The 143,103-nt window shown below is 45.1% G+C and overlaps 3 protein-coding genes across 3 annotated transcripts; 2 read left to right on the plus strand and 1 right to left on the minus strand.

Annotated features, from left to right (window-relative positions):
• Positions 1–35,492: 35,492 nt before the first annotated feature.
• Positions 35,493–55,162, plus strand: LOC142823585 (maestro heat-like repeat-containing protein family member 2A). Its single transcript, XM_075914861.1, has 10 exons — positions 35,493–35,604; positions 38,516–38,658; positions 41,969–42,091; positions 42,921–43,083; positions 43,584–43,682; positions 45,184–45,335; positions 46,132–46,275; positions 51,635–51,727; positions 52,419–52,488; positions 55,125–55,162. Exons 1-10 carry the CDS (start codon positions 35,565–35,567, stop codon positions 55,160–55,162), a joined length of 1,065 nt encoding a protein of 354 aa, XP_075770976.1. The 5' UTR covers positions 35,493–35,564.
• A 14,394-nt stretch (positions 55,163–69,556) lies between these two features.
• Positions 69,557–100,941, plus strand: LOC142823586 (maestro heat-like repeat-containing protein family member 2B). Its single transcript, XM_075914862.1, has 25 exons — positions 69,557–69,772; positions 70,111–70,230; positions 70,475–70,597; positions 71,753–71,905; positions 73,190–73,216; positions 73,523–73,645; positions 74,060–74,139; positions 74,599–74,734; positions 74,904–74,999; positions 75,868–75,972; positions 78,419–78,542; positions 79,962–80,071; positions 82,166–82,318; positions 83,578–83,732; positions 85,251–85,413; positions 85,857–86,053; positions 87,346–87,483; positions 87,692–87,803; positions 92,280–92,426; positions 93,436–93,618; positions 94,503–94,658; positions 95,691–95,825; positions 97,202–97,304; positions 98,277–98,342; positions 100,438–100,941. Exons 1-25 carry the CDS (start codon positions 69,557–69,559, stop codon positions 100,509–100,511), a joined length of 3,195 nt encoding a protein of 1,064 aa, XP_075770977.1. The 3' UTR covers positions 100,512–100,941.
• Positions 100,942–112,813: 11,872 nt separating this feature from the next.
• On the minus strand, positions 112,814–124,538 carry LOC142823587 (matrilysin-like). Its single transcript, XM_075914863.1, has 6 exons — positions 124,314–124,538; positions 117,736–117,959; positions 117,436–117,634; positions 115,389–115,539; positions 114,759–114,920; positions 112,814–113,701 (listed from the first exon to the last, which is right to left on the minus strand). The coding sequence occupies exons 1-6, from the start codon at positions 124,536–124,538 to the stop codon at positions 113,679–113,681; spliced, it is 984 nt and encodes a 327-aa protein (XP_075770978.1). The 3' UTR covers positions 112,814–113,678.
• Positions 124,539–143,103: the final 18,565 nt, after the last annotated feature.

Raw genomic sequence — 143,103 nt, forward strand, 5'->3', positions numbered from 1 at the left:
TCAGGTGAACAGTTTCTTGCACTGCCAATCCCCCAGCTCAGAGGAGGAGGAGTGGCAGTGCATGGAGCTGCTTCCTGTCCCCATGAGCTAGATCTGGCCCATGAGGATCCTCCCCCAAGAGGGGAGCTGCAGAGCTGGAGCACCAGTGTAGGCTCCCCAGTATAGGGGTGTGTGAACCCAGAGCCTGCAGCTTACCTGCAAGATGGTTGCAGACCACACTTTGTGAACCACTCACTGCCTTACATGCTTTCTCTGGGCCTTGTGGAGGGTACTCAGAGTCTGGGTATGTATATGCAGTAAGGAGGAGAAGGGAATGGGCTGGGAACAGAGAGCCTAAATCGTGATGTTAGATGCACTTCAAGCACCCACCTGACAATTTTTGTCCTGCATGCATTGACCATATAGTAGTCACCGAGCCCCCCAGTGAAATGCAAACCACCAGCGTTTGACAGACAGGAATGTAGGATGGCAGAATAGTGCTGGGAGAATTTTTATTTTCATAGAAACTACTGAATACATTTAAAGAGGTTTTCAAATCTCAGTAAAGGTGCATCTCCACTGCACCAGTAGGTCAAAATAAGCTACGCAATTTGAGCTACGCAAATTGCATATCTTATTTCAATCTAATTTTGAAATAGATTATTTTAAAATTTCAAAATAAAGCGCTATTCCAGCAAGTCCCTTAACCTTCATGGAACGAGGGCTACAGGGACACCGGAATATATTTCGAAGTCATGGGTGCATTTAAAGATGCGAAATAGCTATTTGTGGATACTTTGGATATCCCAAAATAGCACTGCTGTCTAGATGTAGCCTAAATGTATAGGAGCAGAAATTGATCTTCAAACATTTGCCATTTAAAGAAATAAAATGAAACATTTCTGGTGTGAAAGAAAAGTACACTTGCTGACTTCTTCATTCTCTTTAAAAACACCATGGTTCTTTAGAAGTTTTCTCTTTTTCTGCCTGTGGAATAGAAATACGGAAATAATAAGGTATTTGTTTGAGACAAAATTCAGAGAAATATGTACCATGATTGCTGTCCCTTTGTGAAGTGTCTGATGGAAGCAAATGTTCACACACAAGTGCCATAGTTTTAGAGAACAGTTTTGCCACTGTAACCTAGAATGAGTAGGTCCTGACCCCGAGAACAGTGATGTGAGGGCCAGATTCTGCCATACTTACAGGCTACGTCTAGACTGGCATGATTTCCGGAAATGCTTTTAATGGAAAAGTTTTCTGTTAAAAGCATTTTCAGAAAAGAGCATCTAGATTGGCGTGGACGCTTTTCCGCAAAAGCACTTTTTGCGGAAAAGCATCTGTGCCAATCTAGACGCGCTTTTGCGCAAAAAAGCCCCGATCGCCATTTTAGCCATCAGGGCTTTTTTGCGCAAAACAGTACTGTGCTGTCTACACTGGCCCTCTTGCGCAAATGATTGGCGCAAGAGGGCTTTTGCCCAAACTGGAGCAGCATAGTATTTCCGCAAGAACAATGACAATCTTACATGAGATCGTCAGTGTTCTTGCAGAAATTCAAGCAGCCAGTGTAGACAGCTAGCAAGTTTTTCCGCAAAAGCAGCTGTTTTTGCAGAAAAACTGGCCAGTCTAGACACAGCCACATTGCACAATCTCACATTCAGCAAGCAGCCATACTGCTTTCAATATCCTCTTTGGTAGAGCAAGGTACTACTCACTGGCAGTTAGGTTAGCAGCATGTCATCATTGATTTCTGCAAAGCACTGGTGTGTAGGGGACCCTTTGTCAGTCCCGGTCTATAACTCTATTAGGTGGTTTTGCGATATGGACAGCTTGCTCTTAGACTCCAGAAAGAATAGGCGGAAGGGATAAAGTATATCATGTTGGCTTGATCTAAATTTAGGTACTCTCACTGAGTAGTACCTTGCTCAGAGAGTAGACCATTCAAATCAGTTTGGCTGTCTGAGTAAGGTACTTAAAGTATGACAAAATCTGTCCCTTTTTGGTATTTTTTTATATCAAAATTAACATCTGACACTGAAATTACCATATAATCGCTGAATTCCTTGTCTGTCGTCATCTGGAAGGACGAAGGTGTTTGGATCCCAGTAGCGATAAATAGGGTACGTCAGAGCACCTTGAACATTTGAATGACCCAGTCCCAAAGAATGGCCAAATTCATGAGCAGCAACAAGGAACAAATTTGTTCCTAAATTTTTCATATAATAAAAAGAGGAAAAGAATTGTTAACATACAATGGAACGGAGAATCACAAGCAGAAGAATTCACATCTTTTCATTGTGATGAAATCCTATAGGTTTAATTTAAGTTTATCTGCTCTCCCATGTTTTAGTAAGAATTTTTCAGAGGCCATGAATGGGAAGTCAGGAAACCTGCAATCTATTCCTGACTCTCCTTTTGTTAATGGCCCACCTTTTGACAATCACTTAAAGTTGTGTCTAACTTACAAAAACACCAGGATAATATTTCTCTCCCACTTTTGTAAAGTGATTTAAGCTCCACAGAATACAGACCTTATATATATGCTCTGGCAGGCAAAGGTAAGTATGTTACATTATATATAAGAGAGAGGGACAAACAGTTATAGGAAGAAAATGCCAGGGCTTTGTGTAGAAGGAGCTGAATTTGTTGCGACGGGCACAGGAAATACTTTACCTATATGATTTTGTGACCATTTCTCAGCTTCATCAAAATGAGCATCTCCTCCTATCCCTGGGCTTGGTGCAAAGGCATGAGCCAGTACTCCCTCCCTTCCATCAAAGGGAGATTGGTCGCCGTGTGCTGCATAGGAAAGGAAATTAATATGTCATCAATTAACACAATGATTCATTTTAAAACACAGTTACATATCTTGAAGTTTAGAATTTGCTTTTAGTCATTGTAGATAATAATATATTAAAATGAGACTAAAATAATGTTAAGGATGCAAAGTCAAACATTCAAAAGGTAGGAAATGTCACACTTAAGATTGCCTGTTCAATGAACTCAGCTCCCATGTTTGTGCACATTATGGTACGGTTTTTAATTCCATGATTGCAAACTATTTTTTCCCATGGACTTCTGTCTTATGGAGGGCATTTTCTCAGTAATGGCTGAATCATCTTCTCTGAAACTTTCCAAAATTTCAGCCTGAGGCTGAAACCAAGTGAGAAAATGTCTGGCTTAAGTTTTGCAAAGTTATAAGCATCTGAAGGCAAGGTCCTAGAATTGACAGCATTGGGCAATAATAAGGATAGATTATGCTACCTGCACTACCTGTGCTACTTCAAGTGAATGATTTTAGGGAACCACTGCTTTGAAAAACTGAGCCTCTCATTTGGTAAACTAATTTAATGTGTCTTCTGTTAGAATCTCCCGTAAGAGTGGCTGAGGTGTCTGGATCTTCAGCTGGAGGTTGGATGGAAAAGGTTGACTCTCCTCTTCTGCCTATAAGAAGGGCTACAATTTCTTGCTGGAATTCAAGGATTTGCAGGACAGTTGTCAAAAATTCATAACCCAGGAAGACAGTACAACATTATTGTACTATTGGATGTTTGGGAATGAATCTTTAAGGGTTTGGCTACACTCAGAATGCTACAGCTGCACCACTGTAGCACTTCAACATAAGTAGCACCCACAGTAATAGGAGTTCTCTCCTTGGTGGAGGTACATCACCTCCCCAAGAAGGGGTAGCTAGGTCAGTGGGAGAAGTCTCCTCTTGACCTAGCACTAGTCTACACTGGCTAGTATAGATGACTCTCAAGGGTCAGGATTTTTCACACGGCCGACCGAGGGACATAGCTTTATCAAAATAAAAATCTAGTGTAAACAGCACTTAAGAGGAGGACTAACACTTGTATGTCTACACTGCATCTCTTTAGCACAAAAGCCTATGCAAACAAAGTGCAGATTAGCATATTTCCCTGCTTCATTTGCATAATTAATCAGGGGACATTTTTGCGCAAGAGGCTTTTGCACAAAAAGTAGCCCTCTACACAGCTCCTTTTTGGGCAAAAACACCCTCTTTCACAAGAGCCATTCTTCTCAATTTTTTCAGAAAGAATAGCTCTTGTGCAAGAGGGTGTTTTTGTGCAAAAAGGAGCTGTGTAGATGGCTCTTTTTTGCACAAAGACTCTTGCGCAAAAATGGCCACTAATGAATTATGCAAATGAAGCATGACAATATGCTTATCGGTGCTTCAGTTGCATAGGCTTTTGTGAAAGAGGGGTGCCTTGTAGTTGTAGTGAGAGAGGAACTAAAGTATGTGCATGTGTGCGTATACACACACATTCTCCCCCTTTCAGACTTCTTAGAAGCCTAAAATAAAACTGTAATCCAAAATAGTCCCCCTTGCGTTGGACTACAGTGGAAAGAATCTCTGTTGTATTTGTGTTTGTCTCTAATGAGGCAAAAAAAATGTTTTTGAGGCATATGACCAAGGTGTTTAAACCGTTCACAAGTGTGAAGACTCCTTGTTTGCTCATATATAGGAATAATGATCTTAGCAGAGGAGTACTTTTACAATCACATATACGTTGACACTATTTTCCTCATTTTACAGTTTGAACTTCCAAGGGGTTTTGTGATGGTTGATTAGTTAAACTGATACACAAATATAAAACTGCAGGACATGATAAAGATCGGATGAACTCAGAATGAAAATAATTGTTCTCTCTTCAGCCTTTGGGTATGAAAACATGTAAGCTTTTAAAGTATAGCTTCAACTTTAAATAAATGTAATTCATGGATTCTTAAAAACATAGCAGTAGCCTCACCACCATGTGCAAAACGAATTAGGATATCCGCTTCTCCCCTGGCAACGTTTTGAAATCTCAGTGGAGTCACATCACTCCACACCTGAAATGCCTTTTTGATCGCTTTCACCACCATAGAACGAGGCAGATCCGGTGTATAATTCAGAATCCTTTCAGCAGCAAAAGAAAAGAAATTATTGTCATTTAAGGCATGGAATAATATGACAGCATTAAAACAAAACAAAATGCACAAAAGTGGCATATAACCAAGCTGTAAGTCAATACATTCTTCCTCCATCTTGGAGTTCCTGGAAATGTGCTGTAATCTAATACATCAGGGACTCCACACCTTGGCCGTGCCATCATTTCTTCTGTTTGTGAATTTAATTTTCCTGTTACAGTCAGGTGGAAACATTTCTGCATCTCTTTAATTTTCTCTTCTAAGTCCCAACCACCTACTTTATTAATAGATGGAAAGAACCTGTGCAGATAATCCTGAAAATAAAAAGAAACTTTAGATTCAGGGTTCATCTCCAGTTGTGTTCTCTTATACCTTAAAGAATCAATTTGTCGGCAAGTATAAGATCCAGATCCTTGACTATACTTCAATTACTAGATCCCTAGAAAATCACAGTACTCTGTCATAAAAGGGAAACAGTTCAGACAGATATGAGACCACTTTTCCAATATAAATGAACACTAGGGGCTCGTCTACATTGGCCCCTTTTCCGGAAGGGGCATGGTAATTTTTGAGATCGTAATAGGGAAATCCGCGGGGGATTTAAATATTCCTACTTCGAAGTAGGAATAAAATCCTCCGGAAAAGGGCGCTTTTTCCGGAGGATCGGGGCCAGTGTAGACGCTCTTTTCCGGCTTTTCTAAAAGCCGGAAAAAAGCGGCAGACATTTTTATTTAAATGCCGCGGGGGATATTTAAATCCCCCGCGGATTTCCCTATTACGATCTCTGAAATTACCATGCCCCTTTCGGAAAAGGGGCCAGTGTAGACGTAGCCTAGGAGAAGACACAATGGGCTTAAACTGCAGCAAGGAAAGTTTAGGTTAGACATTAGGAAAACTTCCTTACTGTCAGGGTGGTTAAACACTGGAATAAATTGCCTAGGGAGGTTGTGGAATCTCCATCTCTGGAGATATTTAAGAGCAGGTTAGATAGACATCTCTCAGGGATGGTCTAGATGGTACTGGGCCCTGCCGTGAGGGCAGGGGACTGGACTCAATGACCTCTCGGGGTCCCTTCCAGTTCTAGTATTCTATGATTCTAAAATAACAATGTGGATTTGTGTTAAAATTGTCACTACCTTTCTCCTTTGAGAACTCTGTACTTAATCTTACTTCATATCAAAATGCTGCAGTGCTCTATTCTGTCTTTTATGAAATACACAAAAGAGTGTTGTGCAAGGGTTAGTTAGTTCTGGATTTGAGTAATTGCTTATGCCTGGACCTTTTCAGGCCTAAGAACTTAGGCTCCTACTTCTCATTTACACCAGTGCCTTTTGTACACCATTTTGGTAGTGTAAAGGGATCTTAAAATGGGTGTAAATTTACATTCATTGTAATGTCCCTTTACATTACCCATCTGGTATTATAAAAGATCCTTAGTGGTCATGAGACTCATACCACCCTGTCATTTATAAATAATATTAAGGATAAGATTTTGTCATGGACATTTTTGTAAAAGTCACAGAGAGGACATGGGCAAAAAAGAAAAATTGATGGAAGCTTTTCCTGACTTTTACTAAAAATAGCCATGATCTCTCTCTCTCTCTCGCTCTCTCTCTCTCATCTTTGGGTAATTTTATATCTTTAATACCTGGTCCTAATTCACTTTTGCAATTTCACATAGGGGGCTTTCAAAATTTTACTTTATACCTTCTATTTTTTGTCAACTGACTTGTAACGACTACATACCACTGAAATAAAATACAATGTCACCTGCTCTCTGGAAAGAAATATAATAATTAAGATGTAGACTTACAATGGAAAAGCAGTATATTTGCGGGTTAGGTGAACAGCCTGACAGATAGCCCATTCATGACATACCTCTATACGCTTCTGGTTGTTGGAGCTCCATGGCTCTGGTTTAAGCGAACCTGGGAGACCAAGAATTCCAGGCAAGAACGGTGCAATGCAGAGAAGGATGTATTTCATGGTGTTATCAGATGGTCACTGCTGAAAAAGGAAAATCTGAGGTCTTCTGTGTCTGATGGTCACAGCTATAAAGCTTATATAGGCCTGGACTGGTGTGTGTGTGGTAACAGATTTCATGAGTCATTTTTAGGCTTCCTCTGTGGTTTTGTTATTTGCTGTAATGCTTTTAAGGTGTCTTTATTCCAAAATGTAAATGAAGAAACATTAACTTTTTGATGACAGCACAGCTGATGTCACACTGACAGAGCAGGCAGCCAACTTTCTTTATCTCCCTTTCATATGATTCAGGTGCAAAAACCACAGGGGCAGAGGGATGTTAGTTTTCTTAACCTCAGTCAACACATTTGCTTGCTGACCAATCTCAACTTTCCAACATTACCTTGGTGCCATTAATGCACATTGCAACACACTTCTGGCTTGATATCTAGTCTACATGTGTTGATTGACTGCAGAGGACGTGACTACATAAGTGTAAGTGCCGTGCGAGTGAAATCACTTAAAACTACATGCTTTGTAATACCTGCCCGTGTGAAAGTTTCTATTTAAGCATTCTAGTACAAATTCTGAAAATCCAGAGGAAATTTAGTGATGCTAGTAAGGTTTGTCCAGATTTAACTAAGCTCTGAATCTGGCCACTTCTATATGTGGAAAGATTATGGAGTCCCTTAAAGTTTTTTGACCTCAAATCTGATGAGCTCTGATGAATCAGTCTTTAAAAAGGATTATTTAGTATAAAACAAAGGAGCTAGAATTATCCTATGTGGAAAAAAATCCCAGATGCTTCTACGGAAGAGTAAGGAGCCGTACTCAGTTATGGTGGATTTCAGTGAGCAGCAGGCCTCATTTGCGCTCCATGGAATGCTACAGCAAGCAATGGATGAATTTATTTCATAGGGTACTTCAGCCGAATATCAGCGTACTGTTGCATTTTGGGTGCACAGCTTAGTGACAATGGAGCTAAGCTGCAGCACAAGGAGAAATAGCCCTCTTCCCAGCAGTATCCGGCACTGTGACTGCGTAAGAGGTATCTGTTGTATTTCACCATGGAACTACTCACGTGCATAAAGTTAAGCGTGTATTTAACTGCAGAAGAGGGCCCCTAGGGCCCCATTGTATTCTGACTGAAGCTAATACAAAGATGCCTGTGGCTGAGCTGTGCTTTGGCACAGCTGAAAATGGGTGATACTTAAAAGACAGATGTAAGCCACTTTGTGCTCTGTCATTCTGAGGAAATGTCATTCAGGGAAATGATCTTGTTCCTCATACAAATCAGAAAAATTCCAAGGTCAATGAAGCCCATGACTAGCCCACACTAATTAGAGCAGCATCTAGGATTCTCTTACAGGGGCAAGGGCCAAAGCTGAACCAGAGACTCAGGGAGCCACAACCAGCTCACTAGCACCCCTCACTCTGCTGTACTTAATGGAAACTGAGGGCAGTAGAAAGTCTGGCCCCAAATTGGGAAATTTCAACCTCGGAGATTAAAGTTATTGAAAGCGATAGCATGTTAGACTAAAAGCTGTTCTGTGATATTTATTTTGTAATATTTATTTTCCACACAATGAAGCATCTTAATACTATATAAAAAAAGCTCATGACCTTGCCATCTAAAGCTTCATACCTAGGATCTTTATGCTGGTAAGTAATCATTCTATGAGAAACAATGCTTGTTGAATAGTCCCACTGACTGAGCAGGGAATTTTAGTGCTGTAGGCAAAAGTGCCTATCAGCATTTCCCCATTGAACTAGGAACTATGTATAATTTCTGATACAATACATTCTATATTTTGTCATTCAGTGTTTTTAATCTTCTTCAGTTATGTGAAAAAGTGAAGTAGAATCTAGCGATTCACTGTTGAATATTCACTGGTCATTGTGTTGGATGAGAGAACTGAGACAAGTTCTGAATACATGTATTTTAGGCAACACTTGACCCTGTCCTTAATGAAGAGTTCAAGAGTGACTCAAGTGTATTGGCTGATGCTCAGAAGAAAGAATTACCATAAAAAGTCATGAAATCATGAGAAACGTTTCTGTTAGCCCACTTGTGAACTTTATTATACTGTACATCTGTTATTACAAGACTTTTGATAGCTAAGACATTCAATCCTTTTTGCTATGCTGTCTGAGTATTCAGTCTGACAAATCTATTTTTCATATCTGCATTTATTAAATTCACCAGGAAAAGCTACAGTTCACATTTTTATTTATGAAAAATTGACCATTTATGAAGATTATATTCAGAGTCTGCTCCTACATTCTGAGCCTGCTGGAAGTTTTACACGGAGCAAAATTGTCATTCACCTTCCAATCTCGCCTTTATACCCATCAAATGGCAAATTTTCTGTCCTTCCACTTTTATTGCTGGAGATGACGAAGATTACAAATGCAGAGTCATAAGAGGGAGATTAGATGTAGAGCTGATTACAGTAATCTCACAACATTTTAAGTTTTCTATATGAATAATATTTTTGTGTCCCTCAGTTTGGTCTTCATTCCATATTTGGGCCTGGTAAGTGGTAAGTTAGGACCCCGTACAATTAAGTAATGGTAGAGTAGACTCATTGAATGCTTATGATCTTTCCTGAAATGAGGCTCATCCATTTTATAGGCCTGCTCCAAAGTTCACTGAAGTAAACAGAAAAACTTCCATTGTCTTCAGTAAGCTTTGGAGCAGGTCTTATACACACTAGGTGCCAAATGAAGCTGCACTACTTCAGACGCAGCACTGATGCACCGTACCCCTTTAAGGGGTGCAGCCTCAGCATAGAGGCTGCCATTCTGTGTGGCCCTTTCCATGGCCATTTGAGAGTAGACAGGGTCTTACTGTCTCTTGCACGGCCACATAAGAGGAGGGCAAAAACTAGCCTTAAACTAGATGTGAATGGTTTCCAGAATGGGTTCCTTGTGAAAGGCACAATGTGAAGCCAAATCCCAGAAGGACTGCTAGTGGGTCCTTCTCCCCCAGAATTTCCACACAAAGTCCTAGGTGACAGCTGAAGAACTTGCTCCACAGCCCCCGGGGGCAAAGTACATGTGGTCCTCTCGTTGACCAGGAGAGTGCATTCTCTGGCTGTGAAAACTGAAGAGGAAGGGCTCACCTCTGCACCACCAGGAGAGACCCACTTGTCTGGTTAGTACGCAGGCATGGACAGAGAGGCAGTTACATTCAGGTGATTGTAAGACACTTCCTCCAACCTGTACCCCAGACCTGATGAGGACAGAGGCTGCTATTGGCTCTATTAGTGCTTCATTCTGGGCTGCCTGCCCTTACACCTGCCTGTGTGCTCTGAATAGCTCTGAGGTGCTGTGGAGGACGGTTGCCAGTCTGCTACTTGAATGACCTGAGTTTCCATGTTAAAGGGGGAAAATTTGATTCCTGCAGTTGGGATTTGTGTAGTGATAGTTTAGGAAAGGACTGGTAGTACTTTCTACCTGACCACGCCTTTTACACCTGTCAGGTTAGTTAGAAAGACCCTGGTGCAGGAACTTTACTTTAACACCTACGGTAGGCTCAAATGTCCCATATTTAAAGGCAGGCACTGGCAATATTTGAAACAGAGGCTGAAGTACTGTTTAACTCAAGAGTCCTGTTTAAAGTGACTCATTTTCAGAACTTCCTCCATAGGCTGAAATGAAGAACTTATTCTGTTAATTTTTTTACTCACTTTTGCTTTTGTGCTCTCTAACTATTCTTAACCAAGTTTATTTCAGCAGAGGCAACCCCCACAAGATTTCCCATGCATTAACTTCACACTGGGTGCCACTTATTCATTACTCTGTTTGTTTTTCTAATCCTTATCACAGTTTGCAAAATGTTTCTTTCTTTTTTTTAGGAGAAAATGTTTAGTTGGCTTATGGGTTTTTTGTTGTTTGTGATTATTGCATCTGTCACAAGCAGCTCAGTCAAATAAATGAGTTTGCATTTCTTGCTGCAAGTGGGGAGAAGTCTGTGATCAGACTTATTTCTTGCAAGAGTGAATTCCATAGGTTAACTTCAGCTTCTATGTAAACTGTCTCCCTTTGTTGCAAACATCTCCACTATTATAACCCCAGTGCGTAGGATTCTTCCCTTTTTAACAGGTTTTTAAGCTTCCTTTTGGCTACGTCTACACTATTCGTTTTTTGCAGAAGTGGAAATGCAAATGAAGTGTGCATTAGCAAATTTTACGCTCTCATTTGCATATGCGGAAGAGGTTTTTATGGAAAAAATGCAGTGTAAATGGGGCCATTTTTTGGAAAAAAAAAAAAAAACCTTTTGCGCAAGAACCCTTATTCCTATTCACTGTGGGGTTTTTTGTTTTTTTTTCAAAAACCTCTTCCACAAAAAGGATCGGAAGAGAATGTGCAAATGAGAGTGCAAGATTTGCTAATGAGCACTTCACTTGCATTTCCTTTTCTGCAAAAAACGAACAGTGTAGAAGTAGCCTTTGGAAGCTCATGACTTTCAAGAACCCACATAGATTTTATGGAACTGAACAAAATCTATGTTTAAAATAAATGACGTGGGAGGGGTAATTTTTTCAGTATGGTGAATCTACCTAAGAAGTCTGAGCATGTGGTTAAATCATTGTTCCTGGCCTTCCGGGTTTGATGCCTGGGTTTGCTACAAAGTTCCTGTGTGACCTAGACTAAGTTACTTAAATGACTCTGCCTCAGTTCCTCATTTGTAAAATAGGGATCAGATTGCTTCTTTTCTCCCTCACTTCCGCTGATCTATTTAGATTGAAAGTTCCTCAGGTGAGGTGTAGTTTCCATACTTGCACAATTCCTATTTGAATGAGTCTCTGATCTTATCTGGGGTCTCTAGGCATTACTGGGATGCTGTTGTTAATAATAAAAGTTTTTCATGTCGGTTTTATGCCAATTATGAGTACATATATTATTTCCTAATTGCCATCCATACAAATTCTATCCTGGAATAGGAACTCAGGTTATGTTCTTTCTAGTTTGCTCATTGTCTCCAGTAATAAAGACTTTGCAGGTCTGATGATAACTCTGCTACACTTATTCAATACCATTGTTTTCAATATGTGTGTTCAGTTACACCCACAGAAGCTCATTGTCTTTATTGGAGCTGGGAAGGAAAAGCTAAGCACATGCACAGGAAACTTAATTAACTGCTCCATTAGAAGTGGATGAGCCGGGGCAGCCACATTAGACTCTCCCATATCTGTATTGGTTTTGCAGTGGTACCTGGTGTTAAAGATGGTAAAAATGTATTTTGGGAAGTAAGGAAGTGAATATTGCTTTGACTGGACAGATTGACAGAACAGATGAGTGTGGAGGCACTTTTAAATAGTTTGTCTACATTTAAACTATAGTGGCACCACTGCAGGAGACCCATTGTAGCAGGTAAGTGTAGATACTACTTATGCCAACCAAAGGGATTACCGTGCCAAAGTAGGTGATCCGCCCTCCCATGAGGCAGTAGCTAGTTCTGTCACCTCACTCCACTCAGAAGTGTGGATTTTTCACACCTCTGTCTGAAGTAGTTAAACTGGTCTAATATTCTAGTGTAAACCACCTCATAGTAATGTTGGGGGAAAAAAATTAACTTAACACTGACTTTCACTGTACACCAAAGGATTCTCAGGGAGGGAAAGGACAGCTGTCTTCTCAAACTCACATTCTTTCAGCAGATATGCCCATTTCTAGCTATCTAACAATTAGAAATACAGTAGAACCTCAGAGTTACAAACACCAGAATTACAAACTTACCAGTCAAACCCCAGACCTCATTTGGAACTGAAACTGTTCAATCAGGCAGCAGAAGGGACAAAAAAACCCCCCAAAAAACCACCCTCCCCCCAAAAAAAATACAGTCTAGTACCATGAAAAATGTTTAGGACTAAAACAATAAAGGGGGAAAATTAAAGAAAATGAGAAGGTAAGGAAATTGTTTCTGTGCTTGTTCATGTGCATTAAGATGATTAAAAGCAGCATTTTTCTTCTGTCTAGTAAATTTTCAAAGTTATACTGGTCTGTGCTCAGTTGTACATTTTTGAAAGAACAACCATATTGTTTTGTTCAGTAGTACGAATATTTCAGTTATAATCTCCATTCCCAGACTGTGCCCGTAATTCTGAGGTTCTACTGTTGTTCGATTCTGTAGGTGACAAGTAACAGGGTGTCAACTTTATAGTCTGTTTTGCCAGCAGAACCAGAGAGTGTCATTGTGCTCTAACTAAATTAAGCTCAAGACTGATTTGAATCCTTTGCTGAAGGGCTACGTCTAGACTGGCATGATTTTCCGCAAATGCTTTTAACGGAAAAGTTTTTCCGTTAAAAGCATTTGTGGAAAAGAGCGTCTAGATTGGCACGGACGCTTTTCCACAAAAGCACTTTTTGCGGAAAAGCATCCATACCAATCTAGATGCGGATTTGTGCAAGAAAGCCCCGATCGCCATTTTTACCATCGGGGCTTTATTGCTCAAAACAGTTTTTAGCTGTCTACACTGGCCCTTTTGCGCAAAAACATTTCCGGAAAAGGGCTTTTGCCCGAATGGGAACGTCAAAGCATTTGTACAAGAAGCACTGATTTCGGACAGTAGGACGTCAGTGCTTTTGTGCAAAATCAAGCGGCCAGTGTAGACAGCTGGCAAGTTTTTGCATAAAAGCACATGGTTTTGTGGAAAAACTTTCCAGTCTAGATGCAGCCAAGATGTTGTGCAATGCTGGTCTCTCACCATCATTATTTACTACATTACATGCCTCATCTTCTAGAAAGGTGTTTAGTAGTCACCTTCCCTCAAGAAGGCTTGGAGGCACTGTCCCTGCTTGTGTAAGATATTTAAGTGCCAAACTCCCCTTGGATTTCAATAGGAATTAGGTGCCTAAATATCTTGAGAATATGGGCCAGTGTGCTTGTCCTTTGCCTAGTTTGGGGGCTAGTAAGGAGGCCACCTTCTCCCCTAAATCCTCTAGCCTCCCCTAAATCCTCTTTCTGCACATTCTATTGCAATAAGGCCCCAAAATCTTCTCTGAGACCACTCCTGTTACTATGACACTGGAGAAACACTTGAGCCCTCACTAATTAAGCAATAGGGCAGAATGTCTTTCACCCTATGGATTCACAATCTTCTTATCGTATTTGCAGTCATTTGTTGTTAATGGAGGTATGGCAGTGCAAGTGAGTTTTGTCTATAAAACAAAATGCCTAAATACAGCAGTATCTTTTTGCAATAATCAAATTAAGCAATAAACCACAACAGGATGTGCATTCCTGAAAATGTTACCTACGTTATACCTAGATCTGATATTTTATCTATTTCATTTTGTACTTCCTTGATCATCTACAGTTGGGTTGGGGCCATTGACCCACAGAAAAGCCAGCTGGGAACTACACACAAGAGAGAAGCAAAAAAAAAAAAAAAAAAAAAAAAAGGAAGATGGGAACCCTGAGTCTTGGGGCCAGATCAAGGCAAGACCCTGATCTACATAGACATCTAATCTCTTTATTTCATGGTGACAGACCCATACCAGCGTTATATACGATTTTTTTTTCTGGAAAGCAATTTTTGTTGTATTAAATTTGATTTGGAAGCAGAAAGAATAGCCACACAAAAAAGGATTGGCAGGAATGGTAAAGAATCTATAATTCAATGTCTATTTGTCCAATAACCTAAGCTTAGACTGTTAGCTGTTTGGAGCAGGGATGATTCTTTCTTTTCTGCCTGGAAAGTACCTATTACATACTGGAATTTTTTAAAAATAGCTTTGTGCATCAAACAGCAAGTAACTGGCATATTTTAATAGTTGCAAGCATTTTCTTAGTCTTTATAGAGTCACATTAGGAATTTCACCAATGTAATTAAAAATAAATTACAAAATAAAGATTCAGAGGGGTAACTATGTTAGTCTGTATCTGCAGAAACAACAAGGAATCTTGTGGCACCTCACAAACTAACATTTATTTGGGCATACACTTTTGTGGGCAAAGACCCACTTCATCAGATGTGTGTCTTTGCCCACAAAAACATATGTCCAAATAAATCTGTTCGTCTAAAATAAAGACAGTATGTTATTTGGGTCATGAGCATCCTTTTGATTCTGTGTTTATACAGTGCTTAGTACAGTGGGGGCTAAGGCTGGGGCTGTAGGCATGACCGCAATACCATTAATAATAATGCAAAAATAAATTACAGACTCTGGCAAATACGGAATAGTCAGAATCAGCCACAGAGGCCCAAAGCCTGAAAGTTCTGTAGGGGCCTAACTCCCACCCTAGAGGATCTGGGCTTGTCTATTAAGAGACAAAGTGTGTGGCTTGCTAAGGTGAATATTGAGAGTGCTATGGAACTTTTAGTATGTGGCTGCAGGATTTTTCATTCGGAGATCTGGTTACACCATTTTAATTTATTCTTTTAATCCTACTATCCTGATTGGCAACCATGTTGTGAAATTTATTCTGAAAACTTCTATGGGGCTTTTATTTTTAGAAAATTGAGGAGCTAAAACTAAATTCGGCTTCATTAATTTGATCAGCATCCAATGAAAGATTCCTAGATCTCACTCCCGAATTTCTAGAGAGAGCAGAGGAGCATGAAGAAGAAAACCCTCCAAATGAACTCGACTCAGAGTGACTCTTCTCTTCACTGAAGTTCTGGATGGCACATTGTTCTCTATAAGGGTAGGCCAGGGAATACTACCTAGAGCCATAGTTTTAAACTACTGTAGTTGGGGAGTAGTTGTGCAACTTGCCCCTATAACAGTAAACAGTAATTCATACTCAGGACTATGTAGCACTTTAAAGACTAACAAGATGGTTTATTAGATGATGAGCTTTCGTGGGCCAGACACACTTCCTCAGATTAAAAAAAAAAAAAAAAAAAAAAAGTGGGTCTGGCCCACGAAAGCTCATCATCTAATAAACCATCTTGTTAGTCTTTAAAGTGCTACATAGTCCTGTATTTTGCTTCAGCTACACCAGACTAACACGGCTACATTTCTATCAGTAATTCATGACTGTCTGACTAACTTCAATGGTACTGAGTATGTAACTGCTCACTAGCATGGCCAAGGGCCACACTATCAGGCCCTAAAGAAATCAAGTAGTCACAAAAAAAAGGAGATGAAATTTCAGAAAATCAGAGCAGAAGCATCCCTATACAACCAAAGTGGCTAATTGCCATAACAACAAGGGAGTTCTTCTATAACTTTCCTTTTATGTGGTAAGGTCTTTGGGGCAAGCTCAATCTTTGTGTATTACACCTAGCAGAGTGGAGTCCTGCAGGGTGACTGGTTTCTAGGCACTAGAGTAACACAAATAATAGATGTTATAGGGTACCTCTCCTACATGATGTTTTAAGATTGCTAGAGAATCAGCTTAAGCAACAATGGAAGTGAGCTGAAAATAAACCCGAATGTTTAATTGGATGCTAACAGAATTAATTAACATACACACAAGAATACAGATCTTGTCTACACTTGCAATTAAACCACTTCCAGCAACACTTCAGTAACAAGGGATGTTTCTTTGGCTACATAACAATGAACTGGGCTATAATTCACAATTGTGAAGCTATCGTTCTATGAACAGTTCTAATTTTAATGGAAAAGACGTCAGTGAAAGGGACGTTTCAATAGTTGGTCTTTCTGTGGAATCAGTTACAAAAATTAACACATTTGGGTCAGATTGTAATGTCAGTTATCTCAGTAAACTATACACCTGGAGCCATGCCACACAGTTCACATAATTACTCCATAATAACACCAGCGTGTTCAGAGTCTGGGTATGTCTTGACTACGTCTTCGTCGACGGAGCCATGTTGATGAGTTTACTAGAAATAGGAAAATGAAGCAGCAATTTAAATAATCGCTGCTTCATTTACATCAAAATGGCTGCCGTGCTGTGCCCATCAGCTGTTTGGTTGCACAGCACAGTAGTCTGGACGCTCCGCAATCGACAATGGAAGCCTTTGTCGACCGCTCCATTATGCCTCGTGGAATGAGGTTTACGGGAGTGGTCGACAAAGGCTTCCATTGTCAACCGCGGAGTGTCCAGACTACCATGCTGTGCCGCCAAACAGCCATGTAGTCTAGACATACCCTCTGTGTCTTCATATTGGCTATGGGAGATTTTTCTTTCCTCATCTCTGCCTCAGGCAAATGAATGATGGTATCTTGGGTCTCATAGGGCAAAGTTCTTTATCTTCAACATGGGTGGAATGTGGGTTGCTGGGAAGAGGTATACATTCTAATGTCCTTTGTGGCTTCTGTTTCTGTGGGCTAAAGCAATCCGGCAGACAAAACCATATATCATAGGGTATGTCTAGACTACATGCCTCCGTCAACGGAGGCATGTAGATTAGCCAGATCGGCAGAGGGAAATGAAGCCGCGATTAAAATAATCGCGGCTTCATTTAAATTTAAATGGCTGCCCCGCTCTACCGATCAGCTGTTTGTCGGCAGATCGGGGCAGTCTAGATGCGCCGCGCCGACAAAGAAGCCTTTCTTGATGGGCACAGGTAAACCTGGTTTCACGAGGCATACCTGTGCCGATCAAGAAAGGCTTTCTTTGTCGTAGCCAAATTAGCCCCCATCATACTGTACGTATAGTTGGGGTTATTTTTCCCAATGTGCATTACTTTACACTTATCCACATTAAATTTCATTTGCCATTTTGTTGCCCAATCACTCAGTTTGGTGAGATCTTCTTGGAGTCCTTCACAGTCTGCTTCTGTCTTGACTATCCTAAACAGTTTTGTATCATCTGCAAACTTTACTACCTCACTCCTTACCCCTTTCTCCAGATCATTTATGAATAAGTTGAAAAGGATTGGTCCCAGCACTGACCCTTGGGGTACACCACTAGTTACCCCTCTCCAATCTGAAAATTTACCATTTATTCCTACCCTTTGTTTCCTGTCTTTTAACTAGTTCGCAATCCAAGAAAGGACCTTCCCTCTTATCCCATGGCCATGTAATTTACCCAAGAGCCTTTGGTGAGGGACCTTGTCAAAGGCTTTCTGAAAATCCAAGTATACTATATCTACTGGATCCCCCTTGTCCGCATGTTTGTTAACCTCTTCAAAGAACTCTAAGGGTATGTCTACACTACAAAGTTAGTTCAAACTAACGTCCGTAGGCGCTACACTAGCGCTCCGTTAGTTCGAATTTAAATCGAACTAGCGGAGCGCTTAGTTCGAACTAGGAAACCCTCATTTTACGAGGATTAAGCCTAGCTCGAACTAGCTAGTTCGAATTAAGGGGTGTGTAGCCCCTTAATTCGAACTAGTGGGAGGCTAGCCCTCCCCAGCTTTCCCTGGTGGCCACTCTGGCCAACACCAGGGAAACTCGTCTGCCCCCCTCCCGGCCCCGGACTCTTTAAAGGGGTACGGGCTGGCTACGGTGCCCGTGCCAGGTGCAAGCCTGCCAGCACCCAGCTAGCAGACCCTGCACCTGGCACGGATCGAGCCCCCCAGCCCTCCCCCTCTTCCCAGGACCAGGCTGGCGGCTCCCGGGAGCTTGCCCGGGACCGCAAGAGGCGGGCACCTGCCTGGGCTAGTGCGCACATCGTGGACCTCGTCCACGATCTCCGCACTAGGCACAGGACAGTGGCCGTCTAGGGCACGAGAGCTGCCAGCCTGGCCACCCAGGAGCAGGTGTGCATGAAAATCAAGGTGGTCCACTGAGACCCCTGACCCTGAGCCCACAATGGCCGTACTAGGTCAGACCAAAGGTCCATCTAGCCCAATAGCCTGTCTGCCGACAGTGGCCAGCATTAGGGACCCTGGAGGAGATGGACCGAAACAATGACCAAGCCATTTTTCTCCTGCCATCCATCTCCAGCCTTCCACAAACTTGGGGCAGGGACACCACTCCCACCCCCTGGCTAATATCACTCCATGGACCCAACCTCCATCACTTTATCTCACTTCTCTTTAAACTCTATTCTAGTTCTAGCCTTCACAGCCTCCTTCAGCAAGGAGTTCCACAGGTTGACTCTGCTTTGTGAAGAACAACTTTGTGTTACTAGTTTGAAGCCTGCTACCCATTCCTTTCCTTTGGTGTCCTCTAGTCCTTCTAGTATGGGAACTAATGAAGAACTTTTCTGTATGCACCCTCTCCACATCACTCCTGCTTTTAGAGACCTCTATCCTGTCCCCCCTCCCTCTCCTCTTTTCTAAGCTGAAAAGTTCCAGTCTCTTTAGCCTCTCTTCATATGGGACTTTTCCAAACCCTTAATCATTGTAGTTGCCCTCCACTCTCCCACCCTCTCTCTTCCCCTCTCCCACCTCCTTTTCCTGGTCTCCCCCACTTTTGTTCAATAAAGACAGATTCCATTTTGGAAGACACGTGTCCTTTATTTTGTACATCAAGAAGAGGGGCTAGGGAGGGGTAAGTGGAAGGAGGTGAGGGAGGAATGGGGCACGAGCCCCCGATGGGGAGGACTGGGCTGGCTCTGCGGGCTTCTGGGGGTGGAAGCTCTCCTGCAGCCCCCCAATTGCCCCCTCTTCCCAGATGGCAGCCTGCGGCAAGTGCAGCTGGTCTGATGGCCGAGTGCTGTGATGTGCTCAGTGTGGGTAGTCCACGCAATCCAAGCCAGGACTGCTCTCCAAGCGGGGCACTCCTGAGAACTGTCTGTCCGGCGTGGAGGTAGGGACCCTTTAAGCACAGCCCTCGGCTAGCCTGAGAAAGCATCTCCACACTCTAATTCCTCCTCTGATGCCCTGCCAGCACTGCTTCCTGCCATCCTTAAGCCCGGTTCAGGCTCCACTTAATGTGGACATGCTAGTTCGAATTAGCAAAATGCTAATTCGAACTAGTTTTTTAGTCTAGATCAGTTAGTTCGAATTAGCTTAGTTCGAATTAACGTCTAGTGTAGACATACCCTTCCAGGCTTCACTGCCCTCCTAGTGAAATAGTTTTTCCTAATATCCAACCTGGACCTCTCCCACCACAGCTTGAGACCATTGCTCCTTGTTCTGCCATCTGTCACTACTGAGAACAGCCTCTCTCCAAGCCTCTTTGGAACCTCCCTTCAGGAAGTTGAAGGCTGCTATCAAATCCCCCCTCACTACTATCTTCTGCAGACTAAACAGACCCAACTCCCTCATCCTCTCCTCATAAGTCATATGTTCCAGCCCCCTAATCATTTTGGTTGCCCTCTGCTGGACTCTCTCCAATGCGTCCACATCCTTTTTGTAGTGGGGGGCCCAGAATTGGACACAATACTCCACATGTGGCCTCACCAAAGCCGAATAAAGGGGAATAATGACATCTCTGGATCTGCTGGCAATGCTCCTCTTATTGCAACCTAATATGCCATTAGCCTTTTTGGCTACAAGGGAACACTGTTGACTCATATCCAGCTTCTTATCCACTGTAACCCCCAGGTCCTTTTCTGCAGAACTACTACTTAACTGGTTGGTCCCCAGCTTGTAACTATGCTTTGGATTCTTCCGTCTTGTTGAACCTCATCAGATTTCTTGTGGCCCAATCCTCCAATTTGTTTAAGTCACTCTGGACCCTCTCTCTGCCCTCAAGCGTATCTACTTCTCCCCCTAGTTTAGTATCATCTGCAAACTTGCTGAGGGTGCAATCCATCCCCTCATCCAGGTCATTAATAAAGATATTGAACAAAACCGGTCCTAGAACCAAACCTTGGGGCACTCCGCTAGAAACCAACCACCATCCTGACATTGAGCCATTGATTACTACCCGCTGGGCCCGGCCTTCTAGCCATCTTTCTATCCATCTTACCGTCCATTTATCCAATCCACATTCCCTTAACTTGCTGGCAAGAATATTGTGGGAGACGGTATCAAAAGCCTTGCTAAAGTCAAGTATATCACATCCACTGACTTTCCCACGTCCACAGAGCCAGTTACCTCATCATAGAAGCTAATCAGATTGGTCAGGCATGACTTGCCCTTTGTGAATCCATGCTGACTATTCCTAATCAGTTTCCTCTCTTCCAAGTATCTCCAAATGGATTCCTTAAGGATCCCTTCCATGATTTTTCCAGGAACCGAGGTAAGACTGACCGGCGTATAGTTCCCTGGATCGTCCTTCTTCCCTTTTTTGAAGATGGGCACTACATTTGCCTTTTTCCAATCATCCGGGATTTCTCCCGACCTCCACGACTTTTCAAAGATAATGGCCAAAGGCTCCTCAATGACATTTGCCAACTCCTTCGGTACCCTCGGATGCATTAAGTCTGGACCCATGGATTTGTGTACGTTTAGCTTTTCTAAATAGTTCCTAACCTGTTCTTTACCCACCAAGGGCTGTCCATCTTCATCCCATCTTGTGTCATTTAGCGCATTAGTCCAGGAGCCCACCTTGTCCGTGAATACAGAGGCAAAGAAAGCATTGAGTACTTCAGCTTTCCCCACATCATCTGTCACTAGGTTACCTCCTTCATCCAGTAGGGGCCGCACACCCTGTCTGATCACTTTCTTATTATTAACATGCCTGTAGAAACCTTTCTTGTTATCCTTCGCATCCTTAGCCAATCGCAATTCCATTTCCACTTTCGCCTTCCTGATAACCCCCCGGCATTCTTGAGCTATACATTTATAGCTCTCCCTGGTCATTTGTCCAAGTTTCCACTTTTTGTAAGCTTCCTTTTTGTGCTTAAGTTTACCAAGGATTTCCCCTGTAAGCCAATCCGGTCTCCTACCATGTTTGCCTCTCTTGCTACGTGTCGGGATGGTTACTTTCTGTGCCTTCAATAAGGCTTCTTTAAAATACTGCCAGCTGTCCTGGACTCCTTTCCCCTTCATGTTAGCATCCCAGGGGATTCTGCCCATCAGGTCTCTGAGGGAGTCAAAATCTGCTTTTTTGAAGTCCAAGGTGTGTATTTTACTACTCTCTTTTCTTCCTTTGGTCAGGATCCTGAAATCTACCATCTCATTATCACTGCCTCCAAGGTTGTCACCCACCTCTACTTCCCCTATTAGTTTCTCCCTGTTTGTGAGCAGACGGTCAAGCTGCGCATGGCCCCTGGTTGGATCCTTCAGCACTTGGGTCAAGAAGTTATCCCCAATATTGTCCAAAAACTTCCTGAATTGCCTGTGTACTGCCATATTGGTTTCCCAACAGATGTCAGAGTGATTAAAGTCCCCCACAAGAACCAGGGCCTGAGATCTGGAAGCTTCTCTCAGGTGTCCGAAGAAAGCCTCATCTACCTCATCCACCTGATTCGGTGGCTTGTAGCAGACACCAACCACAACATCACTGCTGTTGTTTGCTCCTTTAAACTTAACCCATAGACTCTCAACAAGTTTTTCTCCCTCTTTATACTGGAGTTCAGAGCAGTCATAGTGCTCTCTTACATATAGTGCAACTCCTCCTTTTCTTCCCTGGATAGGGCCAAGGAGGAGGGGGACTCAGGGCTGGGAGTGGTGCGTGGTGCAGCTGGAAGTGCCACCTCAGGTCTCAGGACCTCGGCAACCTCGGGGGGTGGGTGGGGCCTGGGACAACAGGAGAAGCTGGAGCAGGGAGGGCAGTGGGAGCAGCGGGGACAGGGACAGGGACAGGAGCTGGGTGTGCCATCATTTCATATATGGTAACACACATGTTTTGGCTCTGCTGCACCATCTGAGCCCATATTTGGGTCCCATCTAGACTGCAAGCCTCTTTCGAAAGAGCATCTAGACTACAACCGGTACTTTTGAAAAAGCAAGCCACTTTTTCAAAAGAGAGCACCGAGACAGTCTGGATGCTCGCTTTCGAAAAAGCGCAGTTTGCAATACATAGTGCCTTTTTTTGAAAGAGCACTTTTGAAAAAAGGCGTTATTCCTCGTAAAACGAGGTTTTCCATAGTTAAAAAACCAGCCATGGTCTTTCGATTTACTTTCAAAAGAACATGGCAGCAGTTTAGATGCAGGGGAAGTTTTTTCAAAAAAAGGCCACTTTTTTGGAAAAAACCCTGTAGTCTAGACACACCCTGGCTACATCTACATTGGCAAGATTTTGCACAAATACTTTTAACGCAAGAGTTTTTGCATTAAAGTATTTGTGCAAGAGAGCGTCTACACTGGCATGTACTTTTGTGCAAGAGATGTGCTTTTGCGCAAAAGCATCCGTGCCGGTGTAGACGCTCTCTTGCGCAAGAAAGCTCCGATGGCCATTTTAGCCATCGAGATTTCTTGTACAAGAAATTCATGTTGCCTGTCTACACTGGCCTCTTGCGCAAGAACACTTCTTCAAGAGGGCTTATTCCTGAGCGGGCGCATCATAGTTCTTGCGCAAGAACTCGCGGCCAGTGTAGACAGGCGGCAAGTTTTTGCGCAAAATCTCGCAAATGTAGACACGGCCCCTGAGCGTCCTCCTGGTCCTTCTGGGCCAGGATCCGTTGCATGCCTTGGAGGATGACCACGTGCTGTCTCATCAGGTCCCCCTGGACCCTCCTGCACTCGTAGCTCCCCCAGGGTCAGGCGGCTGCCTCAGCTGGCGGTGATCGCCCATTAGTGATGCTAGTCCGGCTGTGGAGAATAAAGAGGAAGAGGCGGTCAGTCATCCATGCAGACACTGTCCCTGAGTCCGTGCCCTCCTCTGTGAGCTGAGAACAAGAGTCCTCAGGCTAGAGGGCAGGGATGTTCCAGGAGCAAGGCTATGTGTGGCCTGGACATCGGCCCTGCCTCACAGAGGCCCTGAGGTGCCCAGGGGACCATGCTTCTTGCTCCCCCCCATCCTCATCCCACAGACAGGCAGGGCAAGGGAAGTGGTCGGCCACAGTGGGATGCCATAGGCAGGAGAGGGGCCTGGAGCAGTCTGCTCTTCCATGGGGGCTGCACGCACACCTGCTAGCGCTGTCCGTGGAAGTGGGTGGTGCCTCAAGTGTGCAGGCATTCCCGTGCGTCGTGTGCGGCACTCCTACGTCTGTGTGCAGCCACGTGTGTGCCCTTGTCCCCAGCCTGCTTCCAGCAGTGGTTAGTGGTGGGAGGGCATCTCCCCATCTCCCACAGGGGTCAGATGTGTGTGTGGCCTCCCCAGAGCCCGTGAACAGGACCCTGGGGACAGGGCCGGATGGAGGCATGGGTGAGCCAGGCAGCTGCCCAAGGCGCCAGCCGATGAGGGGCGCCTAATGGCAGCTGTAAGGGGTGCATGGCGTCCCTTACAGCTGCCATTAGGAGCCACGTGCCCGGATCCCGCAGCGCCGGCTCCTCGGCGCTGGCAAACAGCACCCTTCCACCCATGGCTGCGGGGCCCTGCACGGCCCAGCGTGCATGCCAGCAGCGCTGGCCGGACCAGGCTGGGCAGCGCATGTGCTGTGCACCCTGGGGGCAGCCCCGGGCTGCGCGCCAGTGGCCGTGACCAGCTTGCGCATGCGCCGAGCGCCCTGGGGGGCGGGCCCACACATGCACCCTGCGCCTGGGGGTGACGCCGCATGCCTGGGCCCAGGGTGCCAAAGGGCTCAGGCTGGCCCTGCCTGGAGGTGCTTTGGGGCTGCCTCCTGGGGCTGCATGTTGCAGACTGGCACTGCATGTAGTTCCACGTGCACGGGTCCCAATTAGTGTGGCAGTCACAGCCACGCAGTGAGGTGCAGCTCTCTGTGCCAGCCCCCTGCCACAGGTGTTGTCCCAGGTGCCTGCAGCTTTAAGAGCTGGCCGGAGACAGGGACTATAGAGTTCTGATTAGTTTAGACGGGGTGGCCACCAGGGCACCTGTGCTATTTCCTGGAGGCCTCTTCTTTCAAAAGAACTCCCTCTTCTGCTCTTTCAGACAAAGACGTCTTCCTCGTGAAAGAACCCCTCCGTTCTTTCAACTTTTTGTCAAAAGAATGCAATAGCAGTATGGACGCAAGTATTTTTTTCTGGACTAACGGCAGTTATTCTGGAAAAACACTGCAGTGTAGACATACCCTAAGAGCCTAAATACCTCTGAGGTTCTGGGCATAAGGCCCTTAGACTTGGTGTCTGCCCTTTAGGTCTGAATAGGGTTTCCTGCCCCGCAGGTATACTAAGAAAGACATGACACTCCCTCACTCCCACCTAATTCTCCACTTGAGTCATTTTCTCCTGTTTTTTGTCTTGTTGCTGAAACTTTCAATTTTCTCTTTTTTTAAAAAAAATATTGTTTTGAGTTTCCCCTGCCACTCTTTTGTGCTACTGTTCTGTCACCTGACGTGGCTACCATTGCATTGAGTCAGCTTAGGGTTATCATCTTTCCTGACCAGAGGGATGGGACACCATTGCTGTAAATGGCGTCCAGTCCATCCAGTTGGGAAAAATGGTAAGCCTAATTGTCAGCTCTTCCTAGTCTTGCCTGTGTACAAGAGATGCTTCATTAAATGATGCAACACAGGAGGCAGTTTGTATTGGCCCATGAGAGACACGGTTATATAGGCCTCTCCGAGCTGTCCAGGCCCCACAGTGGATGCCTCAACCATCAGATGGATGGGACCCATGGTGCCCAGGTAATTATCTGGGAAAATCTAGCACAGGGCAGTCAGAGGGGGTCATGCCCCCAAGCACACACCACAGTGGTGGGACCTGGAACAACCAACAGCCTACTGTACTCCACCATCTCCCAGCTGGGTTGCTCTACTTCACTATGGTGGTGGCCGGGAAGCAGAGTGTCCTGGCCCTAGTCTCAGTACCCAGTGGGGTGAAGCAGGAGTGGGATTTGGGGGAAGGGATAGAGAGGGCTTGGGGCTCTCAAGTTTTCCAATAAGGGCTGCTGCTAATGCAGCAGCAGCCAGAGCCCAAGACCCTATAAATTGCTGCTGGAGCACCACACACTTTGGGTAGCTCGGAGGGAGGAAGTGCCACACCCCTTATGCGCAAAGCCATGTCCCTTCACCTCACCCGAGGTCCACAAAGGACATCATATGCAGAGACACAACTGGTTTTAATGAAGGAACAAGCCATGAACAGGAATTAATGACAATATTGGACTGCTCTCTGTAACAGAGCAGCATTCACCTCTCTTGAGTACCCCTTCTGGCTAAGCACACGTGCCTGCACTCTCTTGTCTGACTTCGGTGACACAGTCTCTGGCCGAGTCTCACTCATTGTGTGTGCTCATCAAAACCCCTTCCAGGGTACACATCTAATCGGAGCCTATCTTGGTTAGCTCTCTTATGTCCTTTCAAGTTTGTTCCCCACTCAACGAGAGTGGTGTCCCCAGAGCTACCCCACCAAAATACAGCATTTTTGCCCTTACCTCAGGGCTTTATTTCAAAGTCCCATCACAGTCCAGCACTCGCCAATAGCTCTTCACAAGAGCTGTGTCCAGACTCAGGGTTTTTTTCGAAAAAAGTAGCCTTTTTTCGAAAGAACTTCCCCTGCGTCCAGACTCAAGCCGCGTTCTTTCGAAAGTAAATCGAAAGAACGCGGCTTTTCTTTCGACGGCGGTACACCTAATTCTATGAGGAAGAACGCCTTTTTCGAGGGAGATCCGTCGAAAGTAAGTGAGTGTGGAGGGGGGGAGCCCTTTTTTTCGAAAGTATTGGCCTCCAGGAAGAAGCCCTGGTGGACAATCTGGGCCATGGGTTGCATGTCTGTGGTTCCTGGCTGCAGCCATTCCTTAAAGGGACAGGCACCCTCACAGCCACTTGTTGCAGAGAAGGAGCCAGAGCACACGGCTACTTTGCTGCAGCATGTCCCAGCCCCAAGAGCGTCCTGGCCCTTCCAGAGAGCCTTCTGGGGACCCAGCCAAGGGCTCCAAACGCCGGGCACCATCCTGGTCTGGCGCAGAGATCAAGAGCCTGCTGGAGCTCTGGGGAGAGGAGGAGGCCTTACAGGCCCTCAAAAGCCGGCGGCGAAACGCAGATATTTATGGCCGCATGGCTGAAGCCCTGGCCCAGAAGGGCCACTACCCCCACACCCAGGACCAGGTGCGGTCCAAAGTAAAAGAGCTGCGCCAGGGCTACGTCAAGGCCAGGGAGGAGAGCTCCCGTTCTGGGGCAGCCCCCCACTACTGCCCCTACTACCCCGAGCTGAACCAGATCCTGGGTGGCAGTGGAGAAGCACGCACACCACGGCGGTTCATACAGTCTGGATTGGCAGACCCCGTGGTGGACGCTCCTGAGCAGGACCCAGAGCAGTCTGGAGACGGGGACATGGTCCCAGAGGAGGAGGACAGTGAGGAGACGGCGACCCTCACCCTGGAGCCAGTCACCCAGACCCCAGAGGCCTCCCAGGCATCATCTGGCGCAGGAGAGGAAGCAGCAGGTGAGTGCAGTGAGGTTGTGTAACACCCGGGGGGGGGGGGAGGTAGGTGGGTGCACATTGGGTGATGCACCAGGGAAACCTGTCATGCTCAGGCTGATGCCCAGGTCACACACACACAGTGTAACCTTCAGAATGTCTGATTCCCCTGTCTCAAGGGAGAGGGCATGCCCTTTTGGACAGCTGTTGCACACATGACTGATTGTGATAGAAATGTAGCCGTGTTACTCTGATCTGAGGAAGTGGGTCTGGCCTAGGAAAGCTCATCCCCTAATAAACCATCCTGTTAGTATTTTAAGTGCTACAGAGTCCAGTTTTTAGGACTGATTGTGTGTTCTTCTTTTCCTCCACAGCCGGACCAGCCGTGGAAGAGGGCCGCAGCACCCCAGCCCCACCTGCATCTCCATCTCGGGGACATGGGAGCCGCAGACACAGGCGTGTCTACGCGGACATCCTCAGGCAGCACGTGGAGGCTGTGCAGGAGCTGAACTCCATCCTCAGAGAGAGGGCGGAGGCAGAGGATCGCTGGCGTGACCGGCTCATGGACGAGCTGGTCCTGCAGCGCACGTCCCTGTGTGCCACTCTCAGGGAGGTCTGCGGCTTGCCTGCTCCTGTGCCTGGTCCTGCTCCTCCAGCACCCCATGACCCCACCCCACCAAACCCCCCTTCCACAACAGCATCCCTTTCCCTCCTTGGACCTTCCTCTCCCCCAGCCCCCCCAGTTCCCCAGCCCCTCTCTCCCCCTGGCCCTCCTCTCCCCCAGGCTTCCACGTCCCAAGAGCACCCCAGCCAGCCAACCGACAGGTGCACCACCCGATCCCGTAGCCGTGGAGCACCCCAAACACGAGGCCCAGGCAGGAGAGGGAAATCTGGCAAGCACCGTGCAACCTGATCCCCTTCCCCCCTCCAGGTTTCCAGTCCCCTTCCCCCCTCCAGGTTTCCAGTCCCCTTCCCCCCTCCAGGTTTCAAGCACCCCCATGACCCCAGTTAAAGCACAAACAAAGGGTTCAACAAAATGTTTCTTTATTGTAAATAGTGTTTTCAACAACAAAAATGAAAAAAAAAATTGTTATGTTTGCTACATTTATACTATTGTTTGAGAATATGTACAAAAATTAAACATAACATTTTATTTTGCAACACACCCTGGTGTTACTGATGTGTCCAAACAGGGTCAGGAGATGGGTTGTGGAGGGAAGCTTCTATTGGGCCAGGGCCCAGTCCCCAGGCAGAAGCCCCTCAGTAGAGTCAGTGGCCTCCACTGGAGAATTGCTCCCGGAGGGCCTCCCGGATGCCAACAGCAGACTGGTGAGCCTGGCGGATGGCAGCTGTCCGGGGCTGGGCAAAGTGCCTCTCCTGGCCATCAGCACCTCTACCCCACCCTGGTAGGAAGGCATCCCCTTTCCTCTCCACCAGGTTATGGAGAACGCAACACGCGGCCACCACCTCAGGGATGTTGCTCTCCCCCATGTCGAGGCGTGTGAGCAAGCACCGGAATCTGCCTTTTAAACGTCCGAACGCACATTCCACCTGGTTGCGAACCCGGTTAAGGTGAGCATTAAACTGCTCCTTGCTCGCATCCAGGTGGCCGGTGTAGGGCTTCATCAGCCACGGCATCAGGGGATAGGCGGCATCAGCCACTATGCACACCGGCATGTGCACATCCCCAACCGCAAACTCACGATGCAGGAAAAATGTTCCTGCCTGAAGCCTCCGGTAGAGGTACGAGTTCCTGACGATCCGGGCATCGTGTGCCCGCCCTGACCACCCAACACAAATGTCCGAAAACTGGCCACGATGGTCGACCAGGGCCTGGAGGACCATAGAAAAGTAGCCCTTTCTGTTGATGAATTGGGCTGCTCGATGGGGCGGTGCACGGATTGCAATGTGTGTCCCATCGAGCGCTCCTCCGCAATTCGGGAAGCCGAGGGCAGCAAAGCCGGCCATGACGCTGTCCAGATCTGGTAGACAGACGAGCCTGTTGAGCAGCTCTGAATTGATGGCCCTCACCACCTGCAGAACGAGACAGACAACAAAATGTTAGAAGGGGTGCCTTATCTCTTAGGAGGAGAACCCACCGCCCACCTTCCCTCTCAAACACCCCAGGAATCCCCTCCTCAGAACCCCCCCCCCCCAACAATTCAGGGTGAGTGGAGGAGCTCCCTCCCACTCCCACTCCACTTGGCCCTTCCTGACAGTCTCCCTTCCCCCCACCCCAAACTGTGACTGTCCCCAGACAATGACTTACCTCCATCAGGATGGATCCTACGGTAGACCTGCTCACGCCAAATTGGTGTTCCACGGAGCGGTAGCTGTCGGGGGTTGCCAGCTTCCAGAGGGCAATGGCGATCCTCTTTTCCAGGGGGATGGCGGGCCGCAGGTGGGTGTCTTGCCGTTGCAGAGCAGGGGCGAGCCAGGTACACAGCTCTTGGAAAGTGGTCTTTCGCATCCGGAAGTTGCGTAGCCAGTCTTGGTCATCCCAGATCTCCATCACGAGCCGGTCCCACCAGTCAGAGCTGGTGTCAAACCTCCAAACACGCCTGTCCACGAAAAAGTTTGGAGGCAAGGGCAGTGCGGCTGCTTGACGGAGGAGCCCCTCGTACCTCTGGTCTGGGTCCAGCTCGGGAAGTAGCCTCATGACAGTGTCATGCAGATGCAGCAACAGCTGCAGTATGGTAGTGTGGGGCCATCGCCTGCCCAGGGGCAGCTCTGGCTCCATGCCAAAAAAAAGGGTCTCAAAGCGAAAAACCTCAAAAGAAAAAAGCTGCTAGGGTGTCCCAGGAAGCTGAGCACTCCAAACCAGCACTGCAATGCCTTGCTTACTTCCTCGAGGGACAGCAAAGGCAGCTGCAGGAGCAGAGCAACGGGTGTTCAGGAGTGTCCCTCTCACCACGCGTCTCTGCAAAGGGCAGGCAGGAAGGAAATGCTGCCCCCATGCCCTGGCAGAAGCAGTTCCGGGTGGCTTTCAATTTCGAAAGAGCGTCCAGCAGTCTGGATGCTCTTTTTCGAAAAAGCGGATCGATTTTTCGATCCGCGTATTGTAGTCTAGACGCGCTCTTTCAAAAGAGGCTCTGCATACCTTGTGGCCTCCAGAGACACTGACTGATACTGGTCTTTCAGCTGCTTTTATAGGACTTTCCTGGCCCTGATTGGTTGCTTCTCCCACAGCCCCTCCAGTCTGTCTGGAGGACTTTTCTATTGTGTCTCTAGGGTATGGTCAGACCATAGGGCCTCCAGGAGGGGATCCCAAGGCCAGGTCAATTGCATCACGTTCCCTTTGTCTGTAAAAATGTTTATGGATGAAAAGAATCATAGAATCGTAGAATACTAGGACTGGAAGGGACCGCGAGAGGTCATCGAATCCAGGCCCCTACCCTCATGGAAAGACCAAATACTGTCTAGACCATCCCTGATAGACATTCATTTAACCTACTCTTAAATATCTCCAGAGATGGGGATTCCACAACCTCCCTGGGCAATTTCTTCCAGGCTGTGTCTAGACTGCATCCTTTTTCTGTAAAAGGGATGCAAATTAGACACATCGCAATTGCAAATGAAGCGAGGATTTAAATACCCTCGCTTCATTTGCATAAACATGGCTGCCGCTTTTTTCTGGCTCGGAGCTTTGCCGGAAAAAGCGCCAGTCTAGACGGGGATCTTTCGGAAAATAAAGCCTTTTCCGAAAGATACCTTATTCCTTTTTTTAAGAGGTATAAGGGATCTTTTGGAAAAGGCTTTATTTTCCGAAAGATCCGCGTCTAGACTGGCGCTTTTTTCCGGCAAAGCTCCGAGCCGGAAAAAAGCGGCAGCCATGTTTATGCAAATGAAGTGGGGGGGATTTAAATCCCCACCTCATTTGCAATTGCGATGTGTCTAATTTGCATCCCTTTTACGGAAAAAGGATGCATTCTAGACACAGCCCTAGTGTTTGACTACCCTGATAGTTAGGAACTTTTTCCTAATGTCCAACCTAAATCTCCCTTGCTGCAGTTTAAGCCCATTGCTTCTTGTTCTATCCTCAGAGGCCAAGATGAACAAGTTTTCTCCCTCCTCCTTATGACACCCTTTTAGATACCTGAAAACGGCTATCATGTTCCCCCTCAGTCTTCTCTTTTCTAAACTAAACAAACCCAATTCTTTCAGCTTTCCTTCATAGGTCATGTTCTCTAGACCTTTAATCATTCTTGTTGCTCTTCTCTGGACCCTCTCCAGTTTCTCCACATCTTTCTTGAAATGTGGTGCCCAGAACTGGACACAATACTCCAACTGAGGCCTAGCCAGCGCAGAGTAGAGTGGAAGAATGACTTCTCATGTCTTGCTGACAACAAGCAGTATAAGAACCTCTATAGAGCAGTGAAGGAAAAAAGAGCCTCTTCCCAGGATTATCCCTGTCCCTGTCCCTGTCCCTACAGATAGAATCATAGAATCATGCGGAGTATAATTTGATGTATTTCTACAACAGGGAATATAAATAACAAACCCACACCACTAGGTGGAGGCAGATATTTTGAGGAGTTTGTGAGAAAACTTTCAAAAAAGAGAAGTAATATTGGAATTCTGCTTTAAGTCATTTGGCTCACATCTCAGCAGAGTGATCTGTACAATGCTGGATCTTTAATTTTTTTCCATGAAAGAACCTGGTTAAAATCTTTTAAATAAATCATGTTATTTCCACTCTCCTATTTGTCTGTGCTCTAATAGGGATAGAAAAAATATAATTATTGGCTAATAATGGCTTATATTTGAATCAGAGGGTTAGTAAAATTATTTAAAAAGGAAAATCTCTCTAGAAATGCATATTGTTGTTGCATCAAATTCTGCCATCCTTGCTCAGATCCTCCCAGGTATTGAGATTCCTGGCTCCCATTGGTTTCAATGGAAATTAGTCTAAATACCTTTGAAGATCTGGGCCTCATACCCTACTCTGACAAAACTTAGGTTGAATTAGAGTCAGTCAAACACTGAGCGGGATTAAGGTGTGCATCTTACTGCACATTGTACAAAAGCTTCTTGCTATCAGTCTATTTTTTGCAGTACAGCTGCTCCCCGAGTTGCAAATGGTCGAGTTACGACCGTTCGCACTTACGACCAAAGCTCCCATGGAGCAGTCGTAAAGGCAGTCCCCGAGTTACGAACGTGACCCGCGCTTACAAACAGCGCGGTCACGTGTAACTCAATGGGGTCCAAGTTACGAACTGATCGAGTTACAGCCAAGTGTTTGGTCTGTAACTCGGAGAGAGGCTGTAATGTTTTTTCTGTATTCACCAGTTTTGTTTTCTTGCCTCCTTGGACATGTTGGACTTTGTACATAATGGTGAATAAATGGTATATTTATCATCCTCTCTGACTGTAATGTGTTTTGAGTGATGGCAAATTGTCAAGCCATATTCAGTACAGGCTGATCAATTGATACCTATTAATGAGATAAGCATGTGAATTGTAAGCCCAGGACTTGCTAAGGGCAGGATCCCACTACTAATTGCTGCAGGACAGTGTGCGTTGTTGCAGAACTCTTAGTTGTGTATGTGCACATGACTTGTTTTTCTAAAAATCTGGCCCTGGGGCAAATAAACTAACATTCAACCAACGATTCAGCTTTTTATCTTGTAAAATACAACCAACTGATAAGTAAAATACAACCAATTAATAAGTAAAGTTTCCTTTTGAGGATATACTATTGCACCAAGATCTGAATTAAGGTTATATGCTAACTTATGAGTTCCCTGACGTCTGCACGGTGTTTGTGATGACTTTGCCACACACATTGGGTCCTTAATCTGTTCTGTGGTCCTGGGGTTATTTGTCACATGCACAAACATTATTCCTATTGCTGATCCACCCATAGTGGACTGATATTGGATGCCTTGCTCTCATGTGAACAGATACAACGAACAAGCATTGTTACAGTTACCTGTACATGATGCTGTGTTTTTGAAAGGCCTGAACTTATGGAGCAGGTGTAGACAGTGAGGGATGCGTAAAACTAGCAGAGACAGGAAGTCTCTCTGTGATGACCATGCCCTTAGCTTCTTGTGGAAGTGACCTCCTGTGCATGTATTAAATATGGAGTATTCTTGAACTGTACTGCTGTACACTTTCTATCTAGCGCAGTTGTATAAGACCCCAGTTTGCACAATGGTATGGAACTGAAGCTTAGCCACGACAGACCCTGAATCAGGGATAAAGTTTCCTAAATATGTAGTATTATTACACTAGTTTCATGTTGGTACCTGGTCAAAGTAGGCTTATCTTCTTGCTTAATTATCTTCTCTGTTGTGCTGTGAATAAATATTACTTAATGACAGTTAAGGACCATCTTATTCTGAGTTTGTACAGGTTCTAAGGCAATGAGATTCTGGCCTATGACTGGGACTATGAGGCAGTACCGCAATACAAATAATCACATGCTGATCTACAGAAATATTTTTCTGCCTTGGACATCCCCACTAGCTTGAGAGATCCAGATGTATCAGTTAGTGAAAATGGAAGCATGTGAACTTGACAGCTTCAGTTTCAGTCCCCTTGTTTCCTGCACTGAGTGTTTTTTCTGCTCTTTACACTAAATGGTAAGCATGTCCACATAATAGTGTGATGAAGATGGATGGATGGGAGGTTTTGACCTCCTCAGTCATGGCATATTGTTGCAGGAAGGTGGTTTGCTGGGAAGAGATGGGGTGGATCTGACCACAAAAGGGAAGGACATCTTAATGCAGTGACTCACCAATCTTATTAGAAGGGCTTTAAACTAAGTTGAGTAGGGGCAGGTGACAAAAGGCAACTAGGTTCAAAAGGTATCTTTAATAGAGGACTAGTTCTTTGGGGAGAATCAGATATGGAAAATTAGAGTAGAATTACAGGAGCAACAAGAGGGAAATCCCTGGGGGGAATTTGATCAATACCTTAGATCAGTGTTTCTCAAAGTGATCCGTGAAACCACTTTGAGAAAGTTGCTAACTGGCTGCGCCGGTGTGTTTATTTACCAGCACTGAGGCCACGGAGCCTTGCAGGTTCCTTTGGCTCTGGTTAGCCAGTCATAGCAAAAGGAGCTGTGGCTGCTGCTTCCCATGGCTCCCTTTGGCTGCAAACAGCAAATCGGATCCAATGGGAGCCACGAGGCTTTGTGGCTGCGGCACCAGTAAATAAACACACCAGTGTAGCCAGTTAGCAGTTTTCTCAAAGTGGTTTCATGGACCATTTTGAGTATCACTGCTTTAGACGTCTACTCACAAATTCAAGGAATAACAGGACTAAACAGTTAGAATTGAGAGTACTAATAGACAAGTCATAACTGAGCTTAAGTGGCATCTCAGATACTTGATGGGATAAATCACATAACTGCAGTATTGGCATAGAGGGGTACATCTTGTTCAGGAAGAGCATGTAGGAATAAAAGGGAGGTGGTGTTGTATTGTACACTTGTTCTGAGTTCCAGAAAGAGGCAAGAGGCAGACCGGTTGAAAGTCTCTGGGTAAAGACGAAGTGGGGAAAACACATCCAAACCAGGAGGAGGAGGGAGATGAGGCATTTCTAGAACAAATAAAACAAATATCCAGAACACAGGCCCTTATAGTAATGAGGGACTTTACCTACCTAGACATCAGTGGGAAAAGTAATATGATAAAACACAAAATATCCAATAAGTTCTTAGAATGTCATGGGGACAATGCTTTGTTTCAGAAACTGAAGGAAGTAACCCAGGGCATAGGCATTTAAGAATTGATTCTGACCAACAGGGAGGAGATGGTTGTGAACCTGTAGGTAGAGGACTATTTGGGAGAAAGTGATTATGAATAAGGCTGTGAATCATTCATGGAGGTCACAGAAATCATGAAACAAAAACCAGGACTATGTAGCACTTTAAAGACTAACAAGATGGTTTATTAGGTGATGAGCTTCCGTGGGCCAGACCCACCTCCTCAGATCAAATAGTGGAAGAAAATTGACACAACCATATATACCAAAGGATACAATCAAAAAAATGAACACATATGAAAAGGACAAATCAAATTTCATGTGTTCATTTTTTTTATTGTATCCTTTGGTATATATGGTTGTGCCAATTTTCTTCCACTATTGGATCTGAGGAAGTGGGTCGTTGGCGTGGTACATCTCAGGGCATCCCTGGGGCCAGATGCTGTGCTGGAGCATTGGTTGGAGAGCAGTCAGGGTACCCTGGGCAGTTCACCCACCTGGAGTGGAAGTAGTAGTGGCACCCTAGCCTGCTCTCAGAGCAGTGGAGTCTGCTGGAGTGCTGCCTTTCCCCAGCACCTAAAATTTATTTAGGGCAATTTTTAGTAAAAGTCATAGACAGGTGACAGGTCATCTTAACCATAGTTCTCTCCAGCAAAGTGACAGAGTCCCTGTGTGCCTACCTGGTCATCAACAGTTTATGGAATTTGCTTTGGTCACAAGGATGTCACAATAGTGCTTGTGTAAGTTTAACTGGAAGTTCTGGTTGACAGACTGAGAGGCCATCTATCTCTCAGTACTGGAGCTAGTTGGAGAAAGGATTGAGAGAAGGTGTTGAGGAAAGACTAAACCATGAATACATTTGTGAGTGAACAGGAGGTAATTGATAGAGGTAAGGGTCACTATTGTATTTTTTATATCCAACCTGTATCCACACACACACATTCAAGAGCATGGGTGCATAGAAACGTGTAATATTCTCCATTGATATGACCAGATCATTAGCTGCTGTAAATCCAGTGAGCCTCTACTGACTTCCCTTTTAATTGACTTGAGTTGAAGGACTGGCCTACAGCCTCTGAACCTGGAAACTTTCCTGACAACCTGTGTCACTATTGGATGTTATGGGGAAGGTCTTCTTTCCTTTCTCCAGTTGTTTTATGTTTAATATGGGTCCTTATTTTATGACTTCTGCATCCTTGGAGCCAAAATCTAGTGGTGCAAAGCATCAGAGATGGGAGAAATTAGAAGAGAAAACACAGAAGGACTTCTCTTCTAGCTGACTGTGTCTAGACTACAAAGTTCTATCACTTTTCTTTTGAAAGAGGCTTTTCTGACAGTTGGCCCGTCTACACTGGGCCAAATGTCAGAAAAAAAGCCTCTTTCAGAACATCCCTTCTTCCTCGTAGAACGAGGTTTACTGAGATGCTGAAAAAACATGTCTGCTTTTCCAATATTTTTTTGGAAAAGCAGACGCATTCCTTGGACGTGGCAGAGCTTTTCTGGGATATCTCTGGTATCCTGGAAAAACTCTGCAGTCTAGATGTACCTGCTGTCTACTTAAGATATTAAGTGGATAGCTAGCATATTAAATGGAGGATAACAAAGCGTTTCTTAGCAACACTAGTGCTCTTAATCCTTCACCATTACTATTGCAACTGTATGGGCAATGTAAGTTACAGTTCTGATTCCATCTGCATCTGGGTGTTGGAATCGAAGGGTAAGGATGGGTAATCGCCTAATCTTGAGCAATCTTTCATGGGAAGGGTAAATTCTGATCAATTCCTCCTCCATGCCTTGGAATGCTGTTACAATGGAGACAGATAAATATGGCATTTCAGATTTCTTGTTAAATATTAAGTCTCCAGGAGAATTTCTGCTGAGACACACATGGGAGATAAAATCCTGATTTTATTAATACATCAACTATTTCACAGTTTCATAGAGTTTAAGGCTGGTAGGTCATTAGATCATGTACTTTAATCTTCTGTATGTCACAAACCATTACGTTTCACCTAGCAACCCTATGCTGAAACCAAAACTTGTCTTGGACTAAAAATTGTCACTCTTGAAGGGTATGTCAACACAGCAGTGTTAATTTGGAATAACTGATGTTATTGCAAAATAACATAGTCCGCATCTACCCAGCAAGCCATTATTTCAACATAATGTCAAATAATGTCAAGCTGGAGGACTTCTTTCTCCGACTCCTATAACCCGCATTTTATGGGGAGTAAGGGAAGTAGGAGGAAGAGTGCTCTTTCCCCGACTTCCTGCTGTGTAGACAGCGCCAAAAGCTGAAATAAACTATTTCAACTTAAGCTGCACAATTGATAGCTCAAGTTGTGTAGCTTATTTCTGCTTTAGCCCTGCTGTGTAGATGTGCCCAAGGCCTAGGAGACTAAGATGCTGTGTGCTGCAGACAGAGGATAGGAGAAACTGAAATGCTACTAATGCCTGAGGCCTTTGCAATGGTAGAGAAATGATTAGGTCAGAAAAGCCCTGATGATCCTGGTGGTTGATCAGTGCCCCATACTCCCGAAGAAGACAAATTCCCAACCTCCCATACAATAATCCCTGCTAGTCTGACCCAGGGAAAATTCCTCCCCACCCTCAGATCTGGAGATCAATTGCATTCTGACCAATGTTCTCTCCAATTCTACGTGTAAAATACATTTTATGTGCATTGAGGCATGTAGGGATGTGTACAACCATTAGAAACACATGTCTGCCACCCAAGTGCTCAGTTTACAGGTAACACTGATCCTGACTATGTGAGCAAGACTTACCAAGACTTAATCTCTGAGGTTTCACATAAAGGTATGGGGCAATCACCCTACCCATCGAAAACACCTAGCTAGATAATTTCATGGAGGTTAGGTCCATAAAAGGCCAGGGGATAAAATGGTGTCCTTGGCCTCTGTTTGTCAGAGGCTGGAGAGGGATGGCAGGAGATAAATCGCTTGATCATTGTCTTCGGTCAACCCTCTCTGGGGCACCTGGTGCTGGCCACTGTCGGCAGACAGGATACTGGGCTAGATGGATCTTTGGTCTGACCCAGTACGGCCGTTCTTATGTTCTTATGTTGTGCATTGGGGGAAAATCTTTTAGGGTCTCTAGAGGCAACTGGACAAATACCTATTCCATGTGTCTTCTCTGCAAGTATTTAAATTACCATAAAATAAAACTGAAGCCTTTTTTCAAAACAGAGTGCATAAAGTTTGACTTCTAAATTCATACAGTGGGGTCTTTAAAAAGTGGCTTGATTTTCAAGAGATACTGAACCCCTAGAAGTTCTTTGCACCATCCATAGGTAATTCTGGGTGCTCAGCACTTTTGGAAATGACACCCTGACTAAGCAAAACACTTCAGCATGTGTTTAACTTTAGATTTATTTGTTGGCATTGAGTTAGGCATGTGATTAATTTGTTGAATCAGGATGTAGGCGTGTTAATATGGATTTAGGAGTTTTAGTTTAGGCACCCAGTTTTAAAAATCTTGGCTATAAATTATTCTGTGTGCTATCAAAATGCCTAAATTAATAGTAAAGGTGGAAAAGATTATTTTATGTGGGGATCTTATTTAAAAGGAGCAGCTTTTCCTTATTATAATCCGTCCCCCCACAATAGGTCTGCAAACAGATATGGTCACCATGAGGGAAGAAAAGGATTTGCATGATTCCCAGGTCCACTTATCACCATGTCTGGTCTCCTACAGAGTCTTTACTAGATAGTGAATTAAAGACACAAGCACTGAATCCCAACATCAATGATAACCAGCAGAATCCTTTCCTTTAATTTCAGCTGTTTACAGCGAGGTTGTTTTCCTCCTGGACCATATGGACGATCAAGATAAGGCCTCTATTGCCCTTGAGATTGTCAAGATAGCTGAGACCAAACTGGCTGTCGTTGTGACTGTTCTGCTAGAAAAACTTCAGCAGGATGAGGTAGGGCAGTTTCATCAAATCACATCTGTTTTCCATGTTTCCACTCCAAATTCTGTTTGACTTCATGGAAGTAATTCAATACAGAACTTGGCTCAGCCCACCTTCAGTGTAATCAGTATTTACCCTTCTGTCTTCATGCAAAACTCATCATGCAAAATTCTGTTACAGATCAGGATGATATAATAAAGAGACACTCAGAGGAGCACTGTCCTTTTGTACACACTGGAGTACCTGGGCTGTATATTATAAAAGTGCACTGTAGGGGTATCTATAATCTCTTATAGCAGTATTTTGTCCTCCTTTAGCATCTTCATCCAAAAACCTCAAAGCACTTACCTACTTACTCATGAATTAGGTTTTACAGCACCTTTGGGAGAGTGATAAACATCCCCATTTACTGATGGGCTGTGTCATGGGGAATTAAATAACTTGCCCAACACCACATAGTGAGTTAGTAGAAGAATGGCGAATAAAACCCATGTGAACTGACTCTCTGCTCTAAACCCAAGACAACACTTCTTAATTATAATGACATATGATTGGGATATAGCTTTGAAGGGTTCTGAAATAATCCAAACCCCTTTTTCTTTTATTAATACTCGCATCCAGCAAAGTCCATTTCTCTATTAAGGGTCAACACAGAAGGCATTTTAGTTTCAAGTACCAGGAAGCCAAGACAAGCAGTTCATTTCTGGCTCGCTTGAATAGTGTGGGGCTCTTGTATTCATAAGTTATCAATTATGATTTTCAATTAAAAATCCTCCTTACATTTAAAAATGAATGGAAAGAGGCAGAGCCTCTCCCCACTAGAGCAGTAATAATAGCAGTTTGCAGCAGCATCCTTTAAAAGCACAACCACTGGAATGTGTAGCCAACCATTGGCTTTGAACATTCCAAAGTGCTTTATGACCTTAGCAGGCAGTTCACACCTTCAGCTGCCTGAATTCAGAGTTATAGACTCACAGGAGACAGATGTGAAAGGCTTGTTGGATCATCCAATTTCCCAGCAGTGCCTTTTTCATTTTTTTGGGCCAAACCAATTTTAAAAGCTCCTAGTGACTGGGTTTCCACCACTTTCCAATGAAGACTATGTAATAACCTGATAGATGTCTTATAGCTGGGGCATTTTTCCTGATGTTAAAGTCTAAATTTTATGTCTCTGATACTGCCCCCTGCTGTGCAATGTACGTGCTGCAGGGTAAGAAACACTGACTCCTAAGCATCCTCACTCCACAGTGCATGCTATGCAGCAAGGAGGTGGTGGCTGGCTGGAGTAGGCAGTCACGGTTGTGCTGACTCTGTGGAGGAGAGCTGATCTGATCTGAGCCCAGGGGAGTCCAGTTGTTTTCCCACTGTGATGTGATACGATTTATTTTAGATCCAAGAGAAACCAGGACACTCCAGGGATACTTAACTACTTTCTTATTTATTGCAAGCTTTAAGCAGTTATTACAGTTGTTTAAGTTTTACAAGCCTTAAAAACAATTACTACACAATTTAAACCTTAAATGCCATACATTCTAAAGCAATAATATAGTGCAAAGCAATGCAAAAGCAATTAATAAAAGAGCTACTATAATAAAATAATAAAGACTAGTTCACTTACACTTCACCCGTATGCCACCTACAGTAGCAGGCAGGAGGTCATGGTTCCTTTTCTTCCCATGCATTGGAACACCATGCACTGGATCACCGGTGTGAAGGGCCTATTTACTTCTAGTTACATCGAGCAGTACCTGTGGGTCAATCCTGCTCATTCCCTCCCACTGATTGTTCTTACTAAGCCCATTTTATAGCAAAGCGAGACTTGGTTGTTCTAATAATATTTACCAATTGATTACGTATTGTGTAGGATATGTAACATGCCCAATACCCTATCTGGAGTACATCTTGTCACTCAGGATGTTGCTGCTATGTGCATAGTTGACAGTTGTATTGCTGCATCTGTAATTTGTGGTTATCAGAAACAGAAGTACCTGTACAAGATTGCTTGCCATGTGTTCTTGACATAGTCTCAGGTACCATGCTTCATCTGCATTGTTATGCAAAACATTCCTTCCTCTCACAGCTTCTCCCATGACCTTGCCTGCATGCTTATGTGCACCAGACTTGAGACAGGCCTGGGTTTTGCTTGTTAGAGATCTGCATGTGTTAAAGGGAGACATGGCCATTTACTGTCAAGGCAGGCTCCCCTACACCCACCCAACCTCACCCTGACGCATGAGGTCAGATCCCATAGAGGTTGCAGGTCTCTATTTAAAAGTCAGTTCTGCTGGCCTCCCTGCACTTTTTAAAATTTTCTCCTGAATTACTTCCAAGCTGTTGATCTTTTCTGGGGAATGTGGTGCCAAAAAAGTGAAATAAGCCAGAAGCAGTCACACCTCAGATGAACAATGAGAAACTTCCTGCTTTATGACAAGATTCCTGTATGTAACAAACCCAACCCAGATGGCTGACTTTTTTTTTCACTGTCACTCCAGGTCACTTGTTGTTTCCCACTTTTCTCCCTCTCATTATGTCAGTTATATTGACCCCCTCTCTAGGTGCGCTAGTTTGCAGTTCTCTGAAATCAGTCTTGTTCTGCTCAGGTTTCTAATTTCTCTGTGCCCCTCTTTATTATTTCTCTGTCACAACTCATACCTACAACTCCTCCATATTTAGTATCATCTGTGAATTTCAACTTTGATGGACCCCATAAAAGAGACCTTCAAGTGTGCTACTGTCAATGTAGAGGTAACTCCTGAGCTAATTTTCCCTAAAAGCTGCAGAAGATTTACTGCAGGAGTTGGGTATTTTATAATTGTATTTACAAATTCTGTTTGGAGTGGATAAAAAAGGGCAAGATGCTAATAATAACAACAACAACAATAACAATAATAATAACAATAACAATAATAATAAACAAAATTAGATAAGGGGGCAGTGCAGGGCCCTTATTCTGATTAAAAAATTTGTAAATTGCTCAGCTTCTTCTGAAGTGCTGCTAGCTGGGGTGATTGTGGAGGGCATAGCAAGTTTTACACAAATGAAGACTAGGGGTTACTTGAGTGAGTATGCAGGCTGTGGAATCAGTGTGGTCTAGTGGAGAGGACTCCAGATAGTGAATCAGAAGACCTGAATTATTTTCCTGGCTATTGATCTGCTCTTTTAGCCTGGGCTAGTTGTTTCATGTTTAGATTGTAAACTCTTTTGGGCAGAAGCTTATTAGCGTAAGTGTTACTATATTGTGTTACTATATTAGCTTATAGCATTACTATATTGTCATCAAGGAAACATTTTCCCCAATTGTTCTTTTATGTTTTGTCCCCAGAAAAACAGAGTAGACATGTACTGTATCCTGGAGAAAGTATTTCAGCAGGATGCCCAGGTCCTAGAGAGAAGGCTACTGAGCAAAATAATAACACTTGCCTCAAACCACATGAGAGAGACTCAGGTAAGTTAGACTAACGGAAGTGTTGGAGCATAAGCTTTTGTGGTCAAAGACCCACTTCACTGCTTTTGCAGATTCAGACTAACACGGCTACCCCTCTGATACTCAGGTAAGTTAGTTTTCCCTATATGCTAATGACAGGAATGAAAGCTTAAACTAATTAAAACATTTTTTGTAAACTATATACTGAAACTCCAGGATTGATGACTGCTAGGGGCCCACAGATCCCCACACCGTCCTCCAGAAACCCCAGGTCCTAAGCAGCATGTGACTAGTTTCATCTTGTTCAAGTTACACATGTGCTTAAGTGCTTTGTAAGGTCAGGATATTGTGACATATATCAGATGCAGAGAGGCCTACCGTTTCTTAACAAGCAAGTTTTTTGTGAAGTCTACTAGGGATTTCATTATTGATACTGATTTTCTGTGGAAGGTGCTCTGATACTATGGTGTTAAGCAGCAGGATGAAACCTTAAAACAGAATCTGAGCTATTTCCAAAAGAAGCAGTATTTGGATTTAGGGTATAGTTTATTCAGGAAAATTCTCTGAATATCTTGAAGCTGCCCACCTCCTCTGAGGGAAAAATATCATGTCACTATGATAGCCAATCATCCACCACAAATAGCTAATAGCGAATAGTCTAAGCAGCTTGCAAACAACTGAAAGGCTGACAAGTGTTTAGCCAAACGATTCAATGATTATTTATGACTAATGATTCTGTTCACAGAAAGTTGGGTGGAAAACAGAAATAAGAACTTGATTCATTTGAGCAGCATTGGCTGGTGTTGTTGGCTTTTATCACTTCAGTCTCTCTCTTTTTGTATTTTTTAAGGAAGCAACAAATGAACTAAAAGTGGCAGCGAGCAACACATTAGTGGCTCTGGCACGCTGCTATTTCAATGAGGTGATGTATGAGCTTCAATGTCATCTGAAACCACTGGAGCTGTCTGACGAGTTCACTTTGATTACACTGGGCAACCTATCATCAGCCTATAGTATGTCAACTTCCATCTTTTGTTTCCAAGTTATTGTCTTCCATTTAAGGACAGAGGTTCACGCTCTGTACAGCTACACAAAGTGCTATTTGGGGGGCATGAGATGAACTGCTGTGGCTGGTTCCAGTTGCTAGACCATGAGCTATCCACACCAAGGTGCAAGCTCTTATGCCCCATTTGAAGTTCTTAAAGGACAAGATTGAGGAAAATCAGGTCTAGTGGAGCTCTTCTCCATTCCATTTCTCATCCCTCCCCAGTGCTCTCTCTCCTACTCTGGGAGAGGATTGGGCATCTGGCACAGCTGCACATTGGTGGAGAATGCTCCTCCTCAGGGTAAATCCCCCACTGATTTTTTACTGCTGCCTTATCATTTGTGTACGCAGCACAAAATGACCTAGGAGCCCATAGCATCCGACCCAGCGGTGTTTCTAAATGCGATAGTAAGAAGGCAGATAACAGTCAATTGTCTGTCTTCCTTTTCTTCTGGTCCTTCTTTTCAGCACTCAAGTGCATTCCTTTTGTGGGAATGACCCTGTACGGCATGAGCTCCATGCGGATGTTAGTCGACGAGAGCAGGCTGAGGCAAGCATTTTGTGGTGGTAAGTGCCAGCACTTATTGTAGATGTCCAAAATGGATATTTAGGGGCCTTGGTACAGAGTTAAGTGACTGATCGTTTACAAACAGGCTCTGAACTGGATTGTACCAGGGGCTGAGTCCTCATGCTCCTGCGGCACTCAGTGGAGTTGAGAGTGCTCCTTACTTTGCTGGAGGTGCTGAGCATTTGTAAGTTCAGGCCCTTTATGACTTGTGGATATTTTAAAAATAAACAAAAGCTGATGCTGCCCATGTGCCAGGAAACTCCTGGGGGAGAATGTGCAGGCAACAGACTGAATTACATTTAAAAATTTCCCGTTTTCCACCCCTCCACCCATTCCTCCTCTTTAGTTGCTTAATTATCATCTCCTTTCACCCTCTTTCTCTGTCCTCTGGCCTTCTCCACTTCTCTCTTCCTTTGCTTTTTAGTTGATGCTCAAGTAAGGCCACGTCTACACTATGCAGAAGATCAATGCTGCTGCAGTTGATCACCAGGGTCCAAATAAGCAGGTCTAGTGAAGACCCACTATTTCGAACTGAGTGGGTGCTCCCGTTGGCACCGGTAGTCCTGCTTCTCATGAGGAATAACACTCCTGTCAACCTTCCACTGTGTGGACAGTCTGAAAACCCTATTTAAGATACGTCAACTCCAGCTACATAATTAACATAGCTGGAGTTGCGTACCTTAAGTCAACTTTCCCCTTTAGTGTAGATCAGGCCTAAGGGACTAATCCTGCACCTTTGAGATAAATGGGAATTTTGCCATCAGCTTCATAGAACATAGGATTGAGCCTTAATTTTCCTTTCAAGGGCAGTGGATGCATCTAATTTTAGGGCAAAATGCTGTCAAATCTCAGTATAGCTAATAGGAGTTAGGGGCACTGAACATCTTTCAGACAAACTGTAACCCAATAGGAAATCATACAGTTTTAGGGCTAAATAAGCAATAACTGTAGAGGACATGAATCATTCAGAAAACAGCTGGTCAAAATATTTTGGTTTTTTCATTATATGTTTCATATTTTTTTCCAATTTGATGGAATATTAAACTGAAAAATGTCAATGACAGTTTTAATCAGGATGTGTTCATTGTTTTTGTGCAGCTAAAAAGGTGGCTGAAATTTGTTGATTTTTGAAACATGTGAATGATCTTTGTAATTTGAAATTTTGAAAAAAACAAGAGTAAACACTTTTAATTTAATTTAAACTACCTTTTCAATCAGCTCTAATTAAGAGGTAACAAGGGAGAAAAAATATGTTTTCAAATTATGGGAATTAAAAAGAGATGGAGAGAGGCAAAAGAGAAGAAAGCCTTTTGAGAAACAAGAAACGGAAAGGAGGGAAGAGAAATAATTCAAAACTGTTATTGGATTTCATCAGCTGTTCCTGAATTGGGCATGGAATTGTAATAAACTACAAGCCTGGGTGTCTTCACTGATAAAGCAACGTATCCTTATTACTATTGCATCCTTTTCATATTGCCTGTCTTTTTTCCTTCCATGCAGTTCTGGAAAAATGGTCAAGGGCAGTAAATGTATATTTTAGTAACTGGGAAAAGTGCCCATTTCCCAGAATGGGTAAATCTCAATTCTGTGATGAAATTCTTCCCCTCTATCGTCATGTGACAAGCAAATGGACCACATGTGAAGATTTGGAGGTGAGAATTGTAGGTTTTCTAAACCTTTATGAGAAATTGTATCGTTAAATTCTCTGTGTTTGGCACTCTTTGTGATGATGGAGTTCAATGGCAGGTTCTTTGGGATAGAACGGAGTATGATGAAAAACATTTAAAAAAGATTATAATGTCACAATCTCATGGAAATTCTGTCTGTACATAGTGTACATAGATTCCAGTTTTGTCACCTGACATGCAGATGAATATAGGAGAATGGGCTAAATTCATTCCTGGCAGATGTCTATTCAGTTCCAGTAGAGTTACAGCAGGAATGAGTTGGTTTAGTGTGCATACTAATCTGGGGAAATATCCCACTTGGGAAAGTTGTGAGGTGCAGTAGAATATAATTCTGAAACCAACACCATAGCTGTGTCTAGACTGGAAAAACTTGCCAGCTGTCTACACTGGCTGCTTGAATTTCCGGAAAAGCACTGACAATCTCATGTAAGATCGTCAGTGCTTTTCCGGAAATACTATGCTGCTCCCGTTCAGGCAAAAGTCCTTTTCCGAAAGACTTTTGCGGAAAAGCATCCTGCCAATCTAGACGTGCTTTTCCGAAAATGCTTTTAACGGAAAACTTTTCCGTTAAAAGCATTTTCGGAAAATCATGCCAGTGTAGACGTAGCCCATGAGTCTTAATTCTTTACCAGGAAATATTGAGATAGGGCTGTTTCAACAGTGGAAAAGGGAAATTGCACTCGTCAGAAGTAAAAAAGATGGGCCCATTGCATGATATTGAATGACTTTGTAGGAACATAAATTCTGTGTCTCTATGTAGCTCAAGCAGGCCATCATCTTAGCCCTTGGTCCCATGATGAGCCTCCTCCTGCATAAAGAAGAGTATCAAGATAAGGTGTTCGAACAGATCCCATGGCTCCTTGAGCAATATAAAGAGGACGTTAATGTTTTTCATGTCACCAAGGTGAGATACTTATTAAAATAACTATCAATGTGTGCGCATAGGTGAACTGCACTAGCTGCTACCAGTGGCGTTTCCTGGTCTACATAGTGACTTGTTAGATAATAGATAAACACACAAGTCTTGATTTTATAGACATGGTGACCCAGGTGACAAGTTTTGTAGGTAAAAGCCTCTCATGAAAAGTATCTTCTGTTTCCTGGAGATGCTAAGGAGGTAAGAAACAAAACACCTGCCCCTCCCCCCCATAAGATACTCCCTCCTTGTGATTTACTGGTACATCCTATCAACTCTGTGTCTCTCTTTTAGATTATAAATAAACTCCTCAGAGCAGGGGCTGCTGTGTGTTGTCTCTGGGCAGTATTAAGTAAACTGCCAGTAGCTGATAATTAATACTAAGAAGGCCTGAAGTGCATTGCTTTAGATTATATAACTAGATAGATATAAAATCACTGTCTATTTCATCTACCGTTGTGTACAGGGCTGTTGTAGCTGTGTTGGTTCAAGGATATTAGAGAGACAAGGTGGGTGAGATAATATAATTAAAGATATTATTTCACCCACCTTGTCTCTCTTATTTCATCTACCCTCAGTATCACATGACCAAGGTAACTCCTGCCTGCTGATAGTGAGAGGATGGAGTGAGGGCAGTTGGCTTCAGTAGTTTGATTGAGCATGCTCAGTCTATGTGAGCTTGCTCAGTACAAGCCAAGCAGCAAATCCAGGGCCACAACCCTGCTGCCCTTCCCCCCTCCCCACTTCCCCCATGGTTTACTCCCAATCTATGTTGGCTTTCTGGTCCAGAATATGTGGTTGCTTTGGGGATTGGAATGCCCATGACTTTGAGGGAATCAATGCCTCATGGACTTGACTAAAAGTATCAGAGGACTACACAAGAGCCTAAATGTAGTAAAATATGTAGATTTCATCAGAGATATCCTGGAAGCTTCAAGCAGCAAAAAAGAAAAGTGTGTAGGTACAGGAAGGAGTTAGACTGTCATCTCATTATCAATAGCCTGGAAGAGAACATAAAATCATCATTGATAAAATTGGCAGATGAAATAAAAATTGGGGAGTGGTAAATAATGGAAAGGACAACACACTGATTCAGAGTGATATAGATCATTTGGTAAACTGGGTGCTAACAATAAATGTGCATTTAAATATGGCTGAATGTAAATAGATGCATCTAGGAACAAAACAATGTAGGTGATACATACATGTTGAGGGATGCTTCCTGAGAATCAGTAACTCTGAAAAATATTTTGGGAAACTTGGTGAATACTCAGCTGAACATGACCTACAAATGCGATGCTGTGGCCAAAAAAGCTGAAGTGATACTGGGATGCATACATGGGGAAATCTCAAGGAGGAATACAGTGGGAAATGCAAAGTTCATTTCCACACTAGAACTGACCAACAGATATTGGTAGATACCCCTGATACCGGCTTCCTGTGAGAAGAGTGCCTTCCACACCCTGCTTGGCTTATAGCAATTCAGCAGGATGCCATTTGGGCTGCACAGAGCCTCAGCCACTTTTCAGCAGCTCATGAACCAAATATTGCAAACATATATGCAATATACAGCTGTGTGCATTAAGAATATTGTCATCCACAGCACCAGCTGGGGGGAACACCTCTGACATCTTAGCAAGGTATTGTAAGCCCCAATAGATGCAGGACTCACTGTGAATCCAGCCAAGTGCCATCTTAGTGAACACAGTAGGAAGGGGAAAACTATAGCTCCTTGATAAATAAGGTCTAAGGCTTGTGTGACTGCCCCACCTCCATGACAAAGAAACAGGTGCCACAATACTTCAGACACAGTGGCTGCTTAGTACCCAACTTCATCACACTGGCCACCCTATTATTGGACCTGATGAAGAACACCCAATCACAGAAAGTCCAGTAATCAGAAGACTGTGAGGAAGCCTTCCAGGCCCTGTGAAAGCAGCTGAACCAAGAGCTGGTCCTATCCCATCCAACTTCACAAAGCCTTTTATCCTTCAAATGGAGGTCTCGGAGGTAGGACCAGGAGTGGTACTATCTCAAGAAGTAGGTGGGAAGGAGCACCAGATCCTTTATCTCAGCTGCAAGCTGTTCTCCTGAGAGACCTGCTGCCCTACGATAGCAAGGAACGCCCTGGCCATCACGTGGGTGATCTACACCCTGGGGGTATGTCTACACTACAAAGTTAATTCGAACTAACAGACGTTAGTTCGAATTAACTTCGATAGGCGCTACACTAGCGCTCCGCTAGTTCGAACTTAACTCGAACTAGCGAAGCGCTTAGTTCGAACTAGGTAAACCTCATTGTACGAGGACTAAGCCTAGTTCGAACTTACTAGTTCGAATTAAGGGCTGTGTAGCCCCTTAATTCGAACTAGTGGGAGGCTAGCCCTCCCCAGCTTTCCCTGGTGGCCACTCTGGCCAACACCAGGGAAACTCTATTGCCCTCCTCCCGGCCCCGGAACCCTTAAAGGGGCACGGGCTGGCTACGGTGCCCGTGCCAGGTGCAAGCCTGCCAGCACCCAGCTAGCAGACCCTGCACCTGGCACGGCTCGAGCCAGCCACCCGCTGCCACCCAGCCCTCCCCCTCTTCCCGGGACCAGGCTGGCGGCTCTCGGGAGCCTGCCCAGGACCGCAAGAGGCGGGCACGAGCCTGGTCCAGTGCAGACATCGTGGACCTCGTCCACGACCTCCGCACTAGGCACAGGAAAGTGGCTGTCTAGGGCAGGAGAGCTGCCAGCCTGGCCACCCAGGAGCAGGTGTGCATGAAAATCAAGGGGGTCCACTGAGACCCCCGACCCTGAGCCCTGAGCTTACTGGGTCATACCAAAGGTCCATCTAGCCCAGTAGCCTGTCTGCCGACAGTGGCCAACCCCAGCTACCCCGGAGGGGATGGACCGAAGACAGTGACCAAGCCATTTGTCTCGTGCCATCCCTCTCCAGCCTTCCACAAACTTTGGACAGGGACACCACTCCTACCCCCTGGCTAATAGCACTCCATGGACCCAACCTCCATCACTTTATCTCACTTCTCTTTAAACTCTGTTCTAGTTCTAGCCTTCACAGCCTCCTGCAGCAAGGAGTTCCACAGGTTGACTCTTTGCTTTGTGAAGAGCAACTTTCTGTTACTAGTTTGAAGCCTGCTACCCATTCCTTTCCTTTGGTGTCCTCTAGTCCTTCTATTATGGGAACTAATGGAGAACTTTTCTTGATGCACCCTCTCCACCCCACTCATGCTTTTATGGACCTCTATCCTATCGCCCCTCAGTCTCCTCGTTTCTAAGCTGAGAAGTCCCAGTCTCTTTAGCCTCTCTTCATATGGGACCTGTTCCAAACATCTGATCATTGTAGTTGCCCTCCCCTCTCCCACCCTCTCTCTTCTCCTCTCCCACCTCCTTTTCCCAGGCTCCCCCAGTTTTGTTCAATAAAGAGAGATTCTGTTTTTGACCACACGTTTTCTTTATTTTGTACATCAGGAAGGGGGGTTAGGGAAGGGTAAGAGGAAGGAGGTGAGGGAGGAATGGGGTACTAACCCCCGATGGGGAGGACTGGGCTGGCTCTGCGGGCTTCTGGGGGTGGAAGCTCTCCTGCAGCCCCCCAATTGCTCCCTCTCCCCAGATGGCAGCCTGCGGCAAGTGCAGCCGGTCTGATGGCCAAGTGCTGTGATGTGCCCAGTGTGGGCACTAAGGGCACTCCAAGCCAGGACTGCTTTGCAAGCGGGGCACCCCTGAGAACTGTCTGTCCGGGGTGGGGGTCGGGTCCCTTTAAGCACAGTCCTCGGCTAGCCTGAGGCAGCATCTCCACGCTCTAAGTCCTCATCTGATGCCCTGCCGGCACTGCTTCCGGCCATCCAGTTCAGGGTCCCCTTAATGTGGACATGCTAGTTCGAATTAGCAAAACGCTAATTCGAACTAGTTTTTTAGTCTGGATGCGTTAGTTCGAATTAGTTTAATTCGAATTAACTAAGTTAGTTCGAATTAGCGCTGTAGTGTAGACATACCCTGGGATATTCTGTACTGGGGAAACCCTTTCAACTGGTCACCAACCATGCACCCCTCAGATGGATTAATAACATGAAGGACACCAGTGCCTGAATCATGAGGTAGTACTTCCCGCTCCAACCCTATGACTTCTGTATGTTACACTGGGCCAGGGAAGGCTCATGCAAACACAGACTTCTCCCAAGTGGAAGGAGACGATGAAGAGGAAGGTCCACCAATGGACACCCTCTTAAGGGGGAGTGTTTGTGACAGAGGATACCCACCATGCATGGTTCAGCGGGGGCTAATCATGATCTGTGGGCTATGCCCCTTCATACTTGCTGGGAATGCTCCAACTGGAACCAGGATATAAAAGGGAGCAGCTCAGTTCTGTCTAGGCTGACAGCTGAAGGGAGCAGAGGTGCTTTGCAGGCTTTTGTGGAGGGACTGCCAGTGCCCTAGGATGCAGAAACCAGCCAGCCTGTGGTTCCAGTTGACCCCCCCACAACCATCCAATGCCACAGATGGAGGCGAGACCACGAAGTTACTGAGATGACCTGCTGCAGAAGAATGGTGGGAAGTAATCTATGTGAACTAAGCATTATTGAGTTGAGGTATTAGGCTTTGACTCTGCATGTTTTGGAAGAAACCCCATTGAGCTGCAAGACAAGGCCCTGGGCTGGGACCCTGTGGAGTAGGTAGAGCCTGGTGGAGAAGGGCTGGCCACTAGGCAACACTGGTTTGCCCCAAAGGGTGGTTGAGCACTAGGTTGCACGGTCGTACCTAGAAGGGCTTGGGTCATTGAGCTGAAGAGCCTCATTAAAGGGCTGCTGCACTGACCCTGACTATTAGGCAATGCTGCTCTAAGAACCAGGCCTGCTATGGTGGTTGGGGAGACTAGGCCACTTGGGCTGCCTTAGTTCTTTAACTCCTCCACAACCTGATACCATCCAAACAGGGTGGACCTACCCTGTGACAGGTGACTTACTTACAGTCTATAATATCTGCATGGGGAAATATATGTAATGACCTAGCAGAGAAAGGCATGACATGATCCAGTGGCTACAAACTGAAACAGGAGACATTCAGATGGGAAATAAGGTCTACCTTTTCAGTGGTGGGATATTAGCCATTCAAACCATTTACCAAGAGTCAAGGGGATTATTTTAAAATCAAGATTGGATTTTTTTCTGAAAGTTCTGCTTTAGGAATTATTTTGGCAATTTCTAAGGCCTGTGTCATACAGAAGGCCTGACTAGTTGATGACAATCATCCCTTTTGGCCTTGGAATCTATGTATTCCATGAACCTGCTTCAGTCATTGCATATTGCTCCTTTGTATGCCCACCTTCTAACTTTCACCCTCTGTTGTAGAGTCTGAGGCAGCTCTTGGAAGTCTCCGGTGAATATAAGATCCTTCTACCTAAAGGGAAATTTCAAGCCATCTGCAGTGCTCTGCACGACCGGGTGAGGGGAACTTGTTCTTGTATCACTTGAGCTTAAGCTCAGCAGATCTGAAGCATATTAACAATAAACATCTTTTGAATGCTAGTGAAGAGCCCAGAGACCTTCTTATGCCTTATTAGTTTCTGCTGGCTTAAGAATAAGCAGATAGTGGTCTCATTTTATTAGCTAAAATCCAGCTCCGTTTGTAAAGCAATTTTAGCATAAGCCAGTTATTAGAGGGAGTTAGAGTTATATAGTAAAAACTGATCCCATCCAAATGGGGAGGACCTATCCTGTGACAGGGTGACTTAATTGCAGTCTATAATATCTATGTGGGGAAACATATGTAATAATCTAGCAGAGAAAGGCATAACGTGAGCCAATAACTAGAAAATGAAGCTGGACAAATTCAGACTGCAAATAAGGCCTACATTTTTATGGTGGAATAATTAACCATTTGAACCAGTTACCAAGGGTCAAGTCTTGATTCAATTAGCTCTGCTGCTAAAAACACTTTGAAAGCAGGAACTTCTGTTATCCAATGTATCGGTCATTGTTTCTGATTTTTGTTGTGCAGTCAGTACCATTTATTTTGGGTTCAGAGCTCTATTTGGAAAGGTAGGAAGTGAGTGCTTAGAAATTAATTGAGCATCTTCTTTTCAGTTGCTTGTTCTGATTAGTTTTCCTTTGATCACTTCTCTTCTTCCCACAGATCTGTTCTCCAACTCAGCAGCTCATCATGGAAAATCAAATGGAGCTGTGCTATTGTATCCTACTGCTAGGTAGGGGAAGAGACTCCAAATTACACAGTAGTTTCCTTGTAACTTCCTTCTTTTGTAGGTGTAGTAAGAATGAGCTTTCAGTTGTTAGTGAGGATGTGATTTCTTCCTTTGCAGCCCATTCTTCTCCTGATGACCTCATAGCATTTCTGCACTCGCAGCTGAAGATTAAGAATGAGACTGTTCGTGTGGCATCCCTGAATCTGCTCACAGCTATTATTGGTGCTGACTGTAAGTAACACAGGAGTAACTGTGACTGCTGCGATCATCGCCATCGTGCTGGGGGTTGAGTTGGGGACATCCAGAGCTAAAAGCATGAGCTGCTATAGGTTGATCTAAAGAACCAAGGCTTTGCAGGCATGGTAGGGCTATAACATACTCATGATCTCTGCAAATGGGGCACAGAGGATCTGTAACACAGGGGCGGATATAGGGCAGGGCGAGCGGGGTGGCCGCCCCGGGTCCCGCGCTTCAAAAAGCCCCGCGCACGCGCCGTGGTGCCACCGCACATGCGCATGGCGTCACTGTGCATGCGCCGTGTCAAAGGGGGGGGGGGAACCGTGGAATTATGCTGCCCGGAGCCCCGCAAAATGGTCATCTGCTCCTGCTGTAACACATGGAGTCATATAGTCATAGATTATTAGAACTGGAAGGGACCTTGAGAGGTCATCAAGTCCAGTCCCCTGCCCTCATGGCAGGACCAAGCACTGTCTAGATCATCCCTGATAGGTGTCTATCCAATCTGCTCTTAAATATCTCCAGTGGTGGAGATTCCACAACTTCCCTGGGCAATTTTTCACAGTGTTTAACCAACCTAACAGTTGGGACGTTTTTCCTAATGTCCAACCTAAACCTCCCTTGCTGCAATTTAAGCCCATTGTTTCTTGTCCTATCATCAGAGGCCAAAGAGAACAATTTTTCTCCCTTCTCCTTGCGACACCCTTTTAGATGCATGCTCACCAGAGGGTTGGAAATTCACTAAAGGGACCCAGTGCTGCTCTAAGTTACTCCCATGTGGTCACACAGAAATCAACAGGGTTAATTAAGTGCTGAATGTAGCCTAAGATATTTTCAAGGTTCAAATACAAAGGTAATCTTGTGGCGGATGCATGTTAATAATAATGAGATAAAAACAAAATAGTACTCCTGACTGAATAAGTATTAGACACTCTAGAATAGATTCCAAATTCTGCTATACTGGTGGTAAACACAGACTAACTTCACTAACCTCCATTTGTCTAACTCTCTTACAATATTTCCATCAGGATAGTATGATGGTGCTATTTACAGAAGTGGAAATACTTCAGACTTAGACTGGTGTAACTGAGATCAGAGTCTGGTCCTATATTTTCCCCGCTGATTCTGTATATGAGTGAAGCTTGGTAGTACTCTTAAATAGTGCCCAGGACACATTCTAATGTGGAGCATGAGTGTTTGGAACAAAGATATACTATACTGCACACTTCTCCTTATCTTTCAGTGCCTGAGACAAGAGTTAGAAAGTTTCTGATTGTGAAGGCAGTGCAATCTGCTCTCAGTGATCAGAGTGCTAAGGTAAGATTGTGTGTGGAATAGTGGTATTGCTGTTAATATCTGGGAAGTATTTCACTCAGTGGAGAGTCTGGCAATGAGACACATTTTTAGGCTGAGATTATTAATAGGGTTTCAATTAATCACAGTTAACTAAAAATTAATGCGATTAAAAATGGAAATGTATTAAATATTTTTGTGGTTTTTTACATTTTCAAATATATTGATTTCAATTACAACACAATGACAAGTGTGTACTATGCACTTTATATTATTTTTATAACAAACATTTGCATTGTAAAAATGACAAAAGAAATAATATTTTTCAATTCATCTCATACAAGTGATGTAGAGCAATCTCTTTAGCGTGAAAATGCAACTTACAAATGTAGATATTTTTTGTTAACTGTAACGAAACAATGTAAAACTTTAGAGTCTACAAGTCCATTCAGACCTACTTCTTGTTCAGCCAGACACTAAGACAAACAAGTTTGTTTACATTTATAGGAGAAAATGCTGCCTTTTTCCTAATTACAGTGTCACCTGAAAGTGAAAACTGGCATTTGCATGGTACTTCTGTAGCCAGTGTTGCAAGGAATTTACATAACAGATGTGTTAATCATTTGTACTTCAGCCACCATTCCAAAGAGATAAAAACAAAAGCAAAAGGACTCTCATATCCTGTCTCATATTGCATGCAGAAGGGATTATAATAACTCGTGCATAATCTCTATCCTTGCAGGTGAGGATGGCAGCTCTCCATTTTGTCCTGAAGCTGCTCAGTTCAGGAAGTGTGGAGAATTGTGCAGCAGGGGATATGGTTGCATACGTTTTCAGAGAGTTCGATGTGTCCACCAGAAATCTGGTAAGGAGAGTTCTTAACACTTAGGACTCAGTTCTGCCATTCTGGCATGCTGATTGTTCCCCTTGACTTCAGTGGGAGCTTTGGATGCTCAAGGATGCAGCTGGACTGAAGGATTAGAGCTAGAATCTGATCAGTGATATTCGTGTAAAGCCAGGGTAATGCCCCTGACTTCAGTGGCATTATTTTGGATTTACACAAGTGTAACAGAGACCAGAATCTGATTCTGGATATTTACATCTGACAGTGCGACCTACATTCCTTAGACCGCGGGCAAGTCAGTGAAAATTCTGACAACACAATCTTTCAGTGAAATGCTCTTGTATAAGGAAGCACATCTTTTTTATAAATAGACTCTCCAAAGAACACAATGGTGCCCAATCCTGTGGCTGCTGAAGCATACATCAACTATTAGCAAAACACTGAAGTTATGCAGCCTACATCAAGATGTCTAGAACCTGGAAAAGTTTGCTGCACACTTCATACTCTGTTCTATGTGTACTAGTTCAAAATCTTTTCAATGGGTATTTCCAGCTATGGGCAGAGTCATGGACTCCAGACACAGAGTTCCATGATGGGATCCATGATATACATTAACTTTACAGTAAGTTGTTGAGGATCTTAGCTCTGCCTGGCCCTTTAGCTACGAAGTGGGAGCTTATGGCAGTACTCACCAACTGCCTCTTTTTCATCCTACCCATCTCAAAGAAAGTAGGAGGCAACTCTTTCTCATCAGGCCACATTTTCTCTTATTTAAACTGAAATCAGTAGAGCTGATCAATATTTAGTTTGGTGTAAGGAAGAACAGAATTTAGCCTATAGATAGACTCACATTCACTATGCACAGAATGATCAAGCTGCTTGGGGCATCAGAACAAACAGAATGGCTCCCTCTAGGTTCTGCATATTTATTTCCACTGGGCAGAGTCTGAGTGGCTCTCCTCAGAGATAAAAAGAAGAAATGTTCTTTTTTGAAAATTTTTCAAAAAATGAATACTGTTCAGGGAACTCTTTTATAGAATCATAGAACGATAGGGCTTGAAGAGAATTCAGGAAGTCATCGAGTCCAACCCCCTGCTAAAAGCAGAACCAATTCCAACTAAATCATCTCAGCCAGGGCTTTGTCAAGCTGGGACTGAAAAACCTCTAGGGATGGAGATCTCACCACCTCCCTCAGTAACCCATTCCAGTGCTTTACCACCCTCCTCGTGAAATCGTTTTTCCTAAGATCCACCCCCCCACACACAACTTGAGACCATTGCTTCTTGTTCTGTCATCTGTCACTACTGAGAACAGCCTCTCTCCATCTTCTTTGTGTCCCCTTGTGCTGGGGTTTTCCTAAGCCTGGGTTCTGATCCACCAGTTAGGTGTTTCTGTTATTCTCTTCCCTTAAGAATCTCCATCATTCGAGGTTTTTAATGCCAGGCTTGGCAAAGCCATGGCTGGAATAATTTAGTTGGGGCTGGCCCTGCTTTGAGCAGGGGGTTGGACTATATGACCTCCTGAGGTCCCTTCCATCCTTAATCCATGATTTTATGATTTGTGCACTCCTAATGCAATGGAAAAGCTCTCATAGGTCAATATTCAGAAAGGCTTTGTAAGAAATAGACACCGATTCTTCAGCCAGTGTTTTCCCACTAGCTAGTAAATTCTATGTATCTATCTCATAGCAGGGGACAAAACTTCCCTCCCAGGATGTTCAGGAAGAAAGCACTATCCAAACTATGTGCATTCACATCCTGCAAGGCCTGGACGTATCAATCACTGGAATGACCCAAGTAAGTGACATGTTGCTACTGCTTCGTGAAATAAAGACATTCTTCTGTATATCTACTGTACCTCTCCATAAGGAAGCTTCTTGCCAGTCAGGATAATGGAGGTACAGCATGTCAAGTTCATGTCAGAGATGATGGGACCTCTGTATCATGGAGGAAGCGATTCACAGTACAGACAAGATAAAAAGGAACTTCACTGGAAGGAACCATAATGCAGTGTTCTTCTGTTAATTACCACCATTGCCTGAGTGCAACGTCTCCTTAGATTCCCCATGAATACCTTGGAAATGTAGACTTGGTGATCCTGTATTTAAACAGTTATTGGGGCCGTGATTGTGCCTTCTGTATGTCTGAAAAGTGCAGGATGAATTTATGGTGCTGTCTAAGTAGCTTTATAATGCAGGAAAAGATGATTCATCTCCAGATGAAAACCAGATTGCTAATGCTCACCAAACAAGGCAGCGTACTTAAAATGTAGAGAGAGGGATCACTGGGACAGGTAGAGTGAGATGATGGCGGAGGGGAGGAGAAAGTGAGATCGAGATAAGGTAATGAGATAGGGAAGGGTCAGTGATGACTAAAAGGAGAAGGTGCATGACAGAAGGATTCAGCCAGTAGGAGGTGGGGGAATGAAAATAGCCAAGTGTTGAACTGTCTTGCTCTTCTGTGCAGGTGTTATGGCCAAGGCTTCTAATGTATGTGGTGCCAACTCAGTACACTGGCACTTTGAAGCCTCTCTGCAGATGCCTCCAGGAAATGGCTGAGAAAAAGATGCAAGAAGGAGGAGAAGCTGCTTGCCTGGACTACAGTGGACAAGGTTTATAACAGAAACTCTTTCATTTATTCTCACCAGCCACTATGAAATGACCAGATTCAGCCTGTTCCAATTCTCTCATCTTCAGTCAAGAGACTAAAAGGAATGCAGGATGGTCTTGGGATTAAAACATGGCAATGGGAGGGAGCTAGAAATTGGGGGTTCTGGTTCCAGATCACCACCAAAATTCTGATATAACATTGGGGAAATCACTTGCTCTCGCTCAGCTTTCCCACTTGTGAAATTGAGGACTAATTAACGCCAGTTTCTTAGAGGTGCTAGGAGGAGGAATTAACTCATGTTTGTAAAACACTTTTGAGATGCTCTGCCTGAAAACTCTATGGAAATGCAAATATTATCAGCTGCATGCAACATTGGTGGGCATATTGGAAATGGCTAGGTGAACAACATCAGCGGGATTCTCCAAAGTCTGGCATAATTAAGGATCTTCTGTTTCTTTTCCCAGGGAAACTCCCTACACCTCAGGGATTGCTGGCACGACTCCTGGTAAGTAGACCATGGAGAACAGGTTTTCTGAGAAATGTGAAGTGGAACAGTTAAGTATAAAAATCAGTTTTCCAGCTAAATGCTTTAGGCTGAAGAATGTGTATGATTGGGTCTCTCTCCACCCTCCCCGATCAGACAGAGACACACTGTTCTACACCCTCATGCTAGTTAGAATACTTTCTTCTTTAGGAAGTCACTGCAGTAGAAGCAGCAGCTCTACAGTGTGCAGTCTCCACAGTGAGAGAATCTGAAATATTTCCTCCTTCAGGAACAAGCTGGTATCTTGCTGCAGAACTTAGCCTGTGCTTTCTCCCTCATTGACAGGTTGTAGCCTCATCTCCTTATGAGAGAGAAGGACAAGGATATTCTGTCTTGCAGCTGCTAAAAGCCTTGCACCAAAATATCCATGCAGCAGTGGGTGAGATGTGGGGAGTAAAGATTCCAGCTCTGCTGCAGCACCTTGAAGGTAAAGTGCTAGTTGGGAGTGACGTGGTCCATGGAGGATAGAAGAGAAAGCAGAAAATGCAGATTCCTATTGACATGTGTGGTGCCATCCATGTTGCAGTCCGTGGGAATAGTGTGGAATTGAAACTGGGGTTCTAGACACCTCACTTTTTCTACAATTGTGAACCAGTGAGCTAACTCCAGTGTCAAACCGGGGGCCAACCACTTAGGATGGAATCAGGCCAGTAAGGTTTCAGTTGAATGACCATTTTACAGCAGAATCTTCCTGATCTTAGCTAGGTGGTTATTTAGGAAGGTCAATACACATGAAACTGGAGGTTTGCGAAACTCTTATGCACTGTTTTTGTGGTCACAAGTACAGTCTGATTTTTGCAAACTGAATTTTTCTGAAAAATTAAACCGTAGGGCTACGTCTAGACTGGCATGATTTTCCGCAAATGCTTTTAATGGAAACGTTTTTCCATTAAAAGCATTTGCGGAAAAGAGCGTCTAGATTGGCACAGATGCTTTTCCGCAAAAGCACTTTTTGCAGAAAAGCGTCCGTGCCAATCCAGACGCGGTTTTGCGCATGAAAGCCCCGATCGCCATTTTTGTGATCGGGGCTTCTTTGCGCAAAACAATACCGCATTGTCTACATTGGCCCTCTTGCGCAAAAGCATTTGCGCAAGAGGGCTTTTGCCTGAATGGGAGCAGCATAGCATTTCCACAAGAACACTGACAATCTTACATAAGATCATCAGTGTTCTTGCGGAAATTCAAGCGGCTAGTGTAGAAAGCTGGCAAGTTTTTCCGCAAGAGCAGATGATTTTGCAGAAAAACTTGCCAGTCTAGACGCAGCCTATGTTTCTTGTCAAGATTAGTTCAATTTAAAAACCCACAGTTTTTCTTTCTGTAAGGAAACTTAATCCATATATTAGCGATAGAATCCATGCCTGTCACAACAAAGCTATGTTGACCAAGTGGGTGCCCTACGTATAATGTGTAATCTACGTATTGTAGGCCTGATGTCTTTCACCAATTTTACAGTCGTATGAAACTATTGACATCAGTGGGAAAAAACTTAGCGTTGGTTGTGTCTATACTACAGGGTTATGTCAATATACAAAGCTAGGACTATATAGTCTCTGTACTATGTAACTGTGAGCCAGCAAGCTAAGTTGCACAACTTCAGTTATGTGAATAATGTATCTGAAATTGATACACTTAGATCTACTTACCAGATGCTTTCCTGTCAACTCTACCTACTGTCCTCATTCTGGTGGAATTCTGGAATTGACAGGAGAGTACTTGGTGGTCAATTTATCGTATATATATTAGAGGCAATAAATTGACCCTTTCTGGATCAATCGCTGCCTGTTGATCCAGTGGTTAGTGTAGGTATACCCTAAGTGACGCACAATCCCAATGTGTTTCTGATATATATTGGACCCTACAATTTTCAAGTGGGCTTGCTATTAAAAAAAAAGAGCTGTATCTTCCCTGGCTGCTGTTTCTGTACATAGTCCACAGCACTATGTTCTGCAGACATTAAAGAAGGGTAAGTTAGAGCTGGCTGTTCAGAAACAGCGCCAGATTCTTAGTCAATGTAAATCAGTATAATTCCACTGACTTCAGTAAAGCTACACCAGTTTAGGATCAAGTCAGAATCTTGTATTATGCAGGAAAAATGTGCATGCATAGTTAAGTCCAGTTTTCTGATGTTCTAAATAGGAATGTAAATAACTAGTTGACTATCTGATAAGCAAAAGCTTATCGGATAGATGACTAGTTCCTTGACCAGTTGCTTCCCCCCCTCTTGCTGCCTCTAGCAGCGACAGCAAGTGGGGGGAGCAGGAGCCAGTGCTGGGGAGAGCCGGCTTAAAAGCTGGTTTCCCCCAAGCACCATCTCCGCAGGAGACAGGGTAGTAGCGGGTACTGGATGCGAGCCAGAAATCAGCTTATTCCTGACTTGTGCTCCATCCCAGATGCTGCGACTCTGCTTTTTAAATGTATTAAGAGCCTGCCATCTCTTAATACATTAAAAAATCAGAAGCTCAGCAGGGGAGAGCTAGCGTGAGCCAGCAGTCAGGTATCCCGGCTCGAGCTTCAGCCTTTTATATGTATTAAGAGCCTGTCAGCTCTTAATACACTTTAAAGGTAGAGCCGCAGCAGGGTTAGCTGCCGGGACTGAGAGCTAACCCTGCTGCGGCTCCCCCGCTTATTGACTAATCAACTAGTCGATGGAAAATTCATCAACTAGTCGATTAGTCAATTAAACTATATTTAATGTCCCTAGTGCTAAATAGTTTGATGAGACGCCAAGTGCCCTCAGCTCCCATTAAAGTCAAAAGCAATTAGGAGCAGGGCTGTCAGGGGTTGTGGGGCTTGGGGCACTCCCCAGGGGCGAGGCTTAGGGCAGCCCACCAGCCCCAGGCTCCACCTTGCCTCTGCTTCACCTTTTCTCCAAACTCTGCCCCTGTTTTGCCCTACCCTATCCCTTCCTGCCCCTGCTCTGCCCTGCTGCTGAAGCCCCCTCTTCTGAGCTGAGGGATTACTGGGGGGGTCCTGGTGCAGGATGGCAGTAGGATGGGCTCCTGCCTTCGCAATCACCAAAGCAACAGGAGTGACAATGGCTCGGCAGCCCGCTTTGCTGCGCCTTGCCCCACAGCCCTCTCCCAGCATCACCGTGGCCATGGGAAGCGCATTGCCTTGGAACCAGGGCACTTTGCTTCCTACTGCCACAGATACAATGCACACAGCAGGCTGGGAGAGGGCAGTGTGGCAGGGTGGGGCAGGGCAGTGCAGGCTGCTGGGTCTCTCTTGGACCCATCCATAGGACAACTGAGGTGGCCACCATGGTCTCTCCCAAAGTAGGAGCTGGGGTGGCAACCCCAAAGTATCCTATGGAGTGTCCAGCATCTCGCTCCTCGTGGGTTGACTGACTCTGAATAAAAATGTATAACGTGATACTTTTTCTTAGCCCAGTAGAGAACTTTGGCATCGGTCCCTTTTATCATTGAAATCCCAGGTATGTTACATTGGCATCGGTCCCTTTTATCATTGAAAACTCAGGTAGTTTTAAGAAGATTGACTGCAGAGGGTATATTGGGGACAGCTATTCTTGCTGTTGTAAATTACACTGTTGTTTTGCCTCCTGCTTTATAGGAAACACAGAGAATTCTCTGAACCACGAACAGTGGGAGCACATGCTGCTTCAGGTACAGGATGACTTTCAGGTGTATTAGTATACATCCCTGCGCCCAAATGTATCAGCTGGGAAAGAATTAATTATAAATTATTCATTATTAGCAGAGTGGGACAAATCATTTTATTTGCAATGTTTGTTTAATGAAATATGGTGTTTTTAAACAAAAACATTTTCACGGAAACTTTTTATTTTGTGTTATCTTTCGACCAAAAACAAAACAACCCCAACCCAAACAGAAAATATTTAGTTTTTTTTAAACAGATGGGTTTTTTTTCCAGTTGTTTTCCTGTTTATTTCTTTTTTTAATCCTCTTTTCAATCAGAAAATGGAAGAGGGAAAAAAGGGATGGTGATGAGGGGTAAGAAAAGGAGAAAACAAAGAATTGAAAAATGGTTTTAGTTTTTCACTTTTTGTTTGTGGCATTGAAAATCAAGAAAACAAACAAACAAAAAATTCCTCCTGTTTTGCGAAACAGACTTACCATTTTTCAGACTGCTATAATTATAAATAGCTTCATAGTACCACTGGGAATGACACAGAACTTACCCTGAAAACCAGCATGCTAATGATGGTAGTGCATCACTGGGGTACTCGTAAAGGAGTCTTTCTTACTTTTTTACATTCAAAGGAAAATCTATTATGTGTAAACCTAAAAAGCAGCAAAGACAAGACAAGGTTTGGTGACTTTCTCATGTATCTTTTTCTAGTTAGAGCTCTTTACAGTCTTGTGTAAATCGAGACAAGGAACATTTTTGTGGCAAGTGCTGAAAATGAAATGAAAGAACTTAGTGACAGATAAGCCTGAGAAGATCTGGGGAAATTCTGGATTACTCACCAGAATTTTCCATTCTTCTTCAAGTGCTTGCTCCTGTCCATTCCAATACGTGTGTGCATGTTCCATGCACACAATCACTAGGGCTGTGTCTAGACTGGCAAGTTTTTCCGCAAAATCATCTGCTTTTGCGGAAAAATTTGCCAGCTGTTTACACTGGCTGCTTGAATTTCCGCAAAAGCACTTAAGATCTCATGTAAGATTGTCAGGTCTTTTGCGGAAATACTATGCTGCTCCCGTTCGGACAAAAGTCTTTTACCGAAAAACTTTTGCACAAAAGGGCCAGTGTAGACAGCAGAGATTTGTTTTCCGCAAAAAAGCCCCGATCGCGAAAATGGTGATTGGGGTTTTTTTGCGGAAAAGCGCGTCTAGATTGGCCACAGACACTTTTCCACAAAAAGTGCTTTTGCGGAAAAGCGTCCGTGCCAATCTAGACGCTCTTTTCCGAAAATGCTTTTAACGGAAAACTTTTCTGTTAAAAGCATTTCCGGAAAATCATGCCAATATAGACGTAGCTTTTTTTTTTTTTTTTACTAACAGTACTGTTGGATCAGATTTGGAAACTTCTGGAGTGGCGCTTTCAGGGTGAGCAATGTATGTTGATCCCTCCTGAGCTGATCAGCCGTCCAGGTCCTTCCTACCGCCAGTGATGGTCTTTGGAGAATTTGATTTCATGTTTTGCAAGGCATCTCTTGCTGTAGTTGTTGTACGTTGTTCTGACTTAATTGTCATTTCAGTGTAATAATTAGCATTTTTAGTAGTCAATAGTAAATTTCCTTGGGGGGGGGTTCCCCCTTTTTGTTTTCCATTCTCCCCATTCATGGGGCATGTAGCAACCCTAGGGATTTAAGCACTGTGACTCCTGAGGCTAGACTAGGTCCAGAGAGGACTTGCATGCTGCTTGCTTCACGTGCTTAGGTGGAGGCCATCTGCTAAATAAGTGCATCATTTGCAAAGGCTTTAAGCCCAGAACAAAGGAAGAAAGAGACTGGCACTTGAAACTCCTGCTTATAGAGTCTCACTTCTACCTCCAGTTCTGGAGCTGGCATCGGATCAGATCACCACAGATTTCTGGAGGCTGAGCACAGTAGAAGTGGGATATTCTGTCTAGTTCTTTACCCGCCTACCCTCCCACCCACCTGTCACATCCCTCTTCAGGGACTCTTTAACAATTAACTCTTTGTAGAGGAGGTGCAATCGCTCCTTACACTGGCGGCGATAGAGGGGGTTCCTCGGGAGTTCAGGGGCAGGAGTTTCTACTCCTGATATATCCTTATCCCCAAGGGCAACAGTGGGCTCAGGTCCATTCTGGACCTTCAAAACATCAACACATTCGTAAGAAGGTTCAAGTTTCATATGGCCTCTCTGGCCACCATTATCCCCTACCTAGACCCGGGGGACTGGAATGCCACCCTCGATTTGAAGGATACGTACTTCCATATTTCAATCATCTCAGCACACAGCAAATTCCTGAGATTTGTACTCAACAGCCCTGCATTACCAATTCATTCTGCTCCCATTCAGTCTCTCCATGACCCCACCTCTATTCACAAAGTGCATAGGAGTGCAGTGGCAGCCTTCCTGAACAAAAATTGGGTACAGATCTTCCCGTACTTGGATGAATGACTCATCAATGGCCAAGTTTAGAAACAGGCTCTCGATCCTGGGGTGTTGATGTAAGCCACTTCCAGTGACCTAGGTCTCATTCTGAATGTACCTAAGTCCACACTGGTCCCTCCCGACACAAGAGACAGAGTTCTAGACTCCACGTGGGCAAGAGTCTTCCTGCCCAAATCCTAGTTTCACACCATCATAGACCTCATTGGCAGCCTCCAGTGGTTCATCACCACTGCAGAAAGGAGCTACATGAGGCTTCTTGGGCACATGGAGGCCTGCAAATTTGTCCTATAGCATGCCACGCTGTGGCTTTGCCTTTTAAAGGCCTGGTTAGTGTACGAGCCCAACAAGGATTTGTTGCATAATTTGGTCACCCTTCTCACCTTAGTTCTAATCTAGAATATCTCAACTGGTGGCTTCAACCTCAGGGGTCTGTGAGGGAGTGCCCTTTGCCAAACCCAACTCTCTTTCTCTGGTCCTGGATGCATTGGATACAGGCTGCGGGGACATACCTGAGCAGCTCAGAACTAAGGGCCTGTGGTCACAGTCAGAACTACTGCTGCACATTGGTGTCAGAGGGCTCAGGGCAGTTCACCTCGCCTTCCTTCCCCAACTGCAGGGCAGGTGCGTCTCATTACTGACAGACAACACCACAGTGATGCCCTGCATAAACCAACAAGGCGGTGCTTGCTTCTCTCGTCTATGCCTGGAACCCTTTCACCTGTGGGACTTCGGTGTAGATCACCACATCTACCTGTTCGCCTCTTACCGTCAGGGATGCAAAACAACCTAGAAGACCATTTCAGCTGCTCAGTCAACACCCGTGAATGGTTCCTCAGGACAGATATTGTCCTTTCTGTCTTCCAAAGTTGGTGTTATCCCTAAATGGGCCTGGTTGCCACAAGGAGCAACAATAAGTGCATCCAGTTCTGTTCCTTCCAGACCCACAGTTGTGGATCGGAGGCAGATGCAATCAAGATATCATGGTCCAGTCACCTGATGTACATGTCTCTGCTCTTTCCTCTAGTACACAAGGTTCTCCTCAAGATCTGGCAGGACAAGGCGGAACTCATCCTCATAGCAGCAGTGTAGCTGCAGCAGCATAGGCTCAGTTTGTAGACAGACCGATAATCCTTCTGCTCCATATCCTGATTTCATCACCGAGGACCATCACTAGTTACAGCACCCTCACCTGGGGCACCTCCATTTCATGGTGCAGAAACTCCATGGTTAAACCAGCTCGAGCTACAGTGCTCAGACTCCACTAGAAAGGTTCTGTTGGGCAGGAGGCAACCCTCCCCTTGGCAACATACCTAACAATCTGGAAGTGATTTTCAGTTTGGTCCCTCCAAAAGTACATCCCCCTACAAGAAACCTCCATCTCCCTTGTGCTTGACTACTTTTTATACCTAAAGTGCCAGGGACTGACACTGTCATCCATTAACGTCCACGTAGTGGTTATTTGCCTTCCATCCTGGGGCTGGGGAAAGATCTCTGTTCAGCAATGCTATGCTGGGATGTTTCCTTAAGGGTTTGGAGAGGCTGTATCCCCAGGTCAGACATCCCCATTTCACAGTGGGACCTTAACCTGGTCCTCTCTAGACTTATGGGACTGCTGTCTGAGCTCCTAGCAATCTGCCCTCTAGCTTGCCTCTCTTGGAAGGTGGTCTTTGTGGTGGCTATAACCTTGGCTAGTTAGGTCTCACAGCTCCGGGCCTTTACCTATGAGTTTCCATACACTGTCATTTGTAAGGACAAAGTGCAGCTCTGTCCGCATCTGGTGTTCCTACCCAAGGTTGTCTCCCTCTTCCATCTAAACCAGGACATTTTCCTCTTGGTTTTCTTCCCAAAACGTCATGCCAACCATGTGTCAGACAGACTCTACCCTAGCCTTCTACACTGAATGCACAAAGCCATTTTGTAAATCACCACAGCTCTTTATTGTCATGGCTGAAGGAATGAAGGGACTTCTCATCTCATCCCAGTGTATTTCATTGTGGATATTTCCTGTTATTACTTTGCCAAAATTCCAGCGCCGTCAGCTCACTCCACCAGAGCACAGGCATCTTTGGCAGCATTCCTCCTACAGATTCCCATTGAGGATATTTGCAGGGCAGCAACGTGTTCCTCTATTTGCACCGTCATGTCACACCACACCATCACCCAACAGGTAAGGGGTGATGTGATGTTTCAATTAATTCTGGCCTCCTCCTCCTTGATATATCAAGGGAGCTGCTTGGGTGTCATCTATCGGAATAGACATGAGCAAGCCCTCGAAAAAGAAACAAACCAGTTACCTACCTTTTTGTAACTGCTGTTCGAGATGTGTGGTCATGTCCTTTCCAAATCCCACTCCTCCCCACTGTCAGAGTAGGCTGGCATGAAGGAACTGGATGGACGGTAGATCAGCACGGACCTATATATGTCTCCATGAAGGCTCTCTTGTGAGGTTTCCAATATAACCTGGCTGCTGTTCAAAATTTGGATCTCCTGCTGACTTCAATGGGAGTTGAGGGTATGACTTTGGAAACTGACAGAGGTTGCGGGGCGCATAGAATTACCAGGATCCTCTAGAGCTGATCTCTACATTTCAGTTCATCAAAGAGTATCATGTAAAGCCTCTGCTGGCCACACTGATCATCATAATCATTGCAAAATGTCTGGATGGATAATATATAAGGCCTTCTGGACAGGCCTTACAAGCTGCGTGTCTGCATGGCTACGCACAACAAATTTTAAGCCCACACACCTCGCCTGCAGAGCCACGCAGCAGCACTCACCTCTCACTGTCCTGCTGGATCGGAAGGTGAGCGGTGACAGAGGCAGTTTAGCAGGGCCGCATGATGGCAAGCAGGCTGCCCTGCCCCTGTTTGCTCCGGCTGGAGCCAGGGCATGGTGAGGCTTTCGCTGCTCCAGTTCCATCTGGAGTGGACAGGCCACCATGGCCCCGTTGGTGGGGCCAGGTGGCCAGGGGTAGCTGCTTGGACGGCCGGGGCTCGAGCCGTGTGGCCAGTGGTGGCTGCCAGCAGCGGCTGTTTGGGTGGCTTTGGCCGCCCTCCTAACTTTCCAGTAATAAGCTGAGGCAGGACCGATCACCTTCATCACAAACAAGTAACATCACAAATACCTCAGTCCTCTGCTATCCCTTCAGTGGAGTTTGGATACTGCAGTGGGATCTGGCAAGCATCTTGGGTTTAATTTCCTCATGTTGCGACGTATGGGCTCTGCTGAGCTACTCAAGCTTGGCTCCTGAATTGGCTTGTACTGGATACTTTGGGCACAGAAACCCAGTTTAGTCAGTTCTGTTGGGCCCTGAGGGATTGGCTTCTCTTGGTAGGGATCAAGAGTCCCTCAGGCTCTGTTCCTTCTTTCTTGTTTGATGGCTTTACAGGTCAAATTGAAGACATAAATTATGGTAACCAGCTGCCACTCACTCCTAAGACCAAAGTGAAGTGCCTTTCAGAATAGACTATGAATGATGTCCTCACTATATTACATGCTTTGTATGAGCAACACAATAACCAATGAATACATTTAAATATCATCCCTGGGCATCCAACTTAATTCATGATTGACCCAAATAAGGCAATTCACGTGTAGCAGAGCTATTTTTTATGATTTTCTGAAAATACGTGCAGCTATCACCATGTCTCTTAGTTGCACTTGCTTCACATTTTAAAGAGTCTTCACAACTACAGCTCTCTGAAAAAACCTGAATTTTTAAAATTTCAACTGCTTTGGGGGTTTTAAGAGTTTTTTTTTAAATTGTACAAATGTGCTTTTTCAAGTAGGTTAGAATGCACACTATTTTAAGTATCACCATAATGTTTTGCAAACTTTAAAAAGAACAGACATTTCTTTTCTGCACACTTTTTAAAAAGTTATGATTTGAGAGAATATGATGGCAGTCTCAACAAAGAAAAAGACTGCATATATATACAGTATCTATATGTATGTTAATAACTGGTAGATGCCACAGCAGCGCACAAGACAAAACTCATTCCGTTTATGGATCGGAAATCTCAGGGTGTGTCTAGACTACAGGGTTTTTTCGAAAAAAGTGGCCTTTTTTTTTTGAAAAACTTCCTCTGCATATAGACTGCCACTGCATTCTTTTGAAATTAAATTGAAAGAATGCAGCAGTTTTTTCGACTGCGGTAAACCTCATTTTACAAGGAATAATGCCTTTTTTTGAAAAGAGGTGTTATTGAATGCAAATGGGGCTTTTTCGAAAAAAGGCTTTATTGAATGCAAATGGAGCTTTTTCGAAAGAGAGCATCCAGATTGCCTGGGTGCTCTCTTTCAAAAAAACGGCTCGCTTTTTTGAAATAAGTGGTTGCAGTCTAGATGTTCTCTTTCGAAAGAGGCTTGCAGTCTAGACGTAGCCTTAGAGGGAATACTACTTCTGGATGTATACTGAAAATTTATGTTTTTGAGGTCTATGAGTTGAGGCTGGTCACCAGAAGGTGAAAAGCAACTTTGTCTGGCTGTATGTAGGCTGAGTAATTATTCACAATGGATGTTAATCGACTGAGAAAATTCTAATTAAGTAATTGCAAAGTCTCCAGAGGAGACTCTATCCAAGAAAACCATACAATAGGAGATACCTGTTTACTAGTGAGATGCTTGAAACTATTTTGGGAGGTCCAGAGGTATCCTGTACCAGTTATCCTTCATCTAGGGAATAAGCTGCCAGCTTGCTTGACTTAGGAGGATCACATTTGGTCTGGGTGCTTCAAGCTGGGAGAGCTATCCTTTGTGAGACAGAGGAATGTTTGGTTGTCTAAGTTTAACCTTTAGGAAGTGTGTGGTGATTTTACTTTTATGTAATCTTTGTTTACATTAATTCTGCTTGCTGCTTCTCAAATTTCCATTCTTTGTGAATGAAATTCTACTTATTTTCACTGTATATGCACCTAAGAGCGATGTGTTAAATGGATCAGTGATGCTGAGGTGAAAATAGTAAGGTGGTAAGTAGTAAACCTGTGAATTCTGGGAGTGTCCAGTGGAACAGGGGCTGGACCTTCTGGGAATATGTAGAGGGTGTGATGATTGAAGCATGCCTATTGCTTATCTGCAGGACAGCAAAGCTGGGTCCGGGTGAGAAGGGTGTGCTTGCATTTCCTGTGTCTGGCAGAGTCAGGAGCTGACACCTGGCAGGCATAGAGAATGCTTCCTCATGCTAAGGGCAGGTGGTAGTGAGATACTTCACAACCCTGCATACCCGCAGAAAGTGTTACGAAGAGTCTGTAGCACTTCAGAGAAGGTGCTTGGCTCTTTGTTAATGATGGCCCATTGATCAAAGTTCACTAGACCTATCCTCTGTCTGCTATAAAATCAATGGTCAGATCTCATTCTCCAATTTGCTGTGCATCTGAGTTTGGGGACTGAGCAGAATCATAAGGCAAAGGTTAAAGAACAACCAGCAGAGGAAGTCTGGGTGGTCAATGCTCATAGTTCTCAATAGGGAAATAATCTTCCTATGACACCTGAATATTGGAATGGTTACAACAGAGAACAAGGAAGGGAAAAAACTCTCAAGCCCCAACCAAAAATTCTTTCAATAAACCAGCTCTTGTTTTACACACAGTTCCTCAGAACATCTCTGGAGCAGATAAATGACAATGCCTGGAGCAGCCAGCTAAGCTTTGAGTTGAGCCAGCAGATGGCCAGCTATGCCAGCCCCTCCAAAGAGAAGGTTTGTTCTCTGTTAAGGTTTAGTTTCTAGTTAATTGCTCTTGGAATTCTTGTTGGAGGGCTGCATGAGACTTCTCTCGGCTTCATTGGTTTTTTTTGTGTATAAAATTTGTGTTTGCTTGTTCCCTGCTCTTCCCCTCCTGGCATTTGCTTGGAGCAACTATTGGTACTGAATTGTTCCCTAACTGGGTGGCGGAAGATGATGGGATGTGTCTGCAGCAGGGGTGCTTGGTCTTGGCTCGGTTGTTTTTTCCTGTGTCAGTGTGTGTTGCTGGGTTGGTTCTGTACTGACAAGCATGTGGTATTCTTGATATCTCAATGCTGGCCTCTTTCTTTCAGTGTTTCCTGTATAAGGCACTAGGAATTTGCTTGGCAGTTTGTCAGGACCTGGTCCATATTAAATCACAGATTCAGAAGTTTCTGAAGACAGCAGATTACATGGAAGCCCCTGATAGACTGGTAAGGACCCTGTCCCTCTCCCTACCTTATCATGTACCCTCTGAATGTCCCCTGGGCAACTCAGCTCTCAGTTGTCCTGGGACAGATGCCATTTTGCTTCATGTCCTCTTTGTTGCTATTTCACTCACCCTTTGCTCCCCCCTCCCATTGGCACTTTACACTACTTTGGGTGAAAGGAATTGACTTGTGGGGTCTATTGGGCACCTGGTCAGATTCACTAACCAATATTTTTCTTGAGTAACAGGGAGTCATTTCCATCCTTGCATTCTCTGCCGAGAGCCACTTGGACCTCATCTTGAACATACTTCAGGAGTTTGGGGCAGCAATGAACAAAGTTCAGATTTCTGGGTTTATTGGTCGCCTGAAGGTAAAGGAGCCAGGGGGTTCTCTCAAACTTCCTCTCCCTCTAAACTAGAGACAGTATCTCCTGCCCCCGGTAGAGTCTCATTGGTCAGCTAACACTGTCCCCCAATGGATATGCTCTGTGTGATGCTTACATTTAAGTAGAGAGGAGCACAGTCTGGATCCATGGTTCTCTCAACTGATTTTTAGCATCTGATGTTTCATGGCTTGAATGCCTCTCCTATGCACAGTGTGTAGGAACTATACCAGTTAATTATATGGAAAAGTGTTGAATGTATTTGTAGCTGTTTTTTAAATCCAGGTTAGTAGCTGTAAAGGAGGAGGTGTTGCAAGCAACATGTGACTAACCAACCTGCTCTCTGGACAACTGTTATGGACCCTGTGCTCTAGAGCAGCGGTTCTAAAACTTTCCACACTAATAGACCCATTTTAGAAATCTGATTTGTCTAGTGTGCCCCAAGTTTCACCTCATTTTAAACCTTCTTTCTTAGAAAATCAGGCATAAAAATACAAAAAAGTGTTACAACACACTATTACTGAAAAATTGCTTAATTTCCCATTGTCATATGCCATACCAATTAAAATAAATTAATTTAAATATAAATATGTTCCTTACATTTCAGTGTGCAGTATATAGAGCAGTGTAAATAGGTCATTGTGTGTATGAAATTTTAGTTTGTAACTTTGCTAGTGCTTTTTAGGTAGTCTGCTCTAAAACTAGGCAAATATCGAAATGATCTGATCTGTCCCCCTCGAAAACTTCTGCGTACCTTTGGTTGAGAACCATTTATTCAGAGGATAAAACAGCATATTAGGTCTCTTGGCCACCATTGCCAGATTTGCTGTTTACTCACTGTGCAGATTTAGGCATATCATTTAGCACCTAATTCTGTGCCTATCAGTGTCAATGACAAATCTCCCATTTATTTCACTGGGGTAGGGTCAAAACTTTGGGCTCTCTGTGTCAGAATTATCCAATCAGTATGTTTGAGACACCAATACCTCTCTGCCTCACGCAGTTATGGTTTTGCTTAAATACATTTTTCAAGTACAAGCTATTATCGCTGCCAAAAGCAATTCCTCAGTCAGCAACAGATCAGAATTTCAAGGCAAAATGAATCAGAAGTAATTGTCTCTTGTGACATTTCCAATTGTCCAGGACTACCATTATGGGAAAAGAGCCAAGACCCGCAGCACGCTGATGCTGACATACAGCAAAGTGGCTATGCATGCTCCAAAAGAGCAACTTCTGTCTCGGGTGGAGGCAGACATCACAGAGAACATCCTACACCATTATAGAACCGGTTGCCAAGTAAGAGTTTTTGCATAAGTGTTGGGGATATTACTCTGAAGTTAGATCAGTGCCTCCACTGGACCTGAGTTTACTAAGAGAGGGCTTATTTTTCTAAAAATCTCCTTTGAACAACCGTTTGTCATGTGCATCAAATCTAAAACCTTCATGGATGGAGTGTGAGCTGTAACAAATATCTTATTTGTTGCTGTTGTTTGTATTTTCTCTAGTTTTTCTGTGTTCTTCTGAAATTCTCTAGGTCACAGTTACATAGTATTTCAGATGCAGTCACACTCAGGCTGTGCAGTATAACACTCTAAGGCTATGTTTACACTGTGAACCTATTTCAGGGTATCAGAAGTATCCCGAAATAGCTATTCTGCATCTTTTGAGTGCGCCCGTTATTTTGAAATCTAACGGGCTCACTATCCCAACATCCCTGTAAACCTTGTTCCACGAGGGTTAAGGGACTTTTTGGAATAGTGCTTCATTTCAAAATTTGTTGCTGTGTAGACAATGCCAAATTTCAAAATAAGCTATTTCGAGGTAAGGGTGACCTGTCGATGCACCTTAATTTCCTTAATATGTATGAGTATCTAGCTCTACCTCTTGCTACTCAAGGGAGAATAATGCTAGCTTGTATTTAGTTTATTTGCTATCACTGTTTCTTGGACTATCTACTTCCCTTTCCCCATATCTGTCTTCCTATTTGTCTGCCTGCTCATTATTTCTGCTCCTTAGATATATGGCTGTCCACTTGCCAGCCCTGATTCTGGTCTCAGTGCATAGTTCTAATCTCTCCACATCACTTTGCCATTCCAGTCTACTCTGTCTAAGGCTATGTCTAGGCTGCAGGACTTTTCTGGGATACCAGAGGTATCCCAGAAAAGTAATGCCGCATCCACTTTTTGGAAAAGTGGATGCGTTCTTTCACCATCCCTGTAAACCTTGATTTATGAGGAAGGAAGGGATGGCTTGAAAGAGCAGGTTTTTCCAAATTTCGAAAAAGCCTTTTTTGAAAGAAAAGCAGAGAAAGATACAGACTTTGCGTATCTTTTTCAGACTTTGTAGTCTAGACTTAGCCTAACTGAGAATCTCATTGTCAAAAAAAGTTGATCACAAATGAACCAAGTTGACATTTTCCAGTAGTTCACAAATACAAATATTAAGAACTATGGCCCCTGATATTGTCCACTGCAACACACCCAGACTGGGCACATTTCCTGCTTTTTTGGAAGATTCAGTAATGTGAATAATGTGGCACAATAGAAATTGCTAGTAGCGGTTTTACATTTTGTTTTTCAGGTGTTGGGGATCAATGTTACGAACAAGGTAAATTCTAAATAATCTGCCCTCGTATCTTGTGCATTTACTATGCACAAGTTTCTTGTTTAAATTGCATAAGATTTGTTTTCCCTCCCACATCAAGCAGGAGTCATGACTACTCTGTGTAAATGGACCTGGGTTTACTTGATCAACCTGGGCCTTTTCTTTTTCTGAGATGGGTGTAGAGCTGGGGTTCTCTGTCTTCTGGGGTCTGCAGACACTTGTCCTGAGTCTAGATCTAATTTCTACTCTTCTGGAATCTGATTCTCTCAGTTTCTCACCCACATCCTCTTGTTTTTCCTGGAAATGTAGGACATGGACCTGAAATTAACCCTCATCCAGAATGCAACAGAGATTAGCTGTGCAGTTTTGAAGACTGGAGACTCCCAGGCATTTGAATTCTCTTACAAACTGGAGCTCCTTGCTTACATGATGGTGAGTGATTAGGAACTTTGAAGCCTGAGCTACAAGGGATTTTGTTATTATGTAATGAGACTGATTGTCCGGGTAGATGTTATTCTTTCCATTGGCTGTAGCTATACTACTGCAGTGTCATGATTTACCTGCCTGGCACCCAGAATGTTGGGTCCACTGTGCTTGGCCGGGATGCTGGCATATTGTGGGCTGTAACTGGAAGGAATGGATAGTGTCTGATGAGTTACCAGGATACAGCTTGCTGACCTGTGTATAGCAGATGACTCTACGGTCCATTTCTGAGGCAGAGAGCCACTGAAACAGTGTCTGTTTCTTACAGGTCTGGCATAAAGCCCTGTTTCAGAAGGTGAGGGGGAGGCTTCTCTGCCTTTCAAACCCACTTCCTATTTTTATGTCTCTGTTCATGCATTTCAGGACTTCATTAAAAAGGAACCATTGGATTCCCTGGTGTCTCCAGTTCGTTACAAGGCAATTTTTGCGATTGGACAGCTGTGGTAGGATATTCTATGCCAGATTTCTTGGCACTGTGATGTCTTCTCATTTGTTAATTCATGAGTGTCAGGTTGGGAGCAGGCTGATGCTCACATGGTGTTTTTGTTTTGAGGGTTTGAATGTGTCATGTCTGTTTGGAGATTTGTGCTTGAAAGGCACAAGAGTGGAGGTTGTGGGGCATGCCATACTATGGAGAAGAGTTCAGGTGGGGATGGAGGTGTCTGGCTAGCTGGCAGGGGGAAGGAAGCTGGTGGATTTCTCTAAAAAGGGAATTGAAGTTTTAGCTTTACTTCTAGATGAGCAAATAATTAACAGAGGTACAAAGAGGTGCACAGCTGCAAAGTGAAGGGCTGTTTGCATTTGGGGTTCTAGATTGGGATAATCTTTATTCATTTAACCCATTTTTTACTTGGCTATGGTATTGAATCTAACACGTGACTTCTCTTTCTGTCTTCTGACAGCAAACTCAAACCATCTCTGACCCTGGAGGAAAACCGTGAGATCCTTGATCTGTCTTTCAAAAGTGTATTTCCCCTTCCTCCCTTGGAGAAGATGAAAGAGGAAGGCAAGAAACTAGAGGATACTCTGCACATAGAGGTATATGACACCAATTCCCCTCTGGCAGACTCCACTGAGATCTCTGCCCAGCAAGCACTGGGTGATAGCAGCCACACACGGCCTCCCTGCAAAGTCATGGCTAACTTCACCTCCACCTCCCGCAGAAATTATCTGGTGTTGAGCCTCGCTCCTTCTCTTCTGGTTTCAGTTGCTGTATGAGTGCTCCTTAGAAGCCCTTAGTGAGCTAATGAAGATCCTGCTTGAGGAAGAACCAACCCCAGACTGGTTCCAGGAAATGTTTCATGTGAGTAGCCCATAGGACCAGGGTGATAATTGTTTCTTGTGTTATAGCAGGGATGATGCTCAAGCTTCTGTTGTGGAGGAATTTTCCGCAGCAGGTGAATTTTAGGGAGAAAGCATCAATTTTTTCCTGAAGTAAGTGGGAATGTGTCCCATTGAAATCCATGGGAGCTGTTCCATTTTAAGCCAGTGGTGGACTGAGATCTAGTTTTTCCAGTATAGTTAACACTACATGGACAGGAAAGAAAATCATCAGTGCAGTAACCAAATTCAAGAGGACCGGCGAGAACTGATCACCTCTTGTAAAAGGAATGAATTAGTATTGAGTTAAGCTCTGTGTATGGAAACTCATTCACCAAAGACTTCCTGCTCTTCAGACATAAACAGAATAGTTTGAAGAGCTGAGGGGAGGGGAGTTAGGTGCAACGTTGGTATGAAAATAAAGATATAAAAGGAGCTGGGCTGGGGAGACTTCTCTGCTCTAAATAAAAAGAAATGCTCCTCTCTGTCATTTGCCACTCAGCATGGGAGAAGCTGTCCAGGAAAGAGAACACAGCACCAGACCCCAAACTGCATGCAATGTGCTAGACAGCTGCCATCAGACAGTCTACAGAAGCCCTCACATACACAGAGCCAGACTCATCTCTCATGTAACTCCTTTGGCTTTGATGGAGTTACGTACACCAGAGGTGAATCTGGTCCCTGGGACTTGTATATACAAGGGTCTCTTTTTGGAGACATATAAATCTTTTGCTATATGGAAGTTAAATGCTTTGGAGAGGGATTTTAGTGACAATCAAACCTATTTAAAAGAAACGTTTGGGAGGGATTTTCTGGTACTAACTTTGTCCATTCTCCTGCTTTGCCAACAGCTACTGGAGACCTGGCTCAGTTCAGGGAAGGAGTGGGAGAGAGAAAGGGCCTTGCAGGCCAGTGTCTGGCTGCTAACTGCCTATCAGGAGATAGTTAAGAGCACAGTGAGTATAGTTCTACTCTTCCTTGAGCTGACTTCCCCGATTATATCAAATCTGACATTCAACGTGAATGCATGAGAAATTCTACTAGGCCTGCAGCTGGGGCCTCAAAGTGACTAAGATCCCTCTGCTTCCATAAGAGAAAGGTTTCCATAATAGTGCTGTGACAGCACTCAGGCCAGACTGTAAGAAACAGGGCAGGCAGTTCCCCAGACTAGTGATTTTATAATTAGATTCACCAAACCAGTAAGAAAAGAGCTTCTACTCTGGTTAACAAAATACCAAACAATAGTACCCTTTAGGCATTCCAGACCTTGTTTCCCATCTAGACAACTAAGTCTAATATAATCACCAATCACAAAGGACTAGACACTTATCCTTAGGTTAATATGAATCACAGGTCTTCCCTAAATATCAGCCAATCCTTAATAACCGAATATAAGATTTGTTGTTAAAAGGAAAAAGAAGAGAGTTACAAATGGTTAAGTGATAGATATTTGTTAAAATGACTTTCACTTTTCATAGTTCAGGATCACAACCATGGTGGAATAAACGGCTGGCGTGTAAAAGTCTCTCTGGAATCATGCTAACCGGTCAACATCCAAAGCCAGTTTAGATGCAAAGGCTGTTAGTTTTTCCATGCGTTTCCCAGACTATTCCAAATAATTATTTGAAAGATCTATGTCCTATGGCTTACACGTCCCCTCTTCAAAGTTTAAGCAGACTGGAGAGAGAAGATCAGTCCCATAACTTGTCTTTTATAGCTATTCTAGCCGGTTGGCAAGCCTCCTCACAGAAATTGTCTAAGCAGGATCTCTCCCTGAGAAAGACTAGGTCATGCAGATCTCCTGTCGTACTTTGTTTTGAAGTTAATTTTCTATTTCCTATGCATACACTGGTAAATGGGTGATGGTCATTCACATAAGGTAATTAGCCGATCGTGGTCTTCCATTACAACACAGATAGTTAAGCTGAAGGCAATGTAAAAAATATTTTCTTGTACTATCTTATATCTTTGATCTTAAGGTTAACTGAAGACAGTTGCATATAATTAAGGCAATTAAGACATGAAAAGGAATTGGAATCTACAAGCTAATTTCGTTATGTTAAACTTCTAGCAAGATATAAATACAGACAATAATACATAACATCTACCTTTCATATCTATTACCAAAATGCATGATGTTGGTGATCGCTAGTCTAGGACTTTTCTTTGGGTACGTCTAGACTACAGGGTTTTGTCGACAGAAGTTTTGTCGACAGTATCTGTCGACAAAACTTCTGTCGACAAAGAGCGTCTAGACACATTCAGTTCTGTCGACAAAGCAAGCTGCTTTGTCGACAAAACCCTGTAGTCTAGACACAAGCCTACATGCAATAACACCTTCTGTCGACAGAACTCTGTCGACAGATGGTGTTATGCCTCGTAAAATGAGGTTTACCAGCATCGACAAAACTGCTGAGTTCTGTCGACGTTATGTTGACAGAACTCAGCGGTAGTGTAGACGCAGGTATAGTTTTGTCGACAAAAGTCCATTTTTGTCGACAAAACTCAGTAGTCTAGACACACCCTTTGAAATAACATATAAGTGACTTGTCTTGATACAATTGCAGTGCCGCTTGTTAAGTTATTGTGGGTCACACATAGGTTGGCTGTGTCAGTGTCATAGATGCATTCTTATACTCTCAGGCTGTTAAAGTTGAATTTCTATTTCTATTTAATCAGATAAGAACATAAAAAATAAATGGCCATTCTGGATCCCCCAGACAAATGGTTCATGTAGCCTGTCTTCTGACAGTGGTGGGTGTTATATGCATCAGAGGGAACAAACAGAACAAGGCAATTGTTGAGTGATCTCTCCCCTGTTGTCCAGTCCCAGCCCCAGGCAGTCAGAGATATAGGGACACCCATATCATGCATCTCTGATCCTCTTATATGGCTCTATCATACCCCCCTGTAAGCATCTCTTTTCTAAGATGAATGGTCCCAGTCCTTTTAACTTCTCCTTGTATGAGTTGTCCCATATCCCATATCATTTTTGTTGCTTTTCTCTGAACTTTTTCCAATTATAACCTAACTTTATTTAAGTTGGAGGACTACAATTGCTTGCAGTATTCAAGGTGTGGGTGTACCATGGATTTGAAACAGTGGCATGATGATATTTATCGTATTATTATTCATCCCTTTTCCTAGTGGTTCCTAACATACCATTAGCATTTTTAACTGCAGCTGCGTGTTGAACAGATGTTTTTAGAGGACTATCCACAATGACTCTGAGATTTTTCTTGAGTGCTATAGCTAATTTAGACCCCATCAATTTGCATGTACAACAAGGATTATGTTTTCCAATGTGCTGTACCCAGGTACAGTAATGGAGTTCACAATAAGGAAGGCAAATAATGTCCAGTATAGCCGGAGAACTTTCATTCTTCATTCTTTTTTAATTAGCCTCAGGAAACTTTTGATCACTTTGGATCTCTGATTGGGCTATTAGCACCATATACCTGTGCTTCAATTACCTCATCGCGTCAGTGGGTGGTTGACTGTATCAACTGTCTGCTCAATATACAAGGTGAGGAGACCATGAGCAGGTGTAAGTAACCCTTCACTTTCTTTCATTGTTGTAATGACCATTTTTTCCATCTGTAATTCTTTCTGTCTTGTTAGCGACACTTATATAACAGAATGATTGGGGCCTTGTAAGTACATTGCTGGAAGAGAACTGCACAAATAATAAATAATCTGCAAATATTAGAGGGTGGACAAAATATAGCACACAGGCCAGATCTGCTCTTCTCCCCAGAATTTCTGTCTGGAGCGCTCAGCTGATTAGCAAGCATGCCAGCAGCATGTGTTCAGCTGCCCCTCTCCGACCTTGCTCCATCCTATCTGCTGCTAGTGGTGTGTGGAGGGGAGGTGAGCAGGGAGACGTGCAGAAGTCAGGGTGACCCCTTTGACCCTGTCATCATCTCTGCAGAGCAGAGTTTGGGGAGAGGAACACATACAATAGTGCTGCTCCAGTCTGAAGTATGGTGAATAATGGAGTGCCTATCTAAAGAGGCAGTGCACTGTTGCTAAGATTTCTCTGGCAGCCAGCATGTCCCTCTCTCTCTCTCTCTCTCTCTCACACACTCACACACACACACACACACACACACACACACATTGTCTCACACACACTCTCTCCCCCGCCATATGCCCATATGCCCCCCCTCTGCAGAGTGGGGTGGGGAGAGGGAGATGACAGAGCAGGACAGCTTTCCCTTAAAGAGACAGTTCATGATTTAGAAGTGAGTGAAGAGCCTGGGTTTCCTACCTAAGCTGTTGGTCAGCCCCATCTCTTTTACAATGAGAGTTCAGTGGAGGGATTCTCCTCCAAATCAGAACCTCAGATCAATCTACATGAGTTGTGCTTGACTATGAGATTAGATTTAAATACTGAGAGCAGAGTGGCTACTGAAACCAGATATACAGAGAAAGATGCTCCACACAGAATACAGTGCCTGTTTAATCCTGTATGAATCACAATGAATCACATGCCATTACCGTTAACTTTCAGACATAGGGGCTACGTCTAAACTACATCCCTTTTTCGGAGGGATAAGGGATCTTTCGGAAAAGGCTTAATTTTCCGCAAGATCAGCATCTAGACTGGCGCTTTTCTCCAGCAAAGCTCCGTGCCGAAAAAAGCTGCAGCCATTTTTATGCTAATGAAGCAGGGGAGATTTAAATCCCCGCTTCATTAGCAATTGCGATACGTCTAATTTACATCCCTTTTCCGAAAAAGGGATGTAGTCTAGACATAGCCTGATGGTAAAATTCTGACTCCATTAAAGTCAACAAGAATTTCGTCATTGGCTTTAGTGGGGCCAAAATTTCACACAGAGCTGGTAATAACATACCCCATAGATCCTCCTGTATGATTATCTATGGATCAGAGGTTCAGTTTTATTAAATGTTGCCATACTTTTTCTCCTTTTCTCTATCCTAGGTCAGTGCACAAACCTGGGGTCAGCAGAGGAGGAGCTGAGATGTCTCCGTGAGGCACTAACAACTCCAGACCCTGAGGCTCTGTTTCAAGCATCTTGTGAAATGGCTAAGGTAACAGACACTAGGTGACTGTCCTAGTGGCTGTGCACCATTCATTTTCCCTTGTCCAGAGGACTGGAAAAGGGCAAATATAGTGCCCATCTATAAAAAGGGAAATAAGAACAACCCAGGAAACTACAGACCAGTTAGTTTAACTTCTGTGCCTGGGAATATAATGGAGCAAGAAATTAAGGAAATCGTCTGTAAACACTTGGAAAGTGGCAAGGTGATAGGGAACAGCCAGCCTGGATTTGTAAAGAACAAATCATGTCAAACCAATCTGATAGTTTTCTTTGATAGGATAACGAGTCTTGTGGATAAGGGAGAAGTGGTGAATGTAGTATACTTAGACTTTAGTAAGGCATTTGATACAGTCTCGCATGATATTCTTATCAATAAATTAGGCAAATACAACTTGGATGGGGTTACTATAAGCTGCGTGCATAACTGGCTGGATAACCATACTCAGAGAGTAGTTATTAATGGTTCACAATCCTGCTGGAAAGGCATAACAAGTGGGGTTCCACAGGGGTCTGTTCTGGGACCGGCTTTGTTCAATATCTTCATCAACGATTTAGATATTGGTATAGAAAGTACGCTTATTAAGTTTGCAGATGATACCAAGCTGGGAGGGGTTGCGACTAATCTGCAGGATAGGGTCATAATTCAAAATGACATGGACAAATTGGAGAAATGGTCTGAGGTAAATAGGATGAAGTTTAAGACAAATGCCAAGTTCTCCACTTAGGAAGGAACAATCAGTTTCATACATACAAAATGGGAAGCGACTGTCTGGGAAGGAGTACGGCAGAAAGGGATCTAGGGGTTATAGTGGACCACAAATTGAATATGAGTCAGCAGTGTGATGCCCTTGCAAAGAAAGCAAACATGATTCTGGGATGCATTAACAGGGGTGTTGTGAGCAAGACATGAGAAGTCATTCTTCCGCTCTACTCTGCGCTGGTTAGGCCTCAATTGGAGTATTGTGTTCAGTTCTGAGCACCGCATTTCAAGAAAGATGTGGAGAAATTGGAGAGGGTCCAGAGAAGAGCAACGAGAATGATGAAAGGTCTAGAGAACATGACCTATGAGGGAAGGCTGAAGGAATTAGGTTTGTTTAGTTTAGAAAAGAGAAGATCGAGGGGGAACATGATAGCAGTTTTCAGATATCTAAAAGGGTGCCATAAGGAGGAGGGAGAAAACTTGTTCATCTTGGCCTATGGGGATAGAACAAGAAGCAATGGGCTTAAACTGCAGCAAGGGAGATTTAGATTGGACATTAGGAAAAAGTTCCTAATTGTCAGGGTAGTCAAACACTGGAATAAATTGCCCAGGGAGGTTGTGGAATCTCCATCTGTGGAGATATTTAAGAGTAGGTTAGATAAATGTGTATCAGGGATGGTCTAGACAGTATTTGGTCCTGCCATGAGGGCAGGGGACTGGACTCGATGACCTCTCAAGGTCCCTTCCAGTCCTAGTATTCTATGATTCTATGATTGTTTTATGCTTTCGTGATGTCTTTCCACACTTGGAGCGAGCTATGGGAGTGAGGCATTCATGGGTAATTAGTAACATGCTTTTCATAGGTATATGCTATGAATGCCATGTAAAAAACAGATTCCAGACAGTTGCATGAACATACCCATGCATGTGCACGCGCACATCCATCCATCCATCCATCCATCCATCCAGGGGGAAAATATGTGAGCAGGATATCAAGCTGAGAAACCAGTCTTGGCACCTTGTATGTTTACCTGAACCTATATTTGTGTGCATGCATCTCTTTGCATATTTTTATATTTTGTGAAAAGATGTCATGTACATCATAGAATATAAACTGGAAATTTACATCCTGTTTGTCCCATACAATGTTGTGCTAACTGTACAACCTAAGATCTAACCTGATATTATTAGTGTAGAATAGAGATGTGGTAGCTAGAAAGATTACAGAGAAAATTTTAATTGCAACTGCCTTGCCAGATATGAGCCCAATTAGCAATTTGCTGATGAATACATTATTTTCCTATACAGCTCTTAGGCCTCCTTTCTTAAAAGTACTGGAGCCGACTATCATTGCAATCTTTCCTGTTTTTGATCTGTCCACAGGTGGTTAGTAAGTACTTTCCCTCTGAACAAGCCACAGATTTTATTGAGGCCATACTGGATGGTATGCTGTCTGCTAGCCCCTCCTGTGCCACAGCAGCCGGTCTGTGGATGAAGATCATCCTGAAGGAGTGTGGAGGTGCCATGCTGGATGAGGTAAAATAGAAGCTGGAGAGATTTTTCTGGCTAACCTGCAGGCTTTCAGGTCTTTGCCATCATTTGCAGTGAACACAAGTCTTGCTGTTTCTCCCTCTGGGATTGGAAGGTAATTCCATGTGTGTTCCTATCCTGAGTCAGGCAACGGGGGAATCAACAGCAGAAGACAGAGATAATCTAATGGTACATCTGCACTAGCTCGTTAGTTCGAGCTAGGTAGGGTAATGAGGGCAAGCGGATTTGCAAATGAAGCCCGAGATTTAAATATCCCGGGCTTCATTTGCATGTTCCCTGGTGCCACCATTTTTAAATCCCCCTTAGTCCGAACTCCGTGCCCACTGCTACATGCAGCATGGACTAGGTAGTTCAAATTAAAGATCCTAATTCGAACTACAGTTACTCCTCATGGAATTAGGATCTTTAATTAGAACTACCTACTCCGTGCCACGTGTAGCTGCAGGCACGGAGTTCGGATGAAGGGGGATTTAAAAATGGCAGCACCCGGGAACATGCAAATGAAGCCTGGGATATTTAAATCCTGGGCTTCATTTGCAACTCTGCTTGCCCTCATTACTCTACCTAGCTCAAACTAACGAGCTAGTGTAGCCGTACCCCAAGGGAAAAGGAAGATGCTTGATTATTTGTCTATCTTGTTGTCACAGTTTCCAGCCATGAAAGGCTTGGAAAAATTAGACTCCGAGTAAAATGCAAAAAGAGAATATCCGGCCCCAAGAGACAAGCTAAGTGAACTACATCTTAGGGCCTCAGATAATGAGGGGTCTCTAAAAATACCCCAAAATTACTAGTTTTTACTTGCCTCTTTGCCTATGTACTGATAGACAGACAGACAGACAGACAGACAGACAGACAGACAGACAGATAGATAGATAGATAGATAGATAGATAGATAGATAGATAGATAGATAGATAGATAGATAGATAACTTGATTATTTCTATTTTCATTGTCCTTTCTGTTAGAATAATACATGTTTTTTTGGAAATGCAATAAGGCCTCTTTAACTTGACATAGCTTAGGGCCTCAGCATGTCTTAACCTGGTGTTGCAGCCAGGTATGGGCAGAGATATGTATAATTTTTGTGGGTTAAATCTATGCAGCCATGTCTAAATACTTGTTTTTTGAAGGGAGGATTTTCTACAAGAACAGCAAATTGCTAAACGACTAAATAAACGTTTTGGTTCTGCAGAATGAATGGAGAGAATGGAAAAGGGACATTTTTTCTGGTTTTATTCTGTCCAGGTGCCAGATATCCTGAGTATAATATACATTCACATGCCTACCATCAAGCAGGGTAGCTTGAGGCAGTTCCTGGTGGAGGCAGTGTCCATTCTAGGTCACCATCACCTAGAGGCAGTGATCTTCAGCCTCCTCATCAAACATCTGCCGATGGACAGGTATATACTGCTCCTTACAGTGTTCATTTTGGTAACCATGGATCCCACAGCTTCACTGGAAGATGTAAGGCTTCATTTAAGCCACAGACAGTTTGAGATAATTCCTAAAGGTTAATAGCTTGGGTCTTTCTGCAGAAAGGTCCAAGACCATGTCAAGGTGGGTGCAGGGAGAAATTAAGTGTCATTCTGTTTCCATTAATTAATAGTTGCTTTGGCATCCTAAAGACTTCCCTTTACTGGCATCACTGGAGTGGAGTTTGGCCTCTCCAGACCCCTGAACTAACATCACCCTGGAAATTGCCAGTGACTGTTCGTTTTCTGGTAGCATGAAAGCTTCAAATCCAAATTCCTGGCTGATTAGCAAGGATAGGGCACCAGGCTTTTGGTATCAGCAAGGGTATGGCTGCTGGAATGGAATTGTCATTCTTGGTACTTAAAGACAGGGTGGTAAGCATATCTATCATTTCATTCAAACATCCCTAGCTGAATTATCAGTCATCAGTGCAGGAATCTAAGAACATGAGAACGGCTGTAGTGGGTCAGACCAAATGTCCATCTAGCCCAGGATCCTGTCTTCAGACAGTGGCCAATGCCAGGTGCCCCATAGGGAGTGAACAGAACATGCCCATTCTGGCAAATAGAGGCCAGGGAATGCCATTTGTGAAGAGGTCATGGGCTAGACACAAATATTTGTTCTCATAGTTGTACATCCAGTTAGTAGGAAGATCATTTTTCTTTCTTCAACTTGTCTCCCAGGCCGTAGATCTTTGGGCATCACATGCTCATGATTCCATATCTACTGAGAAGTAGGAAAACAGGAACTGTGATTAGAGCTCTGTGTCCTTTCCTTCTGAAGTCTAGCATTAATGGTTATGGTGCAGTAAGACTAGGGTTGTGTCTATACAGCACCCTAAACTTGAAATAAGATGCACAATATGCACTCTGCAAATTGTGTATCATATTTTGCATAGCCTATTTTGAAATGTGGCGCTTCTACACAGCACCAAATGTCGAAATAATGTGCTATTTCAAGCTATCCCTTATCCCTCATGCAACAAAGTTTATTGGGATGGCAAAATAGTGTGCCCATTATTTTGAAAAATATTTCAAAATAACGGGCTGCTTGTGTAAATGTGGGGTAGCTATTTCGGGATACCTCCAGGATCCCCAAATAGTCATGCACTGTAGAAATGTAACCTGAAATGTAACTTAACTTAGTTCTGTAACTAGAAACTCAATATGTAAAACATGAGGACCATATAAGGAGGACAGCACTCTGAACTTGCTCATCATAGGCAGGGCTTGACAAATAATACAATCTACTCACCCATGGCGTGTAGATTGTAACCTGGAAGAGCCAGGTTCGGGCGATCTGTGCATGCACAGATCGCCGGACAGCGCGGTTGGTGAGCCCTGATCATAGTCAAGGAGAAAATTTGTTCTTTACTTGAATATGATGCATATAGTCAGAGCCACAAAAGTCTCCAGGGGTCACATATAACTTATGTTAAATTGCAGTGACACCACTGAGCTGTGGAGATCTCTGGGGACAGATCCCTTGCTCGCCCCTCAAGTCCTGAAGGTCCTAATAGAAAGAATAAAGACTCCAACAAGCCAAGAAGGAAGCACGACCTCAGAGACAGAAACTGACCTGCATTTAGCAGCTGCTGAACCTCTCACAGTAAGTTAGACGACAGACATGTATTTCTCTGCCTTGTGACACACATGCTGATGGAAAGCTAGATGAGTGGTATAATATTGTCATATGGGCACTTCTTTTCTGAAGTACTGTTTCCTGGATTCCAGCTGTGCTTTCTGTGGAACAACAGATGGAAGATTTAGAGTATGTGGCTGATTCACTTAATAATATCTGGCAATTAGAAAGTCTTTGAATCGGATTTCTTACAGTGCTTTGCAAATGTTTTGTGTAACTCATAACATGCCTTGATAGGTCGTACACATTTTTACAGATATGGGACGCTAAGGCACACATGGAGTGAATTGCTCTCGGTCATTCATCAAGTTAGTGACAGGAGTGGGAATTTAGTCCAGCAGGTATCAGAAGGGGAGAGAGTGTGATAGTGTTAGGAAGAGACCTCTTCTTTTACCATGCTCTCCTTTCAGGCAACATGTGCCATCTTTGAAGTGGTGTCAGCATTGCAGTTGAGCAAAACTGTGCAGGAGCTGTTCCCGGAGTTGTTCACTGTTCTTCTGCAGCAGATCAGCCAAACCCTAGGACAAAAGATGCCTTTGCCCAGGATGAGCAGCCGAAGGAGGTTATTTAGAAAAGGACAACAACTATGTGAGGGCAACCCTTGCAGGTAATTAGAAGAAAGGGAGCAAAACAAAGAGAATCCCAGTACATTTGTGTGACACTCCCCAGGAGTTCTCAGGGTTATGAGGCACCTTACCATCACCTGCTTTTAATATGAGAAAGTCTTGTTTGTGCTTGCTATAGGTCAGTTCCCTGAAACCACCAACCTCTGGCAACACAAACACTACTATCTAGGCCTCCTCAGGCCTCAGTCTCTTTGTCCTCTCTTTCTGACTACAGCTTAGAGAATCTCTATCAACGGATTCTCCTCTAAGAGAAGTCTCCCTGCATCTCCCCACCAATCGGCTTTCCCCCATCTCTTAGTTTAAAAACTGCTCTACAGCCTTTTAAATGTTTAGTGCCAGTAGTCTGGTTCCACCCTGGTTTAGGTGGAGCCCATCCTTCCTGTATAGGCTCCCCCTCTCCCAAAAGTGTCCCCAGTTCTTGATAAATCCAAACCCCTCTTCCCTACACCATTGTCTCATCCACACATTGAGACTCTGAAGCTTTGCCTGCCTACCTGGTCCTGCGCGTGGAACTGGAAGCATTTCCAAGAATGCCACCATAGAGGTCCTGGATTTCAGTCTCTTTCCTAGCAACCTAAATTTGGCCTCCAGGACATCTCTCCTACTCTTCCCTATGTCATTGAGACCTACATGTACCACGACCACCGGCTCCTCCCCAGCACTACACATAAGTCTATCTAGATGCCTCTAGCATTTTGTCTCTTTTGCTCTCTGTTTCCCTCAAACACTCCTGTGGGTGTCCCTTTAGGCAGATTCCTTATTAATGGGATAATAGGTTTGTTGATTCTATAGCCCCACTCTAGCCAGGCAATCAGGTACATTTCTATCCAATTAGGCTTTCTCTGGGGAAGCTAATTAGTACTAGTAGTTACCAGAGTGCTGACCCCAAGTACAAGCTCTCAGCACCCTGTCACATCTCGCTGGACATAGGGCCCCAAAATAACCATTAGTGATCACTAATCTCTCTGTGTCCCAGCTTTTGGGGTCTGGTTGTGTATTTTTTCCATATTACTGTACTGTGCTAGTGCCCATACACCTTGCAGATAGGAGAAAGTGACTGCAAAATGTTGTCCATAGCAACACTAGTAATATGAGATGTATGAGACTGAAATACCTCCTGGAATTAAGTCCTTCCAAAAACAGTGGTCCCCAGGATACTGTCAATGGATGAACTGTCAATGAACAACAGACCTGACAAGTAACTGGGGTTTCCTGACTGCTTAGGCTGTGTCTTTCTATTGGTTACTACAGTTCTGTGCCTCTTTTCCCCCAGGCTTTCTATTGAAGCATTAGAGGCTGTGCTTCTCAAGGCTATGAATGAGAAGCTGATAAGAACTCTCTGGAAGCAGAAAACTTGGATGCTTCTTGAAAATCCGCAGACTCACCACGAGGGGGTGTGTTTGCTGGTGAGGTAAGAGATCTAGGAGACAGCACTTCATCCTCAGGGATCGGCAACAAATAGAGTGACTGACAGGGAACTTTCAGGTATAGCTTTGTGCGGGGTGCCCTGGGTGAGAAACACAGAGCTTCCATGCGTAGGTTTTAGAGTTGTATGGTCATAGCAGCTAAGCTTTTGAAGTGCACAGTGTGCCCCATAAGTGGTTCCTTTTGTCTTCCAGGGTTCTGCAAAGATCTGGACTAATAACAGTGGAGATCATACAGAGCCTCCTTCCCTGGGTAAATTCCCCATCAGAAAACCAGCGAGTCACCAGCACAGCTTTCTTTGCTCAGGTATGAGCAGTTCCACCATTAGGCTGTTATCTGTTGTTTACCTTTCTCTGGGGAATTGTACAGTTCAGTTCATGGGAATTCATTTTAGATAGTAGAATGTGTCCTTTATAAGGAAATCTCATAAGGAACTTCATTACACCTTTCTTAATCATTTTCTCTTTGTTATTTTTGGGGCCTATACTAGCCTAGCCTAGCTGCCTATTCTAGTTGCTGGTTAAGAGAGAGTGAGCAAGATATAGATAGGCTACGTCTACATTGGCAAGATTTTGCGCAAATAGGGTATGTCTACACTACAGCACTAATTCGAATTAACTTAATTCAAATTAGTTAATTTGAAATAAGCTAATTCGAATGAGTGCACTTAGACCTAAAAACTAATTCAAATTAGCATTTTGCTAATTCGAAATAGCATGTCCACATTGAGTGGACCCTGAACCGAAGTTAAGGCTGGCCAGAACCAGTGCCGTCAGGGCATCAGGTTAGGACTTAAGGTGTGGAGCTGCTTCCTCAGGCTAGCCGAGGGCTGTGCTTAAAAAGACCTGACCCCCACCCCGGACAGACAGTTCTCAGGATTCCCCGCTTGCATGTCTAACTCGATGGGGACATCAAAGCAGTCCTGGCTTGGAGTGCCCTGAATGCCCACACTCGGCACATTTCAGCACTCGACCATCAGCCCGGCTGCACTTGCCGCAGGCTGCCATCCGGGGGAGGTCAATCAGGGGGCTATCAGGATCCAGGAGGCCCTACAGGAAAGCTTCCACCCCGAGGAGCCCTCAGAGCCACCCCAGTCCTCCCCATCGGGGGCTCGTGCCGCATTCCTCCCTCACCTCCTTCCACTTACCCTTCCCGAGCCCCCTCTTCCTGATGTAAAAAATAAAGGACACGTGTTCAAAAAAAGAAACTCTCTTTATTTAACAAAACTGGGGGCGGGGGGGATTAACCTCTGGGGGACTGGGAAAAGGAGGTGGGAGAGGGGAAGAAAGAGGGTGGGAGAGGGGAGGTAGAAACCTGGGAGGAGGGAGCTGGAAGGGGGAAGCCAGGAGAAGAAGGAGGAGGGGAAGTATAAAACTATGGTACGCCATATCTTCAGAACTGTCTACAGATGTGGTCTTCTCACCTCAAAAATGATATGGCCTTAGAAAGGGCTCAGAAAAGGGCAAGTACAATGATTAGGGGTTTGGAACAGGTCCCATATGAAGAGAGGCTAAAGAGACTGGGACTTTTCAGCTTAGAAAAGAGGAGACTGAGGGGGGATATGATAGAGGTCTATAAAATCATGAGTGGTGTGGAGAGGGTGCATAAAGAAAAGTTCTTCATTAGTTCCCATAATATAAGGACTAGAGGTCACCAAATGAAATGAATGGACATCAGGTTTAAAACTAATAAAAGAAAGTTCTTCTTCACACAAAGTTCTTCTTATAGTCAACCTGTGGAACTCCTTGCCACAGGAGGCTTTGAAGCCTAGAACTATAACAGAGTTTAAAGAGAAGTTAGATAAATTCATGGAGGTTGGGTCCGTGGAGTGCTATTAGCCAGGGGGTAGGAATGGTGTCCCTGGCCTCTGTTTGTGGAAGGCTGAAGATGGATGGCACGAGACAAATTGCTTGGTCATTGTCTTCGGTCCATCCCCTCTGGGGTACCTGGTGTTGGCCGCTGTTGGCAGACAGGCTACTGGACTAGATGGACCTTTGGTCTGACCCAGTACGGCCATTCTTATGTTCTTATGTACTAAGCGCAGGGCTCAGGGTCAGGGGTCTCACTGGAACAACTTGATTTTCATGCAAACCTGCTCCTGGGTTTGGATGTGGCCTTTGGTGGCCAGGCTGGCAGCTATCCTGCCCTAGACGGCTGCATTCCTGTGCCTAGTGTGGAGGTCGTGGACGCTGGAGGCCTCCCCCCAAACCTCGATAATGTCCACGATCTCTGCACTAGACCAGGCGGGCGCCCGCCTCTTGTGGCCCTGGGCAGGCTCCTAGGAGCCGCCAGCCTGGTCCTGGGAAGAGGCGGAGGGCTGGGTGGCAGCGGGTGGCTGGCTCATGCCATGCCAGGTGCAGGGTCTGCTGGCTGGGTGCTGGCAGGCTTGCCACTGGCACAGGCACTGTAACCAGACCATGCCCCTTTAAGGGCTCTGGGGCTGGGAGAGGGGCAGAAAAGTTTCCCTGGTTTGGCCCAGAGTGGCCATCAGGGCAACCTGATTAGGGTTAGCCTCCAACTAGTTCGAATTAAGTGGCTACACAGCCCTTAATTTGAACTACTTAATTCGAACGAGGCGTTACTCCTCGTAGAATGAGGTTTACCTAGTTCGAATTAAGCGCTCCGCTAGTTCGATTTAAATTCGAACTAGCAGTTTGTATGTATAGCCGCTATTAAAGTTAATTCGAACTAACGGCTGTTAGTTCGAATTAACTTTGTACTGTAGACATACCCATACTTTTAACGCAAGAGTTTTTGCGTTAGAATATTTGCGCAAGAGAGCGTCTACACTGGCATGTGCTGTTGTGCTAAGAGGCGCTTTTCTGCAAAATCATCCGTGCCAGTGTAGACGCTCTCTTGCGCAAGAAAGCTCCGATGGCCATTTTAGCCATTGGGCTTTCTTGCACAAGAAATTAATGTGGCCTGTCTACACTGGCCTCTTGCGCAAGAACAGTTGCACAGGAGGGCTTTTTCCTGAGCGGGAGCATCATAGTTTTTGCGCAAGAAGCACTGATTTTAGACATTAGAATGTCAGTGTTCTTGTGCAAGAACTCCCCGCCAGTGTAGACTGGCAGCTGCTTTTGCGCAAAATCATGCCAATGTAGATGTAGCCATAGAATTTGAATTACTAGACCTTTTCTGACAATTCCTAGGGCTAATACTGACCAACAGCTCCTGATTTTGGCCTAGCTCAGCAAATCTTCTAAATGAATCTAGTGTCCTAATACTATAAAATAAGCAACATACAAATACATTAACATCTATCTTAGATTCTCATTAATGTAGAATAATAGATTCATAGAACATTAGAACTGGAAGGGATCTTGAGAGGTCTACGAGTCCAATCCCCAGCCATCACGGCAGGACCAAGCACAGTCTAGATCATCCCTGACAGGTGTTTGTCTAACCTGCTCTTAAATATTTCTAGTGATGCAAATTCCACAACCTCCTGAGGCAATTTATTGCAGGGTTTAACCACCCTGACAGGCAGGACGTTTTTCCTGCTGTCCAAGCTAAGCTTCCCTTGATGTAATTTAAGCTCATGGCTTCTTATCCTATCCTTAGAGGCCAAGGAGAACAATTTTTCTCCATCTTCCTTAAAACATCCTTTTAGAAACTTGTATTATCTGAGTACTTCAAAATGATAATGTAGTATCTGAGTGCCTCAAAACTCTTTAAAAGTATGTATCCCTACAATACCCCTGTGAGGCAGGGAAACACTATTAGTCCCATTTTGCAAACAGGAAACTGATGCACAGAAGGCCTAAGTGACTTGCCCAACATCATCTAGGAAGTCTTTGAGGGTGCGGGAAATTGAACTGGAACCTCCTAAGTCCTAGGCTGCTAACTACTGGAGCATCCTCCCTCTCCACAGCCTTGCTATAACGTCTGTGTCATATTTCACATTTACGCTAAGTCGCTATTTTAGAGGCTCATCTGGTGGTTCTAGGAATCTGTTTGTGCCCCAAAATCTTTCTACACCCTACCTAGGAAAGGAGTCACAAACGTGGGTTTTCAAGGTCTGCCTAGAGAGGCCTCATGAAAGCTGCCAATCAGAGCCCAGCTGGCTCAGATATATGGAGCTACAGGGCTTTATTAGGTCAGTTCCTTTCAGGAAGTGGAGGGCCAAGAAAGGATGCTATTCTCTGGCCAAACCAATTCACAGGGGTTTATTTCAGGCAGCATTTTCTGAAGCTGAATTTGCAGAGAGAGAGTCCTTACGAGCCTTCAACATATAATTAGAGGGAGAAACTGAAAGTGGCCCCATAGGAAGAACCCAAGGAAAAAGTAGCAATAAACTGAAATGAAGCAATGACTCGCTGCTATTTCTAGGTTGGAACCAAGAGTAGTGGGCAGGCCCAGGTTCCCCAGTGGCATAAACCCGATGAAGGGGACAAGGCTTATGGAGAGGTTGAACAAAGAACAGAATATAAAGGGTCCAGAGTTGGGGCTGAAGACCCTAGTGAGGGCAACAGGACCTAAAAGGCATTTGTTTGGACTTTGGGACTTGGCCAGAGGGCTGAGCCATGGAAGACTCACTAAGATCGACTGGCAGGATGCACCTGGGAGAGAAAAGGACTGTGGTATCAAATGCAGTCACTGAGAGGCTTTCAAGGGATGAGCAATCACCCATTATAGTGCCTAAAAGGAAAAATCCATGTTTTTAACACAGTACTCATTCATATAGAATAATAAATTACAGTGTATTACGTATCTCCTCAAATTATATTCGCTATCTTAATGAACATATTAGAGCTAATGGACATGTTGATTTTATTTCAGCTAATGACTGATCCCATACTCAGGGAGAAGAAGATCCTTAAATCTGTCTCACATAGCTTAGAAGAAAGGTCACGGGACAATAACAGCATTGTCCGTCAAATGGCTGTAAGAGGCCTAGGCAATTTAGTCTATGGGGCACCTGAGAAGGTAAGATAGAATACTGAATACAATGCAGCATAACTAGAGAAACTAAAGGAAACAATTGCTCAGGATTTACAGAGGCCATGCACAATGCACTAGGCCAACTTCTGCTCTCTCATACCCCTGTAACCTCTTTGCAGTCAATACACAGCAGGTTTGTTCCCTTGGTAAGCTGGGCATAAGGAAACAATATGGACTTAATATGATCATATGTAAATGTATACTCCTAGGAATGAAGAGTGTAGGCTTTATTTCCAAGATGAGAGATTCTATTCCAGGAAACAGAGACACTAAAAAACTCAAATCATGATAGATAATCAGCTGAACGTAAGCGCCCAGTACAAAGCTGTGACCAAAAGAGCTGAGGTGATCCTCGGAGGCATAGACAGAGGGATTCTGAATAAGAATAAAGAAGTTATTTTACCTCTGCTTATGGCACTGGTGTGAGAACTGCTAGAATACTATGTCAGGATCATGCCTGCAATTCAAGAAGGATGCTGATAAATTGGAGAAGAGTCACAAGAATTTTCAAAGGGCTAGAAAATGTGCCTTTAGATTCAATGGGGGGGGGGAGGGGGAATGAAGCTAAACTAATTCAGACTGCTAGTAAGGCATACATTTTAATGGTAATTTTAATCATTGGAACCATTTACCAAGGGTTGTGGTGGGGTCTCTATCAGTAGCAACTTTAAAAACAAGATGGGCTGTTTTTCTAAAAGAGGTGCTCTAGTCAAACAGACATTATTTTGGGGAGGTTCTGTGTTGTGAAGGAGGTCAGACTGAATGATCACAATGGTCCCTTTTGGCCTTCAAATCTAAGTAATTAGAAATCTAATAGGATTACATAGGTGTAATATGGCACAGAGTTTGGCTTATTGTAGCTAGTACCTGATGTAAAATATAGCTATAGGTCACTAGGGGGGCAGATGAAATTCCCACTGCTTCATAATTGCTAAAAAAACATATTAAAAATGTGGTTAGTGGAAAGTGTTTTTAATGTCATACGTCTGAACAGGTGAAAAAGTACAAGAAGTTTCTTCTGGAGGCACTGATCAGGACTTTAGAAGACACTTTCAGTTCTGAAGTCATTGTCGAAAGCCTAAAGGCACTGGCCAAAGTCCTAAAGGAGCTGAAAGGGAAGGACATAGGTTCATCCTTCAGAGACCTCACCACACAGATCCGGAAGTACTTCGATAATGTACGTGAACAGAAGCCTTCAACCCCAGTTCAGCTGACATTGATGAGGCTCCATTTACAATGCATGATGTGTCCTCACTGGGCATTGTTCATGTCAGAATGAAGTGATTTTAGGCCTTAGGGAAGAGATGTGTTTTATGGAGGAGCAGAGAATTAAGAAAATGAGGATGCCATCCCTGCTCCTTCAGTCTCACCCTTCTGTTCATCTTTATTTCCAATGAGAATGGCAAAGGAAGTATGAATACTAGATTAGGTAGCTGCATAACAAGGAAAATGGGCATACAGGGTGTAATAGACTGTTTTGGGCCTACTCCATACGATTTTTATGTCAGATGGTTGAAATTATTCCATTTTGCAGAGAAGTTTGAGATTTCAAATTTTGGTTTTGTTCCTATTGGGGGGACACACCCCCCAGCCCAAATTTCAAAACTCTTTGTGAAACAGTAATACTATTCTCAACCCAGCTCTACTGGGAGCCTTGCCTGAGGGCAGTCTACTGGCAGACTATGCTGGAGACAGGGAACCTGGAAACACTGGGAATTAGAGGTGCCAGGGTGCACATTTCCTGGCTCCTTGTCAGCCTGCCAGACAGGCTGTTCTGAAGGTGAGGGCCAGGAAGCCCAAGATCCCAGTTAGCCTGCTAGATGGGTCACCAAGAAGCTGACCAAGTACCCCTACTTGGCTTCTGGAAGAATTTTGTCAAAATTGAACTGTCTTCAAAGTATTTTGATGAATCAACACATTTGGCCCAAACTTGATTAATTCCAGTTCTTTTAAACTTCTGTAGTTGGAATCACTCTACCCTAATGTAGAAGAGACAGCTGTGCTAGATACATGATGTGGTTATTTCTTCGTTACCAACCTGTGTGGCTTTCTTGGCTATAGGAGGACAACACTCTTCGTGCATTGGCCTTTGTCCTGTTTGGTATCCTGGCCGGCTCTGCAAAGAGAAAATGGAAGGACTATTTTGCCAAGCAGGTTAGACAGAGCTGGGTCACGCTTCTGCTGCACCTGCAAGATCCAAGCCCTGAGGTTTCAATGGTAAGAATGACAGTGACTTAATTACTAAGCAAAAAGAATCTTCCTCCTGATGCCAGGGGAGCTCTGCTATTCCTTCCCGCAGTGGAGACCTAAATTCTTCCCTCAGTTCATTGCCCTCCTTTTGAGTCAATCCCAGACAGGCTGGTCCTTAGCAGCCAGGGTTGTCTCACTGGAGTTCAGGATAGGTCATGGGTCTGATCCCAAGAGTTCATTCCTGCCTATCTCTGCACCCCACGTTCCTGCCTCCCCACAACAGAGGAAAGACCACAGCTATGCCTAGTGAAGCAGCTTTCATAGCTACATCTGTTCTGAAAAAACATTGCTGCTATCTCCAGTTTTCAGTATTATAAAATCATAGAACCATAGGTTTGGAGGAGACCTCAGGAGGTCACTGAGTCCAACCTCCTGCCCAAAACAGGACCAGCCTCAACTAAACAATCCCAGCCAGGGCTTTGTCAAGCTAGGATTTGAAAACTCTAGATTTAGAGGTTCCGTTGCCTCCCTAGGTAACCCATTCCAGTGCTTCACCACCTTCCTAGTAAAATAGTTTTTCCGAATATCCAACCTAGACCTCCCCCACTGTAACTTGAGACCATTGCTCCTCATTCAGTCATCTAGTACCACTGAGAACAGCCTCTCTCCATCCTCTTTGAAATCCCCCTTCAGGTAGTTAAAGCCTTCTATCAAAGCTCCCCTCACTCTTCTCTTCTGAAGACTAAATAATCCCAAATCCCTCAGCCTCTCCTTGTAAATCATGTGTTCCAGCCTCCTAATCATTTTTCTTGCCCTCCATTGGACTTTCTCCAATGTATCAACATTTTTTAAGTAATGGGGTGCCCAGAATTGGATGCAATACTCCAGAAGTAGAATCCCTTTCCCCCTATTAAAGTCATGCTGGCATATTTTCTGTCTATTACTTCAGGGGAATCCCTTTTATTCTTGGGGTAGATGAGCAGTCAAGGACATGAGTTCCATTTGAATGAGCACAATACGTGTTATGGAACAATTCAATGGTGCAACCCTCTTTTTCAGGAGTGCAGAGCTACATTTCATCTCTGTGCCCCATTTTTGGGACTGAAGAGGCTCCAAACTATACTTAATGAGCATCTTAGTTGGAGAACCGAGCTGAACCCTGAGGACCTCCAGATGGATATCTGCAGATACCTTGTGAGTGACCTACAGAATTATAGGAGATTATTGACAGCATAGGCTTGTGGTGTAGAAGCAGGGGGAATGTGTGATGGGCAATGTAAGTATCTATGGGTATGTCTACGCTACAAAGTTAGTTTGAACTAACGGACGTTAGTTCAAACTAACTTTCATAGGCGCTACACTAGCGCTCCGTTAGTTTGAATTTAATTCAAACTAACGGAGCGCTTAGTTCGAACTAGGTAATTCCACGAGGATTAAGCCTAGTTCAAATTTACTAGTTCGAATTAAGGGCTGTGTAGCCCCTTAATGCGAACTAGTGGGAGGCTAGCCCTCCCCAGGTTTCCCTGGTGGCCACTCCGGCCAACACCAGGGAAACTCTATGCCCCCCTCCCGGCCCCGGACCCCTTAAAGGGGCACGGGCTGGCTACGGTGCCCGTGCCAGGTGCAAGCCTGCCAGCACCCAGCCAGCAGACCCTGCACCTGGTGCGGATCGAGCCACCCACCCGATGCCACCCAGCCCTCCCCCTCTTCCCGGGACCAGGCTGGCGGGTCCTGGGAGCTTGCCCGGGACCGGAAAAGGCAGGCTCCCTCCTGGGCTAGTGCGGAGATCGTGGACCTCGTCCACGATCTCCGCACTAGGCACAGGAAGGTGGCCGGCTAGGGCAGGAGAGCTGCCAGCCTGGCCACCCAGGAGCAGGAGTGCAGCCCCCCAATTGCCCCATCTCCCCAGATGGCAGGCTGCGGCAAGTGCAGCCGGTCTGATGGCCAAGTGCTGTGATGTGCCCAGTGTGGGTACTCCGGGCACTCCAAGCCAAGACTGCTTTGCAAGCAGGGCACCCCTGAGAACTGTCTGTCCGGGGTGGTGGTTGGGACCCTTTAAGCACAGCCCTCGGCTAGCCTGAGACAGCATCTCCACGCTCTAAGTCCTCCTCTGATGTCCTGCCGGCACTGCTTCCGGCCATCCTTAAGCCCGGTTCAGGGTCCACTTAATGTGGACATGCTAGTTCGAATTAGTAAAACGCTAATTCGAACTAGTTTTTTAGTCTAGATCCGTTAGTTTTAATTAGCTTAGTTGGAATTAAGTAATTCGAACTAAGTTAGTTCGAATTAACGTTGTAGTGTAGACGTACCCTATTAGAGTGGGATACAGGACTGAGGGTGAGAGGAATGTAAATCTGCCATAGATTCCCACTTTCCCCACTTCTACACAGCCTCCTGTCCTTTCTTTTATTTACTTGTTTAAATTAAAAAAAAAGTCTGAGTGAGTCCAATAACTGACAGCAGTGGCAAGAGGAACACAGACTGTTTACTTGTGGTTTGTAAAGGCATGTGTTGGCAGTCAAAGGGCATTTCTAGCCAGAGAGAGCTCATGTGTCCCTGATTTTCTCTAGGCCAAAGAGAAGGCTGAGCTACTGGAGAACTTTTACAAAACTACCATCACATACTTCTGCAGCAGCTGGGAAGAGATCCGGGCAGTTGCAGCCAAGTTAGCTGGTGAGAGAAAGTGTGCCGTGTCCCTTTTGGTATTCCCTTTGAGGTAGACAGAAAAAGTCCCTGTGTGCAGCACTGAGCTACTATTAATCTCTCCGTGCTGTGACTTCTCATGCATAAATGGAGATGTTAATGTTCTCCTACTTCTCCAGTGTGGTGGTAGGAGGAATTTGTAATTTGCAATAGAATGCTTTGAGATGACGCAGTCATTTAGGAGCAGAGGCTGGCACACTGTCACGTAGGGTATGTTTATTCTCCGATCAAACTACTGTGCTAAAAACAGAGTAGCTGTGGCAGGGGTAGCAGGAGGGGTTAACTATTCCAAGGATGATCCCATCCAAACCCAAAAGTCTGTTCTCAAGGTGGCTAGCTCCTCCGACTGCTTCTGTCATCTTACCTGCACTCTATTTTTAGTAGTCAGAGTTAGTGTGGACTCAAACTATAGACCTAAGCTCAGTGTTGTTCACTGTTCCTTACTGGTGCTTCATCACTGGGAGGTAGGCAGGCCACCGCCACACAGTGCCTGCTGTTGCAGGTTCCTGATTGCCTTGCCCAGGAAGCACTAGATTCCTCCCCTTTGGCCCTGTGCCATCCGTTCCTTAGCACACCCATGCAAGCCAGGCAAGCATTGTGGCCTAATTAATTTATCCATGTGAGATCCTTGCTTAGTACGCACTTATTCCTGGCCCCAGCCTTTTGTTCACACCACTAGATTAATACACTATCCTAGTATATCTCCAATAACTGACAGCAGTGGCAAGAGGAACATAGATTGTTTAAAGCAAATGAGGTTTTATGTAAACATTCTTAATTTTTTTCTCTTATTCTCTTCAGTGTGGACGCTAAACTTTTCTAGTATTTTCTTGCCTACAGCTCACCTTAGACCCACAATAGAAGCCAAAGGGCCAATGTTATCACCTTGCACTTAACAAGAGAAGGTTTTTTATTGATGTTTATTTTACACTGCTTATTTAGGCATCATCCTGGAACATACGGACACCAAAAATATGAAATGGCTGGACATGGAACATCTGTTGACCTGTAAGTAACAAATACAGGTGAAATCCCATTCATTAGTGAGTTATAAAGAAATTTAGCTGACAAGCAAGCAGTAACTGATACCACAGGTGTGAAGTGCATCAGCCACACATCAAAGGACAGATTCAGCTTTAGTCTGCTCTGAAAGAGGTACGTCTACACTACAGCATTAATTCAAGTTAACTTAATTCGAAATTGTTAATTTGAATTAAGCTAATTCGAATTATGCATCTATACACAAAACCTATTTCAAAATAGCATTTTGTTATTTTGAAATAGCGCGTCCACACTGAGTGGACCCTGAACCGAAGTTCAGGCTGGCCGGAACCAGTGCTGGCAGGGCATCAGGTTAGGACATAGTGTGTGGGGCTGCTGCCTCAGGCTAACTGAGCTCCGTGCTTCACGGGACCCTACCCCCACCCCGAACAGACAGTTCTCAGGGTTCCCCGCTCGCTTGTCTACCCCGATGAGGGACAACAAAGCAGTCCTGTCTTGGAGTGCCCTGAGTGCCTGCACTCGGGACACCACAGCACTCGGCCACATGGAGCCAGAGCTGCCCCTGGGCACACCGGTGCGTCTCGTAGGGTTGTTGCCATCAGCCCAGCTGCACTTGCTGCAGGCTACCGTCCAGGGAGTCCATCGGGGGGCTGTCAGGATCCAGGAGGCCCTGCAGGAGAGTGTCCACCCCAAGGAGCCCTCAGAGCCACCCCGGTCCTCCCCACCGGGGGCTTGTGCCCCATTCCTCCCTCACGTCCATCTACTTACTCCTCCCTAGCCTCCCTTCCTGATGTCAAATAAAAGACATGTATGTTCAAAAATAGAAACTGGGTTTATTGAACAACAGGGTGAACCTCTGGGGAGACTGGGAAAAGGAGGTGGGAGAGAGGAATAGAGTGGGTGGGAGAGGGGAGGGTGAAACCTGGGAGGAGGAAGTTGGAAGGGAGAAGCAAAGGGAAGAAAGGAGAAGGGAAGATCAGGGCCCAAGGTTGGGGGTCTCACCGCACCAACTTGATTGTCATGCAAACCTGCTCCTGGGTTCGCATGTGGCCTTTGGTGGCCAGGCTGGCAGCTATCCTGCCATTGACGGCCGTGTTCCTCTGTCTAGTGCGGAGATCATGGATGCTGGGGCATCCCTCCCAAACCTGAATAAGGTCCATGATCTCCACCCTGGACCAGGAAGGCACCCGCCTTCTCCAGCCCCTGTCAGGCTCCTGGGAGCAGGCAGACTGCTCCTGAGGAGCAGTGGAGGGTTGGCTGCCAGTGCCTTGCTGGCTCACGTTTTGTGGCTACTGGCTCAGGGGCCCCGGTGGCCACTGCTGGCTCTTGGCTGGTAGGCTTGGATCTGGCACGGGCCAGGGTCTATCCCTTTAATGGCTCTGGGGCCAGGGGGAGAGGAGAGCAAGTTTTTCTGGTTGTGCCCAGAGTGGCCACCAGGGCTCCCTGAGAAGGGCTGGAGGCCCCCTATTTTGAATTAATTGTCTACACAGCACTTAATTTGAAATAGCTATTTCAAATTTGGTGTTACTCCTCGTAGAATGAGGTTTACCAAATTTGAATTAAGCGCTCTGCTATTTCGAATTAATTTCGAAATAGCGGTTTGCATGTATAGATGCTATTAAAGTTAATTCAAAATAACAGCTGTTATTTTGAATTAACTTTGCGGTGTAGACGTACCTGGAGGAAACTGCAGCCAGTGTGATATAAGTCAGTGCATCTCCTGGCTATCCTGGCAATGCCTCTTCCCAACCTGTGTGATCCACTCTTTGGGCTCCATCGGCTCCCTGGAAGCCACTTTTTGATACCCAAAACTCCACACCATCAGATTTATTTCTGTCAGGAGATGTAAAATAACTTAAAAGCAGAAGCTATTGAGTCAATGGAGCACCTTCCAATTGGATGAGTTTCTGGTAGGGTCAGGGTCTCCCCTCTCCCCCCTCCTCCATCTCAGTTTGGAGCTTGGAAGGATCCCAATGGAGGAACCTAAAGCTTTGTTTGTACAGAGAGCTTCTGTAGCTTGGTACTCACTGGTACTAAATCTCCAGCTACTGCAGGCATAGGTGACTATATGAAAAGTGAGTCATATTCTCTGTAATTCCAGCTCTCCAGGTCCTACAGAATGACCCAAGTCCCATTGTCCAGCTGGTGGCAACTCAGGTCCTAAGAGACATCTGACCTGGATGAGTGCTCGGGGAATGAAGCACAGACAACTAGATCAAAGAGCTCCTGCTACCTTGAATGGGAACAAGAGAGGGATTGCTGGAGGACAATGTGCTCTGTCTGTGCCAGCTTGTTTCCAGCTTGCACCTCATATACTTCGGTGGGAAGCTAGACATTGGTGGTATGCGGCCAGCTCTGCTATGGGGTAGGAGAGTAGTATAAGGGCCCTACCATCAATCGAACATTAGCCCCGCCACCTGACCCTGGAAGTCCCCCCCCCCCCGACTCCCCGGAAGTTCCTTCTCCCTTGTCACCGGCAGTCCCGCCCCTGGAGGGTAGTACATCCGGGTCGAGAGGGACAGGTGACCGGAAGCAAAAAAAGGATGTCATGTGACCCCCGTTAGGCCCGTCCCCTGTCACCGGAAGTCCCGCCCTTGGGGGTAATACATCCGGGGTCAAGAGGGGCAGGTGACTGGAAGTAAGGGGTGTCATGTGACCCCTCTAAGGACTTGCCCCGCCTCCCTCTACCAATCAGGAAGGGCTTTCCCCGTAGGACCGCCCCGCGAACCGCTTTGACCAATCGGGGGGAAGTTCCGGGACCGGATGACCCGCCCAGAAGTGGGTCGTGTGATCCCTCTAAGAACTCGCCCCGCCTCCCTCCACCAATCAGGAGGGGGTTTTTCCCTGTAGGACCGCCTCGTGAACTGCTTTGACCAATCAGGGGGCAGTTCCGGGACCGGATGACCCGCCCAGCAGTGGGTTGTGTGACCCCTCTAAGAACTCACCCTGCCTCCCTCTACCAATCAGGAGGGTTTTTTTCCCTGTAGGACCGCCCCACAAATCGCTTTGACCATTCGGGGGGTGCAGTTCCGGGACCCGTTGACCAGACCAGAAGCTGGTCGTGTGACCCCTCTAAGAGCTTCCCGTGACACCCTCTGTCAATCAGAGCATAGCACTTCCCCATAAGTTCTAGCGCCACACAAAAGAGGCCATCTTGTTCCAAGAGCGCATGTTTCAGAGAGTGTGCAAACGCTGAGCGGAAACATGGACTCCTTCACCACCTCCACCAGAAGTTTGGAGTTTGTTTTGGTGACGAGGGCCTTCCACCACATGAGAAGAAAGTGCCACATCAGCAACAGTTCCGAGGACTAGGGAGAGGCGAAAAGGGGCCCTTTGCCCCCTCTGCTATTGGATACACCAGAATCTGATCCCGAAACCCAACTCCTCCCACGGCAGCCTGACGAGCTAGACGGCCTCTCGTTATCTGTCCTTGTGGAGGATGCTGCCCATCTCTCCCAGGAGTCGGACAAGGTGAACGGAAAAGAAGTCAAACAGGTAAATGAAAAAATCGAGGTGGGGGGCATCATGGGTGTTTTGTGAATCTAAAAACCAGCAGCTGTAGCTTATTCTCTTTTTTGACAATCTCTTGCCAGGTCGACGATGACTTTCTAGAAACCTTTGAGAAATTGCACATCGGTAATCCTGTGGGAGTAAATCTATCTTGTGCCCGCTTTTTTTGCTCATATCTGACACATGGAACTCAAGAACAAACGTGCAAGAATGAATTAACTCGGACTCCCTAATAGCGATAGTGGTGGGGGTGTCATGGTGCCCATTTGCAGATGGCTGTAAAAGGGTGTGTTAATCCAGATGCTTAATAAAACTTGTATGAAATGTGTTGGTGTGAATGTGTTCCTTCCATACTTACAGCATCTTTTACTAACACAAATAACAGTCATGTCTACGCAGATTGCTCTGTTAGAGAAAATATATTACACCCCCAGGGAAGCTGGCAACTTTGGTGGGGTGAACCCTCTGTTTCAAGCAGTCAAAAAGCACAGTAAAACTTTGAACAGAAGACAGGTAACATCATGGCTTTCGGACCAAGACGCTTACTCTTTGCACAAGCCTGCTCAAATACATTTTAAAAGAGACAAGACCATTGTCTCAGACATGGATGCACAATGGCAAGCAGATTTGGTGGATATGCACCGGTTCTCCAAACGCAACAGCGGTTTTAAGTATATTTTAACAGTGATAGACATTTTATCAAAATATGCCTGGGCCTTAGGCCTAAAGGACAAGACGGGCAAGGAGGTAGCCAAGGCCTTTAAAGCTATTTTCAGCGAAGGTCGCGTGCCTCAAAAATTACAAACGGATCGGGGAAAAGAATTTTTAAACAAACCTTTAAGTGGATTGTTAAAGCGGCATGGTGTCCACCATTTTGTTCCTAACAATGAAGTCAAAGCGGGGGTTGTGGAGCGATTTAACAGAACTTTAAAATCTAGGATGTGGAGATATTTTACAGCCCACAATACCTTTCGCTACATTGACATATTATCTGAGTTTATAAAGAGTTACAGCTGGAGCTTTCACAGAACTATACGGACCAGACCTGCTGATGTGAACCCCGCAAATTCTCTGAAGGTCTGGAAAACTGTTTATGGAGATGATGTTAAAATAAAACAGGCTGTTGTTCCTTTTAGAAAAGGGGACCACGTGAGACTCTCTAAAACCAAAGGTGCCTTTAAAAATGGTTATGAACAAACATTTACCGATGAGATATTCATAGTGGATGAAGCCTTAACCAGGGGTGAGAGACCTGTCTACCGATTAAAAGATTACGAGGGTGAGACAGTGACGGGGTCGTTTTACCCTGAAGAATTACAAAAGGTGAACCCCAAACAAGACAGGATTTACAGGATTGAAAAAGTTCTAGCAGAGAAAGGGAAAGGAAGAAAAAAGCAGCTATTGGTGAAATGGCTGGGGTGGCCCAACAAATTTAACAGTTGGGTAGAAGCTTCTCAACTCTGTAACGTTTAAGCGAGAATAAAAACAATCCCACCTGCAAGGAGAGAAATAGGGGACGGGGGCTTCTACATCACTCTGCCCAGCAACGCCAGCTCTGGGGTTTTTCCCCAAAACACCAGCTCGGCCTTTACAATACAGCTAATAAAGTCGTTGGATCTCCCGGGGGCCTAGGAAGTGGGGTTAGCGGAAATACAATATCCAAACAGCTGGAACAACATTACTGAGGACACCCCTTTCCAAATCACCTTTGGAGATAAACCATGGAGTTATATCCTACGGCGAGGTTATTACTCAACTATACCCGAATTATTGGAACATATGAATAGCATTGTGGCACGTCATTCTGGACCGCCTGATGTTATCATGAATTATGACCCCGTGAGTAGAAAATGTAGACTTAAATCCACCAATGCTACTGCTACGTTTTCTACCCTCGGGGAGCTAGCTAATATTCTGGGTTTGGCCCCCGGGCACAGTGTCCAGAAGAGTCCCTTCTCAGCAGACATCACAGGGGTTTCAACTCCTTGTATCTATACACAGATATTGTAGAACACCAGTTTGTGGGGGACTTTTCTGTCCCCCTGTTACGCTGCGTCCCTGTCAGAGGAAATAACAATGAGTTTGTTACCATCACCTACGATAAGCCTCATTACGTACCCATCAGTCAACACCACATCGACACCATCACCATTGAAATAAAGACGGATCAAAACAGATGCGTTTCATTTCGCTTTGGCAAGGTGATTGTGAAGCTGCACCTGCGTTCCCGGAAAGAGCGAGGTTTCTAAAAAGCAAAACACTATTATGGCGATCGTAAAAAATTACGGTGACGCCAAAGTCTACAGCAACTATTACAAAGCCCAGGCTGGATATGCCCTTCCTGGATATCATGGAGCCCCTGTGATGTACGGGGCCGGCGTGGGCGGTATATTCCGTAGCCTTTTTCGAAAAGCTGTACCGCTTTTGCGAAGAGGGCTAGAGATTATTAAACCCCACATAAAAACAGCCGCTCAAAACATAGCCAGAGATGTGGTAGGCCACGTTTCCCAGGCTGTCTTGGAGAAGGTGGGGAATCCGGCTAAACAGGAAGGGTCAGGGCTGATGTATATTAAAAGGAGGAAGAGAAAGAGAAATGCGTCATATCCGCGACGCACAGGACCCCCGAAACCCTTTAAAAGAAGAGCCTTGACACGCAGGACAGGCCATAAGCAAAAGTCCAAGAGGAAGCCAGGGAGAAAGAGGACACGCTCTGTACCTGGTAAAAGAGATATATTTTAGTCAACATGGCTTTCGTTCACTGCGGGTCGGAAGAGTGCACCAAATCTGAACTAAACTTGTTTCAGATAGCCCCTACGCAGACCAGCATTGAGAAAAGCATCTACATCGAGGTGCCGCCTCTGTCAGCCGTGACAGAAACTGCCCCCATCGACTTTTTTATAGCAGGGAATGGCATAGATTATATGGATTTAAACAACACGCTACTCTACCTTTGTTGCAAGATAGTAAAAGGCGATGGGACTGCACTCCCCAGGGATGCCGCGGTAGGCCTGGTGAATTACCCAGTGGCCTCTATTTTCAGTCAATTGGACGTTACATTGGGAGACCGCCTTGTAAGCCAAAGCAACAACTGTTACCCTTACAGGGCCTTTATCGAATCGGTTCTCAATTACAGAGACGACACCCTCGTTACACAATTTTCCGCCTGACTGTTTTACAAAGACACTCCTGGACAACACGAAAAAACAGAGCTGGATGGTGAGAATCTAGGATTTGTGAGGCGTGCAAGGCTGACGTCCCAGAGCAGGACAATGGAGTTGTTGGGTCATCTACACAGCGACCTGTTTTTTCAAGAAAAACTTTTGTTGAACGGGGTGGATGTGAAAATTAAATTGACACGCAGTAAAGCACCCCAGGTGAGGGGTTTAAAGGCAACTGATGGTTGTTTTTCTTAATTTTTCTTCTTAAAAACAATGAACAATTCAGAAAAAATACCTAGACATAATATATATATATTAAATAGATATTCTATATATAGAGAAGTGTTTTATTTAAAGCAAAATGTGATCAAGTTCAAAAATTATTTTTAGAACATGACAAACTTCACACACTGAGCCAGTCAGACAGTTTAGCCAATTTTTGTTTTTTAGAAGGCAAAAAAGGAGTTGGTGTTTCTCGATCCATCCCAGCATCAGTGGCTGAGGCCTTCAGGCGTTCCAAAAGAACTCTGTTGTCTGCACTGCCCATGATGGAAGATGGGACGTTTAGTTCTGCCATGGCATTGATAAACACATCCCATCCTTTAGGTACATGTCTGCTAGGGACAGAACGCGTCTGGGTGACGGCTCTGACTAAGTCAAGCATGTTAGAACCATTAACCACCGAGCCTTTGTACACAAATGCACCTTTATCATTCCAGGAAGCGATAGTTTTATCCTGGCCCAGCTTATTTAGCAACACTGAGGCGTTTTTCTTATAACGCTTATTCACGTTATCCAACAGCTCCTGAACCACAGAGTCTGAGGTGTTTTCTGTTTCTGGAGGTTTGGCGGTGTCACTCTGTTCTGGTAGAAACAGACTTATTTTCCTTTTATCTGCATCACTTTGCCTCATGTACGTTAGGTATCTCTGAAGCACAGCTCTGTAGAGTTTAGCCTTTTCGTATTCGGCTAAGTCAGTCCTTTGAAGAACAGACTTCATTTCAGCATCAAGTAAGCGAGTTGCAGTTGTTCTGATATTTTCCTCCACTGGAGGGGGAGCCCTTAATTGCTCCAGCTGATGGCTAGGCACCAGGTACATTTTTTCTGCATACTCCATTATCGGTTATTCAAAAGCCCTGTTATCAGAGGGACAGCAAAACTTAACAAAGGGCCGATAAACCCCCCAGACTGCTTCACCAGATGCTTCTTTCTTTTAAGCATTCGAAATCATAAAAAATATACTTTTCTGAGGCTTCGGGCTTTCTAAGGCTGTCCATAAAACAGAAATGATTGTCAATGTTGCCAACAAGCAAGCCCTTACACTGCTTACAGCGTCGCCCTTTACAGCGGTGCCGCTTGTCCATGTAAGACTGACCACATCACACAAAGTTTTAGACAGGCATTCAACTTGTTTTTTCGATGCGCAGTCTATGTGTCTGACTAAGCACTCTTTGGCTCGACAAAATAGTCTACAGCTAGGACACCGCAGCGGCACACCCACGCTGTCTGAGCACGTTCCGGTCAAGCAGAGGCGGCAACAATACCTGCAAGAGTGGTCATGACTGTACACTGTGTGGCAAAACTCACAATAATTTTTCGCTCCGAACAACTTTTTCACATCCAGAACCCCATAATAATGCTCATCTCCGCCAAGCACCGCGCGCCCGGGGCCGGCGCCCCCACCCTCAAGCACCGCGCGCCCGGGGCCAGCGCGCCCCCCCCGCGCAAGCGCCACGCGCTATGTACCCAGGGCCAGGTCAACCCCGAGCACCTGGCAGGTGCATGCAAATGCCCCTGCAGGCGCCATGGCGCCCGCGGGCACCGTGTTGGGGACCACGGACCTACGGCAATAACAGTATTTAATAAGCTTTCCAAACACAGTTCAGCACATAGGCCCCGGAGCTTGCAGTTTATACCCTCTGGAGTCCAAGTCAAACAGTCATGGTACCGCTGGGCTGGCGCATTTATGACACAACCCTCACAGTCCTCAAAAAGCTTTTCCCTAAGACAGTGACTAAGGACGGTATAAACACCAACGCGTACAATAGAGCGCATAACTTTTTTACGCTTATGATGTGGCACTGGCTCAACTAGGTCAATGCACAGCCACCTCCTGAATTCTTCATGGTCGTCATCCTTGGCGTTCTCTTCAATGCTTTGTATCGGTGTTGAGCAAAAACAAGGTGGGCCCGGTTCGTCTTCCTCATCTGATGCAATGCTGTCCCGGGTCTGACGGTCAGCTAGAAAGGCATCGTCAAGCTGTCAAAAGATTGCCAGAAAGAAATAATGTAAGACGCTCTGGTCATTTTTTTTTTAAAGTTTACAAAATCCCGGTTTCCTAACCCCATGATGCCCCAACTTCGATCTTTCATTTACCTATTTGGCTTCTTTTCCATGCGTCTTGTCCAACTCCTGAGAGCCATGGGCACCTTCTTCCTCCAGGCCATCTAGCTTGTCTGGCTGCATCGTGAGCGGTTGGGTTTCGGCGTCAGATATTGGTGTATCCATCAGCGGCTGGGCCAAAGGGCTCCCTTCAAATTCTCCTTCCTCCTCGGAACTGTCGCTGATGTAGCGCTTTCTTCTCGGCACCAAAACAAAGTTGGTGAAAGAAGCCATGTTTCCGCTCAGCGTTTGCACGCTCTCTGAAACACGCGCTCTTGGAACAAGATGGCCTCTTTTGTGTGGCGCTAGAACTTACGGGGAAGTGCTATGCTCTGATTGGCAAAGGGTGTCACGGGAAGCTCTTAGAGGGGTCACACGACCCGCCTCAGGTCTGGTCAACGGGTCCCGGAACTGCACTCCCCGGATTGGTCAAAGCGATTCGTGGGGTGGTCCTACAGGGAAAGAACCCCTCCTGATTGGTAGAGGGAGGTGGGGCGAGTTCTTAGAGGGGTCACACAACCCACTGCTGGGCGGGTCATCCGGTCCCAAAACTGCCCCCCATTTGGTCAAAGGGGTTTGCGGGGTGGTCCTACAGGGAAAAACCCCCTCCTGATTGGTAGAGGGAGGCGGGGCAAGTTCTTAGAGGGGTCACACGACCCACTGCTGGGCGGGTCATCGGGTCCCAGAACTGCCCCCCCGCTTGCTCAAAGCAGTTCGCGGGGCGGTCCTACAGGGGAAAAACCCTTCCTGATTGGTTGAGGGAGGCGGGGCGAGTCCTTAGAGGGGTCACATGACACTCCTTACTTCCGGTCACCTGCCCCTCTTGACCCCAGATATATTACCCCCAAGGGAGGGACTTCCAGTGACAGGGGGCGGGCCTAACGGGGGTCACATGACACCCGGTCAGCTGTCCCTCTTGACCCAGACGTACTACCATCCAGTGGCCGGACTTCCGGTGACAGGGGAGAAGGGAATTCTGGCGGTCAGGGGGCGGGACTTCCGGGGTCAGGGGGCAGGGCTAACGTTTGATTGATGGTAGGGCCCTTATACTACTTAGGGGATTACACATGCCGGAGGAATTCACTAAGGGTGGCTTTAATTGGCATTTAAACATCTAACTGTGGATTTTGGTGATTTCCTTTAGATATCCAGGGCCTTTAACTGTGCTTGTATTGTCCAGTCCCATAAGTTGCTGAGTGTCCTCAAACTCCCTCTGATGTTATTGGGAGTTCAGAACACTCTGCCCTTCAAAGAAGATACTCAGCAGATATCATTCGTCCTCCAAATTTAGAGGCTATGATCCTCCACCTCATAGAAAAAGTTTCCTGAATAGTTAGGTTTCTAGTCTCTCTCAGCACTTTACTCTTGCCCTCCTGGGTTCTGGGCCTATGAGGAGTCACCAGACAACAGTTAGCAAAGGAGGGTAAAAGGCTGAGGGGGTCTGGGATATCATTGTCTGTGGTTCTCAATGGGGAGAGAATCTTCCTGTGATGGCTGAATATGGGAAGGGGATCAGTGTTTTCCCCTGTTGAATTGACACTTTCTGATAATTCACTATATTAGGTAATAGGAGTTCCCCTAATCTTGTGGTGTTTCCTGTTTTGGAGATTGTTTTCCATTCCATATCCAGCAGCTTAATCCCAACCCATGTTATTATATTTATTAAGGGGCATTGTACAAATGCTGATGACTCTTTAAGTTTATTTCTCAGGTGCTGGCCATGCTGTGTCTCACAAACAGTCACCTGTAAATAACCCTCCCCTGTAAATAATATAGTGTTTGTAATTACTGTGCACATATCATTCGTCCTCCAAATTTAGAGGCTATGATCCTCCACCTTATAGAAAAAGTTTCCTGAATAGTTAGGTTTCTAGTCTCTCTCAGCACTTTACTCTTGCCCTCCTGGGTTCTGGGCCTATGAGGAGTCACCAGACAACAGTTAGCAAAGGAGGGTAAAAGGCTGAGGGGGTCTGGGATATCATTGTCTGTGGTTCTCAGTGGGGAGAGAATCTTCCTGTGATGGCTGAATATGGGAAGGGGATCAGTGTTTTCCCCTGTTGAATTGACACTTTCTGATAATTCACTATATTAGGTAATAGGAGTTCCCCTAATCTTGTGGTGTTTCCTGTTTTGGAGATTGTTTTCCATTCCATATCCAGCAGCTTAATCCCAACCCATGTTATTATATTTATTAAGGGGCATTGTACAAATGCTGATGACTCTTTAAGTCTATTTCTCAGGTGCTGGCCATGCTGTGTCTCACAGTCACCTGTAAATAACCCTCCCCTGTAAATAATATAGTGTTTGTATTTACTGTGCACATGTTTCCAATTAAACTCTTTGAAGTATCTGTTTCAATTACTCAGGGGCCTGATTTCTTCTTTCAGAGTATGTCTACACTACAGCATTATTTCAAAATATCTTATTTCGAAATAGCGCGTCTACACACAAAATGCATTTTGAAATAGCCTTTTGCTATTTTGAAATAGCGCGTCCACACTGAGTGGACGGTGAATCGCATTTAAGGCCGGACAGAACCAGGTCCGGCAGGGCATCAGATCAGGAGTTACTTCGTGTGGCTGCTGCCTGAGGCTTTCTGAGGCCTGTGCTTAAAGGCACCCCCCTGGACAGCCAGTTCTCAGGTTTCCCTGCTTGCTTGCCTACCTCCATGAGGGACAGGAAACCATTTTGTCTCTGTGTGCACTGGTTGCCTTCACTCGGGACATCACAGCACTCTGCAACATGAAGCCAGAGCTGCCTCTGGGCACTCTGGTGCTTTTCATGGACGCGTTGCTGCGGACCTGTCTGAACTTTCTGCAGGCTGCCATCTGAGAGGTCCATCAGGGGGCTGTCAGTATCCAAGAGGCCCTGCGGGAGAGCTTCCATCCTGAGGAGCCCTCAGAGCCTCTCTGGTCTGCCCCACTGGGGGCTTGTGCCTCATTCCTCCCTCACGTCCTTCCACTTACCTCTCCCTCAGCCCCCTTCCTGATGTCAAATAAAATACACGTATTTTCATGAACACAAACTATCTTTATTTAACAAAACCCCGGGGGAGAGGGGGGAGAATGAAACTCTGGTGACACTGGGGAAAGGAGGCGGGAGAGGGGAGAAGAGAGGTGGGGAGAGGGAAGGGGGAAAACTTGGGGGGAGGAAGCAAGGGGAAGAAAGGGGAGGGGAAGGTCAAGGCTCAGGGTTGGGGGGCTCTCCAGACCAACTTGATTTTCATGCAAACTTGCTCCTGGGTTCACATGTGGCCTTTAGTGCCAGGCTGGCAGCTATCCTGCCATTGATGGCAGCATTCCTCTCTCTAGTGCAGAGATCATGGACATTGGGGGCAATCCCCCCAAACCTGAATAAGGTCCATGATCTCCACCCTGGACCAGGAAGGCTCCCACCTTCTCCAGCCCCTGTCAGGCTCCTGGGAGCTGGCAGACTGCTCCTGGCGAGTGGTGGAGGGCTGGCTGCCAGTCTTTGCTGGCTCATGTTTTGGGGCCACTGGGTCAGGGGTAGTGACTGCTGGCTCTGGCCTGGCAGGCTTGGAACTGGCACAGACACTGTGGCCAGAGTCAACCCCTAAAGACTCCGGGGAGGGAGGAAGGAGAGGAGTGATCTTGGTTGAGGCTGGAGTGGCCACCAGGGCACCCTGGGAAGGCTGGAGGCCCCCTATTTCGATGTGTCTACACAGCACTTATTTCGAAATAGCTATTTTGAATTTGGCTTTATTCCTCATGGAATGAGGTTTACCAAATTTGTAATAAGTGCTCCGCTATTTCAAATGAATTTCGAAATAGCAGTTTGGCTGTGTAGATACTAGTGAAGTTATTTTGAAATAATGGCTGTTTTTTCAAAATAACTTTGCTGCGAAGACATACCCTCAGAGAAGTTGAGGTTTCCAGAAGATCCACTGTAAGTAACCAGTATGCAGGGTTTTCTCCCTTGCCCTTTCTCCACTAAGATGGTAGAAGACCCTCAGTCCAGTGCCTCTTGGGGGTCTCTAACCACTCTTCTGTGATACACACCAAGCTAGATCTAAACCCTATAGCTAGTGATATGGGGTCCGGTTTTTTTTATCATCTTCACTTTGTCTTTCTGGGAATTCAGTGTTGCTGATGAATTCTGGGCTGTAAGTGGCATTGACTGTTCAGGTGAGTTACCCTCCCTCTTGTCTAGCCTCTTTCTGGGTCAGAAGGCTATCTGAGAACTGCATGTGTTTACTTACAGACTTAGGATAGGTGCCTGTAATAGTGATTGAGGGAAGGCATCTCTGCTTTTTTAAGCTAAGTCCCTGTTTGTGCTTTGCAGACCTTTATCAGGGAGGAACGATTGGATCCCCTAGCTTCCCCCACTGTTCTATGAGGGAATGGCTGTCCTGAGATATCACTGACAGGGCTGCTAGGCTCACTGGTCTTATGACTTCTCTATATCAGGGACCAGCTCATTTGTTAATAATTCACGTTGGACGGGAGCTGGGTGAAGGCTGGAGGGTCAGTTTCGCTGTGATGATCACCAGTTAAGCTCTACAGAGAATCATAGAAATGCAGGGTGGAAGTGACCTAGAAAGACCCCCTAGTCCAGCTCCCTGTGCTGAGGCAGGACCAAGTATTCCTACACACTTTTGTCTAACTGGTTCTTAAAAACCTGCAGTGATGGAGATTCCAGAACCTCCCTTTGAAGCCTACTCCGTAGCTTAGCTGTTTTTATAGTTACTTAGAAAGTTTCTCCTAATATTGAACCTAAATCTCCCTTGCTGCAGATTAAGCTGATTGCTACTTCTCCTACTTTCAGTCCACATGGAGAACAGTTGATCACATTCTCTTTATAACAGTCCATAACATATATGAACATGGTTTGAACATATTTGAAGGTCTGGCCGTATGTGGGTTTGGCCAAGACACGGAGGAGGAAAAGGAGCTTACAGGGGTATGTATGTCATTTTCTTGGAGTGCCTAGGGCTCTGACTCATCTTGTTACCCCTTCAGCAAGAGGAAGAATTTCTCAGGCTTGAATCATAGAATCACAGAATACTAGCACTGGAAGGGACCTTGAGAGGTCATCGAGTCCAGTCCCCTGCCCTCATGGCAGGACCAAATACTGTCTAGACCATCCCTGAGTTGACTTGATGTTAACTCGATAACACCACCAGTCCGTGAGCCACCCATCCAATCTTCTCAAGGCTCTGCCAGCCCTTACTTTACCTTGCAGGGTAAAAAGTAATGGTGCCTGACGGGAATGGGAGTGTGAAGTTTGGATATGAAGGTGGGGCGGGGAGGACGACACTTACCTGGCTCTGTACCTCCTGTCGCTCTCAGGCACCATGAATCTGGCCAATGGAAGCAGCAGGGAAAGCTTTCAGGTGAACAGTTTCTTGCACTGCCAATCCCCCAGCTCAGAGGAGGAGGAGTGGCAGTGCATGGAGCTGCTTCCTGTCCCCATGAGCTAGATCTGGCCCATGAGGATCCTCCCCCAAGAGGGGAGCTGCAGAGCTGGAGCACCAGTGTAGGCTCCCCAGTATAGGGGTGTGTGAACCCAGAGCCTGCAGCTTACCTGCAAGATGGTTGCAGACCACACTTTGTGAACCACTCACTGCCTTACATGCTTTCTCTGGGCCTTGTGGAGGGTACTCAGAGTCTGGGTATGTATATGCAGTAAGGAGGAGAAGGGAATGGGCTGGGAACAGAGAGCCTAAATCGTGATGTTAGATGCACTTCAAGCACCCACCTGACAATTTTTGTCCTGCATGCATTGACCATATAGTAGTCACCGAGCCCCCCAGTGAAATGCAAACCACCAGCGTTTGACAGACAGGAATGTAGGATGGCAGAATAGTGCTGGGAGAATTTTTATTTTCATAGAAACTACTGAATACATTTAAAGAGGTTTTCAAATCTCAGTAAAGGTGCATCTCCACTGCACCCGTAGGTCAAAATAAGCTACGCAATTTGAGCTACGCAAATTGCATATCTTATTTCAATCTAATTTTGAAATAGATTATTTTGAAATTTCAGAATAAAGCGCTATTCCAGCAAGTCCCTTAACCTTCATGGAACGAGGGCTACAGAGACACCGGAATATATTTCGAAGTAATGGGTGCATTTAAAGATGCGAAATAGCTATTTGTGGATACTTTTGATATCCCAAAATAGCACTGCTGTCTAGACGTAGCCTAAATGTATAGGAGCAGAAATTGATCTTCAAACATTTGCCATTTAAAGAAATAAAATGAAACATTTCTGGTGTGAAAGAAAAGTACACTTGCTGACTTCTTCATTCTCTTTAAAAACACCATGGTTCTTTAGAAGTTTTCTCTTTTTCTGCCTGTGGAATAGAAATACGGAAATAATAAGGTATTTGTTTGAGACAAAATGCAGAGAAATATGTACCATGATTGCTGTCCCTTTGTGAAGTGTCTGATGGAAGCAAATGTTCACACACAAGTGCCATAGTTTTAGAGCACAGTTTTGCCACTGTAACCTAGAATGAGTAGGTCCTGACCCCGAGAACAGTGATGTGAGGGCCAGATTCTGCCATACTTACAGGCTACGTCTAGACTGGCATGATTTCCGGAAATGCTTTTAATGGAAAAGTTTTCTGTTAAAAGCATTTTCAGAAAAGAGCATCTAGATTGGCGTGGACGCTTTTCCGCAAAAGCACTTTTTGCGGAAAAGCATCTGTGCCAATCTAGATGCGCTTTTGCGCAAAAAAGCCCCGATCGCCATTTTAGCCATCAGGGCTTTTTTGCGCAAAACAGTACTGTGCTGTCTACACTGGCCCTCTTGCGCAAATGATTGGCGCAAGAGGGCTTTTGCCCAAACTGGAGCAGCATAGTATTTCCGCAAGAACAATGACAATCTTACATGAGATCGTCAGTGTTCTTGCAGAAATTCAAGCAGCCAGTGTAGACAGCTAGCAAGTTTTTCCGCAAAAGCAGCTGTTTTTGCGGAAAAACTGGCCAGTCTAGACACAGCCACATTACACAATCTCACATTCAGCAAGCAGCCATACTGCTTTCAATATCCTCTTTGGTAGAGCAAGGTACTACTCACTGGCAGTTAGGTTAGCAGCATGTCATCATTGATTTCTGCAAAGCACTGGTGTGTAGGGGACCCTTTGTCAGTCCCGGTCTATAACTCTATTAGGTGGTTTTGCGATATGGACAGCTTACTCTTAGACTCCAGAAAGAATAGGCGGAAGGGATAAAGTATATCATGTTGGCTTGATCTAAATTTAGGTACTCTCACTGAGTAGTACCTTGCTCAGAGAGTAGACCATTCAAATCAGTTTGGCTGTCTGAGTAAGGTACTTAAAGTATGACAAAATCTGTCCCTTTTTGGTATTTTTTTATATCAAAATTAACATCTGACACTGAAATTACCATATAATCGCTGAATTCCTTGTCTGTCGTCATCTGGAAGGACGAAGGTGTTTGGTTCCCAGTAGCGATACATAGGGTACGTCAGAGCACCTTGAACATTTGAATGACCCAGTCCCAAAGAATGGCCAAATTCATGAGCAGCAACAAGGAACAAATTTGTTCCTAAATTTTTCATATAATAAAAAGAGGAAAAGAATTGTTAACATACAATGGAACAGAGAATCACAAGCAGAAGAATTCACATCTTTTCATTGTGATGAAATCCTATAGGTTTAATTTAAGTTTATCTGCTCTCCCATGTTTTAGTAAGAATTTTTCAGAGGCCATGAATGGGAAGTCAGGAAACCTGCAATCTATTCCTGACTCTCCTTTTGTTAATGGAGATCACTTTTGACAATCACTTAAAGTTGTGTCTAACTTACAAAAACACCAGGATAATATTGCTCTCCCACTTTTGTAAAGTGATTTGAGCTCCACAGAATACAGACCTTATATATATGCTCTGGCAGGCAAAGGTAAGTATGTTACATTATATATAAGAGAGAGGGACAAACAGTTATAGGAAGAAAATGCCAGGGCTTTGTGTAGAAGGAGCTGAATTTGTTGCGACGGGCACAGGAAATACTTTACCTATATGATTTTGTGACCATTTCTCAGCTTCATCAAAATGAGCATCTCCTCCTATCCCTGGGCTTGGTGCAAAGGCATGAGCCAGTACTCCTCCCCTTCCATCAAAGGGAGATTGGTCGCCGTGTGCTGCATAGGAAAGGAAATTAATATGTCATCAATTAACACAATGATTCATTTTAAACACAGTTACATATCTTGAAGTTTAGAATTTGCTTTTATTCATTGTAGATAATAATATATTAAAATGAGACTAAAATAATGTTAAGGTTGCAAAGTCAAACATTCAAAAGGTAGGAAATGTCACATTTAAGATTGCCTGTTCAATGAACTCAGCTCCCATGTGTGTGCACATTATGGTACGGTTTTTAATTCCATGATTGCAAACTATTTTTTCCCATGGACTTCTGTCTTATGGAGGGCATTTTCTCAGTAATGGCTGAATCATCTTCTCTGAAACTTTCCAAAATTTCAGCCTGAGGCTGAAACCAAGTGAGAAAATGTCTGGCTTAAGTTTTGCAAAGTTATAAGCATCTGAAGGCAAGGTCCTAGAATTGACAGCATTGGGCAATAATAAGGATAGATTATGCTACCTGCACTACCTGTGCTACTTCAAGTGAATGATTTTAGGGAACCACTGCTTTGAAAAACTGAGCCTCTCATTTGGTAAACTAATTTAATGTGTCTTCTGTTAGAATCTCCCGTAAGAGTGGCTGAGGTGTCTGGATCTTCAGCTGGAGGTTGGATGGAAAAGGTTGACTCTCCTCTTCTGCCTATAAGAAGGGCTACAATTTCTTGCTGGAATTCAAGGATTTGCAGGACAGTTGTCAAAAATTCATAACCCAGGAAGACAGTACAACATTATTGTACTATTGGATGTTTGGGGATAAATCTTTAAGGGTTTGGCTACACTCAGAATGCTACAGCTGCACCACTGTAGCACTTCAGCATAAGTAGCGCCCACAGTAATAGGAGTTCTCTCCTTGGTGGAGGTACATCACCTCCCCAAGAAGGGGTAGCTAGGCCAATGGGAGAAGTCTCCTCTTGACCTACCACTAGTCTACACTGGCTAGTATAGATGACTCTCAAGGGTCAGGATTTTTCACACGGCCGACCGAGGGACATAGCTTTATCAAAATAAAACTCTAGTGTAAACAGCACTTAAGAGGAAGACTAACACTTGTATGTCTACACTGCATCTCTTTAGCACAAAAGCCTATGCAAACAAAGTGCAGATTAGCATATTTCCCTGCTTCATTTGCATAATTAATCAGGGGACATTTTTGCGCAAGAGGCTTTTGCACAAAAAGTAGCCCTCTACACAGCTCCTTTTTGGGCAAAAACACCCTCTTTCACAAGAGCCATTCTTCTCAATTTTTTCAGAAAGAATAGCTCTTGCGCAAGAGGGTGTTTTTTGCAAAAAGGAGCTGTGTAGATGGCTCTTTTTTGCACAAAGACTCTTGCGCAAAAATGGCCACTAATGAATTATGCAAATGAAGCATGACAATATGCTAATCGGTGCTTCAGTTGCATAGGCTTTTGTGAAAGAGGGGTGCCCTGTAGTTGTAGTGAGAGAGGAACTAAAGTATGTGCATGTGTGCGTATACACACACATTCTCCCCCTTTCAGACTTCTTGGAAGCCTAAAATAAAACTGTAATCCAAAATAGTCCCCCTTGCGTTGGACTACAGTGGAAAGAAGCTCTGTTGTATTTGTGTTTGTCTCTAATGAGGCAAAAAAAATGTTTTTGAGGCATATGACCAAGGTGTTTAAACCGTTCACAAGTGTGAAGACTCCTTGTTTGCTCATATATAGGAATAATGATCTTAGCAGAGGAGTACTTTTACAATCACATATACGTTGACACTATTTTCCTCATTTTACAGTTTGAACTTCCAAGGGATTTTGTGATGGTTGATTAGTTAAACTGATACACAAATATAAAACTGCAGAACATGATAAAGATCGGATGAACTCAGAATGAAAATAATTGTTCTCTCTTCAGCCTTTGGGTATGAAAACATGTAAGCTTTTAAAGTATAGCTTCAACTTTAAATAAATGTAATTCATGGATTCTTAAAAACATAGCAGTAGCCTCACCACCATGTGCAAAACGAATTAGGATATCCGCTTCTCCCCTGGCAACGTTTTGAAATCTCAGTGGAGTCACATCACTCCACACCTGAAATGCCTTTTTGATCGCTTTCACCACCATAGAATGAGGCAGATCAGGTGTATAGTTCAGAATCCTTTCAGCAGCAAAAGAAAAGAAATTATTGTCATTTAAGGCATGGAATAATATGACAGCATTAAAACAAAACAAAATGCACAAACGTGGCATATAACCAAGCTGTAAGTCAATACATTCTTCCTCCATCTTGGAGTTCCTGGAAATGTGCTGTAATCTAATACATCAGGGACTCCACACCTTGGCCGTGCCATCATTTCTTCTGTTTGTGAATTTAATTTTCCTGTTACAGTCAGGTGGAAAAATTTCTGCATCTCTTTAATTTTCTCTTCTAAGCCCCAACCACCTACTTTATTAATAGATGGAAAGAACCTGTGCAGATAATCCTGAAAATAAAAAGAAACTTTAGATTCAGGGTTCATCTCCAGTTGTGTTCTCTTATACCTTAAAGAATCAATTTGTCGGCAAGTATAAGATCCAGATCCTTGACTATACTTCAATTACTAGATCCCTAGAAAATCACAGTACTCTGTCATAAAAGGGAAACAGTTCAGACAGATATGAGACCACTTTTCCAATATAAATGAACACTAGGGGCTCGTCTACATTGGCCCCTTTTCCGGAAGGGGCATGTAAATTTCATGAGTCGTCGTAGGGAAATCCGCGGGGGATTTAAATATCCCCCGCGGCATTTAAATAAAAATGTCCGCCGCTTTTTTCCGGCTTTTAGAAAAGCCGGAAAAGAGCGTCTACACTGGCCCCGATCCTCCGGAAAAAGCGCCCTTTTCCTTTTCCGGAGGATCTTATTCCTACTCCTTGTGCTGCAGCTTAGCTCCATTGTCACTAAGCTGTGCACCCAAAATGCAACAGTACGCTGATGGCTATGGGAGATTTTTCTTTCCTCATCTCTGCCTCAGGCAAATGAATGATGGTATCTTGGGTCTCATAGGGCAAGGTTCTTTATCTTCAACATGGGTGGAATGTGGGTTGCTGGGAAGAGGTATACATTCTAATGTCCTTTGTGGCTTCTGTTTCTGTTGGCTAAAGCAACCCGGCAGACAAAACCATATATCATAGAAGGCACCAGGTAAGGTAAGGCATGTTGCTATATGACACATTCTATTGAGCTTCTGCTCCTGTACTGTCTCTGTGAGGAAAATGAATGTTACAGTGAGGCCCATAATCAGGGACTCACCAAGTGGCAGCGAGTCCCGCTTGCCAGCTGTGCGGTTCGGCACACTGCGCGTGTGCAGACCACGCTGCGCGGCTGTGCTGGCTTGTAATCTACTCACCATGGGCCATCTTTATGTCATCTGTTGGTTCTGAAGATGATTCACCATTATTTTTCCCTGACCACAAACCAGGAACAACTGCACTTTAGTTTGGATCTCTGCATTAATGTTTAATACAGGAAGCAGGATATTCGCCGATCATCCCCAGCTTTTCCCCAGCCTTTGCAACATGGCCCATTTTGTTTCCCTGTGACTTCATTATTTGCATTCTTCCATCACTATTAGGGAACAAGCCCTGTTTGACTAGAAAGATCAATGAATGGCAAAATACCAGAGAAATTTCAATACTCAAGTTTTCCTATACATTAATTTTCCTTTACATTTGTAATGAATATATTTTTCATCACTGTGTGTATGGATGTAATCTATGACAGACTGTTACCTGATGTCACCAGGCTGTGTTCAGGCAATCCCTGAGTTATAAACATCTGACTTAAAAACATCCATCCATACAAACAAGAGCTCACTTGTAGCCTTGGAGAACAGGCAGAAAGACACACGTGGTGGTGGGTAGACAAGCGCTGGGCAGAAGACTCCAGAGGAGCAGACGATGGTTGTGAAGCCAATGACTGGAGAGGAACGGTGCACTGAAGGTGAAACCAGTGCTTCTTTGCAGCTGATGGCTGCATGCCGCCTTCTCCCCTGCTCTTCCGGAGTCCTCTGGCCTATGCTTCTGGTGAACAAAGGCTGGGTGCAACCTGCAGGGGATGGGGGAAGGAGGGTGACTGGGAGATAGGTCTGGCAAGGCTGGTGGCCGAAGATGGAACAGAGCTCATGAAGGAGGATATCAGCCAAGGGATGCCCAGAAGTCCCCTTCAGAATCTCCACCTACCTCCTTAACTGCCTCTAATTAAACTTGCCTTTCCTCAAGCTCCATCATTCAAGCTTAAATGAAAAACTATTTCTACTATTTTTCATTGTAAATATATAGTATTTCAGCTACAGTGTGGGTTAAATAGGCTTTTGTGGGCTAGCCTGGGAACCTAACTATCCTATGGGAGAATGCATTCCAAGTTCCAAACCAACTTACAAAGGAATTTTGGGAACACACCCTGTTTGTAAGTTGGAGACTTCCTGTATTTTATGTGGTCATTTACACCTGTGCGAAATGTGAGTGTACATCTGATATGGTAGTGCATTCAATTTGCACAGGTGTAAATGACCACACAAGGTTCAAAATATGTTGTTAAAATATAGTTCTAAATTCACCTTGGTGCAACTCCATGACATTCAATACATTTATTGTGCATAATATTTTGTGCAATAGAGGCCAGTGGACTCCACTGTCTAGTCATAGTGACTACTTAGACTAAGCAAGAACAAACACCTTGCTAATATAAAACATTTTCCTTAAGCAAGATCAGTGCTTCCCATAAGCTAGCACAGACAATGGTATCATGACCTAAAAGGAGTGAAATGTATCACTACACCTAGAACTCCAAAGAATTAGCAAATGTCATCAACAAAGTGCCAACTCTCCTTGTCTTAATCACTAAAGTAGCCCCATTAGACTAAATGTATCCTTATCGAGGCTCTGATGATTTCACAAGGGATGTCAGCGACAATCATTGCAGGAATAATGTAGCCACAATTTAGCCCCAAGAGAAAACATTTTGTAAAACACTGACCCAGAATTCTGTCATATCTGGTTGGTGAAGTGGTGATCTACTGAGGATATTTTTTGTGAACAATAACAAGATTTTTCAGAATCAAGCTGGCCAGAGAACAGCTTCAGAAGCAGCTCCATAGCCACACTCTGAATTTGCTGTTAGAGAGCTGATTGAGCTACATTTTTGGATGTTATTATATGGAAATACAATCCAGAGTTAAATATTTAAATTCTGTATAAAACAAGTAATCAGAAGTTGGTCTTAGAATTCCAGCCTGCACAAGTTGGCAGCTTTACATATCAAGAGCAATGATTTGTCCCAATGTATAATTTACCCACTATTGACATGACTGCAGCATTTGGACCTTAAATTTGTCAGAGATTTCCTACAATATTTCCTTCTTGTCTCCATAAACATATAGGCCATGTCTACACTGGCATCCCTTCTGGAAAAGGGATGCTAATGTTGCACTTTGGAATAGGCAAATGCGCGGGGGATTTAAATATCCCCCGCGGTATTTGCATTAACATGGCTGCCGCTTTTTTCCGGCTTGGGGATAAGCCGGAGAAAAGAGCCAGTCTAGACGTGATTCTCCGGAAAATAAACCCTTTTCCGGAGGATCTCTTATTCCTACTTCAAAGTTTAATCACCCTTTTTATTGCTCTTGGCTGTCATGTAGCTTAACTGTCCTGGCAGAGATCAGCAAAATGCCTAACTTTCTCAGCAAGCTGAGAAAGGTATCAGATACTTTTTAAGGGGATCCTTCAACCACTTTGTTGCTCTTCCAGCAATCAGCCAGCCAATATTACAAAAAAGTGAGGAAGAGCCAAGTTTTTCAAGTAATGGAGGATATTTTGCAATACCACAGAGCAGCTAACTGAATATGTGAATTGAAATATTCGAGGAAGCAAAGGATTTGTATCTTTGGTTTGTACTGCATACACTACACATATTAACTCAAATTGTATCTCAGTCTTCAGAACCTGCTGATTCATAACCTAAGAAACAAAGTGCAATTTTCATTTAAGCACAACAGTTATGGTTATCATAACAAGTGCACTGAATTTCTATAATTTTAACGAGCAAGTGAGTTGCGATGTACAGTATATTTAAATATATATTAAATATGGATCTCTTCACATATTTTCTGCCAATCCGTTTTTGCGCTAGGGGTTTTTGTGCAAAAAACAAGCAGTGTGGACATTTTCTTTTTGCGCAAAACCCCCTTTCCCCACAAGATCCTTATGTGCGGAGGTTACCAATTTTGTGGAAAATGCGGGTTTTGCGCAAAAAGAAAACATCCACACTGCTTGTTTTTGCGCAAAAACCCCTAGCGCAAAACAGATCGGCAGAAAATATGCAAATGAGATCGCTCCACACTCAGGAGCAGGTGTGGATGAAAGTAAAGGCACTCTGCCAGGGATATGCTAGGTCCTGAGAGGACAGCTCCCACTCCAGGGCAGAACCCCATACCTGCCCCTACTATGAGGCCGTGGACCACATCCTGGGGGTGCGGAGCAGTCCCTTCTCCCCCGGTAGTGGACTTGGGGCTCAAGACGCCTATCATCATCCTCCTGGGGACAGAGCCAGTGAAGAGGAGGAAGAGGAGGAGCCGGACGAGTCCAGCACCATGACCATGCAGACTCTGGAGCCACTACCTTACACCCCAGATGTGTCTCAGGCATGTCTGAGGCCAGGGAAGCCACACCAGGTGACTACCATCACATTCCCCACACACACAGGATGGAGGTGGTGGGCAGTGAGGGGCTGGGGCGCACTTGTCGCTTGGCCTCTGTGGCCAGAGGATCGCACAGCAGCCTGTGTGTGTGGGAGCAGGTGCAGCATCACTCTAGGGCACACAGCCCCAGCAGGCTGCACCAGAGGACCCTTGTGCTATTGGCCACAGGATGTCTGGGGAGGGTGTTCCATACTCATGACACTGGGGTGGGACACCCTCCCTCCACCAGCCACCACTAGAAGGAGGCTGAGGACATGGACACACACACACACCTACACTCTCTCAGCAGACCTGCACACGGACATGCCCACACTGACGGGGCAGCATCCACTCCTGAGGACAGTGCAGCGAGGCACAGGAACATTTGCCACTCACACACACCTCCCCCCAACACCGTGTCCTCCCCTCCTTCACTGGGCAGGGATACAAGTCCTCTCCCTGGGGGATGTCGCCACTGCTGGACCTGGCATGTGCATGGCATGGAGGGAAGCCCAGCCACTCCATAGCCCCCCGCCTGCCCACAGGATCCCAGTCTGGCCGGCACCTTCACATGCCTGCTTGTCCCCAGGATGTGGGGGTAGTGAGGCTCCACCACCTTGGACATCTGTGCACCTACAGAGAAGGGCCCACTGGCTAGACTGCACATGGTCTTGCTCCAAGCTCATCGCCTTCGTCTGAGCTTAGAACTGTCGCTCTCGGCTCAGAGGTGTGGGGAAGGCTTCAGGCATAGTATCTCCTCCGATGAGTGACCGTCTCTTTTTATTCTCCACCACAAACCAGCTGTGAGAGGGGCAGTCAACACTACCCGGGGCAACTTCCTGAACCTGAGGGACCCGCAGACACCAGAGACCCATGGATGAGTTCCAGAGGGAACACCTTGTGCACTCTGATGCACGGAGCTGACCCTGGACTGCAGAAAGATATCCAGCTGTGGTGAGACACCTGGTGGGAGATGCTGGATCAGGGCCACACCATGTGCACAGCTGTGCAGTCCCTAGTCACCAGCATGTTTCCTGCACCTGCACCTGCACCTGCACCTGCTCCTGCTCCTGCTCCTGCTCCTACTCCTGCTCCTGCTCCTGCTCCTCCCTCTTCTCTCCTAACCCCTGCTCCCTGACCCCGGGATCACCAGAGCCAAGCGCCACTCCCAACTCCAAATCTGAGCCTGTCCTCCCCCTTCCTCCTCCTTCCAGTTCCCTCCTCCTCCTCCAAGGTTCTCATCCTCCACCTTCCCCTTCCCTCTCCTTCCTCTTCTCACCCAGGGTATGTCTACACTACCCCCCTAGTTCGAACTAGGGGGGGTAATGTAGTCATACAGAGTTGCAAATGAAGCCCGGGATTTGAATTTCCTGGGCTTCATTTGCATGAAGCCGGACGGCGCCATTTTTAAATGCCGGCTAGGTCGGACCCCGTGCCGCGCGGCTACATGCGGCATGGACTAGCTAGTTCGGATTAGGCTTCCTAATCTGAACTAGCTGTACACCTCGTTCCATGAGGCGTACAGCTAGTTCGGATATGAAGCCTAATCCGAACTAGCTAGTCCGTGCCGCGTGTAGCCACGCGGCACGGGGTCCGAACTAGCCGGCATTTAAAAATGGCGCCGGTCGGCTTCATGCAAATGAAGTCCGGGAAATTCAAATCCCAGGCTTCATTTGCAACTCCATATGACTACATTACCCCCACCCTACTTCGAACTAGGGGGGTAGTGTAGACATACCCCCGTGTACTTTCCCCAGTCCCTCCCAGTTACTTCTACCCCAAATAAAAAATACACAACGTTTTTTTCCCCCAAAACAGTCTTTTTTATTGTCTCTGTAGGGGAAGGGAGGAAGGGGATGAAGGGAGGGCTGTGGGAGGAAAGGCAGAGAGGAGTGATGCACAAGCCTCTGGTAGGGAGGCCCAGGGGAGAATGTCACTGGGGTTCTTGTGAGAAACTCTCCCTCAGGGCCTCCCGGATGTGCATGACCTTTTGATGGGCCTGCTGGATGGCAGCTTTGTACAGCTACTTGAAGGCCTGCTCATCGGGTCAGGCTCTGCCCCTCACCCTGGCAAGAATGCCTCCCCCTTCCGTTCACAAATATTTTGAAGGACACAACATGCGTCCGCCACATATGGGATGTTCCATTTCCTGATGTTCAGCAGGATGAGGAGGCATCTGAACTGCATCTTCAGATGCCTGAAGGTACCCTCAGCAACCATATGAGCTCTGCTGATCCTGTAGTTGTACTGTTCCCTAGAGTGGCCAAGCTGGCCAGTGTAGGGCTTCATGAGCCAGGGCAAGAGAGAGCAGGCTATGTCTCCCACCATGAACATGGGCATGTCCATGTCCCCAACTCTGATGGTGCAGTCGGGGAAAAAAGTTCTGGTGGGCAGCTACTTCAAGACACTCCAGTTGCAGAAGATGCCAGAGTTGTGCGCCTTCCTCGACCACCCGACATATATGTCTGTGAACTAGCCTCAGTGGTCCATGACAGCCTGCAGGACCATCGAGAAGTACCCCTTCTGGTTAATATACACAGAAGCCCGGTGGTCGAGGGCCTGGATGGGGATGTGGGTGCCATCTGTACTCCAATCCTAACATTCCTGGAGTATTTACAGCTCTGTAGGATGTGTTTAAATATAGGAATTATAGATGTGAACGAATGTACTGAAAAAAACCCACCTTGCAGTTTACCAGACAGATCACTGCCCTGTGGAACTATGATGTTGCATGAGAGCCATATTTTGGTATTGTATAATTATTAACTTGTGTCAGTGTGTATTCCAATATGTACTATTTGACAACCTACGGGCTAAGTCTAGACTGGCATGATTTTCCGCAAATGCTTTTAACGGAAAAGCTTTTCCGTTAAAAGCATTTGCAGAAAAGAGTGTCTAGATTGGCACGCATACTTTTCCGCAAAAGCACTTTTTTCGGAAAACGTCTGTGCCAATCTAGACGCCGTTTTGCGCAAGAAAGCCCCGATCGCCATTTTTGCCATCGGGGCTTTTTTGTGCAAAACAGTTTTTAGCTGTCTACACTGGCCCTCTTGCGCAAAAACATTTCCGGAAAAGGGCTTTTTCCCGAATGGGAACGCCAAAGCATTTGCGCAAGAAGCACTGATTTTGGACAGTAGAACGTCAGTGCTTTTGTGGAAAATCAAGCGGACAGTGTAGACAGCTGGTAAGTTTTTGCGCAAAAGCGGATGCTTTTGTGGAAAGCTTGCCAGTCTAGACGCAGCCAAGATGTATAAGATCTACTCAATGGATAGATGTTCCCTTTGTCAAATATTTCCATCTCCTTCAAGTAATAACTCTCTTTCCATCCTTTCCATAGCCAATCAGGGAAGAGTCTGATTTAAACACTGTGTCCTGAAAGTCAGCAGACTCAGACAATCCAGTAGAGGTATTGAGTTTAAGACCTCAAAGAGCTTGTCTCCAAACTCCAGAGATTTACACAATGGCTACGTCTACACTGGCCCCTTCTTCGGAAGGGGCATGCTAATTTCCAACTTCAGAATAGGGAAATCCGCGGGGGATATTTAAATAAACATGGCCGCCGCTTTTTTTCCAGCTTGGGGAAAAGCCGGAAAAGAGCGTCTAGACTGGCGCGATCCTCCGGAATAAAGCCCTTTTCCGGAGGATCTCTTATTCCTACTTGCAAGGAATCCCCCGCAGATTTCCCTATTCTGAAGTTGGAAATTAGCATGCCCCTTCCGAAGAAGGGGCCAGTGTAGACGTAGCCCTAGAGTGTGTATTAGTAACAATCACTCATTTTCTCAACCACAGAGAATTGTGATTTAACATACTCAGGTGTTCTAATGAAAGGCATGACACCTTCATCTTCTGTGTTCCCTTTTATTTTTCAGAACCCTTTCCTTTCATCAGTTCTAGGTAGAATACCTTACCAATGAATGTATGCATGATTGGCTTACACTGCTGAAATGCATCACTGTAATTTCCTTTTGTCAACTGGACAGTTTTCTAATCTCTGCATTTAACCTTGATCACTAAACAGCCCCTGTTAACTTTAGCTCAGGCTAGACTCAAAATTCACAGGAGCAGAAATTTCGGAGATGAGTCTGGGGCTCGCTGAAATACTGAACATAAGAACATAAGAACGGCCGTACTGGGTCAGACCAAAGGTCCATCTAGCCCAGTATCCTGTCTACCGACAGTGGCCAGCACCAGGTGCCCCAGAGAGGGTGGACCGAAGACAATGATCAAGCGATTTGTTTCCTGCCATCCTTCTCCAGCTTCTGACAGACAGAGGCCAAGGACACCATTTTATCCCCTGGCTAATAGCCTTTTATGGACCTAACCTCCATGAAATTATCTAGCTTCTCTTTAAACTCTATTATAGTCCTAGCCTTCACAGCCTCCTCTGGCAAGGAGTTCCACAGGTGGACTACACGCTGTGTGAAGAAGAACTTTCTTTTATTAGTTTTAAACCTGCTACCCATTAATTTCATTTGGTGTCCTCTAGTTCTTCTATTTAGGGAACTAATAAATAACTTTTCTTTATCGGCCCTCTCCACACCACTCATGATTTTATAGACCTCTATCATATACCCCCTCAGCCTCCTCTTTTCTAAACTGAAAAGTCCCAGTTGCTTTAACCTCTCCTCATATGGGACCCGTTCCAAACCCCTAATCATTTTAGTTGCCCTTTTCTGAACCCTTTCCAAGGCCAAAATGTCTTTTTTGAGGTGAGGTGACCACATTCGTACACAGTATTCAAGATGTGGGCGTACCATAGTTTTATACAGGGGCAATAAGATATTCTGGGTCCTAGTTTCTATCCCTTTCCTAATAATTCCTACTATCCTATTTGCCTTTTTGACCGCCGCTGCACACTGTGAGGAAGTTTTCAGAGAACTGTCCATGATAACTCCAAGATCTCTTTCCTGATTTGTCGTAGCCAAATTAGCCCCCATCATACTGTACGCATAGTTGGGATTATTTTTCCCAATGTGCATTACTTTACACTTATCCACATTAAATTTCATTTGCCATTTTGTTGCCCAATCACTCAGTTTGGTGAGATCTTCTTGGAGTCCTTCACAGTCTGCTTCTCTCTTGACTATCCTAAACAGTTTTGTATCATCTGCAAACTTTACTACCTCACTACTTACCCCTTTCTCCAGATCATTTATGAATAAGTTGAAAAGGATTGGTCCCAGGACTGACCCTTGGGGTACACCACTAGTTACCCCTCTCCAATCTGAAAATGTACCATTTATTCCTACCCTTTGTTTCCTGTCTTTTAACCAGTTCGCAATCCAAGAAAGGACCTTCCCTCTTATCCCATGGCCATGTAATTTACACAAGAGCCTTTGGTAAGTGATAGGGAATAGCCAGCATGGGTTTGTGAAGAACAAGTCATGCCAAACTAATCTGATAGCTTTCTTTGACAAGATAACGAGCCTTGTGGATAAGGGAGAAGCGGTGGATGTCATATACCTAGACTTTAGTAAGGCATTTGATACGGTCTCGCATGATATTCTTATTGATAAACTAGGCAAATATAACTTAGATAGGGCCACGATAAGGTGGGTGCATAATTGGCTGGATAACCGTAGTCAGAGAGTGGTTGTTAACGGTTCTAAATCCTGCTGGAAAGGGATAACAAGTGGAGTTCCTCAAGGGTCTGTTTTGGGACCCGTACTATTCAATATCTTCATCAATGATGTAGATATTGGGATAGAGAGTACGCTTATTAAGTTTGCAGATGATACCAAACTGGGTGGGGTTGCGACTTCTTTGGAGGATAGGGACATAATTCAAAATGACCTTAGCAAGTTAGAGAAATGGTCAGAGGTAAACAGGATGAGGTTTAATAAAGAGAAATGCAAAGTGCTCCACTTAGGAAGGAACAATCAGTTCCATACATACAAGACGGGAAGCGTCTGTCTAGGAAGGAGCATGGCGGAAAGGGATCTAGGGGTCATAGTGGACCACAAGTTGAATATGAGTCAACAGTGTGATGCTGTTGCAAAAAAAGAAAATATGATTCTAGGTTGTATCAACAGGTGTGTTGTAAGCAAAACTCGTGAAGTCATTCTGCCGCTCTACTCTGCACTAGTTAGGCCTCAGCTGGAGTACTGTGTCCAGTTCTGGGCGCCACATTTCAAGAAAGATGTGGAGAAATTGGAAAGGGTACAGAGAAGAGCGACAAGAATGATTAAAGGTTTAGAGAACATGACCTATGAAGCCAGGCTTCATGAACTGGGCTTGTTTAGTTTGGAAAAAAGAAGATTAAGGGGGGACATGATAGCGGTTTTCAAATATCTAAAAGGGTGTCACAAGAAGGAAGGAGAAAATTTGTTCCTCTTGGTTTCTGAGGACAGGACAAGGAGTAATGGGCTTAAAGTGCAGCAGGGGAGGTTTAGATTGGACATTAGGAAAAAATTCCTAACTGTCAGGGTGGTCAAATATTGGAATAAATTGCCAAGGGAGGTGGTGGAATCTCCCTCTCTGGAGATATTTAAGAACAGGTTAGCTAGACATCTGTCAGGGATGGTGTAGGGGGAGCTTGGTCCTGCCTTGAGGGCGGGGGGCTGGACTCGATGACCTCTCGAGGTCCCTTCCAGTCCTATGATTCTATGATTCTATGGTGAGGGACCTTGTCAAAGGCTTTCTGAAAATCCAAGTATACTATATCTACTGGATCCCCCTTGTCCGCATGTTTGTTAACCCCTTCAAAGAACTCTAAGGGTATGTCTACACTACAAAGTTAGTTCAAACTAACGGACGTTAGTTTGAACTAACTTTCATAGGCGCTACACTAGCGCTCCGTTAGTTCGAATTTAAATCGAACTAGCGGAGCGCTTAGTTCGAACTAGGAAACCCTCATTTTATGAGGATTAAGCCTAGCTCGAACTAGCTAGATCGAATTAAGGGGTGTGTAGCCCCTTAATTCGAACTAGTGGGAGGCTAGCCCTCCCCAGGTTTCCCTGGTGGCCACTCTGGCCAACACCAGGGAAACTCGTCTGCCCCCCTCCCAGCCCCGGACCCCTTAAAGGGGTACGGGCTGGCTACGGTTCCCGTGCCAGGTGCAAGCCTGCCAGCACCGAGCCAGCAGACCCTGCACCTGTCACGGATCGAGCCCCCCAGCCCTCCCCCTCTTCCCGGGACCAGGCTGGCAGCTCCCGGGAGCTTGCCCGGGACCGCAAGAGGCGAGCTCCCGCCTGGGCTAGTGCGGATATCGTGGACCTCGTCCATGATCTCTGCACTAGGCACAGGACAGTGGCCGTCTAGGGCACGAGAGCTGCCAGCCTGGCCACCCAGGAGCAGGTGTGCATGAAAATCAAGGTGGTCCACTGAGACCCCTGACCCTGAGCCCACAATGGCCGTACTGGGTCAGACCAAAGGTCCATCTAGCCCAATAGCCTGTCTGCCGACAGTGGCCAACACTAGGGACCCTGGAGGGGATGGACCGAAACAATGACCAAGCCATTTTTCTCCTGCCATCCATCTCCAGCCTTCCACAAACTTGGGGCAGGGACACCACTCCTACCCCCTGGCTAATACCACTCCATGGACCCAACCTCCATCACTTTATCTCACTTCTCTTTAAACTCTGTTCTAGTTCTAGCCTTCACAGCCTCCTGGAGCAAGGAGTTCCACAGGTTGACTCTTCTTTGTGAAGAACAACTTTGTGTTACTAGTTTGAAGCCTGCTACCCATTCCTTTCCTTTGGTGTCCTCTAGTCCTTCTAGTATGGGAACTAATGAAGAACTTTTCTGTATGCACCCTCTCCACCCCACTCCTGCTTTTAGAGACCTCTATCCTGTCCCCCCTCCATCTCCTCTTTTCTAAGCTGAAAAGTCCCAGTCTCTTTAGCTTCTCTTCATATGGGACTTGTTCCAAACCCCTCATCATTGTAGTTGCCCTCCCCTCTCCCACCCTCTCTCTTCCCCTCTCCCACCTCCTTTTCCCAGTCTCCCCCAGTTTTGTTCAATAAAGACAGATTCAATTTTTGAACACAATTGTCCTTTATTTTGTACATCAAGAAGAGGGGCTAGGGAGGGGTAAGTGGAAGGAGGTGAGGGAGGAATGGGGCACGAGCCCCCGATGGGGAGGACTGGGCTGGCTCTGCAGGCTTCTGGGGGTGGAAGCTCTCCTGCAGCCCCCCAATTGCCCCCTCTCCCCAGATGGCAGCCTGCGGCAAGTGCAGCCGGTCTGATGGCCGAGTGCTGTGATGTGCCCAGTGTGGGTAGTCCAGGCAATCCAAGCCAGGACTGCTCTGCAAGCGGGGCACTCCTGAGAACTGTCTGTCCGGGGTGGGGGTAGGGACCCTTTAAGCACAGCCCTCGGCCAGCCTGAGAAAGCATCTCCACACTCTAATTCCTCCTCTGATGCCCTGCCAGCACTGCTTCCGGCCATCCTTAAGCCCGGTTCAGGGTCCACTTAATGTGGACATGCTATTTCAAATTAGCAAAATGCTAATTCGAACTAGTTTTTTAGTCTGGATCCGTTAGTTCGAATTAGCTTAGTTTGAATTAACGTTGTAGTGTAGACGTACCCTAACAGATTAGTAAGACAGGATTTCCCTTTACAGAAGCCATGTTGACTTTTGTCCAACAAATTATGTTCTTCTACATGCTTCTCAATTTTATTCTTTACTATTGTTTCTACTAATTTGCCCGGTACTGAAGTTAGACTTACCAGTCTGTAATTGTCAGGATCGCCTCTAGAGCCCTTTTTAAATATTGGTGTCATGTTGGCTACCTTCCAGACATTAGGTACGGAAGCCGATTTAAGGGATAGGTTACAAACCACAGATAATAGCTCAGCAATTTCCCATTTGAGTTCTTTTAGAACCCTTGGATGAATGCCATCCGGTCCCGGAGATTTGTTAACATTAAGTTTTTCTATTTGTTCCAAAACCTCCTCTAAAGACACTTCAATCCGGGACAGTTCCTCAGATTCATCACCCACAAAGGACGGTGCAGATTCAGGAATCTCCCCAACGTCCTCAGCTGTAAAGACTGAAGCAAAGAAATCATTTAGTTTCTTCGCAATGACTTTTTCGTCCTTGATTGATCCTTTTATAGCTCGATCATGTAGGGGACCCTCAGGTTTTTTAGCAGGCTTCCTGCTTCTAATGTACTTAAAAAACATTTTGTTATTTCTTTTTGAGTTTTTGGCTAGCTGTTCCTCAAAATCTTTTTTTGCTTTTCTTATTACATTTTTACACTTGATTTGACAGTGTTTATGTTCTCTTCTATTTATCTCACTAGGACTGGACTTCTACTTCTTAAAAGATACCTTTTTGTCCCTCACTGCTTCTTTTACATGGTGGTTAAGCCACGGTGACTCTTTTTTAGGTCTCTTGCTATGTTTTTTAATTTAGGGTATACATTTAAGTTGGGCCTCTATTATGGTGTCTTTAAAAAGTTTCCATGCAGCTTTCAGGGATTTGGCTCTAGTCACTGTGCCTTTTAATTTCTGTTTAACTAACCTCCTCATTTTTGTGTAATTCCCCTTTTTGAAATTAAATGCCAGAGTGCTGGACTGCTGAGGTGTTCTTCCCGCCACAGGAATGTTGAATGTTGTTATATTATGGTCACTATTCCCAAGCGGTCCGGTAACGGTTATATCCTGGACCTGATCCTGCATTCACTCAGGACTAAATCGAGAATTGCCTCTCCCCTTGTGTGTTCCTGCACCAGCTGCTCCAAGAAGCAGTCATTTAAGCCATTGAGAAATTTTATCTCCGCTTCTCTTTCTGAGGTGACATGTATCCAGTCAATATGGGGGTAATTAAAATCCCCCATTATTATAGAGTTCTTTATTTTGGTAGCCTCTCTAATCTCCCTTAGCATTTCAATGTCAGTATCGCTGTCCAGGTCAGGTGGTCGGTAATATATCCCTACTGCTAATTTCTTATTATTGGAGCATGGAATTACTATCCATAGCGATTCTATTGAACATGTTGATTCACTTAATATTTTTATTTCGTTTGATTCTACATTATCTTTCACATACAGTGCCACTCCGCCACCCACCCGGCCTGCTCTATCCTTTCTATCTATTTTATATCCCGGTATGATTGTGTCCCACAGATTTTCCTCATTCCACCAGGTTTCAGTGATGCCTATTATGTCAATCTCCTCATTTAATACGAGATACTCTAGTTCACCCATCTTATTAGTCAGACTCCTAGCATTTGTGTACAAGCACTTTAAAAATTTGCCACTGCTTATTTGTCTGCCCTTCCCTGATGCATTGGATTCCTTTGTATGTGGTTGTTTGTCTGCTCTGGCCATGGTTTGTCCTCTCCCCTCCTCTCTTTCTGACTACAGATTAGAGCCTGTGTTTTAACAGTCTTGTGTTTTCTGAATTGAGTGATAACAATGACTTTGCAAAATGACCAGTGAAAGGGAAAATGACAGAAAGGGGATATTCTGGATTCTGGGCCTTGTGCTCCAGTTTTCAGTTCTCACCAGATGCATTTGATGATCTAATACAAGTTTCATTTTAGCAATCAACCTAAGGACCGGATGTCACATCACTAACCACATCTTTCATCCCTATCAAATGTATGGGCTTTTAGGGCCAGGAAAGAAAAAAATGCTTCCTAAAATAAAAAGAGGAAAGGCTGATTGCAGAAACTAACTTCTTGTAAGGGCTCTATCACAATATTTTGTATTTACATGTGCAGAGAGCTTGCAGAATGTTAGGCTTGCTGAAAACAGATAGATATTCTGTGTCTTTCTTTCTTATTGCCCATTAGAATTTTGGAGCTACATATTAGCATAGGCATAAGAAATTACGCAGACTTAATCTCCCTAGAGCTGAATTCAGTATTTCTCTTTCTTTAGTGAAGAATTATAGCAGTAGTCATGAAATGATGATACATCAGCTACTGATTCCTTTGGCCTTTGCTGCCTCTAAGCTTAGAGTGTCAAGTTCAAGCTGTATTCCATTTGTCTTTATAATAGTGCCAGAGTTCCTACTTCGGATTTGGTCCCCATTGCACTAAGGGCTAGATAAATATAGAGGGTGTGATTGTCTCCTCTGCCAATGAGTAAGAAAGGGGTGAGGATGGGAAGCACCAGGGAGCCAATTACTAAGGGCAGGCATGGGCCTTGATGTAACTTAGGGTATGGCTGCACTAGCCACCCTAGTTCGAAGTAGGGTTGCTAATGTAGCCATACCCTTAGAGAACGTCTCATGAAGCTTTAATTTATTCCTCTGATACGAGGGCCTTAATGGTCAGTTGAGGGTTGCTGTGATGAAGTAGAGCTCTGCCAATTCTGCCCCTAGAATGCCTCTCCTGGTATCTTCAGGCTAAAAAGCCCAGCGGTAATACCACTAGCTCATTTTCTTATTGAGTTGTGAAGAAGGATTTCACAGTAGTCAGTAGACATAACTCCCAGATGCATTTTCTTGATACTGCCACAATTTGTTCTGGTCCAATGGAAACGGTGGTCTGCCAGTCTGTTTGTTTGGTGTTGACTGGAACACACACACAACTCCTGAAAATGTAACATGCAACTACAGGTTGGACCTTCTTGGTCCGGCACTGTCAGGACCTGAGCTGTCCCAAACCAGGCGGCTTGCCAGACCAGGGGAGGTCAGTGTTCCCATGTTGGCTGTCCCACTCCCAGGCTTCCAAAGCTGGGGCTCCTTCTTGCTGCTACCCGGAGTTCCCCAGGTTCTGCTGCCGGGGCCACCTAGATGCCACCAGCCTGTTCAGATGCCACAGCCTCGCTACCGTTTGGGATTCCCCAGGGCTCCCTGACCAAGGCTCACCTACTGCTGCCTGCCTCGCTGCTGCTGGGGGTTCTCTGGCCAGGGCTACCTGGCCACCCCAACCTCACTGCACTGGGAATTCCAGGGGTTCCCTGGCTGGGGCTCCCTGGCCACCTGCCCCTGACAACATCGGGGAGTTCTCTGGCTGGGGCCACCCAGCTGCCCATCCAGCTGCCACTGGGTGTTTCCCGGGATTCCCTGGCTGGTGCTGCCTGGCTGCCACCAGCTCCACTGCGGGGGCCAGTCCTGCTCCGACCTGGCTTCCCTGGGGCTGCCTGTGCTGCCGCCTGGCCCTGCTGCTGCAAGGGGTTCCCCAGGCGGGGCAGGGACTCCCCATTTGCTGCTTGGCCTGGCTGACACCAGGGGTTCCCTGCCCGGGGCGGGGGCTCCCTGTTCACCACATGGTCCTGCTGAGGCCGGGGGTTCTCTGGCCGGACCAGGGCTCCCCAGGCACCACCTGGCCCAGCCAGAGCTTCCCAGCCCTGCATTCTCCTGGCTGGCTTCAGCTCTTTGCCTCTGGGACTCTCTGGTCCAGCAACATCTGCGGCTCTGCCGGACCATGGATGTTGCCGGACCAAAGAGTCCCGATTTTGAAAGTGTAAAAACCTATTGGATGCGCTTTCATTGTTATTGTTATCTGTCTTAGTATAAATACTGTTTATCGTGTTTTTAACTCTGCACTGTTGATTTCATAATTTTTACATAAGCAAATTTATATTTGGAAATTACATTCTGAAGATAAGACATTTTAAATGTTTAGTTACTTTATGGCTAGGTTTCTTCTATTGACAAGGGGTTGCTTATTCATTGGACCTTTATAATGGTTATTAAACACAAAACCTTCTGCTCTAAAATGTTGGCCGTTACCACTTAAGCTGATGGAGCAAGTACTTTGGCTAAGAGCAGTATCAGGCTATTCTCAATGTGAACCGATCACTTGCTTGCATTACATGTACTCTAACATTAAGCTGAACTTAATTGATATTTTGGCGTTGGAGCTTCCCTACTATATATGTGATATATAGAAGGTCTTCAATTCATTTATGGATAGAAGAATAGTTTATTTTTCTCTGTGGCTACGTCTACACTGGCCCCTTTTCCGGAAGGGGCATGTAAATTTCATGAGTCGTCGTAGGGAAATCCGCGGGGGATTTAAATATCCCCCGCGGCATTTAAATAAAAATGTCCGCCGCTTTTTTCCGGCTTTTAAAAAAGCCGGAAAAGAGCGTCTACACTGGCCCCGATCCTCCGGAAAAAGCGCCCTTTTCCAGAGGCTCTTATTCCTACTTCAAAGTAAGAGCCTTCAAAGTAGGAATAAGAACCTCCGGAAAAGGGCGCTTTTTCCAGAGGATCGGGGCCAGTGTAGATGCTCTTTTCCGGCTTTTTTAAAAGCCGGAAAAAAGCGGCGGACATTTTTATTTAAATGCCGCGGGGGATATTTAAATCCCCCACGGATTTCCCTACGACGACTCATGAAATTTACATGCCCCTTCCGGAAAAGGGGCCAGTGTAGACGAGTCCTGTGTGTTCAAGGAGGATTAACATTTACCATAAACAATGATGAAAATTAAGAATTTTTCTTAACTGGGAACTCAGTTCTTGCATTTTGCAGGTTTTTTTCAACAGAAAATTGGAGGATTTCAGAACGTTTAAAAAGTAAATATGAAAAAGGCTAGTTAAAATTAATATCAAATATTGGGGGTTGAAATTAGTATGGCAATATAATAGTCCCATGCAACCCATCTACTGTAGTAGCTCTCTACAGAGCTAAGTAAATTCAAACCAGCTGAAGGTATCATCCAGTATTATTTAAAAAATACCCATTTGTTTATAGAGAATGACAATGGGTCTATTACTTACATGCCTTCCTCCCACTAATGTTCATGAGTGTTAGGACTGTTACATATGTGTGGGTATGTCTACACTAGAAAGTTAGTTCGAACTAACGGACGTTAGTTCGAACTAACTTTCCTATGCGCTACACTAGCGCTCCGCTAGTTTGAATTTGAATCGAACTAGCGGAGCGCTTAGTTCGAACTAGGTAAACCTCATTTTACGAGGACTAACGCCTAGTTCGAACTAGCTAGTTCGAACTAAGGGCTGTGTAGCCCTTTAGTTCGAACTAGTGGGAGGCTAGCCCTCCCCAGGTTTCCCTGGTGGCCACTCTGGCCAACACCAGGGAAACTCTATGCCCCCCTCCCGGCCCCGGACCCCTTAAAGGGGCACGGGCTGGCTACGGTGCCCGTGCCAGGTGCAAGCCTGCCAGCACCCAGCTAGCAGACCCTGCACCTGGCACGGCACAGAGCCACCCACCCGATGCCCCCCAGCCCACCCCCTCTTGCCGGGACCAGGCTGGCGGCTCCCGGGAGCTTGCCCTGGACCGCAAGAGGCGGGCACCTTCCTGGGCTAGTGCGGACATCGTGGACCTTGTCCACGATCTCCGCACTAGGCACAGGAAAGTGGCCGTCTAGGGCAGGAGAGCTGCCAGCCTGGCCACCCAGGACCAGGTGTGCATGAAAATCAAGGGGGTCCACTGAGACCCCCGACACTGAGCCCTGAGCTTACAATGGCCGTCCTGGGTCAGACCAAAGGTCCATCTAGCCCAGTAGCCTGTCTGCCCACAGCGGCCAACCCTAGGGACCCTGGAGGGGATGGACCGAAGACAATGACCAAGCCATTTGTCTCGTGCCATCCCTCTCCAGCCTTCCACAAACTTTGGGCAGGGACACCACTCCTACCCTCTGGCTAATAGGACTCCATGGACCCAACCTCCATGACTTGATCTCACTTCCCTTTAAACTCTGTTCTAGTTGTAGCCTTCACAGCCTCCTGCAGCAAGGAGTTCCACAGGTTAACTATTTGCTTTGTCAAGTACAACAACTTTCTCTTACTAGTTTCAAGCCTGCTACCCATTCCTTTCCTTTGGTGTCCTCTAGTCCTTCTTTATGGGATCTCAGGAAGAACTTTTCTGAATGCACCCTCTCCACCCAACCCCTGCTTTTACAGACTTCTATCCTGTCCCCCCTCCGTCTCCTCTTTTCTAAGCTGAACAGTCCCAGTCTCTGTAGCCTCTCTTCATCTGGGACCTGTTCCCAACCCCTGATCATGTTAGTTGCCCTCCCCTCTCCCAGCCTTTCTCTTCCCCTCTCCCACCTCCTTTTCCCAGTCTCCCCCAGTTTTTTTCAATAAAGACAGAGTCAATGTTGGAAGAAACGTTATCTTTATTTTGTACATCAAGAAGAAGGGGGGGCTAGGGAAGGGCAAGTGGAAGGAGGTGAGGGAGGAATGGGGTACGAGCCCCCGATGGGGAGGACTGGGCTGGCTCTGCGGGCTTCTGGGGGTGGAAGCTCTCCTGCAGCCCCCCAATTACTCCCTCTCCCCAGATGGCAGCCTGCGGCAAGTGCAGCCGGGCTGATGGCCGAGTGGTGTGATGTGCCCAGTGTGGGCACTCAGGGCACTCCAAGCCAGAACTTCTTTGCAAGCGGGGCACCCCTTAGAACTGTGTGTCCGGGGTGGGGGTCGGGACCCTTTAAGCGCAGCCCTCGGCTAGCCTGAGACAGTATCTCCATGCTCTAAGTCCTCCTTTTATGCCCTGCCGGCACTGCTTCCGGCCATCCTTAAGCCCTGTTCAGAGTCCACTCAATGTGGACTTACTAGTTCGAACTAGCAAAACGCTAGTTCGAACTAGTTTTTAGTTCTAGATGCGTTAGTTCGAACTAGCTTAGTTCGAATTAACTAATTCGAACTAAGTTAGTTCGAACTAGCGCTGTAGTGTAGACGTACCCTGTGTGTATAATACTATCTACTCACTTCTGTTGCTGCATCTATTTTGCCTCTAATCCCTGCAGACTCCTCACCCAGCGCTCTTTGAAAAGTCTTTTTCCATCTTTCTTTTTCCTCACTATAGCTTTGGGAGAAGAGACTATCAGTTTGGAATATTGTATAATTAATAAAGACATTATCATGAATAGGCCAATGCCAAGGTCTCTATTTGTAACATAAAAATATCCTTGGAACAGTAATCATTCTTCAGCGTAGTTACTGATTGAAAACTAGCTGGTATATTTTATGCAAAAACTAGAGTATGGGAGCATCTAAGGTGCACGGGGACAAAGGGGCTTGCTAACAGCCCTTTTCAAGGTGTTACTTACTGCCCTCCCAAACACACACACACTATAGCTAGCCAACTCCAGAGACTAGTTTAAGGGAAGATTTGGGGCTAAAACTTTGCCCACTTCCTGCCTTTTTCTAACTCAAGTATCTATTGGAGTGCAATTCTTGAGCTTCCCTCAGCAGTTGGGACTAAGACACTAGTAACTCTAACACAGTGGACCTACTGGGCTCCACATGCAGCCCACAAACCTCCTGGCTGCCCCCCCCCCCCCCCCCCGCCCTTCTCTACATACCTCTGATGCACCAGGGCACCAGAGCCCTGCACTTCCTTCCCAGCACTTTTGGAGCATGTGAATCATCTGATTCATGTTCCATCCCCGCTCCTACCCCTCTCTCCCAGATATGGAATATCACGAATCAGCTGTTCACAGCATTCTAGTTCTGGATAATGGGGGGGAGTAGGCGAGGGGATGAAGCACGAATCAGGCAGTTTGCATACTCCAAGGCTGCGTCTAGACTGGTATGATTTTGCAAAATACTTTCAACAGAAAAGTTTTTCCATTAAAAATATTTGTGCAAGAAAGCGTCTATACTGGCATGTGCCTTTGCGCAAAAGATTTGCTTTTGTGCAAAAGCATCCGTGCCAGTGTAGACGCTCTCTTGCACAAGAAAGCTCAGATGGCCATTTTAGCCATCGGGCTTTCTTATGCAAGAAATTGATGTTACCTGTCTACACTGGCCTTCTTGTGCAAGAATACTTCCACAAGAGGGCTTATCCCTGAGTGGGAGCATCAGAGTATTTGCACAAGAACCACTGATTTTGTACATTACAAAGTCAGTGTTCTTGTGCAAATACTCGTGGCCAGTGTAGAGAGGCGGCAAGATTTTGCGCAAAATCATGCCAGTCTAGACACAGGCCAAAAGTGCTGGGAGGGATGGTGAGGAGCAGGTAAGTATAGGGCTCTGGTACCCCAGTGTTTGAGAGAGGTGCATGGGGGGGGCGATGGACAAATACAGGGGGTCCACAGGGCCAGAGGTGGAGCCCCAGTGGGCCATAGGCTGCTGCAGACCACTGAGGTGAAGGAGGGCCACTCATGTGACCCATCCCTCATTCCTGGTTGCCCATTCCTGTTCTAACACATAGGGTACGTCTAGACTACATGCCTCTGGCGACAGAGGCATGTAGATTAGGCTACCCGACAGAGTAAAATGAAGCGGCGATTTAAATAATCGCCGCTTCATTTAAATTTACATGGCTGCCGCGTTGAGCGGACAAACAGCTGATCAGCTGTTTGTCCGCTCAGCGCGATAGTCTGGACGCTCCCCTGCCGACATCAAAGGGATTTGTCGACAACCCAGGTATGCTTCATCCCAGGAGGCATACCTGGGTTGTCGACAAATCCCTTTGATGTCGGCAGGGGAGCGTCCAGACTATCGCGCTGAGCCGACAAACAGCTGATCAGCTGTTTGTCGGCTCAACGCGGCAGCCATGTAAATTTAAATGAAGCGGCGATTATTTAAATCGCCGCTTCATTTTACTCTGTCGGGTAGCCTAATCTACATGCCTCTGTCGCCAGAGGCATGTAGTCTAGACGTACCCTTAGTGAGCATGCAGAAATCTTTACCTTTCCCCTATGCAGCTGTGTTGGAGTAGGTACAATCTTGCCCTGAGTGGTGAACTGGAATGCTGCTAATGTATCACAGTATGTAGATTGCAGTAAAACGTTCCATATAGTGCTGTGAGCTGGACTGTGAAGAATAATTATACATATGAAACATTTGAACAAAGGCACACTAGAAAAAATAATAAGTAGGGCTAAGAAACTACTTGACCAAAAGGGGCTGAGAAGGCCTGTGAAAGGACCTCCTCCGGAGGAACTGGTTAATACCACATTTTCTTCTATGGGTCAGAGTGAAATTTACACCTTCCTTTAGCTGGCCACTGTCGGCAGACAGGATACTGGGCTAGATGGACCTTTGGTCTGACCCAGTACGGCCGTTCTTATGTTCTTATGTCCTATGTTCTTAGAATGCTGCCTCAAAAATGATTTTCCCAGCCCACTGGTATAGCCATATCAGCCCTCTCTTTGAATCCTTTCACTGACTCCCCCTTCTCTATCATATCAAGCACAAGCAGCCTGCATTCGCTTTCAAGTCCTCCACAGTCAAGCCTTACCCTATCCATCATCTGAGCTGAAAAAGAGCTCTGTGGAGCTCAAAAACTTGTTTCTCTCACCAACAGAGGTTGCTCCAATAAAAGATATTGCCTCGCCCACCTTTTCTCTCTAGCTATCATCTTGCTTTTGTTATTACACAAGTCAATAGACCACCCTCTGATAGGCTAGTTATATCAGCCTCCATTGCCCACTTATTGTAGTGTCTAGGAGCATTAGCCATGGAGCCTGTGTAGGGATAACATATTAATGTATTGAAAACGATTCCTCCAAATGGAAGTGACTCCCCATAATTTGTTCCCCACAACTTAAAGTGTTTAGATTTATTATTAATTCTTCTTATTATTATTATTATTATTTGTTAAGGTTGTTAAATGTTTAGATTTATTATTATTAATGCCCCTTTAGAATATAATGTATTAGGTCATGTAACTTAGAACTGTTAAGAATATAATCCTATGTAGCTGTAAGCAGGGTCAGGGTAAACTCTATCCTGACATCTAGTGGCGAACTGTGGCAAGTGGTGCAAAGAGACTTCAGGGGCTGAGCCCAATTTGCATAGACACACCCACAGCAGCCCAAATCATCACTTTGACCACTGTGGGAGCCCCAGTCTCTCTGTTATTGAGGCAGGGGGGATAAAAGTGTTGTTACCCTGATTATGCGAATCAAGGACAATGGAATGGTGGAACTGTTTATGACAGAGGGATTTGCCATAAACTAAGTAGCACTCGCTAGACAAGGGGCATGGGTTCCAAACCCAGTCAAATTGAGAGAGGTTGGGAACAGGTCTTTGTACTTGGTGGTGGGGCCCTGTTTGAGGGCTTAAACAACACTGGTTGCACTCTCCCCCCCCCCCCCCCCCCCACTGTGGAATATCAGTGTTAATTTAGGTTCCATTAGGAGTCTAGTTGTGAGCTGTGGCATTAACTTCACTGTGGGCCAGTGTAGGACTAGCACTAAGGCTCGTCTGTTATGAGCTGAAATCAGTGTGTGCTGTGCTGCTGATGAGAGCTGAAGTCACTGTTGCTGAGGGGAGCCTGGTGCTGTGCTTTGGACAGAGCTGAAATCACTGTGGCTGAGGGGAGCCTGGCGCTGGGCTACTAGCAGAGCAGTTTGCAAGGGACAACCAGCAAAAAGCACAGGCAGAGAAGCAGCTGGCGGGGGCGACCTTTGAGTGCAGGGCAGACAGCGGAGCGGCTGAGTGCAGGGCAGACAGCGGGGCGGCTGACGGGGGCCACCAGCTGGCAGCCCAGAGCTGGCAGCCCAGAGCGTGGACCGAGACAGTTGGCAGATTTGCAGATTTGCGGAGCCGGACAGTGGAGGCGGCTCACCTGACGACAAGTGGCGGAGTGACTTGCGTTGACAGCGGCAGAACCCCACAGAGAGGTGGGGCCATTGGCGGAGCCACCACCGGACAACAGCGGCAGAACCCCACAGAGAGGTGGGGCCATTGGCGGAGCCACCACCGGACAACGTAAGATTCCCCCACCCCTCCAGGGGACTGGACTTTTGAACCCTGGGGTGGCACTGACCCAGGGCCAAGACTTTGGGGTGTTGGACTTTTGGGACGTTGGGGAGATTTGTGGCTGGGGGGAGGGCCTTTGCTCATTGTTTGATCAGTAAATCTGAGTTGTGGTGTTTCCCCAATTTAATGCAGATGTCGGTTACCTCACGTTATTAAAGGTTTGCTACTATACTGAGGCTCTGTGCTTGCGAGAGGGGAAGAATTGCCTCTTTTGAGGCACCCAGAGGTGTATGTAAGATTTCCCAGGTCACTGGGTGGGGGCTCGAGCTGGTGTTGGGAGGAGACCCCTACATACTGAACCCGCCCTTGCTGCTATTTACTCCGCCTGGCAGAAGGGTTACATAGCCAGAAACAGCCCCCCCTCTGCCCCAGGGCATGCTCAAGCTTGTGCAAGGGGCTGCTTGAAATTGACATTGCAGAGATACATTGTAACAATGCATTGTCAAGGCACTAACTCTGCTATGGGAGCCAAGCCCTGTAATTGACTAAGGGCATTGTTACATAATTGACGCCTGTTCTCTTTAAAACATTGTAACTTTACTTAGCACTCAGAGAATGTTTTAAGCAATACCACCCAGAAACTTTCTGTAACTACAACTTTTATTATTATACAAAATACTGTATGAATGTATGAGAGAGTGCTTGGACGATGAATGAATGGTTCTGAGAGGTGCCAGCCTGAGAATACAGCAACAAAGAGCTGAAGAAGGCGTCAGGTGAACCAAAAGGTGTCAAGAGGAGAAAACCAAGTACTGGAGGTCCACCCGATGAGATCACTGATGAGCACCTGGCAGCCACCCTGGAGACATCAGCATGATGCAGCAATTTCCATAGACTGGCATGGGAAGAAATTCCTATAAGAACTGGACTAAAAAACTATGGAATCAGAGTCCAAGATTCTGCTGCCAGCCTACCAGGAGCTTCAGATGCGCATCTGATCAGGACTTCGCTCCCCACTACCATCACTTGTGTACAGAATACCTGGCCAGTATCCTGTCACAAGCAACTTCCAGGCTGGTAACTATAACAAATACACAGAACCTGAATGAATGGATGAATGAATGTTTATATGTATAAGGGTTAAGTGGCTTTTTGCCTTATCCCCCTCATAAAATCCTGCTTGCTTTTATTTGGTACAACACCTGCTGTGCTAGGTGCTGTACAAATGCACAACAAAAAGATACTCCTGGCCCCAAGAAGCTTACAATCTAAGTATAAGACCAGAGACAACATTTTAATAAAACAGAAAGATGAGAGAGTGCAAGGAAACAATGAAAAAACATTGCTCAGCACCATAGACTGGGTCTCATCTGAGCAATGTGTATGTCTGTCT

The sequence above is a fragment of the Pelodiscus sinensis genome, unplaced genomic scaffold (assembly GCF_049634645.1).
Source record: "Pelodiscus sinensis isolate JC-2024 unplaced genomic scaffold, ASM4963464v1 ctg109, whole genome shotgun sequence".
Classification (NCBI taxonomy): domain Eukaryota; kingdom Metazoa; phylum Chordata; order Testudines; family Trionychidae; genus Pelodiscus; species Pelodiscus sinensis.

Bases quoted from the DNA above. Each gene is read 5' to 3' on its own strand.
- LOC142823587 (XM_075914863.1), bottom strand. From the start codon at position 124,538: ATGGACATGCCCATGTTCATGGTGGGAGACATAGCCTGCTCTCTCTTG. The intron at 117,960-124,313 runs GCATGTTGTGTC...TTTTATTTTCAG, and splicing joins ACATCCCATATGTGGCGGAC to GATTATCTGCACAGGTTCTT. The intron at 113,702-114,758 runs GTAATTTCAGTG...TCTATTCCACAG, and splicing joins AGGAATTCAGCGATTATATG to GCAGAAAAAGAGAAAACTTC.
- LOC142823586 (XM_075914862.1), top strand. From the start codon at position 69,557: ATGACACCTGAATATTGGAATGGTTACAACAGAGAACAAGGAAGGGAA. The intron at 73,646-74,059 runs GTGAGTGATTAG...CATGCATTTCAG, and splicing joins AGCTCCTTGCTTACATGATG to GACTTCATTAAAAAGGAACC. The intron at 95,826-97,201 runs GTGAGTGACCTA...GATTTTCTCTAG, and splicing joins TGGATATCTGCAGATACCTT to GCCAAAGAGAAGGCTGAGCT.
- LOC142823585 (XM_075914861.1), top strand. From the start codon at position 35,565: ATGAATACATTTGTGAGTGAACAGGAGGTAATTGATAGAG. The intron at 43,683-45,183 runs GTAAGTGCCAGC...CCTTCCATGCAG, and splicing joins GAGGCAAGCATTTTGTGGTG to TTCTGGAAAAATGGTCAAGG. The intron at 45,336-46,131 runs GTGAGAATTGTA...GTCTCTATGTAG, and splicing joins CCACATGTGAAGATTTGGAG to CTCAAGCAGGCCATCATCTT.